This window comes from Rattus norvegicus, chromosome 7, assembly GCF_021556685.1.
Source record: "Rattus norvegicus strain SHRSP/BbbUtx chromosome 7, alternate assembly SHRSP_T2T, whole genome shotgun sequence".
Taxonomy (NCBI): domain Eukaryota; kingdom Metazoa; phylum Chordata; class Mammalia; order Rodentia; family Muridae; genus Rattus; species Rattus norvegicus.
In genome coordinates, this window is record NC_141540.1 from 65,782,257 (window position 1) to 65,926,435 (window position 144,179).

Consider the following 144,179-nt stretch of genomic DNA (forward strand, 5'->3'; position numbering starts at 1 on the left):
TCATCCTAGTGCGACGCCCTGGCACTCGGCAACTCTGCTTCTCTGCCCTGTTCCGGTCCATTTACCTGTTAACCTCTGTGTCCCTGCATCTCATGTCTTCTCTGTCTCTGTCTCTCTCTTCTCCCCACTCCACTTTGGAAGTTTGGCCCTCCATTTCCAGATCCTTACTATAGCACATTAAGGATAAGATCTATCACTTTCTACCTCATTCTTTACTGATGGAGTACCTCACTTAACCAGAACCCTTTGATGTTTTGTTTGTGTAGGAGAGCTTGACCAGGGATCTCCTGGGACCTGCTTGTCTCCACTCCCCATCCCCAATATTGAGGTTACGGACATGCTCTGCCATGACTGGATTTTCTTTTTTTTCATGGCATGCTGGGACTCAAACTCTTATCCTTAATGTGTGCACAGCAAATGTTCTTGCCCAATGAGCCTTATTTCTTCTTATTCATCCCCGGGGGATAGTGGTGCCCACAGTCAAGGTGGCTCGCCCCACATTGATGACCTAATCTACAGAATCCCTCTTAGGACCTGTGGTTCTAACACCTGTCAAATGGACAGTTTTAACCACCATGGCTTCAAGCTTTTGAAGATGGAGGCTTAATGTTCTAGGGACTTAAGGCAGAGGCAAAAAAAAACAAAACAAAACAAAACAAAAAACCCCAAAAAACAAACAAACAAACAAAACGCTCTATCTTAGAGTCCTGACACTCACTGACTGGAGTGACAACCCCTAGCATTGGATGTTGGGGTCCTTGGCAAATTAACCCTTAGCATCTCTCTTGATTTCTGACAAACCCTTGGTCATGCCGTAATGTCTTCCCAGCCTCTCAGCTTCAGTACCTCAGCTCTCAACCATCTCTGTGCTCCACACACTGACCGTCCAAACTCCTAGCTTCTTGCAGATTCTATCCCAATCATTCTCTAAAGCCCTTGAGCCAACTCTTAGCATTAAGGCCCAGAACTGTGGGTGGCAGCCCCTTTCAGGGCTCTTCGGTTTAGCAATTCTGACATTTGGGCATTAAAGACCTCAGCTCCTGGGACTCTGGAGCTCAGAAACAGTTTCCTCACTGCTGCTTCTGTGGCCCAAGGGTTTGGGTTCTGTTCTTTGTGCAAGATCAGCCAGCTCTATCAATAATAAAGACCCCAAGCAGGAAAATGACATTTGGAAGGAAGCTTTATTGTAACCTAATGTTGGAACATGGGAGAGAGTGTCTTGGAGAAATGACATGTGTATATAGCTAGAAAAGGTCTGGAAGCACTTGTGTTCAGATTGCCATTTCGCCAACAGTCCTGTCTGTCCGTGATTTCTGATCCTACCAATCGCAGGCTCTTAGATAAGCCATTGGGCAGGTGTTTACCTCCCTTCCCTAAGTGAGAAACTGTGGGGTCATCCAGAGTTCACCGAGGTTTGTTTTACCTGGGGCGGAGTCTTCCAAAGCAGATGAAAGGTGCCTACAGCAGTTGGGCCTAAAATAAGACCTTCTAAAGCAGGAGTGGCAGCTTCTGCAGCAGCTGTGGCTGTGGTGGGCCTCAGAGCAGGAATGGTGCTTCCTCAGATCAATCAGGGAGTGTTCAAATAAGGGAGTGAAGGAAGGAGATAGCTCCAGGCTCAAGGCGGCCAGGCCTGAGGGAAGGGTCTGTCAGCTGTCATTCAAGGTCCAAACAGCTGTTTCCTGCAGCTTAGCTCATTTATAATAACATCAAAAGGTACTTAGGGCTAAGACAAGATGTAGGACCAACATTATCAACACTACTCACTTGTACTTCACCTGCAGCCAAAGACTCTTAGGGACAGCTTGGTTCCCCTGGTTTGTTTGGTTGGTTAGTTGACTTTTTGTTTGTTTGTCTGTCTATCTGTCTATCTGTCTATCTGTCTGTCTATCTATCTATCTATCTATCTATCTATCTATCTATCTATCTATCTATCTATGGTAACCAATCTGGTCTCTGATAACTGTTATAGTTTGGGTCTGGAGTTCTCCAAATGTCGTGCATTAAATGACCGGTCTAGGCCTATGGCACCATCAGGATCTAGTAGAGCCTTTCAACTGTGAGGTCTCCTGCATGCAGCCTAGGATTGTGCTTTCTTCTCTTTATGCTTCTGTGTGACTCTGAGATAGCCAAGCATCCCACAGCATGTGCTTTTACCAAGATCGCAGGTCCAAAGCAACAGGGTTAACTAACACTGACTGAAACCCGTGGGGGAAAAACCGAGTCAAAGTAAAAATTTCTTTCCTTGATTTGTCTTGCTCAGGTATTTTGTCATGGCAAATAGAAATCTGGCATCCACACTAATGTCCCCAATAGGCCAGCATACTCCCTCCTTAGAATAACACACTTGTTCCTACTGTCTGGAATGTTCTCCCTCCCATGAATACATGCCTCCCTCACTCTTTCACAGTCTTAGCCCTTTTCTCAAATGTCTTCTTTTCTAAAATACTTCTTGTGGCAGTTTGAGTAAGAGTGGCCCCCATCGACTCATACATTCAAATGCTTAATCATTAGGGAGTGGCACTACTTGGTAGGGATTAGGAGGTGTGGGGTTGGCTTACAGTCTCAGAGGTTTAGTTCACTGGCGTCATGGTGGGAAGCATGGCAACATTCAGGGAGACATGGTGCTGGAGAAGGAGCTGAGAGTTCTACACCTTGATAGATAGGTTTGGTCCCATAGGCTCGTGTGTTTGAATGCTTGGCCATAGGAAGTGTCACTGTTAGGAGGTGTGGCCTTATTGGAGGAAGTGTGGCCTTGTTAGAGGAAGTGTGTCACTGTGGGGCTGGAGACGTTGAGGTCTTAAATGCTCAAGGTATGGCGAGTATGAAGCACACAGTCTCCTCCTGGCTGTCTTCAGATCAAGGTGCAGAACTCTTTGCTGCTCCAGCACCATGTCCTCCTGTGCACTGCTATGCCTCCCACCACGGTGATATAGACTAAGCCTCTGAAATTGGAAGCTAGGCACAAATTAACTGTCTTCCTTTTTAAGAGTTGCTGTGGTCATGGTGCCCTGCTCCCCACCATGATTGCAATGGATCAAACTGCTCAACCTGTACTCCAGCCCCAATGAAATGTTTTATTTTTCTAAGAGTTGCCATGGTCATAGTATCTCTTCCCAGTAATAGAACATGACTAAGCCACTTTTTCTCATCAGCAATGTGGAAGTGTAAGTTGAATCAACCCTTTCCTTGCTTCTTGGTCATGATGTTTGTGCAGGAATAGGAACTCTAGGACAATCTCAGTGGACACAAAGATCAGCATCTGATTCCATTCTCCCTCAGCCTACCCTGGAGTGTAGTGGGGGAAGTGTAGCTTGTCCAATCTGAGGCACCTACGGGAATCCTGCTGAAACTTTCTACCAGCCAGCCACGGTGGGTGACATGCAAACAGCATCTTGAAATGACCAGTGTGGGGCTCTGGGGACTCAAACATTTGTTCATGTGTTGGATGTGTTGGAGCTCATTCTGAGCAACGTCCTAAGGAAAATTTTGGCTCACCCTCAAGATGACCTACCTGGTAGCTACCTTTGAGGCAGTCTGGGCTGGCCCTTCTCTATAAAAACACCGATGTTGCTGCTATTAGAGAAATCTGTCCGTTCTAGCCACAAAGCTACCTTCTATGATCTAAAAGTGATAGTAACACAGTGGGCTCCCACTTGGTTTAAAAAATGTATTTGGCTGTCATCAAGACCATGAAGAAAGTGTCTCTAGGGAAGGCAGAGATGTGGTGGCTATGCTATTGTTCAAGGTGGACCCCAAAAGTCAGGATAGGTTTGCTGAGACTCATTTCTACTCAAAGCTTGGTTTTTATGGGAAGTTGTGATAGGAAGCAGGGCTGGCTGTTACCCTTCCTCTTTTCTTGAAAAGCATTGTCAGAGCGTTGTGTGCTCTAGATTGGAAACCCTTTCTATAATTTCTTTATGTTTAAAGATGGTGGTCTTGACCCTCCATTGAGGCTGACATCACTTAGGTCGTTCCCTTCTTTGCCTTGGCTGCCGAGAATCTCAGACCCAAAGCCGAAACCAAATCTCACCTCGTCATGGCAACATTTAGATTTGGCTCATTTCAAACCTCCATCTTTCCCCCCCTTTACGGATTTCTATTTTGATTTGGCCGCTTCCTTCTACACAGGGTGTCTCCAGTTGTAGACCACCCAGACTCTTTTCAGAGTAATCATAAATAGAATATCTTTAGCTTATAACTCGTAGCTTCCTCTGACTGGGGCGTTTCAGCTTAGCTTCATTGACAAAAATCAACCCTAAGGGCCTGCAAGATGACTCAGCTGGTAGGGGTGCTTGTGGTCAAGCCTGAGGACCTGAGTTCAGTCAATTGGAGGTGGAAGGAGGAGTCACATCTACAGGTCTCTCTCTCTCTCTCTCTCTCTCTCTCTCTCTCTCTCTCTCTCTCTCTCACACACACACACACACACACACACACACCTTGGCACCTGTGCTTGTATGTGCACACAAGAGAGAGGGGCATGGCTTAAAACTGACTCCTAAAATGAGCATTTAAGAAATTTTAAAGAGCGTTTTAAACTGGGAAGAGGAAGAGCACACTGAACGTTCTAGAAGTAATATATTTACTCTACACTAAAGTGGAGCTTTATAGAAGGGCTACCTTCCGTGGGACCCAAACACTTGAAGTTTGGTCAGACTTGGTTTAATGCACAGCCGCCCTTCGGCTGGAAATAATCTCCCTTCTACTGGAATCCCGGAGGCTTCATTTCTACCCTAGCCAGAGGTGTCAGGGCTTTTTACCCCTCCTCCTACTGGGAAAACTTGCCCTTCACTAGACTGGATGGTCTCTGAGGGCAGGCAAGAACTCATGTTTCTAAGCATTTAAGAAACCCTCTGGGGGCTGGGGATTTAGCTCAGTGGTAGAGCGCTTACCTAGGAAGCGCAAGGCCCTGGGTTCGGTCCCCAGCTCCGAAAAAAAGAACCAAAAAAATAAAAAATAAAAGAAACCCTCCGACTCTCTGTTGCCTTTTATATCGGAAACAGGCGGTTCGAATATTCACTAAATGAGAAACCACCCGCTCCTTCCCTAACTAAATACGGGCTGTTCCTTGGGAAGCTCCCTGGCGTGTGGTACTCACTCTTCAGATCTGCTGCACAGGTTTGTCCCTATCTGGAGTGTGGAGGGCTGGATACTTGCCCAGAAAGGATACCAAGATCTAAGAAGCCAGTGACATTCCTCAGGGGACTTTGTTCTTGGCTGTGATAGTTGTAAACCCAGTTCTTTCCGTTCCTCTCCAAGATTATCTTGGTCGTTCATTTCCCAACCTAAATTATCACAATTATTTGTGTCAGATGATGTGAATGAGCAAAGTCTTGAATTTGGAGAAGCAGTCCTGGAAGACTGGATTTAAACTACCAATTTGTTTGACTGTCGTGTGTGATTTCAAACGAACATTTATGGAAAAGGGGGAACTCTTCTAGAAAAAGTTATCAACAGACTTCTACTCTGAAATTAAAAAAACAAAAACAAAAAAACCCCAGTAGCTGAATTCGTGCTGCTAGAGAGAGGAGGGGGGCAACGTGGGGGGTGGGGTAGGGACAGGGGAGCTGGGGAGGCGAAGGGGAGGACGGAGTGGGGAGAAGGAGGGGGAGAAGAGAGAGGAGAGAGAAGAAAAGAGAGAGAAGGAGGGGGCGGATTAAGATGGGGGTCCATGAATCTAACCCTAACTATACATTTACACAATATTGTTTATGAGTAGGTGCAATGCATTAGTACTCCTCGGATGAGCTGTCTGGTTTTGTGCTTAAAATAGCTTCTGTGTTCCTCCCTTCCCTCCTGACGAGTCCGCCCTCTGCCTGCTTAGGTCCCGCACCAGGTGAAGACTCTAGCAGCGCCACACAAGCGTGCTGGAGCCAGCAGGCAGCGGGACACCTTAGGCCCAGTGGCCCGCCCGACTCTTGGTGCCCCCGACCAATTTACAGCCCTGGGGTCCCCGCGCTGTTCTGTCTGGGGCATGAACGCTGCACGCTAGAGAAAGTCGCGTTTCCACTCTGGAGGTGCACAAAGAGGCGTGGGATGCAAGAGCTAAGACGGATGCGGGGAAGATGTGTAGGCCGAGGGGGGGGCCGGGTCAATGAGGAGGGTGCGGGTGGGGCGAAGGTGAGGAAGGGGGGGTTGGGGGGCGGGGGGGGCAGGGGCGTTGGGAGGGGTGGACCCGGGCTAGGATGCGGGGTGACTGCTCCCAGAAGGTGCTGGGGAGGGGGGCAGGGGTTCAGGCCACCTCCTCACAAGCTCTAGTCAGCCTTTCCCAGAATGCTTTTAGCTCACCCACATCTTACCCCCAGGAACCAGGTAGATTTTAGGGGGAAAATCAGAGATGCTACAAGCATTTAAAATTATGACTGTAAAACAACACTTTGAAGAGGAAGGAGGGATCCGTCATTAATGGGGAAGCAAACAAAACAAAACAAAAACCTCTCTACCCAATCACAAGGAATCTAACTTGCTAGGAGTCTGACAGTTTATTGGTGGTCCCCGGGTGTCCTCAGATTAGCCTCACAACTCTTTGCCTAAAAATAAAAGCTGCCATATCGGGAGGAGGTAAATGGTGTTAGGAAATTCATACTAAGGAATCGCACATTTGATTCGTGTAATAGGCAAACCATAGAGATGACAGGTTATGTGAATATGGACAAATTGTTACATAAAATATTTTGATACCGGTCGTTTTATTAGCCCTTTGTGGCTGTTGCAGTTTCCTGGGACCGAAGTATTAAACAATACTCAGTGGGGATAAAAAAGCCTGAATGGTGTAAAGTAATTGTCTGTCATATAACCACAATTTTATAAGAATTATTAACATGGTTATTCCTTTGGGATATTTACACAGAAATGGTTTTTTTTTTATTTCTGACACAATTTTTCTCACACAGAAAAATATGCTAACATAAAGTCAATTTGAATGACACCCAAGTCTGAAAATTGATCCTACTGGTGTTTAAATATATTTTAGATTATTCTATTCCAAGATCTTTAGGGAATTTCTGATGCATGTGTGCCCTGGCTTATTAAGAATAATTGCTTTTTCTTTTTAAAGTTAAGGGATAGATATATTATCATTAATCAGAATCCTTTTAAAAATATATTTCATGCTGGAGAGATGGCTGAGCAGTAAAGAACACTTAATGATCCTTTGGGAGACCTGACTTGGGTTCCCAGCTCGCAGGTCAGCAGTTCACAACTGTTTGCCAGTATCTCAGGGTCTAGAAGACCTGGCGCCCTCTTCTGGTCTCTCTGTGCACCTGCACACACCTGGTACATAACAGATTAAGGTCCACTCACCTGCATATAGAATAAAACAACACAGTAACATTTTAACAGATATTTCACCGAGAGAGGGGGGGGTGAGCTAAAATCTTATTAAAATTTTATTTTGTAAAATAAAATGAATACTTCACAGTTACTTAATTGCATATAAATATACCTTCTAATTTTAGTAGTCATGAGCGTATCAACTCAAGTTGATATTTTGCTGAGAAAAGGAAACACGGCAACTCCTGAACCCTTTGTATTTTAAGTCAAGTTTTAGTGACAAAACCATTTCAAGTTCTTAAAATATGCTTCTTTTATTTTATGTGTGTGGGTGTTTTGCTTGCAGGGATGTCTGTGCACAAAGAGCGTGCCTTTTGCCAGGGGAAGCCAGAAAGATCCCCTAGAACTGGAGTTGCAGACTGCTCTGAGCTGCCATAAAGGTACTGGGAATTGAACTTGGGTTCTGTCACGAGAGTTTCCAGCGATTTCAAATGCTTGAGCGATCTCTCCAACCCAGACAAAGCAAAAAATACCGATGAGGACCCTGAAAGTGAGGAGTGATTTATCACCATAGAAATCCACAGAAGGTCAGATTTTACGTTCCCATTCTGTATCCTGATCTTCTCTGAGTAGCCTGAGCCTTACCCCTTGGGTTTAATTGAACTTGGAGAGCATGGATGGAGGATGGTAAAAAGAAAGGAATGACTTAAAAGAGTGTCAACTTATGAAGAATAACCTAAGGTTACCAGTCATCCATGTATATAGGTCTTTACCAGAAATACTAAAATCACAATAGCAAAACTTGTTCAAATCCCCTGAAGCACAGAAGAAGCAATCCCACCCACACCCCAGTGTTCTCTTTCTGGACACCAATTTAGCTAAAAATGTATCTCCTAGTAAGAAGCAAGATTCAGAAGGATCCCCAGAGCCGCACTACTTCTTGGGAGCACTGCTTCCTGTGCAGTATACACAGCATGGCTTCAGAGTTCAACTCAGCTCCAGCAAAGCAGACCAGGAGGCTGTAATGCTTCTCTGAGGGAAACATGGTGAGCCAGACTGTTAAAACCTAGCAGTCAGAGTCCTAAAAGAGTTAAGTTTATTACCCCAGAGAGGACGCTGGATAGGAATGGTCCCAGGGAGTTATTTAAATTATTCTTAGAGCACTGGGGTCAAGACATGTCAAAAGATTTAGTGTAAAGAAATGAAATTTTAATTGACAATGAGAGAAATGCAGGTGGCAGACTTACCCCAGTCCCTGGTATTTTGCCTTATGCGCTAGGATATTCTGAACTAATTGGCAGTGGAGGCTGGATGTAGGGTCCTTCTGCCTGCCTGCTGTGTAGCTCTACATGGAAAGAAAAAGAAGTTAAATATAGCCCATTAGGATTACTTTCTGTTCTTTCATTGGAAAAGTATTTCTATAATTTTTGTATGACTAGTCTGCCATATACGAACATAGATTGATTAGGTATAAGTCCCTGAATTTCATGACCATAATTTCTACTTCATAAGCTGTCTTGATTATAAAAATATTACAATGAAAGTAAAGTCATACTTTTGAGAAAGAATTTTCTTTCATTGTGTGTGCGTTGGTTGGGGGTGGGGGGTGGGGAGAGGGTTTCGCGCAGCGCACAAGGCGCACGCAGCGCAAGTGCCCCGTGGAGGTCAGAGGTGTCAGACTCTCTTGCAGCAGTTGTGAGTTGCAGGGTGTGGGCTCTGGCCGTCTGCAAAAGCATATGCGCTCTTAACCACTGAGCCAACCTTCCACTGCTAACATCGCATTTTTAAATAGATAACGGTTTCTAAAAGAAGCTTTCTGCACATTTATATAATGGGTAATGGCTTTCTAGATTGCTTATTGCTGAGTTTGATAACTTATTTCAATGTGACTAAAAGGTCAAGATCCTGTACTTTGTGTGTGTGTGTGTGTGTGTGTGTGTGTGTGTGTGTGTGTGTGTCCCATTCACATGAATATGCTGGAGTTTGTGTATGGGGGAGCTGCTGGATGTCTTTTCTATGGTTCTGCCTTAAAAACAGTGAACTTCCAGAAATCAGTTTTCACCAATACTGAGGCTCTAGAAATGCATACTCATGCCTGGATTTTTATGTGAGTTAGTGTGGGGGATTTGAACTCAGATCCTCGAGCTTACACAGCAAGCAGCCTTACCCACTGAGCCACTTCCTAAATCCCCACACTTGCCTTTTCTATGTATGCTTTTATATTTGCTTTTGAGAAGTTGAGTGGATACAGTCTGGGGGAACTGCCTTGGCTTAGTATACTTAAGATGTTGGTTGGATGTTAGACATGAACAGCAGGCTCCCTACTGAATGTCCACAGGGACACAACTTAGACTCAGTGAATCACGAGGATCCACAAATCATAGTTCTAAAAGTTACGTAAATCAAGACACATTCTCCCAAAGCATGAGAGTTCTTAGACAGAGAGGTGAGTGTATTTTCGTTGTTCGATACCAGTTGGAGCAATGGTGTTTGAGTGTTTGGACCACCACGGGATGGTGCTGGCTGATGACTGCCAGTCATTCTAATCCCCTAGAGTTCAGAGCTCAGGTGGTGTCCTGGGCTGTCTTGTGAGCTTTTCTGACCCACGTTTATGAACTCAACGGGGCAAACAAAATATCGGACATCTTAAAGATGTCAGAGTTTCAACTTCAGGGTAACTTTGAAATTCATCAGCCATCTCCTTTGACAGCGATGGCTGTGCTGATGACCGTCATGCCCGGAGATCAGATACTAATCATGTCCCTGGAAGACATTGCAAAAGAATATGGCCAGCCTTCTGAAACCAGGTGCCATATTCTGGAAGCAGGCAGGGAGCCTCAGAAAGGTTGTATCTACACAACCCCATTGTCAGTCTCCCTGGACTCCAGGGTCTGAGTTAGGCTGCTCATGTGAAAGGAAGAAGAAATACGAATGGCCATAAAAGTCACAGCGTGGCCCGTAGAAGAGCAGGAGGCCGGCTTCACCATCCTGGTGAGTGACGTGGTTATCACACAAGCATATCTAGAGGTGAGTGTGGCCATCAAAACCTGGGCTTGTAATCTGAGGCAGGACTTTGAGCATAGTCCTGATGATAGGCAGAGGGTTCCTCCTCTTCTCCCACCTTCCCTCTGAAAAGCTCACGTCCCTAACCATTCCTAGTCTTTGGCTTTCTTCCCTCTGCTGCAGGGGCACACAATGGCTTTCATCTTTGCTTTCCCTCCTGTCAGCAGACGTTTCTATTTCCTCACTCCCCTTTTCCATAGTGCTCTATCTGGAGCCATGCGTGACAGGAAGCCTGAGGTAAGAAGCAGAACGGACATCTGAGGAGCAGAGAGGAGGCAAACCTGAATGGAAGGAAAGAGATGCTCAAAGCAGATGAGCCTCACAGGGTTTCTGGGGAAAGGTGTAATACATAGTGTGGGGCAGACAACAAAGGACCATCCTGTCAACGGCCTCCATGCTGTTTGGTTAAATGCAAGAGTTTGAGGCGCGTGTGCACATCACAAATTCAATCTTCCCCAAATTTCCAAGATGAGCCCAGCTTCTGCCACATCAACCCCACACGTCGATTTCTGCGCTTTTCTGCTTTAGAATATTCTGTTCCCCCTCAAAGGAGGGTTGCTTAATTGTCTCTCATTTTCAATCTATATTAAGATTTGTTGTTTGATTCATTTTATCCCAACTATCTTCACCTTCCCATATATAATATATATATATAAATTTTTATTTACTTATTTTTTTTACAACACTGTGCATATTTTTAATTCCCTCTTGCATGTCGCTATGGAAGCAAGCACAGTTTCTCTCTCTCTCTCTCTCTCTCTCTCTCTCTCTCTCTCTCTCTCTCTCTCTCTCTCCCTCTCTCCTCGTAAATCTCCGCTTCCTCTGCACTCCTACAGAGGAGAACCATGAATGCTTCCCCTTGTAGTTCTGAACTCTCTCTCAGGCATGAGCCCTGTACATTATCACAACCCTGAACTCCTTGCAAATTACTTCCCTCCTTTTGACTGAAAGATAAATGAAAAGAGCCTTAGAAAACCGAGGCCGGCTTTTCCAGGGGGTGGCATGGACATTTCATACAATAAAACTTGAAGGCAGGAGAGGTCGTGCCACCCTGGCCACTGCTGCCTACACAAACCAGTCACCATTTTTATCAAGCTTTTCCATAACTGTGGCTTACTTGGGGGCACATTCTTGCCCTTTTGGAGGTGAAGGGAAGGATCAAGTTAAAAACCATAAAAAATCCTGAAGTTTCAGTTTTCATTCTTAGGATTATTGGAGTTTGAAATAATGAGTTCCAAAATTAAGGGTGCAAATGCTTCGAAACCAAAACCTTACTAAAATATGGGAAAAGAGAAGGGGCTTCATCTCCTGTTTCAGGAACTGGCTCTCTGGTGTTGCCTCTCCCTCTCTCTCTCTCTCTCTCTCTCTCTCTCTCTCTCTCTCTCTACCTCCCCTCCCCCTCCCTTGGAAGTTTATCATTTTACATTCCTGCATATCTAGGAAAAACAAAGCCACTCATCTGAGGGTAAGAGCATAAGATAGGAAATGGGGGATGGCAGAATGGTTTCAAGAAGTAGCCATGAGTTCAAAGTGTGATCAGATCTTTTATAAAACTTGCGCTCTCTCTCTCTCTCTCTCTCTCTCTCTCTCTCTCTCTCTCTCTCTCTCATATATTTTTCTACAAATATATTTTTCTACAAATATATTTTTCTACAAATTACATATATATATATATATATATATATATATATATATTTCTTTTTAGAACTCCATGGAAAGCTTTTCTAGGAGAGGGATTATATAGAAAAAATATTTAGGAGGAAAAAAAAACCCTGACCAGACAAATGAACAAAGCTCTAGCTTTAGGAATTGCCTCACTGGGGGTGGGGGATCTAAGATACAGAAACATGCTGAAAAAAACATAACTGGTACCTTTTAGTTCTTAGTTTATCGATTCCACCTAAAAGCACATCGATTTGAAAGGAAGCCTACCTTTTCCCTTGATTAACCCCACCTTCATTCAGAATGCAGTGAGTCCTGCCCTAGAATGAGACCTTTTAGTTTTCAAAAAAAAAAAGTTTTTTTTTTTGCTTCATCTGGGAGACTTATCAGCTAATCAAAGAAGCATAACAAGATGTGGACCAGACGCAAGGAATTGAGGTCACTTAGCATGTCCTTTCCGTGTGCATCTTTGTTTACCACATGACGTCCTGCAAATCCCTGAGAAGTGAGTCACTGTAGGCAAATGCCGTTAAGATGCTGAGTGGTCCCAGTACCAGGAGGAGAGCATGTGTCTGGAGAGGTGAGAGGCGGTTTGGGGAGGTCTTAGCAGGACTCTGCATCCTCATCTGTTTCATCTGGGGGAAATGAGCATCTTTCCTTACTGATGAAAATCAACTCCACTTAGAAATCAAGACAACCATTTGCCAGCCAAACAACGCAGGCACCTTGAGATATTTAAGGAAACAAACTCCCAGTCAACATGGTGATCTTAACAGTCTCCTCCAATACTCTTAGAACTGTGTCAGATTCTGTCCGTCACTAGAGATAAAAAATGAAACCCAAGTCTCCGTCCAGCAGCTTCGCTTGTTTGTAACCTGTATGGACACAAACACTGAGCACACGTACAGACGTCTGACTTCCAAGTTCTAAGAGTAGGTGCCTCTGAATCACTAGGAGAAATGTTACAGGCAGGCCTGCCTTAATAGACATGAAATAATCTTTGTACAGTTCAAGGGTCTGTGGTCCACTTGTATAAAAACAATAAATACTGAAGCCTCCTTGAATCACTATCGAATTGTTTTAAAGGTTCTGTGTGTTCTCGTTGGGGATTTAACAGGATGGGTAATCAGCTTAACTGGAGACCATGGAAGTCACAGTATAGTGAAGATGGAGGGCTGGGGAGTGTTTGGACACTCACTCCTGGTACAGGCAGCAGTGGGATGATGTATTGCATGGCCTATCCTAAAGCACTGTTCACCGCCAGTACCTACAAGCCTCAAGACTTCAGCCATATCACAGTCAGTTTGGCGTTTGTCTTCCTTCTTTGTTCACGCTCCTGTACCGTATCTGCAGTGTTTACAGTACCGCAATGCTGCCTGGGTAGGGATGTCACGCTCGTGTGCTCATAAGCGAAGGCAGTATTTTTCAAGCCGTGAAGTTGTCACCTTGGTTCAGACTAGGTTTGTAGGCTGAGTCGTAGGACCCTTCTTCCAGGTGACTCACTGCCAGGCACACTGCTGACAGGATGTGTAATTTTTCCTATTTTTTTTTAAAATCTTATGTCTATGGGTGTTTGACCTGCATGTACATCTGCGTGCCATGTGTGCGCAGAAAGGCAGTAGGATTCCCTGTGGCTGAAGTCGCTACCTTGTGTGTGTTAGGAACTGAACCCAGGTCCTCTGGAAGTGCAGCCAGTGCTCTTAACCAGAGTCATCCCTCCAGCCTTGTGTATATATTTTAACAATGGAGTTCAAATACAGTTCACAAGACACCTACGACTTGAGCTCCGGGAGCAGATGTGCCTTCTTACTATATAATTTATGTTGCATCTTCAATATTAACCTCCCCCCAGGCCTTAGCTATTTCCGAGAAGCAAGTTTGAGAATGCTGAGGTCTCATTCCTTGCTATTTATATTTTAAACCATATACCCATCCTCTCCTCCTTTTTGCAGATGCCTGACAGGGTGAGTTACTACAATAAGAAAGAATTCAAAGTGCCATAGGTATGCGGTGGTCTAGCATCTTAACCACTGTAGTATAAATGGCCAGCATCTATAGAAACCTCCCCATGTCTCCTAACAGAAACCACATGAGATTAGTAGTAGCATTTTTAAGGCATAGCATAGCACCTCCCTGTCATCTTCTTCACTACTCTGTCCCATAGCAGCTGTACCCATTTCACAGCAGGGCATGACAAGGTTTGGGGTGCTAACGTTCTAAGGTTACTTACTGTGGACATCTATACTACAGACCTTGTATGACTATGCTTATTCCACTAGTATATCCTTTTCCGTTTTGGCACCGCCCCCACCCCACCCCATCTCCTCCTCTGTTCTTGTCGGTGTTAGGAGATTCTGTGAACTCCACTTCAACTCTTCTTTACCCTAGACTTTGTTCTGGAAGGTTCATTTTGGACCTGGAGTTCTGAATGGACAGAGAAAGGGAAACATGGATGATGTCATGCCTTGAAATCGTTGACTTTCACAAGTGTGTTTGTCAAAAGGAGGCAACTCCTATGCTTCCGTGTTGGGCTGTCTCCTTAGCCCCAACTCTGAACTTGTCTAGCTGATTTCTTGTCTACAGCTTGATGATTCTCTACATCACGTGTGAGACCCGTAGCACATCAGAAGCAATGGGGCAGGAGCTGTGACTGTGGAACACACCGTAGGCACACTTTTTGCACCATTATGTCCAGCAGGATCTCTGGAGAGGAGCTCTTAGGGTCACGCTTGACTTTGTGAGCCACCACTATGCTTGAAAGGAAACTGAGTAAGGTAGGGAAGATGGCGGTAGTAACTGTGAAAGGCATCTAAGGGCTGTGCTCTTCTTAGGTCAACTTACTCTGCCTCAGAGGTAGTTAGGAAGTGGTTCACCTGACTGGATAAGACAAAATTCTATATACTAGGTTCTGAGGAAGCCAAACTATTGGCTACATTTGAAATTTTAGGAGAACTGAACGTAAATGGCATTTGATGCAACTGAAGAAGGGGTTTGAAGGTGAGCTTGATGAACAGGAAACTCACGGTACAGAAGAGTAACATGCATCTGCAATGAATGGGGAGGCGAGGACATCTTCATTCCAATCAGGTATGAGTATTTATAATTTTAAAAAGAGAGGGGGAAAACTCTGTAACTCCCTGAACCTATACCCCATGCTCTGAAAAATAATATCCAATGGGGGGCAGGTGGGGGAGGGCTTTATGGGGGAGGTGACCAAAATAGGGAGGTAATAAGAGGAACGAACTAGATGTGACACCAAGATTCTTTCTCTTGATCAGACAAGATAAAGGGAGGAGCTCGGACACCGGGGACTGAGCCACCTGGAAATGAACTGAAACCATGAAGAAGAATCAGGAAGCTGGCAGAAGCGGATGGGGGTGGGGGTGGGGGTGGGGCTAACAGGCGGGGAGGGGGGGTGGGGATGTGGGGGGTAGAGGGTGAGGGAGTGGGGCTAGGAAATGCTCCACACAACAAAGCCACACCTGGAGGCTCAGCAGCTAAAATTCTCAGAAAAGGAAAGATATCAAAGGAAGCCAGAAGACTCTATGTGAGGCAGAGTACCCTGTGAGGCTAGGGTCTGGGCATCTCCAGAAGGGAAGCTCAGCTGAAAGATCTTGGTATAAACTGGAAAGGCTTCCCAGCCTTAAACTGAAGGAGAACCTGTAGTGTGTGTGTGTGTGTGTGTGTGTGTGTGTGTGTGTGTGTGTGTGTGTGTGTGCGCGCGCGCGCGCGCGCGCGCGCACGCGTAGAGGGGGCGCATAGGGAGAGGGAGTGTTACATGGTACTTTCCATCCCTTATTGAGAAACTGCCCTGTTGGCCCTTAATCATATATAACTTAGGCTTCCAAGTTCTCCAGACACAAAATTCATACATGTTGAAAAATTTACAAAATAACCCCGAATACAACCTCTAACCTAACATTTGAGTCTTCTCCACCCGAATGCTTTTTCTAAATGAACAGTGTGTTTGGGCAGTTGGGCACCACACCACATACATGCACTTTGTTCCATATATAGCACACATGTTTCCTATGTGTCAACAGTACGTAGATCACGGCCCTCTCACATCTAAGTTCATGGAGGTCCGCTTCATCCTATCAAGGACGGCATAGGACTTCAAAGTGCCCCACTATTGTGATATATTTAGCCACGTCCTTGACCCCATCTGTCTTCCACAGACGCCCTTCCTCTTGTTCATTCATTCACCAAATTTTAAACACCACTCCCAGCATACCAAACACGCAGTCGGCCTGAAGATTCAGAATTGACACTGTCTATGCTCCGGCCCTACCAGCGAGTGGACATGCTTAAGATACGGCTGTCTGAACATGGTTCTGAAATAGCCAATCACAGTCTTCTTAAATCCTGATGACTCTGCAGTAGGGAGTAAGTTGTAGGATAGGAGTAAATAAATAAACAAGCAGCCTGCAACAGCAGACCAACACTGCTCCAGGAGCATAAACAAAGAGCCACAGGAGTCCAGAGGGGCAGGATGGTTCCCAGCAGGGCTTTCCTGCCTGGGTCCAGGCACCAGATCAATCTTCCCACAGCAAGCCTTTGATCAGGCTTCTGATCTGCTCAAAAACCTCCTGTGACCCTCGGTGGCCTGGCCTCTTCCCCCATCTGTTGCAGAAATTACTTCAGTGACATCACTGTCTCACTAGAATGGGGGCCATTGTGACATAGTCCCAAAGTGCCCTGGGGTTGTTATTACAAGTCCGGGGTGTAAGTTCTGTCACTGTCACTGTTTAGCTCGATTGATAACAGCCAGTCTACCAACTTCTGAGATTTACAGTCCTCACCTGCTGGCTGTCGATACTGTTCATCTCATAAACTTGGTATAAGGATTAAATGAGATGTTATGGGTAACAAGGTTTTAAGTGTGAAGTGTTTTGCGAATACCAAATATATTCATAGATATGTATACATATAAGCATATAACATACATTCACAACCTACTTGATCACAAATTTATAAATATGGTTATATGCTCATAAGTAGTGTTTACACACACATATGCATACACACAAATGGAGACTATTATATCTCTTTTAGATTCTAAAAAGTTGGTAGGTATTTGAGAAGAAAATATTTGAGAAGAAAAGCAGGGGCAGGGGGATGGGACTGGGAGCTTTCTAGTCTGACAGAATGGCATGAGAATGAGATAAAAGGTTTTTAAGCTTACAGTGTGTTCGTAAGACTGCAGATCATCCTATATGCCTACTAAGTGGGGAAGATGGTGACCACACAGAAAAGTCCGGTGGTCCAACACTGAGTCCTTTCCCAGGAGCTGGCCAAGGAGTCCCAGAGCTAGGAGTGTAGAGGAATGTAGAGATCAGAGACAGTTCCTCAGCCTTCTCAGAGACAAGCTGACTGACAGGAGGCTGGCGGGGAGGGAAGGTTGCTGAGGAATTGTGACTACACTGGGCATTAGGAAGTTGGCTGCTTTGCTGAGACTTTGGACCCAGGTCTTGGAAGCACAGTTAGTGAGATCATTCGTACTCTCAGAAGGACAAAAGTGAGGATTTTCATTTGATGTTATCATGGGGTTGGGCAGATAAGCCCACTGAGGAAGAAAGGAGACAGAGCTGGGGAAAGTTTATCCATCCATCTGCTCTGTGGACACAGAGGAAGAGAACAGAGTAGCCCCAGTTCCGAGAGTTGAACTAGCTGAGGAAGCAGCAGCTGGGGCAGGGAATAGCCCCCCAATTCCTCATGGGGCCCTAAGCTAAATTACTCTCTAGAGACAAAAAGTGCACCCAGAAAAAAAAATTCATAGTGAAAACTAGACTTGGGAGAGACGCTTCCAAGAACAAACAGGTTTCAAGATCCCGAGTATTAGAAACAATGGGTTCGCTGATTATAATTTACTCTCAGCTGCCCTACAGTTCATAAAAGGGTCCCTTCAAAGGCTTTGGCTTCGAGACTTTATTAGCCATGTTTCAGCGACTGTACGTCCTTAAAAGGAATCCAGATGCATTTCTGTACAAATAATCTTCCATTCAGACATTTTACCAGTCCAAGCCCACTTTGATTTCTAATATGTTTGAATAAATAAGACTATGCTGTGGAGCTAATCTGTTTCCCAAGGATTTAGGAGAATGCTGGAGACTGACTGTAAAGTAGGGGCCTTTAGAAAACCCCAGTGTTTTGCAGCCAGATGTCTCTCAGAGCCTTTGACCAAGGAAAGCCTCCATTTGTGCTCCTCTCCAAAGGAAACAGAATCTCTCCCCACTGTCAAAACTAATCGAAGTTTCTGTATTTTATGTGGGTTTCCTCCATTCTGTCTTAGAATATACCAGTACCTACACTGAGAACAACTGCGACCAAATAGAGTTCCTCTTAAAGCTGTTTTTGCAGGGATGAGAACGTGTAATGGAAATCAGTTCTCTTAACGAGACGCTGACCAGCACGGAGAAAACAAAACAAAATGAAAAACCAAAAGAAAAAAAGAATGGTGCAGAACCCCCCAGTTTCAATGAGTACAATGTTTTTTTAGGCCTTTCAAATACTTTTCCTGGGTGTCTGCATGTTGGTAATATTTTAAAGGGCTTTGATTGTGTGTCATGACTTTTCAGAATTAAAATTATATTATCAAGCCATTTTGAAACTTTGCTCCGATATGTACTTACTGTCATAAAATCATAGTTCAGGCTCCGAATTCATTATGTAGTCACGAGGGATTGCTGGGATTGGACTCCCAGCAAACGTGTCTGATGGGAGTCGGAAAGGCCAACACGTGGTGCGGAATCCCTTAGCATATGTAATGGAGTGTCAAGAAATTGACAGACTTCTTGACCAGTTCATTTTCTAGCAACTGAGACTAATATCCAGTGTCTTTTTTTTTTTTTTTTTTTTTTTTTTTTTTAAGAAAAATGGAAACAGTTTCCTTTTTGGTTTAGCTGAGCCTGCTGAGAATAAAAAATGTCGGAATGAATGTGTGGCCCGTCCGAGGCACAGAACCGCTCTATCTTTATTCCATATGTTCTGAAGTGAAGCCTGATGGGGTTTCAGATCGTGGCTGAGATAGCAGAGGATGGGGCAACCCTCCCGAGCGGAAAACGCTGAGCTTCGAAATCCAAATCTCAGATTCAGGTCAAGTTCGCCCAGAGGTTTGCTGAGGCTGGTGGACCTCTGGGTGAACTTGCCTGGAGTCCTGCACTAGATAAGGGCAGATTTCAAATGAACTCAACATGAGTTATGGTTTCAGGTGCCGATCACGTGGTACGGTTCCTGCTGTGTTTCTGTTTAAGTTGAGGGTGAAGATCCACATGAGGTAAAAACGTGTCTCTTCCCAACTTTTCGTGAGTCACTCACAAACAAAACACATTAACCCCTGGCAGCTGGAGCTGGCGAAGTTCTTAGAAGAAGCAGGCTCAGCCACGGTGAGCCTCACTTCCACTTCCGGGATCTGGAAACAGGGTGGAGGCAAGTGCGATCTGAGTATGTTTTATGTGGGTGTGTGCTTACTTCAGACCATCCCTAAGTAGGAATTCGTGCTGACGGCTTTAAATAAAAACTAAGCGCTGGGCAAGATAGGCTTCATAACCTCACGACTGTATACTTTTTCTGGAGAGAGTAATGCAGAGGGGCAAGGTTCTGGGGTCCAAATTGGAAGGTCTGACAAAGCCCTACACAAGTGACATGAACACAGTAACTGAGAAAGATCTGCTTGTCCCCAGGTCTTCCAGCAGCTGTGTTGTCTCTGTTGACTCTTCAGAGACGACTCGATGACCATACTATGCTGAACTTGGGAGTTTTCTTCCCTCTTTTTCCTTCTCTCCCTTCCTCTTTCCCATTCTCCTTCCTTTCTTATAAATCATGCTAACATTTGTTGACCTTGGGGGCTTCCTTCCCCACTCCAATATAATTGATCACTATGATACCCCACTGTAGCCTCCAGGAAACCAACATGGAGCAGTGGTTCTCAGCCTTCCTAACTCGGTGACCCTTTAACACAGTTCCTCATGTGGCGAGGATCCCCCAACCATAAAATGATTTTCAGTGCTACTTCATAACTATAATTTTGCTACCATTAGGAATCATAATGTAGACATCTGATGTGCAGGAGGTCTAATATGTGATCCCTGTGAAGGGATTTTTCAACCCCCGCACCCCCCCAAAGGGGTCACGACCCACAGGTTGAGAACCTCTGATTTATCAGTCTGAGCAGTTTCCATATACTTATTTTCAGGTAAGCACTTTAGATTCCTTCCTGAGGTGGTGAGAAGACTCCTAAGATTGTCTGCTGTGTGCTTTAAACCTACCTCTCCATATGTGAGACACGGATGAGGAGCTTTAGATGTTCAGTGGTTCTCCTGAAGACACGGATAAGCCCACAGGCACTGCCTGAGTCTCTGAGGGGCACTGTGAATTTTGCTTCAAGTGCCAGCTTCCTACCTCGGCAGTAATAGTAATCATTTTATCTAGCCGGATCTTAGAGGGCGCTTTTCAGGATTTCAGTGTCTTCCTCGAGGAAGGTTTAAATTCAAGCCTGTGTCTACTGTCCTCGGGGAGTAGTATGGACTTGCTGGAAGGAAGCTGGGGCCAGGGTTGGACAGTAGTCAGCTGGTCATTACGTCCTGAGTCTCACACAGAATGATGGTCATCCTGGAAACCCGACTGGATCATTTCAAACCTTCAACATTTAGTCACACAGGCAGTTAAAAGATACTTTGAGGAAGACACTGAAATCCTGAAAAGTGCCTTCTAAGATCCGGCTAGATAAAATGATTAATATTATTGCTGAAATAGGAAGCTGGCACTTGAAGCAAAATTCAGGAGACAGCAGTACCACAAAGCCACAATGTTCTTTTTTTTTTTTCTTATTTGTTTGTTTTTGAGTGCTGAAGATCAAATGAAAGTCCTGGCCATGTTAGGCAAACATTCAAGCATGTGGAATTACGCCCTAGCCTTCAAAACAGCATTTTTAATAACAATATTATGATTATGTGTGGCAGTCTGGATTTTTAATGATTTTCCAAAACAATTAGGAGTTACATTCTTTTTTTTTTTTTAATGTATTAAAGGATTTATTTTGTGTGAATGGGTGAATGGGAGTTACATTTTTTTTTTAATTTATTAAAGGATTTATTTTGTATGAATGAGTGAATGGGAGTTACTTTTTTTTTAAATTTATTAAAGGATTTATTTTGTGCGAATGGGTGGGTGTTTTGCCTGCATGTCTATTTGTGTGCTGGGCTTGTACAGTGCCCATGGAGTCCAGAAGAGGCCATCTGACCCCCTGGATCTGATTACAGAAGGTCGTTGGCCACCATGTGGGTGCCAGGAACCAAACCTGGGTCCTGGGAAGCACAGCAGGTGTGGCCGAGCCATCCCTCCAGCACTGGGGAAGACCTGCATTCTGAACGACACGGCTTTGGAAATATACTCACCTGGAATTTCTTGTGCTATTCTTTTGCAAAGGACAAACTAAATATTTTGCTTTCTAAGCTTTCTGTCATTTTGGCCGGCATGCTTTCTGTTCATTGTGTCTGTGTCTGCTGTGAGTTTTATAACTAGCGTTACCATGGCTGTGTCCCTTTTGGAGAAAAAAAAAAAGAGCATAGAGTGGGGAGAGAAGAGAAGCACCAGCGGAAAGGTTTCTGTGGCTTGCTTGCCTGATTTCTTTACTGCTCTTCTAGAATGTCTACATCCACAACTAAAATTAACAGGAGGTTGCAGCTAAAGACAGCAGAATAGTGCACGACGTGGTTTAACCCAGACGGTCACACATCTTCAAAGTGAGAAAATACACGGAGGAGGGAAACTCACGTTCTTTATTTCCCGAACTTCATCACCTGCTCTTGTTTGGTGTTCTCGAGTGCATCCTGGTCAATGGCAGTTCTGGGTTGATGAGCCTCTGAACTTACAAAGCTCCTGGTTTATTTAATCTCTGCTTTTCCGTTTTCACATAAACCAAAACAACCTTGGCACTTCTCTTTAGGATGGAGTCAAGCCATGAACTGTCCAGAAATGACTAATGTCCTCTGCCTTTGACATGGGGCGCTGTTCCCTGGGGGTTGGGGGGTGTTCAGTGGATTGCCCATACTGACCAGCTTTACAAAGGCACCGCTGGCTTGGCTTCAGATGCACTGGCCCCTTGAATAACAGCAAGTGGACCAGCCAGTGGTTACTAGGGTACCACGATGTACTCGCTGGCTTCTCTAGGATGGCTCTGAGATTCCCAGTAAGAACATTACATCGTTATGGTTTATTATTTTTCTTGGGAAAGAAGTAATCTAAATTGAAAATTAATTCATTGATGCATCAAATCTTGGCTCAAGCTATCTCTACTCAATTCATGGGAACCCTGAAGCAAATCCTTTTTTTTTTCCTTGAACAGTAGAAAAAGAGAACACAGATATTTGTGCTTATGTGTGTGTCCACCTGTGTGTGCATGTGTGTGGAAGGCAGAGGCTGAAGCCAGGCATCTTCTCTGGTCACTCCTCACCTTAGGCAGGTCTCTCACTTGAGTCTGATTCAGAATCAGGGGTGTCTTTTGCTGGCCTTTCCAGCCTGGTGTCTGTGTCTCATTTTTCTACTCTGTGTCTGTGTGTCCTGAGAAGCCGTATGCTCACTGGTCTAAAAAAGCAGGGAAGCCCCTGTTGGCCGGTGGAGGTGGGGAAAAGAGCAGCGAGAATGGGAGAGCTGTGGATAGAAAACAACAGGCCTCAGCTTCTTTCCCACTGGCTTACCCAAACCTATACAGCTTGAAACTCTCCTTACATCAGCTAAGGACCGTCACAGAGAGAGAGGGGTTTTTCTCTGTACTGATGGTTACAACTACCTTGGAGGATCTCGCTGCCTATGCATTTGTTTTTATGAAGTGTTTTTGTTTGTTTTGTTTTTGTTTTTGAACCTGTTTGCAAGTCTGATAGCGTTACTTCTCTCTCATGAGCTGTTCAGTCATTGGCCTTCATGCAAAGAATACAATCTAAGCAGGGATTGCCCAGTGTTGAGTGACAGCGGCTGCTGGCGAATCCCATCTGTTCTAGCTGCAAAAGCCCTACCCATTCAGTGATAGGGAAGGGAGGGTGTAGAATTCTCTGAGCAGTCATGCGCACCACTGCTCTTGCGCCGCTATGGCTTCGATTGTGATACTATACTTTCCGCTCCCATTCTCCTGAGCTTATTTTTTTTTCACTCAACAAATTCCCACAGCTCTTCACATTCACATCAAACAGGATTCCCTTTAATCTCATCTTCCCAGCCTCTCCCAGGCGCTCCTGTTCTGGAGCTGTCTGCACCTCTCACCATAGCTTAGCAGTTATTTTGAGTGTCTCTCTGTCCTGGAGGCAAGTATCACTGTGGCTTCATCTTCCAATTCCTGATACTTTAGAACAGCTCCTGGCACACAGTAAGTGCTTAACCGAAAGTTCTCAAATAATTAGTAAAACAAGAATTAGACCTTAGATGTAATGGAGAGTGACCTTCCCAGCCCACCCCCAGGAAAACGCCAGAGACAGAAGGCAAGACAATTCTGCAAAAATTCCCTGGTTACAATCTTTCTAAGTTTCTTCCCCCCAGTTTGTTTCTGCTCTTGCCAGAAGGGCATACTTAGTGTCTTTCATCCTCCATCTCGCTGAAATGTTCATAAAGCTTTTTTGGCTTTTTGGTTTAGCTTGGTTTGGTTTGATGTGTAAAGAAGGTCCCGGTGGCTGGCTGCAGTAGATGGACTTCAATGAAACCCCAAAGTCGTTCTGAAGAAGTCCTGCAGTAATCTAAAGATGGGAACCCTCACAGACCCAGCCAATCATCAAAAACTCAAGAAGGACAAAACCTATCGGTGCCTTTTGACCACAGAATGAAACGGTAAACCCACAGTGGCTGAGTGTCAGAGTGATGGTTTCTTCTGGCTTCTCTGTAGCTTGCACATCCATCTCAAGTTAATTCCAAAGGAGAAGGCAGATCTTGTCTGCAACTGAACATAACCCCTCTGGCCTTGATGTCTGGTGGTTCTGGAGCCCATCCCTGGGAAGCAGGCTAGATGAGAAGCAGAGTTACCTCTGGCTTCCACAAGTTGTAATGGCCTTCCAGATTGCCTCTGTGGTCAATGACTGTCCGGAGCTGGCCAGCCTCCAGCAAGCTTGTTTAGGCTACTTGACGAGTTGACATAAGCAATGACTCTTCCCAGTGCTGCCGGTGTCTGAACATTAACAAGCAGCAAGTGTCCGATGAAACTATTAAAGAGAACAGGCATTTTCTTCTTTGTTTTGGAAAGGAGCCCTCTAAACAAATCCATGGTCTAGAAGCCCTGGGAGCAAGGACTGGGGTGGTAGCAAAGGACAGAAGGAGGTGGGCTGAGGCATGGAAGAGATCTCCACACAGGGTCAGCGTAACTAGAAAAGAGTTGGGGGGTTCCCAGATCATCGCCCTTAAGGAAAGAAACTGCGAAGTGTGTGGTGAGATGAACTTTCGCACCATGTCAGCAATAGTGTACACTGATGGGCTGGAGAGATGGCTCAGTGGTTAAGAACACTGACTGCTCTTCAAGAGGTCCCGAGTTCAATGCCCAGCAGCCACACGGTGGCTCACAACCATCTGTAATGGAATCTGATGCCCTCTTCTGGTGTGTCTGAAGAGAGCTACAGTGCACTCACATACATAAAATAAATAAATCTATAAAAAAAAAATACTATACACTGAAATTCCAAGTGACTCAAGGGCAAAGGATACCCTTACTTTTGCTAACAGCAAAATAAACAACTTTATTTAGGAGCAAGAGTTTATTTAGGAGGTGGTGTCTTGTGATTTTGAGATAGATCCCTGGGATGGTATTTAGAAGAGGGTTCTCGGAACTGGAAGGGTTCCAGGTGTAGCACTCCACCGGTAACGGTCTCATTTGAAGAGTGCAGAGGGGGAGAAGGATATTACATGGGAGGCTGTACCTGCCCCCAAGAGGGAGCACTCTAAGCAGAAATGAAGAGGAGTGATTCATGTGTGAAAGAGAAGCATTCTCCCTTGTGCTTTTCCGCTTGCTCTTTGACAACCGATAACTTGGAATCCTAAACTGAGAGTCTGGGGGTGGTGGGGGTGGAAGTAAAGGCTTTATGTTCTGAGATCAGTCTCTTCAACATATTATTGGGGTAGAATTAGAAGATGAGGGCCCCAATAATATTTTTCATCATACAGAACAAAACACTTAATTGTTTTCCTTCTAGAAAGCTACCGAAATTAACTAGAAGAGTTGAGCTTCTCAGCATCTATGATTTTCTAAAGAATCACTGGTGGGACTGATCTACCAACTTCTGAGTTTGCAGGGCAATGCATTTTTAATCATTAATATGCGGTTTTTACAGAAAGCAAGAGATTCTTCAAGGTTCCATTGAATATGCTTATCTCCAGCCATTTAGAAAGCTTGGCCCGCCATCTGTTTGATTTATTCAGAGGTTGACCTGGAAGCACAGAATTTTAACTATGGTTTATTCCAGATTCCATGGAAATATTTTTAAAACAGGAGTGAGACACACACAAAACCATAACGTGATGTTCAGGTTGAAGGGGAAGAGATGTAAGACCTCTCTATTCTATCAACCCCCCTCCCCAACCCCCACCATCACTCAAGAAAAATCTAAGGAACGGATTGCAGAAAGCTCAATTAAATAGCAAGTCTACTGAAATTCCTGGTCAGAATTTCAAAACGAGAGAGAGAGAGAGAGAGAGAGAGAGAGAGAGAGAGAGAGAGAGAACATACATATTGATGTCAGTAATTACAACCAGGAATGACAATCCTGTTGGAAACATGGAGAGAAGAGAGTTGGTGTCTATTTTCCAGATCTTAACATGGAGGTGAACAAGTGTCAGTCATTTGTCTATATGTCTCCTGCACTCCTATCTTAGAAGCCAGTGGTCTAAACTACTAATCTAATTACCTAATGCCCATTTGGGAGCTAACTGCCTTCTACGTGAGTTACATGTGTGCCGCTCTACTGAGTGAAAAATAATAACGCCCAGCCCTTTGGATCCAGGGTCCTGGGCCATCTGAAAGTTGCTTCCTGTAACCAAGAGATTTTGCAAGACTTTGCCAACTATATTAAAGTTCTTGAGATGAGGCAAGGGTGGGGGCATTAGCCTGGATTATCCCAATGATTATCTTTAAATACACTGTCAAGAATTCACAAAAGACGGCTAGAGACAGAAGGAACAGCAAGCAAACCAGATGCGACAGTGTAGCCTCTGAAGAGCGAAGAAAGTATTATGAACCGGGACAAGCAAGCAGGGTTGCAAAACTCAGCAGGGCAAAGATACTGGCTTTGTTCCAGTGGGTAAAAGCCCCTGCTGGCCCCGGGGTACCAAATGAGACCATTGTGGACTCTCTGTTGTTTTCAAACAACCACGTTTGTTATAGCAAACATATAAAGCTAACACAATCATCTTTCCTTTAAATGGCTTGGCAAATTACTCATAAAATTGACAGTTTTTCTCATAAATATGTCTAGTACATATAGGAATTCTGGGTTTCCTAAGACTTTTGGGAATGTAGCAAATTAAGACATTCTTTTTAAACTAGTCATATCCTTTAGAAGGATATGTTTTGGCTTACTAATTTTTTTTGGCTCCACTAATTGTTGGCTTACAACTATACCATATGAAATAAACATTAAATAGAGTATCTATTTCAAATTAGTACATTTTTCAATTTAATCACTTGACTTTTAAATTTTTTATTACTTGGTGTTTAATTTTTTTCCTGTTTCCATTCACTGTTCACTCTAATAAAAACAGTTCTGCTTTGTTTTATTCTAAATGAGTTTGTTTCACCCTCTGAGAAATTTCATGAAGTAATGGTGTGTGTCCATAGACATTAAAAATGTTTGTTCTGTAGGTGGTTTTGAGTTTCTCTGGGACAATAGCATCCTTCTCATCTGGAAATGGCATATGACCATCAGCAGGTAATGAGGTGACTGGAGAAAACCATGGGAAGATGAGTCCAACGACATTCATTACCAAGCTGCTTCAAGGTGGGGACCTTCTCCCACCCCACTGGCATTTGGCTTTGACACTTTAGAGGAATGCTTCTCTTTCTTATGACACCACTGCCTGCTCCCAAGACAAGAGCAGAAGCAGGAAGTGTTAGACATGAAAGGACAGCTCCTACCCACCTGATAATATTAGGGAGAAAGGACCAGAGCATCCAAGTGTCAGCTCATTGGGTCACTCTCATTCAAACCACCACACGTGGGTACCATTGTTGTAGGTGAAGAGATGTAATTCTACACTGTCCTGTTAGAATTGGGTCACTGGATAAATCAGGACTCTTTGGAGAAGGCCAGCATTTACGCAGTGCTCTTTCTTGTAAATAAAGGGATCACTTTGATTGGCTAATACTCATACTATCTACAAAATATTCTAAATTTCAATTCCTTCCCTGATGAAAATTCTTTTCAGGATAAAGGTGGTTAATGTGACAGATCTAGGGTAATCAAAACAACCCTCTACAACCTAATGCTTCCTTTAAATGTCACCCCTTGTGATTCTGAAGTCTCTAACTGTACATCCCCCCCCCCAAATCCTCAAATATTGAACAATGATCTCCAACACAGAATTGTTCAGAGGTGGGGCCTTCAGAAGGTAGTTAGATCATGGGGCTTTTACTCCATGAATGTGTTCATTCATTTGTGGGGTTGTAACTTAGTGGGCTCCTGAGAGACTGTAGAACACTCAGGAACTGGAGCCTAATTGGAGAAAGTGGGGTTGGGTCTTGGGAAAGTTGTCTACTTTTTATCGCACCTGGCCCTTTCTTTTGCTCTTCCCCGACCTTCCCCACATCAATAAAATGAGTAGCTTCACTGTTCAGCCTCACCACGGACTTGAAAACAAGGGAGCCAAACAGCCACAGACTGAAAATTTAGAAATTCATCCAAAAACATACCTTTCCTTCTGTAAATTGCTTTGCCTAGGTATTTGCCATAACAATGGAAGGATAAGAGAACCCTAAAATAAGACATAGAGGTAACATAAGTCATCCACCTATAACATAATACCTAACTGTTAGGAGAGGCACAACCAAGGGAAAACAACATAATAAAAATCACATGTGCCTCCACATGTAAATACACGGACAGCGAGATACTGAAGACATAACAAAGTGATTATATGCCCGCACTTATTCATAATGAGTAAGTGGGGTTCAAGAGGCCGCGAGTCATTCCATACAAGATGTTTGGTGAAATGAAACAGGAGAGCAGGCATGGGTACAAGAACCAAGGGAAGCACTCTCTGGCTAAGCAGCAACATGCTGGACGGCTTTGTGTCCGAGAGTTAGAAGAAGGAAGTCTTCTGATTTCAGTATGGAAAAATGTCCATGAAAAAAATAAATTCCAAGTCTGGAAATACTCTTGCAAGTGAGCTAGTCCGCGTTTATAACCGTAATGTCAAAATAATTCTCAGTGTTATGACGTGGATTAGGAAGGCAACGAGATATCAAAGAAGAGTTCTATCTTTTGAGACCCGCAAGTCTTAGATCTCTCTGAGGATGCTTTTCTGTGACATCTATGGTTGCAGACAAATAGCTTTTACAGTCCGGTCAATTCAAGACTGAGTGGAGCATGGTAACTGCATCCCTTTCCAAAATGCAAATGAACCTTCCTGAGAAGGACCTTAACAAAGACAAGTGCATCTGTCTTTTGCTTTGTGGTGTATTGTTACTCTGAAATGTCAGCATATTTTAAGAGTGTTTTAAACACTTTGTGTCTCTATGCGAAGTAGCATTTAAGGTTAGGCTCAAATAACGGCAGACAAATTCTCCTTTATGTGACTGTTTGCAGGGCTCTTTAATGAGTGAAACTTTGGCCTCCTTTTGGGGTTTATTTACTCTGTCTTGTAGGGCATTTAGCAATCCTGCTCTGTGAAAGGCTAAGGAGTATGGCCTGCGATTGTGGCAGCTAGTAGTGTCTCTAAGCATTTCTGAAAAGGCCTCTAGGGGGCGGTACCACCACTATTGAGAACCAACAAGATGGATGCTTTTCCAGAGTTCATAGGCTGTTCTCTACCAGCCTCTCTGTTTCTTGGTTGCTTAGAAACTGACCCACTGATTCCTATCTGCCCAAGACCCACATGTGAGATTACTGGCCCTCTTGAGTGGGAAGTGGAGGCCCTGGCACCAAGTTGGAAAAGAAGATCTCTCTCTTCAGGAGAGCTGAAGAACTAAGCTAGGGAATGGGCTGACTTCAGAGCAGAGCCAAAGGAGGTGTCCCTGTACTATAGCAGGAACAACAAGTGTGGGACAAGTAGAGAGAGAAGGAGCCGATTTCAGGACTCTAAAAGTAAGCTGTGGTCTCAGGTCTCTGATGCGCCTTATAGCGAGTAATACTCCAGAGTCACTCAGAAAGATAAAAGTCTACTGTTGGATGCTTGTGTGGGAAGCTGGTGTGTTGAGTTCAAAGGAGAGAGAACCCATGGTTGTTTGAGTAATTCTTGGGTTTAATCTGGAAAAGTAGGATCTGATGGAGCGGAATGTTGAAGAACCGGGTAAAACAGAAGAAATGGAACCCAGCTGGGTGGGTGGGAAGGGTGGGGGGAGGAGGTAGAAGCCATCATTTATCAGGAACAAAGTCGAGTATGGTGATATATTCAAGCTTATAATGTACGGTGAAGTATTTGAATTCTTATTAGTTTTCACTCTCTAAGTATATCACGAGAACTAAGGCTTAATTCTTAGTGTCTCAAACAGAGGGGAAGCAGATCAAAATTTCCAGGTTTTTTATTTTCAGTAAGTAAAATGTCGGGGAATGGTCTAAAGTATTCCAGATGAAACATGACTTGAAGCGGGAGGGCAGGAAGGAGGGAGAGGGGTGCGCTGTTTCTCACCTTGACTTTACATCTGTTATTACTTTCTTATTTCCCTGAAATACCAGACGTGTCTCCACAAAAACAATCCCCTCTTCATGCACACTGCTCCCGAAGTCTCCCCTCCAAGAACACAAAGGAAACAGAAACATACGTGTAAGATTCCTTTGTTTCTAAACCTATCACAAGGATTGGTTTTATCTGAGCAAGAGTTATCCCAAACTTCAAATATCGTCTTGTTTCTCAACAAAGTAACCGTATCACCGTTTAAAGAAAGGGGTGTGATGTCAGGGTGTTTCACTATAAACAACAACAACAACAATCTCATTTTACGTTAAGGAAACCTTAAACTTCTCAAGCAGCACAACAGTGCACTGAGGACTCAGGGTGAACATGATTCTCAGGGAGGATCCAGTAGGGACCCCATTTATAAAACCTAGCAGGCATCATTATTCCAACCAGTGTGTGTGTGTGTGTGTGTGTGTGTGTGTGTGTGTGTGTGTGTGTGTGTGTGTGTGAATGCAAAGAAAGAAACAGAATTGCTTTTAAATAAAAAGCAAAAAAAAAAAATTACATTATCTGGGAGCTGGGAAGCCATGCTTGCTGGAAAAACATTCTGTAATCAATTGGTTGGTTTGCTCGTGCTTTCAGACTTAGAGAAGGTACACTTAGACTCCGGAGGTGTGAACCAGCCAAAGGTGAGGTTTCCACAGTGATGCTTCCTGATGACCAGACACGGTTGTAGACAAAGACCTATGATGCTGTGACCCACGTACAATAGCGACTAAAGGTCTGTTTCGCCTGGATGATAACTGGCAAAACATTGTTTTTACACCATATGGACCCGCTCTGTTTCCCGAGTCCTTCCACACAAGCTAAAAGCTAGGTTAACCCACAAGAACAAGAAAGCCTTCCACACTTAATAAAAACCATGACTGGAAAGATGGTTTAAGAAAAAAAAAATGACCCTAAGCAGGTTGGATAAATTAAAGCTATCCTTGCTATTTTGGAAGTGGACTGTGTTTTTCTTTCCCTTCACTACAATACAGTAAGCACACCGGGTGCTGATCTAAGCACCATGCCTCAGGCCAGGGAGAAGTCATTTATCACCCTAGGCCCTAGACCTCACTGCCTGCCTCCCCATAGATCCAATAAATCACAACTGTGTAAGTGGACGAGCCTTTCCGAGTGTGCTGGTACATGCTGCTGTTGCTTTCTTTACCAGGGCAGAGATTCCTCAAAGTGAGTTTACGTTGGACTGGTACAGAAATGAGTTTCTGTGTTTCTGGCAAAATGGCCTGCCAATTTATAAAGCGCTTCCCAGGCTACCCAGAGAGTTGTTACAATCATTACCCTCATCTAATAGACCAGGAGAGAAGTCACGGAGATCAGATGATTGGCCTTTAAACCCACAGGAAACTTGAATGCAGTGTTCATTCGGGGATTCTAGGCCCTGACGTGTACTCACGGTGGTGTCCAGCCAGATCCTTGCAAACAAGTTGCTAGAGCTGTTATTTCTCAACCTGTGGGTCTCGATCCTTTTGAAGGCTGCATACTAGATATCCTGCATATCATATATTTAGATTATGACTCGTAAAAATAGCAAGGTTTGAAGTGGCAACAAAAATTATTTTATGGTTGGGGATCAGCACTACATGAGGAACTGAATTAAAGGGTCGCAGTGTTGGGAAGTTGAGAGCTGCTGTGCTAGACAGACCTTCAGTTGCATTTGAGAGTCGCAGAAAGAGGGACGGCATATTTAAATGTGTTTTATAGGAAGGAACCCAGTCTATGGAAATTTAAATGTTTTAAATTACATGTAACAGCTTTACATGAATCACTATTATTTAAAAAGATTGATATGAACTTCTTTGCCATCATTGTCTGGGGCTTACAGCTTTTTACATCTATAGCTATATATTTAATGTAATTAAATGTGTTGAACAGAGTCAAGCTATAGTTTTTATTCTGATCTTGCTTATATTCAGGAAGGAAAGCTATTTATAATCATTTAGCTATCGTGTTTTGTTTGTAAATGGTGGTTATTTTGTCAGTTAAGTCAATCTGAAGCAGTGATTCTCAACCTTCCTAACACAGCGACCCTTTAGCACAGCTCTTCATGTTGTGCTGACCCCAACCATAAAATTATTTTTGTTGCTACCTCATAACTGTCATTTTGATACTGCCGTGAAACAGAATGCAAATATCTGATGTGAAGGCTATCTGACATGTGACCCCTGTGGTAAGGTCACTGGACCCCAGAGGGCAAAACCAAAATACCAAAGAAAAGCCTAGCTTTGTCTAAATTCTATCTCAAACATTATTAATATTGCTCATTTACTTGTGTAGGGACAATCTTAGGAAAATATTTCAGTTATACATAAAAGCATAAAAATAGTAATACCACTCACTCACCCTGACCTTACCACTAAGTTTACAAAGTTATCTCACAAACAGAGCTGAAAGGCACTACATAATCTCTCCAATATGTCTCTTTTTGTCTGCTAGATTGTTCTTAGTCTGTGTGAGTTGTTACGCATTTTGTTTGCCCTGGAGTTTTCAATTTCCTATGACTGTTAATTTTTTTTTTCAGTAGTATTACATACAGTTCTTACTCACTTTCGCCACTGTGGATAATCCCATGAAATGTCTATTAGGTCATTTCCCATCTTCTACACAGTTAAACACTGCTGTTCTGGATTAGCATTGTACATGTCTCTTGTGCATATGTGCTGGGGCTTCTTCGCAGCCAACACCAGAGGTGAAAATGCCGGGTCCATCACCCAGAAGTGGAAATTCAGGGCCCGTCACCCGGAAGTGGAGATGCAGTGTCCGTCACCCGGAAGTGGAAATGCAGGGTCTGTCACCCGGAAGCGGAAATGCAGGGGCTTTCAACCAAGATGTGTCCATAACTAGACATTCCTACTGATGCTTATTGTCGGACTTTGAAAAAAATGTTTCCAGAATGACCAGCATGCCCTTGCATCTCTCTGTGGTTTAAATGCATTTTTCTAATTACCAGTACAATTAAACTCCCGTTCATAAAGCTTTTCACCACACCTTATCTGCTGTGAACAATCTGTTTATAGTCTGTGCCCGTCTTCCTGTTTCCTTGAAATTGTTCTTATTGATTTGGTAATTTCTCCATTGTATGTGCTGTGAACAGCATTTGCTAACCCGAATTGCTTTACCCATGCAAGTTTGAATTGTTAGTATAGATCCCATTTATTTTAGTTTACTTCTAAAATAGTCTTCCTAACTCGGGACACATGGATATTGTCGTAAAGGTCTCTCATACTAGGTTCTTTAGTTCGCCTTGTTTCCTGTGAACATACAGTATGAGGCAGGGATTTCCTGACTTTCATCTGGAAGTCAGGGGGCCTGGTACTTCCCGCCATGTTACCTATCTCTGACCATCAGCCCTGCTTCTGCGCATGCCCAGTTTCCACATGCACTTCAGGACGCCTGATTTGGACTCCAGTTTATCCATCCTTTGCTAACAGCTTTGACACTTCTTACTGATTAGAGGTTTCTTATTCTACAAAGTTACTCAGAATCTCTTATGGCTCTTTGTTCTTCTTGGTAAAATTAAAGTCTACATCATTTAATTTCACAGAATCTTCTAGTAACTGATAACATTAATAGTTGCATTGAATTCATAGATATATATTATATCCATAACTTATATACTAAGATTTTAAAGTCTCAGCATTTAACACAATCATCTATGTATACATACATATACACATACACATACAAATGCACATACATGCATACATATATGTAATTGCCATTAGAAAACCACTTCCTTGGGAATCAGAACTCTGCCTGTTCCGTTCACTTCTACAAGCCAGTATCCACAAAAGTGCGTAGGGCAGAGTAGGCACTACAAATGAGAACGCAGATGTGGGTTTGCTTCCTTGTAAACTTCTTCTCTTATAACTGAAGTTTGAAATAGCTTTGAGAGCATTACAGAGAAGCTAAATATTTTTCCTTGTAGATTTATGAAAGATAAAAACATAGCTCTCAAAATGTTTCCTGTAGCATGCTCTATAAGAAGACTTTTATAGCACACATTTCCTACAGCGCTACACAGACACTGACTGGGAGGGTACTGTGGAAGGGAGCATTTGGAAAATGGCTTCCTGTCATGTTCGCCTCCCAGTCACTGTGTGCATTAAAAGTCATGCTGAGGAAACTAGTTTAACTTTTTCTAAAAGTTATGTGACTCCTACACTTTGGAAAAAAAAAGCAACCCCCTTTTTCCCTACCAAATTCTGTTATTAAAAAAATGTTTTTGCATTGTATCTAGGAAAGGGTGGTATTGGAGAATATTTAAAAATATGAAATTATTTAAGTCTCTTCTCTTAAATACTTGAGTATCGGTTGGGGTTCAGGCTGTAAGCTGTGGGGAAACATTCATTCATGGGACTGACACACCTATGGGGGAGTCCACAGTTCCTTCTTTCTGCTATTAGTAAATAAAGGAGACAGAATCAGTTGGCTTGAGCATTTGGATTTCCACTAATTAATACAAAGGCATTTGAGACAGAGGAGTCTGTAAATGTTGATTTCCTCTTTTCCTCTGGAAATGACAGACCTGTACAACCTGTCTTCTGTCTGCAAACCTGTGATCAGACGGAGCTAACATGGCAACCAACGTTCCTCTCAGCCCATGCCTTATTCTACCTGTCCATTCTGGTAGACCCTCACCAGCTTCTGCACTAACGATCAGTAGCTCATCTCCGATATCTGCTGATGTGGCAGGATAGCCTTCTCCAAGCGAGAAACCTTGTGAAATGAGGAAATCTTTACACAGCTCCAACAACAATGAGAGATTGTAGGGTATATGGAATTTTTTTACTTTCTTTTTTGCAACAGCTCATCTGATACCTTTTTATACAGTAGTCATAGTAACACAACCTCCACCCCCTTTCCTCAAAGACTAGCATCACCTTGGTGACTGTGTTTGATGCAATTTTTGTGAAGATATGAGTTGGGCATGTTTAGCCTTTAGCCTTGAGGTATGTAATTAAATTATCAACATAGTGTGATATGGGTTAGATACATGTGCTGTATGTTGCTATCTATTCCACCTATCAGGAGTCCCTCTAGGAGGACAATTTGCATCTTTCAGGAATATGTTAATCAGGGTTTTAGTAGCAAAAGAATGGTATTGTGTATCCCATTTAATAGTGATGGGTGGTTGTAGGCATGGCTATACTCAGGGTAATGACACATCAGATGTCAGTGTAGGTGCAGGTGATATAAGTATGGATACAGGCACCCATCACCAAGACACAGATGCAAACTACGAATAAAGCTTTCCATGGTAGTGTTACAGTTCTGTAACAAGAACAAATGACTGCTTCCAGTGCTGTTCACTTTGCCAAAAAGATACTTTTGCCATTACATCTATGAAGTCACATTGTGGACACAGACTCCTCTCATGTGCTCACACTTGAGCTATGAACTTAGTGGTCATACAATAACTGGATTAAAAATGTCTTCAGATCTGTGTTCTCCTGGCTCCCTACCCTGGGGTGTCCATTCCACAGGCCACTAGCGTGTACACCCAAACATCGAGCAGAGATGTCCACTATGCGCTGGACTATGACATCCACTCAGAGAGGGAGTCCTGACCACTGTGGCAAAGAGGGTATCCCCTTCAGCAATTCATTACCTAATGCCCATCTGTGTTTTATCTCCTCATATCTGCCATTCCTGACTTATCCTTTCCTTCTTTACCCTCCTCCCCTCCACCTATCATTCCTTCCCTCTTCGCTAGCCCTCTCTCCAGCTGCCTCTAAAGGACAACTTAGTGTACTTGGTATAATCGATTTCCATGCCTAGGATAGTTGGTATAGAATAAGGGTCAAAACATATTTAAAGATAAGAGGCAAGAAGGAAAGAAGCAAAGAAGGACGGAGGGAGAGGAGTGCGAGGAGAAGGGGAGAGAGACTAAAAATTGATATATCTATCACACTGGCTGGTTTTGTGTCAACTTGACACATGCTAAAGTCATCTGAGAGGAAGAAGCCTCATCTGAGGAAATGCCCCCATGAGATCCAGCGTAGGGCATTTTCTCAGTTAGTGGTCAATAGGGAGGGCCCAGCCCATTGTGGGTGGTGCCATCTCTGGACAGTGATCCTGGGTTCTATAAGAAAGCAAGCTGAGCAAGCCAGGGGAAACAAGCCAGAAAGCAGCATCCCTCCATGGCCTCTGCATCAGCTCCTGCCTCCAGGTTCTAGCCCTGCTCTGCTTAAGATCCATTCTGGCTTCCTTTGATGATGGACAAAGATGTGGAAGTGTAAGCTGAATAAACCCTTTCCCCCATGGTATTTCATCACAGCAGTAGTAACCTTAACCAAGACATTTGTTTTCCACAGATAGAAAGAAATCACATTTTCCCCCCAAAGTCCACTGTGGTAAGAAAGACTGCAAATATGACTACTCGGTCACATGTGTGGGGTGGGACTTACACCTCTAGTTAAATTTCACTTCTGTATTGGGTTCTTATCCTGAGGCCAGGCTTTGGTTAGTGGTTCCATTTTCACTCCCAGGGTTATCATATGTGAGAGGGAAGGCAGCTTGTTTGTCAGCTCTCCACTCTGGCATCTGACGAAGCCTCCTTGCTGCCTAATCCATGGCTATTACTCCATGCGGGTTCCTTAAGATGTGCCTATTTTAGCTGATCCCTGTTAACATCAAAGTCTAGGGTGAAACATAAGCTGGGAAACCCTGCTTTCTTTGCTTCTTCAAGATACACAGACTGTATTGCTACATCCAAGTAAAGACGATAAATCAGCGGCTCTCACCATTCCTATGCTTCAACCCTCCAACAGCTCCTCATGTGGTGCTGACCCCCAACCATAAAATTATTCCATTGCTACCTCATAACTGTAACCTTGGGACTGTTATGAATCACAATGTAAAAATCAGATATTCAGGATATCTTCTGATAGGTGTCCCCTGTGAAAGGGTTTTTTGACCCCCCCCCAAAGGAGTATCGACCCACATGTTGATAACCACTGAGATAAACAGTGGAAGGTAGGACTTCGGCGAACAGTCAGGTGGAAACAGAGGACAAAGCACGTGGTTACAGCTCTAGAGCTGGACAAGCGGCAAAATAACCAAGGGGCAACTGGAAACCTATGGCAGGGTTTGTAAGGAGATGGCCAAGGTCTTAAACATGTCAGACTGAGAAAATGGAAGGCCAAAGAGGGATTTAAAAAGAGAGATTGACGGGGTTGGGGATTTAGCTCAGCGATAGAGCGCTTGCCTAGGAAGCGCAAGGTCCTGGGTTCGGTCCCCAGCTCCGAAAAAAAGAACCAAAAAAAAAAAAAAAAAAGAGAGAGACAGAGAGGTTGACACTTGCAACATACAAAACAACATGACATGAGTGTGTGTGTGCACATTTGTGTGTGTATGAGCGACTGTGTGTATGAGAGAGAAAGTGTGTGTGTGAGAGAGTGTATGTGTGTATGTGAGTGACTGTGTGACTGCATGTGTGAGTGTGAGTTCATGTGCTCTGAGAGAGAAAGTGTGAGTATGTGAGAAAAAGAGACAGTGTGTGTGAGTGTGTGGGAGTGTATAAGAGAGTGCATGCGTGTGAGAAAGAAATTGTGTGTGTGTGTGTGTGTATGAGAAAGAGAAAGTGTGTGTGACTGTGTGAATGAGTGACTATGTGTGTATGACTGTGTTTGTGACTGTGAGTGCATGTGTCTATGAGAAAAAGAGTGTGTGTGAGAGAATGTGTATGTGTGAGTGTGTGTGTATGTGTGTGTGTGTATGTGAGTGTATGTCTGTGCACATGTGTGTGCACATGTGCATGTGTGTGAATGTGGGCATGTATGCCTTCACATGTTTATTGAAAAGTTTCTACACAGGAGCCTAATAGCAAATGAGGTCCAGTGTGACCTTGCCACTTTCCCTTGTGAGATCACTCAGGGCAAGGTTGGTCACTGGCTGTTTCCTCTGCCCCTGACTGAACTGACACACTTCGAAACTATTTAACATTTCCTCCTTTGCTCTGCTGTTGCTTCTATGTCAGTGACCTGTCCTTGGGGTCAGTTTCTCACTTGCTTGCTGCCCTCCCCACCCTCCCCACAGGGTTTCCTAGGGCATTACACAGAGCAGCTGCTTGGAGCATACACAGGCCAGTTTACATTAGGCTGTTTTTTCTTGAGAAAGTCATAGTTTAAACAAATGGTTGTGTCTATTTTAATCATTTTTGCCCTCTTTTGAAGTGATTTTTTTCAAACATAAGGGTTTTTTTTTTTTTTTTTAGAATGGAGTTTTGCGTTATAAATTCGTCTGCTCTACCACATCCCTTTTAAACACAGCTGTTACTACAATGTAAACAAAGTTTTTAAAATGTAGATAAACAGTCACTAGAGGAAGAGCTTCAAGTGTTTTTAACACATGGTCAGTTTTTGCTTACTTGAGCACTGTGGTTTGAAAGTTGAATTCAAAATACACGTTTGCCTTCACAGACGTCAGTCTATTCAGTACAGCTGTTCCAAACGCCCCTCCGAGAGAAGCATTTCAGTCAGCACAATTTTGACAATATCCCAGTTTTGAAGTCATGTTAGTAGTAAACCTAAGAAAAATGTGGAAGTTCTACGATGGTGCATCGGGAATATTCCTCTCAGGCATAAATGTTGAATGGAAAAATTATCTAGTGGACTGAAGCTAAATTACAAAAGAGTTTTTCACGGTCAACCCAAGACAGAGTTGGCGTTTTGAAAGCAGCTGCTGTTTTAGTCCTGGGAAGAGACAATACAAATATTAATTCATTAGCGGGAGGATTGTATGCTCTAGGGACTTCCTTCTAAGCCTAGACCTTAAAACTTTTAAATTTGATGTTATTTTGGTTAGAGAGATTTTGACTGATCAAGTGTGTTGCATTTTAATAAAATTTAAACAAAACAATCTAAATATAGCAAACACATTATCTCCCCCCCAACCTTGTGTGCGTTCGTGCAGACCTGTACTGGTGTATGTGTGAGACATGCATATGTATACATACATGTGTGAGCAGAGGATAACCTCTGCACTGTCCTTAGGAGCCAGACACCTTGTTTTTTGAAACAGAGTCTCTCACTAGGGCCGAGGGCTCACCTATTTAGCTAGCCAGAAGCTCCTGTCTGCCTCTGCCTCGCCGCATAGACATTACAACTGTGCCCCTGGGTCTGGCTTCTCATGTGGGTGCTGAGGATTGAACTCAGGTCCTTGGGCTCATATGGTGAACATTTCATCAGGGGAGCCATCTCCCCAATCCCAACAATCTCAAGCTTACTGATGTTGGCTGCAAAGCATAGGTCTCCCGGGTACAAAAGAAATGTAGCATTTGGAACCAGGGAAGTAATAAAACTAGAGAATTTCAATACTTTTGGAAGATAGTATATTTGAAATCAATTCTTGCATGAAATATATGAAAACTCTATTACAATATTCTGGTATTATTAGTCATCTTGAAAATTAGTACTTAAAACACTACTTCAATTTGCTGTTTGTCTGTTATAATGTGATTCTCATTACTCAAGTGATAATTGTTTGACCACATCATTTTCAAAGACTATTTGGCAAATGCATTTCTAGGCCATGCTGCATAAAATAAAACCAAAAATAAAATAAAATTCAACCTGAAATGCAGTTTATCTAGAAATAACATTCATTTAAATGTCCAAGAATAACATACAAAATTTCTACCCATGTTGTTCCCAAACCACCACGTCTGAGTTATGGATCTTGCAGAGGAAACCAGGTTACGAAACTTAATTACTCTATGTTTGGTTTGGAAAAATAGTTAACTGATTATTTTGCTATATCACACACAACCCAACATGACCTCATTTTCAATAAAAACATATGATTTGATCCAAAGCCTTCCGTCGTACTCCATAATTAGACACCTTATCTATCAGGCTGCAAGGAAACCATGGTAAAGACAGAAACAAGAATTTTCATGTGTTAAGTTATACACCAGAGGGAGTCCCACGAATATAATACAAACACACTGATATTGCCAAAGAAAAGTCAATTAAATATTATATGCACTCTAAGAATCACAGAGCTCAAAACATGCGTAATCCAGGCCAAATACCAGTGAGCACAGTTGCACGAACATTAGACTGCGTGTTAGGTATCATCCCCAAGAATATTAAAGACTTTCCCAGATGGATTTGAGAACCAATGTTACTTAACCAATAGTTTTAAATCAAGGAACAAGGCTTGTACAACAAAAGCAGCGTGTCAACGTGAGAATTCACTTAGGTCTAGACTTTCCATTCGGGTACAGAATTTAGTGTTACAATACATAGCCACAGACCAAACCTCAACATCCCCCCTAAAACTTACCTTTAACGTTTTTATCACTGATAAACATTAATCTTGATTCAAGCTAAACCAAGCAGGTTCCCTTCAAAGAAAAAAGAATCTCGATGTCTTCTAGACTCACCTCCTGTGTTTATATCAGTGACTGTCACATCATCTGCCGCCCTGAGTCACATAAGGGAATGAAGATGACTGGTTTCTGTTTCTGCCAACATTCCCCATTCGTATTTCTTTTTTATTCAGTTTTTACACTGTTCCAACTGGCCTGAGACAAGAGTGACTCCAGGCCTTGGGGGGCTGTGGTCCCCAAAGAGGTCTCCATAATGCTTGGAGCTCTCAGATCAAGGGGTGCTGTTACTGTCCCCATGGACGCTCCAATTGATTATTTGTATTTAAAGAAAAAACAAACACTGCAAAGTGGTATTTTCCCTATTACGTCGTCAGTCCATCAATCTAGCTAGTATGAACTGTATCACCACATACTATCTTATAAGCGCAACACAAAGGGATCCTCCCAGGTCACTACTTTCTGGCTAAGGGGAAAGAATCTTAAAAAAAAAATAATTAATACTATGTGTTAAATTGCTAATGAGAATGTAGACTCTCCTGATAGCTACTAACTTTCAGAGGTGAACTTTCTCGATGTCCTACTGAAAGGCACTGTCCTAAAGTTAGATATTTGAAAAGTTTGGAGATCACAAGAGAAGAGCTGTATGAAGATATAATTCCTTGTCATCTTAGCATAACCTCTGCTACCCTTCCTAACAGATGCTGCTTCCTGTTTTTATAAAAAGAGCCAGGAGTCTTCAAGGAAGAAGTCTCTGTGGCAAATGCAATCTGCTAGTCTTTGCTGCGTCATAGCGCCTACATTCCTGACCAGCTTTCTCTTCTAGTTTCTGCCCAAATGCTCCATGGCCTTTTACCTCAAGTCAACAGCCTACTCATCCATTTTGCTTGACAACAAGAGAAATTCAGTGGCGACTGAGAAGCTCCAGAGATACACATTCTCAGATGCAAACCAAGAAGGGAAAGAAAATTCAAAGCTCACTTCTGGTGCTGAGGGATAATTGTTTGTGCCTCATGAATCGTAATCATTTGGCCAAAGTGATGGAACTTTAGTGGTCAGAAGCTCAAGCTCTGGGGGGGTTCACACCGTTCCCTCACGACTGATTCCGTTCTGTGACCTCAGGCAGGTGTATGGGTCTTCTTAAATCCTTTTCTTAAAGGTTGACACAGCAAAAACATCTGCTTATAGTGCTGATATCCATGTAAATTACTTAGTTCCAGACACTGGGGCCTGCAAAGCCCCCTACCGTCTTTTCCAGAGAGGGGCACTGTTGAACCAAGGCTGTGTCAGATAGAACACAGGCAGCATGGTGTAGTCTACCACGCAGATGTGGGGCTCAGGTTTGAGTCTACCACGCAGATGCAGGGCTCAGGCTGCCCTTTGCATGGGGCTACCCCATCTGATGAGACTCCAGCTTTCATACTTTTGAGTGAGGTAAGAAAACCCTAACCTTGGATGGATCCTAAGTGGTACCCATCTGTCAATACAGCATCCTCACTTGCTTCTTCACACCCTGTCACTGTGTTTTGCTCAAGGCTGTGTGGGAAAAGGGCAGGGACGGAGGCAGTTTCGGGGAGGGCGTGAAGGTATCTGGACAATTTACATGGCTGTAGCTTGCCTTTTCTTTCATCGATCTTCTCCCAGATAAGGTGCTGACTAACACTGCATTAAATATTAGTCAGACATCTGGGGATGTCTTGGGTCAGATGTTCTGGCTAAATGAGATTTTCACTCTGTGTTGTTCATCCATTTCCAATTAAACACTTTGGTCTTTCACACACACACACACACACACACACACACACACACACACACACACACACACACCAGAATGAAACCTGACTGTACATGTGTTCACCGCTTACAATTTTTGAGTAGTTTCACAAATCTTGCTTTTCAATGAACAGTGAGGCTTACAAGTAACTTGGACTTAGGCTCACCTTGTAGCCTAGAATGAATAATTCTGACGTGGAAAGAAGGCTGGGGATGCTGTGCAATGTTAGAAGTGGCACTGAGTATTAAGACACACAAACCTGCCATTCCAGATGCCCTGCATTTCAAAAGAAGATAGGGTCTAAATTGGTAAGGGAAAATAGATGTGCTGACAGTTTGGTCAGAAGTTGAGGGAGAACAGTTATCATATTCTATCTGCTCTCCTTTAAGTAGGGCAGAAGAAACAAAAGCAGGAAGTACACACACGTGGTGATTTCTCTGTGGGGTAGGCATTGGCCGTGTATAATTTGCTCCCTCCTTGGTACCAGAGCTTTGGCTGTTCCATCCTCTCTAAGGTCCACTATTTTAAGGTCTCCACCTTTATAAGCAGGTGTGAGACCTAGGGTTTATCTCCAGTACTCCAAAACAAGGAAGGAAATAAGGGAGAAAGGAAAGGAGGGGGTTGGAGGAGGGAGGGTATCTTGAGTCTCAGTGGAAGGCGGGAGAATCCCAGGATTTCGGTGTTTTAGACTCTTGAGAGCTCCACATAGCTGCAGGGTAGCTTCCTGGGTTACCCAAGTTCTCTTGAGACTTTTATTCCCATCTTGGAAAACCCTCAACTACTTATCTCTCTCTCTCTCTCTCTCTCTCTCTCTCTCTCTCTCTCTCTCTCTCTCTCTGTGTGTGTGTTTGTGTGTGTGTGTGTGTGTGTCTGTGTCTGTGTTATGTGTATGTATGAACGTGTGAGCGTGTGTGTCTGTGTGTGTGTCTGTGTGTGTGTTTGTGTGTGTGTGTGTGTGTCTGTGTCTGTGTTATGTGTATGTATGAACGTGTGAGCGTGTGTGTCTGTGTGTGTGTCTGTGTGTGTGTTTGTGTGGGTGTGTTTGTGTGTGTGTCTGTGTTATGTGTATGTATGAACGTGTGAGCGTGTGTGTCTGTGTGTGTGTCTGTGTGTGTGTTTGTGTGGGTGTGTTTGTGTGTGTGTCTGTGTCTGTGTATGTATGAATGTGTGAGCGTGTGTGTGTGTGTCTGTGTCTGTGTGTCTGTGTGTACGTGTGTGTTTGTGTATGTGTCTGTGTGTGTGTGTCTGTGTGTATGTGTGTGTTTGTGTGTGTCTGTGTCTGTGTATGTATGAACGTGTGAGCGTGTGTGTGTGTGTGTCTGTGTGTCTGTGTGTGTGTGGCTGTGTGTGTGTCTGTGTGTGTATGAACATGTGAGCATGCGTGTGTGTGTATGTGTGTGCTTGTGTGTGTGTGTCTGTGTATGTATAAACATGTGAGCGTGTGTGTGTGTGTGTGAGTATGTGTCTGTGTCTGTGTATGTCTGTGTGAGTGTGTCTGTATGTGTGATCTTGTGAGTGTGTGTGTGTGTGTGTGTGTGTGTGTCCACACGTGTGCGCTTATAACCTAAATAACTAGGCTTGGATGCCAGGTGGCTGGATTTTACATTGTTAGTTGATTGCGGGTTTCTTTCGCTCAGCTGTGGAAGCATCAACAAATGAAGAAACAAGGGGAACGGAACAAATCTCCTCAGAAGCAGAGAGAGACGGAGCCCTCATCTATGTAGGGACTTGACCCCAGGTACACAGGACAAGTGAACAGCAGGACAGAATGTATGGTGAACGAGATACAACAGGAGCTGGCAGTGCTCACATCCCAGAAACTCTACCCTCTGCCTCCCCAGCCTTTGTACTCACATGGGGAAATTAGCATAAAGCCTTCTGGAAAGGGAGCCAAGTAAAGGACTTTGAGAAACAGATGCCAGCCTGGGGCCAGGCTTGTCAGGAAGCTGGCTTTTTGGCACTCAACACTGTTCCTACCAGTCGTGGGTTGGCGTGCTGTGGGCACCTGCCATTTGTGTTCTCCTAGTTCCTCCTATGGTAGGGCACCTGCATTTCCATCTAGGAAATCAACCATCAGAGACGACTACAGCATTGGCAGGACCCATATTTGATTTGATCTGGATAAAAGGAAAAGCCCAGAGATACAGTTTAGTGCTAGAGTGCTTCTCTGGAGTGCTTGTGGCCCTAAGATTCAGGAGCAGGAATGAGACCCAAAGAAAGATTCTCTTCTTTTGGGATGTGATTGTGACTGTCAAGTGTAGTGATTCATTGAAGAGAAGAACCTGGTCTATCTCATCCTGACCGTAGCGACTTGATGATGACCCAAGAACACCTATCCCCTAAACATCTGCTGCTACCCTGGGTCCTGTCCTCTAACCCCGAGGCAGTAGATTTCTCTTCATTATGAGATCAACCCTAAGCCCTCTAATAATTCGTTGACTGATTGAATTGACCTACCTCAGTTTCCATAGCCTGCAACAGAAAAACTTGAGGAAGTCATTGCTGGACAAAAGGAAGAGTGAGTCAAAGCCCCTGAGAGTTAGACCTCGGATGCAGAAGGGTTGCTTAATAGCTACCACTGTTTACTTCACCCATCGATGAATGATGGAGTTAAATGATTACTAGGTCTTTATGTTTTATGACATTCTAGGATTTTATGGGAAAACAACTGTCTCTTAGTTACATTTATCTTACAATAAAATTTACTGAGTACCTGTTATGCCTCTTACTGGGGAAACAAGTGAACCTGGGGGTTCAGCTGTTACAATCTGGTTTGGGAAATGAATTATGACTAAGTAAATCCAGGTCTTGAGTATAATCCGAGCTACTCTGGAGGCTTTAAGATCGCAAGTTCGAGGTTAGCCTGGGATACAGGATGAGTTCAGGGCCAACCTGCATACTGTAAATTATTGTCAAAATTAAATGTTAAGGAAGAAAACAAGAAGAGAAGAGAAGGAAAAGCCCAGAGATATAGTTTAGTGCTAGAGGGCTTCTTTGTCATGCTTGGGACCCTAAGATTCAGTCTGTTGCATGGCAGTCACATAAGCAAATGGCATAGTAGTTACAGACTGTGTGGTGAAGGGCTTTGCAAACATGAAACCAGTTCATAAGAGAGTCAGTCTGCCCCTGGAGGTAATGCATGTGTGCCTGCTGTGTCACATGTGTGTCAGTAGATGGCAAAGAGGAGAGAGGCTCAGTGTTCTGACCTAAGAACATCTGAATGATTAGGAGCCTTCTACCCCCTGAAAAAAACAAGCCTGAGACAACCACCAGTCTGGCACCAGGGTCCAGGGCAGGGAGCTCACCTGAGATCCCCACCAGTTCAGTGCCACACAGGCCTGGAGGCACAGACAATGCCTAAGATGACCCCCTACCCAGAGCATAGCACTCCTGAGACTGCTCCTGGGATGACCCCACTCAGAGACCCCAGGTGCCACTAAGAGAGGCAGCAAGTGGTAGAGAAATGGAAGAGGAAGAGATACAGAAGGATGTAGGCACAATGAAAAGAGACCGGACCGGAGACTTGAGGGTAGCAAGGAACAACCTGATGTGAGTGGCCGGCAATGCCACTGGGATCCACGTCTGGGTTTGTGGCCCTGCAGCAGCAGCAGGGGTCTGTTACTACCAAAGACCAGGCTTGTGTCCCTGGCCTGGGCTGCTACCCAGGGACATGTTTTGGGAGCTATGCAGAACTGGTCTTACACCTCGCCTGGGCATTATGGGAGAGTTGGCCCTGGAAGCATGAGAGCAGGAACGGTGACCTCATCCCTAGCCATCTGAGTACTTCCCAGAGGGAGCCTCACACAGTGCAGGAGTCTTGAGTGAGCCGACTGAGGGTCCGAGAATGGGAGAATCCAAGGGCTGCCCCTGCCCCTCGTCTCCTGTGCAGTAGCACAGATGATAGGATGCCCTCTTCCTCTCTGGCATCTATGGCAGGTGGGGAGAGCTGGTCCCGGGGTCATGAGAGTGGGAGAGCTGGCTGTGTCCCTCAAATGCAGCTAATACTTGGGAGAGCAGACCCTGCCCCTCACTTGAGCAGCAGGATAAAGCCAGCCCTGGTTGTGGGAGTTACTGATGAGCTGCCCTGAGTGTGGGAGAGCCAGTGAGCTGACCAACTTAGACACCTCTCAGGTGGAGTAGATCCATGGCTTTGAGTTGGCCCAACTCAACATCTACCCCATCTACGAACTGCTGGAGTACATAAAATGGCCAGTTCTACAGATCCAAAACTATAGGATCTCCACGACACAGGGCAACGACAGGATATCCAAGAGTCCCAGTGAGGTTCCAGTGTTGATAGAGTAGCAGAAGCCAGAGGCTTTGTACCAGACCCAGGAATCACTGCAGTGAACATTTGCATGCAAAGATGTGTGGACAAAAGGGTGTACTGTAGGACACACTGTGACACACTACATCTTCCACAATATTTTTTTCTCAGTTGAGAGGTTGTAAGGGTGGAGGGAGGTTAGGAGCGGAGGGAGAGACAAGGGGGATTGTGGTGCATGATGTGAAATTCACAAAGAGCCAATAAAAAATTGAAAACAAAAAAGGACAATCAGTGGGTGAGACCAGGTTAGACACTATTACCAGGGAAGACTGTTTAGAAAAGAAATTAGAACAGGAAGCCAGGGGGGTAAGAATGGCTCAGTCATGAAAGATGGGGAAAGGATGTTTTATGCAGAGAGAATAATAAATGTCAAGGTCTGGGGTTAAGAAAGAGTCTTGGTACTTAGACTATGGTGAGGAACCGGGAGAACGGCAGGGAAGTTGCTGCAGGGAGCAGGGAAGTTGCTGCAGGGTGACGGAAAGATCAACACCAGGCTAGACTCGGGGAGCCTAAGAAAACTTGTAAAGTTTGTGCTTTTTTTTTTCGAGATTTTATTTTATTTTAAATTCTGTATGTATGTCTGCACATGAAAAAATGTACACTGGAATGCAGGCATCTATGAAGACAGGAGTCACTGGATACTCTGAAGTTGTAGAGCTGGGTTCTAGAAACCAAATTGTTAATCCTGAGACCCCCCCCCCCCCAGAGAAAAACCAATTCCACCATTTTGGGTTAAATTTCAAGCAAGATTTATTAAATACTAAATGCTGGCCAAAAGATGGACTTGGGTCAGGACCACTTTCTGAAATTTCCCAGATGAGTGGCCCAAGGCACGTCTTCGGGGAGGAGTGGAGGGAGGTTGTTATAAAGACAAACCTATGGGCCACCGTACCTTCCCATGAGGCGTTGTTTTCCAAGAACTACAACTCCCAACATTCCAGGAAGTTACCCAGTCTTTGAGCAGGTGGGGCTTACAGGTTAATTTGGGGAATATTTACACAAACCTCTGCAAGAACAGTCTGTGCTCTGTTGAGCGATCTCTACTGCCCCCAAGCTTTATTTTAAAAGACCCAGGTTATAAGAGAATCTTTGAGGAGCTCTGTGGGGTCCATCATGGATGAGGTGCAAGAGTCCTTGGAATTTAGAGCAGGAACCTAGGGAGGTGGGGCTTGAGACTAGACAGAAAAGGTGCCAGTGAGGGCAGAGAGAAAAAGGTAGGTTTGCTGTCACTCTGGGACAAGCAGCAGAGGACTCCGTGGTATGAGTTTCAGGGAAAAGAGACAAACCTAAGATTACCCTGGAATATTTGGTCTGAGCAGGTGAAGCCTGTACCTGTTATACAAACAGAAGGATCAGGGAGCAAAGGGTACAATGTACACGGTGGAGGGACAAGGAGAGAGGAGGGACAAAGAGAGGCCCATCTTAGCCATAATAGAAGTTAAATATCCTTATTAGACACACAAAAGCATTGAAAATATAACCCAAGATGTTGCATATTAATATCTTGAACTCAGCCAGGCATGGTGGTGTGTGTTTTTAATCCTAGCTCTCAGGAGGCAGAGGCAGGCAGATCTCTCTAAGTTTAAGACCAGCCTGGTGGTCTGTAGAGTAAGTTCCAGTACAACCAGGGAGGGCTACATAGGGAAACACAGTCTCGAACAATAATAATGATTAATAACAACAACAACAACAACAAAATAAATATCTAGAACTCAGGGAAGAGATCAAGGCTATAAATAAAGATTTGAGAATCTTAAACATCTGATACTATTCAATGCCACGTGACTCTGTGCATCTCTTTAAGGGAGGAATTTAAATAGAGTAATGTTCCCAATTAGAGGGAGACCAAGTGACAATTAAAGCTCCAACTATGGGCACTGAGAAGTGAGGTGACAAAAGGGGAGAGGAAAGAAGAGGAAGAGCGAGGGGAGGGGGGAGTGAGGAGAGGGACGTGGGGGAGGGGGAGTAGGGGAGAAGGAGAGGCCAAGCTCAGAGTGTAGTAGGCTGGATGCCTACAGTGGAGGGTGACCCCTGAGGGAAGGAGTGGCTAAGTACACTACTATTCAGGGTTCCCGAGAGCCAGAGACTCACACAAACCCCTGGTGACCCTGAACAGAGCTGTATTAGTGATGGAGACGAGAGCCAGAATGGCAGTCCCAGGGGAGAAAGCGAGGATGAGGCGAGGGCTGACTAGCAGGAGGAGAGATGATTGTGGATTGTCAGAGCGTGCTGTTAACAGAGCCAGCTGGGGATGCTTCAGTAGGGAAAAGGCACCAGTGATTCACAGAAGTTAAAACTGCTGGCAAAGTGCTGTCCCCAAGGAACTGGGAGGAGGCGGTGTGTGAACACAGAGGGAGAGGCTCCTCGCCCCCCAGGAAAGCATAGAGAGAGTTCTTTTTACAAAAGAAGGGCGTGTGCAAGGAGCAGCGGATGGGGCAGTGGTCACGTGGGCTGGGACACCAAGGAGCTGGATGAATGCTCAAAGCTGGGTGCCAGAAACCACATGGGAAACTGGCAGCAACAAGAGAAGAAAATCACAACCTAAAGAGCGAGAAAGCAAGTTACCGAAGGGATGAGTTTGAAACAGGCAGCAAAACGCACCTTTGGAATCCGAGGATCCTGATGGGTTGTGTGGGTGGGATAGATAGGTGAAGAGAGATAAAACTGAGTTGTAAACTCACTAAGATAGGCCCTCGATTCTTTCTTCTACTCCTCTTCTTCCTCCCCTCCCCTTTCTCTCCTTTCTTTGTTTTAACGAGGAGACACATAAGAGGAGTTGTGAGAGTTCAGAATAATGCTCAACGGAATCCAAGCAGAGTAAAAAGGAAACGTGCAGACCGGCGGGGTCACAAATAAGCACAGGTTGACCGGATAAGGGAGTAAACTGTAGTAGAAAATTGTGGCAAGGGGTGGAGGGTTGGGTAGGGCGCCACGAGTCAGCAGCAAGGGTAGGAGGTCAGATTGAGGAGATGGGTTTTAGGAAATCAAGATTTCAGAGGCCATTGAATTAGCTGATTGGGGTTGGGGGAGATGGATTTCAGAACACAAGTAATAAGAAAAGTAAGGCCGACAGAGACAAACAGGTAGATCAACCCATTTGTTTTTGGGTTTTTTGTTTGTTTGTTTGTTTGTTTTTTTGTTTTTTTGTTTTTGTTTTTTTAAGTCACTCATTTGTCTATGCCTGAATTTAAGTCTCCCCGCCGCAACCCCAAAACCTGAGGGGGTTATTTCTTATCAAACCTGGCCTGAGGATATCCTGATAAACAGGCTAAGCCTGCTCAGTTTGCAATGCATTTTGCTACAAATTATAGAAGCCTAGCCAACTGTGGCAGCCTAGACAGATGATTGTTCTTGTGTAAGAAGGAAGCCATTTTAAAACAGGGTCTGTGATTCTTCTGCCTTTGCCTCTTGGCCATGTGGAGGCTGCAATGTCTTCCCACCAAACTTCCGGGTGAGTTCTTCGCTGAGACCTGCTTTAAGTTCTGGGGAAAGGAGAGAGAAGAGATCCAAACTAGGCAGTCGCTGGAGTCTTTGATATCTGGGAGCTCCTGGCCCGTTGCTCCTGGTTAGACTATAATCCCTTTCCGTGTAACTATTAAAGAGTTAAGTGATCGTCCAACTCAGTGTCCTGAAGAGATTTGTATGTGAATATACAAGCTGGACCATTCAGAAACCTGGAATTTATCTTTGGGCAAAGAACTGGCTCTGCCCTTACTATTGAGGTTTCAGACACGAATGTAGAACTACGATCGAGAAATATGGGTTTCACCTACAAGGATTTTCCGGCCATTTCTGAAACCTCACAACCTCCTCCTCCCACCCATAAATCTTGAAGCATATCCAGTTTCTTATTGGAAGCAGGCTTTCCAGGGGTTGCCACCTCTAGTGAGTGACTTAAGGTCTAAGTGCTCTGAGCATCTGTGGAATCTAAAACGGATGAATGGGCTAAGGAAGGGAGAGTAATTAAAACGCTATAGATGGAAGGGTGGCCACCCGACTTCAGAGGAGTCACCTAGCTATTTTGAATTCCTCTAATCTTGGTTATCTAAATAAAAATCATAGCTAGATATATTGTCTTGGTTCCAGGCTGTTTGATCTTTGACATTTATTGGTCTTGAGGTACTCGCTTTTATTAAATTATCTAAAAGTATTTTATCGTATTCCTTGGTTCCCCGCTGTAGTATGTCTTTGTGGCGATCAATTATGTACAATTATTGTTGCTGAATTTAACAGCTTAACCAGGTAACCTGCCTTCGGTGGGAAAGATGTCACACGGGTACCTACGGACCCTTAGTTAGCAGTAGCTTCATGTGACAATCTGTGCCGTAAGAACATTTTCAAATCCACAAATAATCTTCAGTGCAGGGCCCATGAGAAGGATTCTTTAGAAGATGTTCTTCATATCGCCTGTTCTTTATTTAATTCACCTGTTATTTGCTGCGGCTGCCCCTTCTCCGTTCTCCAACTCCTCTTCCTCCTCCTCTTCCTTTTAAAATGGGGTTTCACCGTGTAACCAGGCTGGCCTTAAAGACACAGAGATCTACCCGCCCCTGCCTGCCTCTGCCTAACTGCTACAATCATGAGGTACACACCAGCATACTTGGGAATATTTCTTGTCTTTAAAAACTTAACTATGTCCTCGCTGTAGATTCTAGGAAACAAACAAACAGATGTATCCACAAATAATGGATAAGCGAAATATGCGTTTATTCTTGGCCTTAACATTCCCTACTGACAACTCATTCTTTTCTTGATTTGACATGAAGAAGGGAAGTTCCTCTGATTCACAGTGCCCTTGACATGGTTACACTTCCTTCCAAGCACCATAGACCATAATAAATAAATAGTAATAATAAAAACCTATGAGGTTGTAGAATTGTAAGTACCTAATGTTAATCCTTAGGCATTTGTTTGCATTTGTTGGGGGTGTGGAGTGCAGAGATCACACTTTGCATGTGGAGGTCAGATGTCAGCTTGTGGAGTCAGCTCTCTCCCGCTCCCATGTGGGTCCTGGGGTTCAAAGTCAGGTCACTAGGATTGGCAGCAAGAGCCTTTACCTCCAGAGCCTTCTCACTGGCCCTGTGCTCAGAGCTTCTCCTTTTTCTTTCTATTCCAGACATGAACGACAACATCTACTTCACTCACCATCATTTAACAGTAAAACAAGAAACTTGTAAGAGTTTCTAATGGAAGGGCAGGATTTATAAGCTACCACTAATACGGAAATTCTCTATGAGAATATGAAAAAATGTGTGTTTATATTCATTGGTGTGTATACTCAGCCTTCTGATATCAGAATGAGTTTGAATCTTCTTCATCTAAAGTTGAGATGGACGACGGTTTGATGTGACTGGAGACGTAACAAGGCCACCTCTCTCACGGCGCCAACACCTGCCTGCATTTGTGTATCAGGACTCAGTGACTCAGGATATTGTTGAGAGAATTGAAGTCCCAGGTACAGCAAGGTTACAGGGGTCAGTTCAAAAGCTAGGAAAGTAGACATTAATACGATCTGCATGAAATGTACTGGACATCGATTCCAGTACACAAACAATACCACACAAGACAAATTCTTCCTTTATTATTTCTGTTGTTATGGGTTAGAGAAAGTTATGGGGAGGGAAGGAAGAAGAGAGAGGGAGAAGGAGAGAAACAGGGAGAGGGAGAGAGGGAGAGAGAGAGAGAGAGAGAGAGAGAGAGAGAGAGAGGGAGACAGAGAGGTGTTATGAATCTGGTATTCTGTGAAGACCCAAGTTCAACTCACTTATTTTTTTGCGACAGTGTCTCCCCCTGAACCTGACATTCATTGATTCAGCCAGGGTGGATTGCCAATGAGTTTCAGGGATCTGTCTGTCTCCAGACACCTCTCTAGTCTCTCTCTACATTTAAAAAAATCCTTTCCCAAGGATTCAGGAAGGGAGAGAAAAGATTAGAACCTATAGAATCTAAAGAAATATTGGAATATGAAGAAATCTTTAAGCAATCTAAAACAAAAAAATATCTCCTATTGTTTGACAGAATTTTAACGGTTTCTACACTCCGTAGATCAGCAGCAGAACCAACCTTTACAGCACTGATTGCTTCGTACAGGACACAGGTGTCTTTAAGCAAGTCTTTAGATGACTGGAAGCAGTTACTGTCCTAGAAGACTGACAAGTCCAGCTTTGTTGACGAACCACTGGGGCTACTACCAGGCATTTAGCGCCCACCTCTGAGTCATGGTGACGTGGGCTCGGGTGTTTGGAAACCACTTCCTACCCTCAACTGCCCGCTAAGCCCAAGTCACTGACTTCTGACTGGACTTTCCATACGGTTACCTCACAGGTACCTAAAACATTAAGCTCTTACTTTCATCCCTAACAGACTCCTCCTTCTGTGTTTCCTCTCTCAGGGGACAGAACACTGTCATGCCAGATAACCAAGACTGGAGAAGTAACTCTTGGTCTCCATTAACCCTTTATGCAACCAATATACCTTCGCCCTAGGGGATATCCCCTGAAGAAGTATATTCCAGGCTCTGGGACCAAGTGGCACAGTCCCCTAGGGACCGTGTGTTTTAGTCAGGGGAGGCAATAAATGCAATGAGCATGAAAAAGTGGCAGGACGGGAAGAGAAACCAACGTGGGGATGATGGGGAGTGTGGATGTCGAAAATATTTAAGCTGGTGGCCAAGAAACTTCAAGAAAGGGTTTTAATAGAATGAAGCAAATGTGTACTTTGCAGGAGTCATGTGGCAGAATGAGGAAGAGGACACGGTAGAGGCCTTGAGTGTGTTTGAGGCATAGTCAAGGGAGGATATGGCTGAAGCTGAGAGCGGAAAGAAAAGCCAGAGAAGAGCTGGGGGATAGATCATGCAAGGCTTTATAGGCTAACCCAAGAACACTTGCACTGTGGGGTAGGGATACAGCTCGGTGGTAAAGCATTTGGAAGGCATGTGTGAGGTGTGAGGTGTGAGGTGTGAGTTCCAGCACTGTAAACAGGTAAAAAACAAAACAAAACAAAACCTATAACTATGGCTCTATTTCAAGTGAGGCAGGATGCCATCATTGGGATCCAGGAGAGGAGTAGACTGTAATGTGGTATACGTTCTAAACAGTCATTCTATGATAATTATTCATGGCATGTTGGATTTGAAGCGATACATCGACCTGTTGTGTGAGCCGAGTTAACAGGAGGACGGACTGGAAGAGGAAAGAACACGAAAGCAAGTAAGCATTTATTAAAATAACTGCTAAAGTGGGAGTGGTGGTATTTTGAAACCATTATAACTAGCAAACAAAGTAACCTGGGTTATTAATGGATGCTAAAGCCACTGGGTAAAAGATGGTTGACTCTACGGAATTTGGAAGATGCCAAAATAACATGGAACAGGTTTCTTTGTAAAGAGAGAAAACCTTGCCTCCACCCTCCCTGGAGAGCTCTGGTTGGTTGGTTCAGCGTAGTGATGAGTCAGCATCTCTAATGTTTGGGTAGCTTGACATCCTCTGTCATACTGTGATGCAATGTGAAGTGTGCAGCCTCCCTATGAAGGCACCCACAAACCCCCCCCCACAAATACGGAATATTCTAGATCGAAAATCAAACAATACTTTAAAAAACAAGATATAAGAAAGCAAAACAACGTGGTAACCTAATGGCGGTGTGTTTGGTTAGGTTCTGGGTCTGAAGAATTCAGAAGATTCAGGCTGCAGAAGATATTTCCCGTGGCAGTACACTTTCAGCGCTTGCCTGCTCTTGAGAAGTTCCAGGTAAGAGTGTTGGGGTCCCTGTGTCGATCTGGCTGCTGTGCAGAGAACAGGCTGCAGGATGAGGGAGATTAGTTAGGAGGCCATCCTGTGGATTCTGGAGAGACTCGGATCAGGTGGCAGTGTAGAAGGCAGGAAGTGTGCCAGTTCTGTGGTAGTTTTACAGTCAGAGCCAAGGGCGTGTGCTAATAAACTGACTGTGAAGTGGGTACTTAAGAGAAGAACCAGGAACAAGATAAAAATTTCAGATGTAAGTGCCCCAGAAGTGGAATCACCACTAACAAAAGTAGAGAAACCTGCACACCTAAGAGACTCCATTGACGGTCTGGCATTCAGATTGGAGTGTGAGGGCTTTGCCAACATTCCTAGACATCCAAATGAATATGCTGCTTGAGTGACTGCATGGTGGAGTTTTAGAGTTCAAAAGTCTGGACTGGACATTAACTTGGCATGCTATCAAGTGCATGAAGAGAGAAGAAGAGAACCAAGGGTTAGGTCCTTGGGGATATAGGCTGGTCTGGCTACATCAAGATGTTGATTATTCAGACCTTAATGGAGTCCAGAAGTAATCACCAGCCTGACAAACTTGATCCCCATGCCTACTGATGTTGCTTTTTGCCTGGTCTCCCATTTCCTCTTTGCATGACGATGCCATGATCTTACACATGCTGTATGTTCTCTCTCACATGTAGAGCCTGGCTTCTAATTGAGAAACAAACTAGTTGGGAATAAGTGTGGGTCAAGGTCAAAAGGCTAGGAGAGCTTGCCGATGGGGTAAAGAGAAGTCTGGGAGGAGAGTAAGAGAACACATAAGACATGAAGACTGGAAGGGACAGACAGGCTGAGAGGGTGTGGCAGGTACAGGCAAGGAGCCAGGTTGTACAGGAGAGAATCAGGTGAGAACCAACCCAAACTGAGAGCACATGAAATTGCCACAAGGAAACAGAGAGATCTGTAAGTTAATTCAAAACGGACTACTTTATTAAAGCGGAAAAAGTCAGCAAAACAAAAGCAATGACCGGGTCTCTTAGGTCGACACAGAGGGCATTTAAAAACCTAGTTTTTGGCTTCTTATTCTGTCTTAGCCTGCGGTCCTCTCCTACTAATCACTTACCCTGAGCTTCATTTATGCTGAACTTGCCAAGTCCCCTGCTGACTGGGTCAGTAGGGCACAGGTACATATCCCATAGAGGATCGATTTCAGCAAAGCAAGTCTTTAACCTAGAAAATAACAACGACAACAACAACAACAAAAGCCAAAGGAGTTACTGGAATCTACTAGTCTACTGAGGCCAAAGAGGGGGGGTTTAAGATAAGGAGGTCTTTAATAAAGGTTTTGAAGCCTAGAGCAGTTTACTTATAATTCTGCAGAAGATTAGGAAGAGATGACCTCAGAAAAAGTTCATTCAAAGCCCTGACTCCATTTCCTGTGCATCCTCTCATCATGCTGGCAGTCAGAACAGATGGGTGCCTTTACTGCTAAGATGTAAAAGCTGCATTTAGGTGGCCCCTCCCAGAAGAGGCCATGAGTCAGGTGATGATGCATTCACCGCTCATAGGAAACATGCAGCATTGAAAACTTAACACACACACACACCCCAAACCCACAAAAACTATCCACAGCTTACTGTCACAGGAGATGTGACTCACGTCTCCGTAGGGGTACACATATCTTATTATAGTGGCAGGAGAAAACGTGTCTCCATCAGATGTCTCTCCCCCAGTACCATCTGCACAGAGCAGTTCTTTGGTGAAAATCCTTTGAAACTTACAAAGTAATTTCTGTCTTTGTGGTTGGGCCATCTTGCTATGGTTTGTTCTCACCACAATGACTCTTAATTTGAGGAACAAAATGATGGCAATAAATCCTTTAACTATATTCAGCTGAATTCAGAGTCAAGTTGGGGATGAATGGAAAGAGAAGGCCTTTGGCTGACCTAGCCTCTGAACCTCCCAGAAACTGCTCCCACACTCTAGGGATGCCCCAGAGAAAGGATCCCAACCTGGCATCTTTGTTCCAAGTGGATGCTTTTTTCCTGTAAATGAACTTTTTTTCCCTCTTGACTGTAGATAAGGGGGTTAGAAATAAGGGAAGGAGGGGGAAAGGAAGAGAGGATCGCAAAATATTTAATACTGATTTGAATCTACAGCAAAGAAATTTGAAATAAATTCACCCACAAAGTTGAAAAGCATAGTTGTTGACTCCTGCTTTAGATGAGTGGTGGTGGGCAGCCCTGGTGAGCTCATTTACATATTCACTAAATTATTTGGTGACAATAATTAGAGAGGGAAATGGAGATATAATTCAGATGAAGGAGAGAGGTAGACAAAATAACAGCAAGGATATCTGGAAAGGTCATAAGGAATGACCAGTGAGTTCAACAGTGAATACAATACATTTGCTATCTGTCTAAACATTTCTGTAATATATATGTCTATATACAAATTTAACACACACACACACACACCACACACACACACACACACACACACACACACACATATTCTTTTTTTCATCTGGGTTACTAATGCTCTGAGAGAGCCAAAGACCACCTAGCAAAACCACCCACATTAGGCATGAGAAGGCCTCTTTTGAGTTAGTAGTCAGGATTATCTGAGACACTCCCTAAATTCTATAGGTTATTGTTATTTTCCTTGGATGCCCTCCAGATGTGAGTGGTAAATATCTCCTCTTGGTGTCTTGCTGTGGAGGCCCCTGAACTGGAACTGATTCAAATGCCCCTTCCTAAGGCCTAGCCCTCATGGTACCAGAAGGCACCATGCAAGCTTTCAAAGGAGGGAAAGAACCAGCAATTCTATCCAACTACAGTGCCTATGGATCACAGTAGTGAACCACATGGCCCAATAACCCTAGGGGTGCAGTAGTAGAATCCATACTTTGGAGGTGACCAACAGCTCTCTAGTTGGACCTTAAGACTCCCTCAGCAAGAGGGACTCATGCCTGATGCTGGAGCACTGGCCAGTTGCCCAGGTCTAGTGAAGTCCTGGATCTTGGAGGAGAAACTACAACCACCACTTTACCAAACTAGATTAATCTCTAACACTCAAATTCATCCTTATACCCACAGAAAAGGGCAGTCCTTATCCCCCATCAACAAAGCTTCTCTTTGCAACAGATAGAGATTATTACAGAATGAACACAACCAATCAAAGCGCAGGGTTGTGGAACTCTGTCACAATGGATATATATATATATATATATATATATATATATATATATATATATATATATATATATATGCAAAAGCAAACAAACAAAAACCAAAGCAAAAACCTCCTACACCTAATTAAGGCTCAGGGACCATTGCAGAAAAGGGGACAGAAAGATTGTAAGAGCCAGAGGTTCAGGGAGTTTGTTATGAGATCATATCCTCTCATAAAGTCAGAAACTACACATATAAATTCCCACCAACATGACTGCCTAAATATGAGGCGAATAAAGACAACAGATGTTAAGTGGTGATGGGGAATGGGACACAGGGCCTCAAGCCTCAAGAACTCCAGGTACATAAAAAATGCTGACAGTAGGAGGAATAGTCTTCTCCAGGGAAGAGCACACCAACTGATATCCAATAGCTAATGATCAGCCCTGAAAACATACATACGAGTAGCATTATACAGACTGAGCAGGTCATATTTAGAAGTATAGAGCCATAGTATATAGATTTATGAATGCATACATATATATCATGATATTAACATACACATACATACACACATATACACACATATTTATACACACACATATATACATATACATATATAAAACACACATACATATATATAACACACATATATATACACACATACACATACATATACACACACATATATAAACACACACAAACATACACATACTATACACACACATATATAAAACGCACACACGTATATATATGCACACGCACATATACATATATACACACATACACACCACACACATATATACAAACACAAACACACATATATATACACATACATATATATAAAACACACATATATATATACACACACATATAATAACACATACATATATACACATACATATACATACACACATACATCCCACATATCTGGACACACACACACACATAATTGATAGGGGAGGACTTTTTGTTTTCTGTAACTTTTTCACCCTTTCGATTGCTCTTCCTATCTCGTGACATGCTGAGAATAACAAATTGGAAATATGGAGTGAACTGGGTTCTGCTGTGGGGTTTTATTTGTCCATTTAATTATGGGATGTCTTTGTTTTGAGACAGGGCATCACTCTGTAACCCAGGCTGGAACTCATTATGAGCCTAGGCTGGCCTCACAACTCCCATTTGATCTTTCTGCCTCAGCCTCCTGGGTGTTAGGATGACAGTGTGAACCATGATACCTAGCAAACCAGAGTTCTCCAGCTGGTGGTGATCTCTAGGCTTCTTGGTATATGGCTGTGATGGTTTACACATGCTTGGCCTAGGGAGTGGCGCTGTTAGAAGGTGTGGCCCTGTTGGAGTAGGTGCAACCTCATTGAGGTGCAACCCTCAATGTCACTGTGGGTGTGGGCTTTAGGACCCTCCTCTTAGCTGCCCAGAAGTCAGTATTCTGCTAGCAGCCTTAGATGAAGATGTAGAACTCTCAGCTCCTCCTGAACCACGCCTGCCTGGATGCTGCCATGTTCCCACCTTAATGATAATGGACTGAACCTCTGAACCAGTAAACCAGCCCCAGTTAAGTGTTGTCCTTTATAAGAGTTGCCTTGGTCATGATGTCTGTTCACAGTAGTAAAACCCTAACTAAGACAATGACCAATAAAACTTAATTGAAATAAAAATTTTGAGATTCCAACAAATCAGTGGATACAGACAGTAACTTAAAGGCACTTTAGGACAGTCCATTGGCAAAGGGTACTGAGATAGGAGCATTCCCATAGGCGGAGCTCACACACTGAAAGCTTTGAGATCCTGACCAGCTACAGCCTTCGTCTGCTGCTTATGTATCTTTTCTACAATAAAGACTTGGATAGACCAATCTCTGAGGCTTCTACTAAGGAACATAGTCCTTTCTTAAGTGGGCCTCCCCAGTCTCCCCTGCACATAATCTCCAAACCTTTCCAATCTCTTGACTACCAGTCCATTAGTGGTCTTTATGTCCTCTCAGAAGGTCTTTATTAGGACATTACAGATCCACACGACGGTGTAAATTATCTAGATAATGTATTAGTCAGGTTCCATTGGTCTTAAAAGACAGAAACAACTCAAACTAATCCGAGCCACAAAGCTAATTTCTTGGGCTCTGTAACTAGAAAGTCCTGAGATTAATTTGCCTTCACATGGAGATGACTGGGGCCCTCCTACAGTGTTTTCAGCTCTCTTCAGTGGTGCATGCCTCCCATGCTTTAGTCCCTCGGCTCTCACGGAGGAATCATATTCCTTGTAGAGAGTGTATATGTTTTGCCCAACAAACATAGACACTCTTTCTTGAAAGAAGAGTCATATCTTGTAAGATAAGTGACAGGAAAAGTGAGGTTCTATCTTCTTCCATAAGAAGGGTCTTTTCAAATTACACAAACTATAACTTTTCCATAGCTACTACTATTAGAGGAAGACCGTGATTCAAAATTAAACAGTCTTGTCAATTACTTTATAGAGATGCCGGTAGTCATAAAATGTCAATCGATGTCCTTCATGGTAAACACGGAAGCCTGTTCATTATGAAGCACTTCTGAGATGGGCATTGACAGTTCTGGTTAACACTTCTGAAAGTTACTACAGTACTTTCCACTTGATCAAGCTTTCCCCTTGTGACTCAGAGCTTGTCAAAGCTAATGACCCTAACGACTCCATGGTTCCTAAGCAGAAGCTGTCCAGCTGTGACTCCATCAGAATCACCTGGAAGGATGATTAAACACCAGCGGGGGAGCAGCATCTCACCCCAAGCCCAAGAGGGCTTCTGATGCAGAAATGGCTGGAGCTTGACCATGCTACCAGATGCTAAGCTCACTGCCCTGGAGCATGCTGAGACTTCTTACAGTCATCTCATTACAATCACTGCACAAGGGGAATCGTCTAAATACAAAACATTTTATTCACTGTTGCAAAAAGAAAATTACTCGTGCCATTTATTCTAAACAAAGGAAAATCGAAAGTTTTGTTCTAGCACTGGAATTTTGGCAGAACCTTTCAAATTGAACCTATCAAAACATATACCTTCAAATCCTTGAGTATGGATGTATTCGCATGCATGTGCATATGTATGTGCAAGAGAGAGAGAGAGAGAGAGAGAGAGAGAGAGAACCTAAGATAATAGTCCTTAAGCACAGTCCCCCCACACTTTTATTTGATACAAAGTCTCTCAGTGACCTAGAACTCTCTGATTAAAGCAAGTCCCAGAGCTAGAGTCACTCCCAGGGCTAGAATCATAAGTGTGTACCCCCAAATGTTAGTGTAGATGGACTCTAATCTTGCTGTTGATACATGTATATTTTGAGTTCAAATTTCAACTTTCTATACGCTGTGTGATTTTAAAAAAAACCCAGGTGTGGTGGATAGTAAATTCAGGTTCTCTGGTGGTTCTTTACGCCATGTTTGCTCGCCCAGCATTATGTTTGATAGGCTTGATTCTGGATGTTTACCACTTTATCTTCAATGGCTGGGCCCAGTGCAACTTTGATAGCTGCTTCTCCTCCATCCCACCCAGTACTTACAATTTCACTTATATTCCAACAACTGTAGGTTTTGTTGTTGTTGTTTAGGTGTTTTTGTTGTTGTTGTTATTGTTATTGTTTTGGTTTGGTTACTATTTTCAAAGACCAGTGTAGCTGTATTTCTCTAAGTATTAATGTTTATATAGTTTAGGGGTATTCTTGAATTTGCAGTTGAATCCCTGCCTTCTGGGGACTCCCCAGGGGCCCTGTAGTGCTGGTTCCATCAATTCTGTGTGTCTCTGACTGAGTTTACTAGCATCAACTTCTGGTGACTCGCTATCTAGTATGTACTATGCAATTTAAAGTTTTTAAAAATCATCTTACCATGCTGTCTAGGCCAGTCTTAAAGTGAGAATTCCTCTGACTCTACCTCCCAAGTGCTGGAATTACATATTTGTACCACCATCCCAGGCAAACTATGCATTTTTTTTTTTTTGGAGCTGAGAACCAAACCCAGGGCCTCACGCTTGCTAGGCAAGAGCTCTACCACTGAGCTAAATCCCCAACCCCCAAACTATGCATTTTTAGAAGTTGGTTTTCATAGTGAGACCAGGACCTACCTTTTCAAATACTTCATTGACTAACCTGGTTTAATGTTCCTTTTTTTCTTTTTTCTTTGGTTAAAATCGCAGTGATATGCTGGAGCGTAGCTCATTGGTGTGGACCATGAGTACAATGTGACCCAGATACTGGGTTTAATCCACAGGACTGCAAAGACAACTATCAAAGAATGGCGTTTAGCTATTTCTTTCACTAAGGCGATGAGGCACCTGAGAGGTATACCTTAGGGAGGAAGGCTTTAGTTTACTCCTGGTTCAGAGGTTACAGTTCATGATGGCAGGGATGCCTGGTGGCTGGGGCAGCTCCACACATAGCAAGCGACAGAACATGAGTTGGGAGATCCTCCCATCCTGGGGATCAAGAAGCAAAGAGCGTGGACAAGAATCAGAAATGATGTTACCTACAAGGTGTCGACAGCTCACTTCAGCTTAGACCATAGCTCGAAGACCCCTTAACTCCCCACCAGGTGAGTACCTCGTATTTAGACACATGAGCTCATGGGAGACATTTTACATCCAATCCACATCTCTGCATATTTCAGGAGAAAAGATCAGTAGTAGGTCGCTATCAAAACCGTGGCTAGCCACGTCCAGAATGCTTGCTTGTTTTCTACTCACAAGGAGCAGGCCAAAGCCTTTAATCAGTTCTTTGAGTGACTGTGCCCCCACTTAAACCTAACCAGGGTGGGGCTTTGAGCATCTAAGGAGTGGGGGTTCCAAAAAGGCGGAGGGGACTGAAGTACATCCGGTCTTGTGATCACATGAATATTCAGGTCAGTGCTCTCCACTCGGTTTGAAGTTGAGTCACTTCAGGAAATCCAAAGGGGTCTCATTACACATGGTGAGTGTGCTTCCTGCCGGAGGGACCTGCTTGGCATCTTCTGGTCGTGTGTGAATCACCACTCTGTCTGGCTGCTATACAAGTACATATTGTTTTATTGAACAAGAGGGTAGAAAGTCACATAAAACATCGCATACTACAAATGGCCAGGGAATAATTTGACTTGCCTTGGTGCAACTTAATTTACACATCGGTCTCCTAGAAAAAAAAAAAAAGGAAAACATCTGTTCCATAAATACAGCTTAGTCTGGGCACATGAGCCATGAATGGCTTTGATTATTATTTGTTTTAGTTGAATTCCCCTTGCTTTATTTTTTGAATTGTAATATTTTAAAAATAGAATAAAGCACTTTCAGGCAATAAGAAAAAAGGAGAAACAGTATAAAAATAGGGGAAAAAGAGCTTTATTAGGGAAAAATCTATGAAAGAAAGAACACAGAACCAAGATTTGCCTCCAATTTTGAAAAACATATTTATTCCCAACCTTACTAAATATATTTGTTTCTCCATCACGGGGTAGTTTTTCCTTTCAAGCATCTGATTTGTAGCCATATTTAAGTCTTGACATACTGTCTCAAGAAAGAAAAGAGAATGAATTTGTTTTCCAAGCTTAGATCACACCCAAGGGGATATTATTTAAACAGACAGGGGGTTTTACACGAGCATCAGAAGCAGAGGAGAAGCTTCGAGCATTTTTATCAGAGGAGGAGAAGCTAGAATGGTTTCTAGATGTTCCAAGAGCAACACGCGTTTGTCTTAAAATGTCAGGCTGAGTGATGTTGATGGTCTTTCTGAGGGAGACCTGGGTTGTCTGAGAACGTCGCAAGCATGATGCCTCCGGATAGCCATGTCTGAAGACCTTACAGAGTCCCAATCTGTTCCGATGCAGAATCAGAACTAAATGAGAAGAACAGGTGGCCCCTAAAATGTGCTCTGGGTTGCCTCTTGTCTCCCTGTTCCTGGAAAACCTCTAGAAAACCTCTTCACAGAGCCAGCTTCCACTGCAAGGTTGAGTTGTAGGCACAGGTTTTAGCTTTTTCTACACCTCATATGCATTAAGCGTTGTTTTCAGCACAGTGGCGCACTGTTTATGTATGTCAATATTGCAACCACTGGCCCCTTTTAGAAGGTAGTGACGGGCTGCTGAGGCTGAGCTGTGGTCAGTTTAGTGCTGTTTTCTAACAGACCCTTAGACCATTGACAACGCTGCTGCTGCTGCTGCTTCTTCTTCTTCTTCTTCTTCTTCTTCTTCTTCTTCTTCTTCTTCTTCTTCTTCTTCTTCTTCTTCTTCTTCTTCTTCTTCTTCTTCTTCTCCTCCTCTCTTCCTCCCCCTCCTCCTCCTCTCTTCCTCCTCCTCCTCCTCTCTTCCTCCTCCTCCTCCTCCTCTCTTCCTCCTCCTCCTCCTCCTCCTCCTCCTCCTCCTCCTTCTTCCTAAGCTGTGCAGAAGAGCACTGCACTCATTAGTTAAGTACTGATCCTTAAACTCAGGATTGTAGGGTACCACATCCTGCTCTCTCCCTCTCCCACAATGCCTCTTAGTGAGAGGTTGAAAATGTCCCCCTAAGAGGGTGAAAACTTCCTTTGCTTCCAAACTGTGTTCCTTTTGTCTGTGCCTCAGGTTTTACCTGGAAGCCCTGACCTGGAACTCTCACAAGGCAAGGGGCCCCAAGATGTCTGCATGCCTGAATACAGAAAGAAAAACAGGTCACCATCTTGAATTGTTACCCCATCCCACAGGTGTTTTCTTGGGCTTGAATTTTTCAGTTTGTGATCTAGGTGCGATGACCTGAACTCATGGTAAATATATTTGGGGCTTTGGGAGTTTGGAATTTTAGTTAGGCTTAATCTTGTTACTGCACTTGCATTAGAATGGCTGTCATAAAAAGGACAAAATATAACAGATACCGTGAGGGAGTAGAAAAAGGTAAGGGGTGTACACTGTTGGTGGGGATGAAAACAGTTTAGTCTGTTACATAATCACAGCACTCGGGAAGCAGAGGCAGGTGGACCTCTTGAGTATACAGAGGCAGCCTGGTCTACAGAGCAAGTTCCAGGACAGCCAGAGCTACACAGAGAAACCCTGTCTTGAGAGAGGGAGGGGGAAGGGAAGGGGGAAGGGTAGGGGAAGGGAGAGAGAAAAGAATGTGGACCTTCCTTTAAAAAACCAAGGATAGAATAGAATTACCATGTACGCCGGTGTTCCCACTATTGGGTACATGTCCAAAGAAAATGAAATTAGTGCATATAAAGAGACATCTGCATTCCTGCATTCACTAAAGCATTATTCATAATAAGTGAGAATTATGGAAATACCCTATGAGTCCACCAATAGAGGGATGGATAGAGGAACTCTTTATGTACGCACAAAGGAACATTGTTCAGCTCCAAAAAGAAAAGGAAATCCTGTCATGTGTGAGGACGGGGTGAACGGAGAAAACATTATGCGGTCTGAAGCGAGCCAGGCATAGGAAGGCAAGGAGCATACCATCTACCTTACGTGGGGACTGGAGAGATGACTCAGTGGTTAAGAACACTGGCTCTTCCTCAAGAAGAGCTGAGTTCAATTCCCAGCATCCCCATGGCAGCATACAACTGTCTGAAGCTCCAGTTTCCAGAGGATCCAACACTTGTACAGACACACATGTAGGCAAAACACCAATGCATATAAAATAAAAATAAATAAATTAGTTTTTAAAAATCCATTTCATAGACTCAGAAATCAGAATGGAGCTTGTCAGGGTCTCAAGTGGATTAGGGGAAAGGCCAGTCAAAGGATGTAAGATCTTTGACAGAGATCTGATAGATACCATAGTGACTGTTTTCAGAAACAATATTGTATAATTGAGAACTGCTTTAAAAAAAGATTTGGACTATTCTCATCATAAAAATAAAGTATGTGAGGTAATATATATGACAATTTGCTCCATTTAGCACACTACAATGTTACATTCAACATATCAGGTTGTGTACCATAATGATTTTGTAATGAATAACGTTGTCAAATATATAATAAAGAAAGATGCGCTTTTTTTAAAAAAATATTTTTTGTTATGAGTATGGATGTTTGGCCTGCACATAGGTCTGTGTACCACATGTGTGTCTGGTACCTGCAGAAGCCAGAAGAGGGTATCGATACCCTGAGACTGGAGTTATAGACCATGGTGAGATGCACGGTGGGTGCTGGAATCAAACTCAGGTCTTCTGGAAGAGTAGCCACTGTTCTTAACTGAGCCAAAGGCCCCAGGAAAGATTCTTATAGCATGTGGACTTGAACTGGAGGCCAGAGATTCTGCATCTTGTCTCGTATTACTTAACCAGCCTGACAGGGAACTTTTAGGTTTCCCTCCTCCCTCCTGTATCTCTGATATGTGAATAGGTCCTCTCTCTCTTATACCTGGACCATCACAGTTTTCTCATATCTGGTACCCACCACCACTAACCTCACCCTCTCCTGTCTATTGTCTGCATTAAAGATACAGTTATGCACGGTCCTTCATCAAAACCCTTCAGTGAGCCCCCACTGCCTGGAGGGCACAGTCTGAACTTTAAGACAATAATTTGTGGCCCTTCTGGTTGACTTTGGAATATAAGTCAGGGGCTGATATTCCCAGTCATCTTCCAGATTTCTTTCCTCTTTCCATTCTACACCAACGTCACCATGAAGTTTTAAGTGGACATAATGGTAGCCATCTCAGAGTCTTTTAAAAGTCCCCAACAGTACAGCCATCCATGTGTCTAGCTCTAGTCAATGAACACTAAACAGAAGGGTCTTACAGAAGCTTCAGCCACTCCCCTACATGACAGCTAGCTCATTCCTTTGTTTCTTTCTTGCCCATGCTCAGGCATGAATGTGGCAAGGGAATGTAAGCTGCCATGTTGGACGAGGAGGAGATCTTGGATGAGAGCCATGGTGTGGTGAGAGAAGAATGATTCTGAGAGCTTGGAGCTTCATGTCCCCAACCTGCCACAAGAACCAAGATCATGTGCATCTGTGACAAAAAATCTTCATAAAGACATGACTGTGACTCTCCTTCCTGCTCTGGGCTACACACATGTGGAGCTGTGGATTATGTGTTGGCTGGATAATAGGATTTCATGAGTCTGTATTTATCTCCTGTTGTCCTGTTGTTGCTTTGATTTTCAGGTGGACTCTGTTTGTTCAAAGCCTTCTTGGCATCGCCCACCTTAAGATTATTCAGAGGTAGGCACGGACCTCCATTTTACCATTATTCCGTGTGCTGCCTCTGCCCAGCCATGCATTCATCACAACAACTATTGCTAGATAGTTCAGAATATTTAAGCCTAAATATCTTACAAACTCTTGTTTCCAGCCAACCTCTTCACCCATTGACTGCCCATGATTTCTTTATCATTTTTTAAAATGTTGTAGATAATAAACTCCAACAGATCACCACTAGGTTTGTTTTGTCTTTGTGTTTCCAGTGCCTGGAACAAAATTGGCCCTTCGGAGTAGCTGCTATGCGAATGAATGAAAATTAGAGTCACTGGGTTCTCATTTTCTCTTCTTTAACACATCAGTAATAATGATCTCTACCCTATATATGTTCTTAAAAATCATGTGAAAAGAGAAATCCAAGTAACGTGTGCTTCTTGAACTTCAATTTTCTTGCCAATTATCTTATGCAAGTATAACATCTACAAAATTCAAGAATAACTGGTCTACTTTGTAGCTACAGAAAACAGAAAGTGAAGAATAATTAGAAAAAAAGGCATGCTTCTGATTTTAGGCATGTAGACTCTAACAATACACCAGAGGCTTCTTAGGCCAATTTAGTTTCGAGTGGTAGATAGTTTCATATATTTGTCTTGTCTCCAGGTAACCTCTTCACTCACTGACTGGGTCAACTCCATATAAGTGAGTTGTGCTTGAGGTAAAAATACAAACAGTGAATATCAAGACAAACGTCTTTGTTAAAACCATCTGTAGGGCCCTAGAACATAGGGCATGTTCCCTTCTCTAAGGACAACGAGAGAGGCTCTAAGTTGGGTCTTGGTAGAGCAATGTGGTCTCAGGACATCTGGGAAAAATAGACTCCATAGAAGAAAGACATGCTCAGAGAATCTCTTCAGACCCTTCCCTTTGAGGATTCTCTTGGGATTCTGTTTCCTTCTTCGAACCATTCTAAGCCCAGTGCCACCATGAAGTCATTTGCAGAGCCATGTATACTTCAGCGCTGCTGGGCTCCTCCATTTTGCTACTGTCTTAAGACTTCCCAGCCCCAGGGTCTCATGTCCTGGAATCTACAAGGTATCTTTTATAGCCATCGATTTGTTTCTGCCTCAACCATGAGACCCAGTGTTGGTTTTTTCTATATTTTTCAGCCCGAGAGTGGTAGTGATGAGGGGTGTGTGCTGGGGGATAGGTTGAATGTTACCTCTTAGATTATGAATTGGTGACATCAGCTTTTAAAGCCAAAAGTATCTGTAAGATCTCCTTTTAAATCTATAGCAGCTTTAACTACCTCAACTCTTCCATTTAAACTGACTTGGGGGGGGGAAATGTTGGGTTCAAAGCAAAGTCTGGGCTCTTCTGCTCTGCATATTTGCAAATGTACAAAGCTGGGTCTGTTATGTCCTGTCTGAAAGGCTATCTATTTGTACAGCTTTATGTATCTCTTCACAGGACACCCATGAAGTCACAGCTCATATTTCTGCTTTAAATATTCGATCTTTCGGCTTTAAACACCAATAAGGGTTATTTGTCAAAAATGGATCTTAAACTTCGCCCCACAGTTCTGCAGCAGATCTTTAAAGTAATGCTCTAGGGGTGGGGAGGAAAGGGTGGGGGAGACGGGAAAAGTCGGCCATTCGGCAAGCATTTATTGAGTGCCAAGTATGTGCAGAGCATATGGTATCTAGTAATAGGTGCTGTAAGGGGGATAAAATAGAAATGGAATCCGTGTTCTTGCTCTCAAGATGAAGGAGAAGAGAAACATATACACTGTCGGCTCAGGGCTGCATCCAGCATTTCAACCTTGTTTTCCAAAGGTGTTTGTGTGAAAATCAGGAACAAACAACAGGGCCATATAAGAACATTTTAGCAGGAGTGTGTTTGTGTGCATGTGTATGTGTGTATGTATGTGTGCACACATGTGCATGAGTGTGTGTGCACATGTGTACATGAGTGTGTGTGTGCACGTCTACATATGAAAGTGTGTATATGTGTGTCCGTGTATATGTGTTCATGGGTGTATATCTCTATGTGTGTGCTTTTGTATATGTGTGTACAAGAATAAGCATGTGCATGTATACAGTATGTGCATGTGTATGCTCATGCATGTACATATGTGTGTGTGCACTCATTCATGTGCATTTGCTGTGGGGAACAAACAAAGCAGGGCATTTGTGATTATAGAAATAATACTGATGATGTAAAAAGGAGTTATATGGGGTCCTTGGTGTGTTTTCTTTCATCCTCTAACCCAAGGCATCTATGTCATGTTCTGAGGTTCCCAGCAGCAGCCCCTGTGTCTCTCTTTGCCACACCAGGGACATTACCATTCTGACTCTCAGATTCAGATTCTTGGCTTTGCCAAATTTACATTTCCTTTGGTCTTGGGTGAGGACAAACTTACCTCACTGTTGATGTTTACCATAGACCACTTTGTTTCTAAACTACATGGTGATAAGACACTTGGAAGATACATGTCTGCCACATGTGGGTCCTAGAGGACTGCTGCAGAGACCTGTTTGTCTTACACAGATGTGGCCATCCTGAACTGGCTCACAAGAGCCCCCCCCCACCCTGACTCATGCTGGGGTTGCAGAACAGCACTGGAGTTCTCCTCAAGTTCCATGGAGTCATGCTTATAGCAGTGACCTCACAGAGGCCATACCTTGAATCCCATTTCCAATATCCACGAGCTGATTGACAAAACTTCATATGAACAATCGATCCCCATATTCATCATATGCTATTCAAAAGTTCTCTCACAACACTATTGTGATAGCTACTGAAGTAATACACAGAAATCAATGGACACAATGCTCGATGCCCAGACGACAGCATTTAATAAAACTTTTAACTTAGGCGAGCTGAGGCAACAGCAGGGTTGGTAAGGTCCTTGCTGCACAAGCATGAAGACACATATCTGATCACCAGAACCCACAGGAAGAGTCAGTGATGGGCAAACGACTTGATTGATAAATCGTTGGCTACCCACAAGGACTGGAGTTTTGATCCCCAGGATTCATATCAAAGTCAGGCAGATGTGTAGGGAGGTAGGGTCTCTGGAGTAAGTAGAGTAGCCAGGATTGGTGATCTCAGGGTTCATTGAGAGACCCTGCTTCAACAAAGTAAAGGGAAAGCTATTGAGGAAGATATCCAGTGTTAACTTGAGGCCTTCACACATACACATACACACACACTCACACACAGATACACACACACACATACACTCACTCACACACAGAAACACAGAGACACAGATACACCCATTCACTCACACAAACACAGATACACACACACACAAATACAGACATATGTAAACACACACACACTCACACTCAGAAATACAGACACAACAGATACACCCACTCACTCATGCATACAAACAGATATACCCACAGTCACACAAAAACAAACATATACACACTCACACAGAAACAATGACATGCCCACTCACTCACTCTGATACACACAGACTCACACAAATACATACACACACAGATCACAGATAGACCTTTTCACTGATACAAACAGATACACACACACAAACACAAACACATACACACTCACACAGAAACACAAAGATACCCACTCACACAAACACAGATACACACTCACACAAACACAGATACACAGACACAGACACATACTCACACAAACACAGATACACACTGACAAACACAGACACACACTGACAAACACAGACACACAGACAGACACACACAAACAGATACACACTGACAAACACAGACACACACTGACAAACACAGATACACACTGACAAATACAGACACACAGACACAGACACACACAAACAGATACACACTGACAAATACAGACACACAGACACACACACTATTCTTAAAAGCCAAATACTATGGTATGCACTGGGGAGGCTCAAGGCTCAGCAAAGACCCTGTCTTAGAAACATAGACTGAAGCGTGATGGAAGAAGGCACCAGATGTTGATTGACCTCTGACCTCTACAGGGGCCCACACATATACAGCAAATTTAAATAATGCATTGATAGAGTTTTTATTAATATGCATTCATTGTGTGCACATATCCTTTGGGTTGGTCTACAGAGTATCTGATTAAGAGGAAAACAGAATTTAAGCCTTTTTAAAATCCCTGACTGTATAGTCAAGTGCTGTCAAGGACCTTCCCTTCTCCCTCCTCCTCCCTCCTCCCTCTTTCTTCTCCCCACAAACATTTCTCATATATCTTTGAGGGACTGGTATTGCATTAGATTCTAGCAGAACGGTGGGGAGGCAGACAATTGTGTCCTCTCACAGCCTCTGGTCCAGGGAGAAAGGAGATGTGACACGATTACTCCAGGTGTCGACCCAGAGCTGAGTTCTGGGGCCTGCAGAAGGGTTCATAGAACCCAAGGTCTCTACAAGTTCAGGCACATAGCATGTTATGAATTTACAGTTGGGAGCCCAGTTATTTGGTTGGTGTTTTCATTATATTGTCCCTAAAAACAGGTCTGTGATTTTTCCAGTGAGGCACCAAATCAAATCCATAAATTTCCAAGCCTATGTTTTAAGTGACAAAGTGACTCTTCGTTTATAGATTCGAATGTAACAATAGGGCTTTTCCCCACCATACTCTTTCCTTTAGCCAAGAGTTTTAGAGTTCCTCTGGATAACTCAGAAGAATGGAGAATTTATACTGACGGATCGATAAATCACGTGCGAGAAACCCAAGAAGCAAGGCGAATTAGTCTCGTGTCTATTTCTTTATACATATTAGGAAATTAAGTCTCAGAGAGGTTAAAACCTCGTCCAAATTCACACCCGTGGCTCTTAGATCAAGCCAAGGATACCGTTGTCTCTGAACGGTATCCTAATTTGGAGTTGAGTGCCCTGACCATTTATTGAAAAACAAAGGCCTTTTTTTGTACCTCCCTGGCCCGTGTGGATTTATATAGCCACTGCTAGTGAAAACAAGATTTACGTTCCCAACCATCCATCTTTTCTTCATTGCCCAGCTCAGCGCACCTCCAGCTCGCAAGCGATACTGTTCTTTCTCTCATTCTCAGAAAAAGGCAGTACTCCTTAGACCAGTGATCTACTTCAAATCCCCCGTTCGTGTTTTTTCCTCATCCTGACGATTAGCTGTGAGGGTCACTGGGGCTGTTTCATATTGCCGTGAGTAACACTGGCCAGGGTTCCTCAGACTTCACAATCACAGCTCCAGATCATGAGTTTAAAATGATGGTCAGGATCTTTTAAGGCCCCCCCGCCAGCTCACGGTTCCTGCTAGTTTTCAGTGTCCTCTCCCTACACAGTGAACTGAAGTTCCCAGCTCTGTGTCAAGCACGGAGGAGAATCTGGCCCAGCATCCCACTGTTCGTGTGGTGTTTACAGAATGCACTTTGCTCTGGACCATCTCTGGGCTCCGTGTATGCAGTGATCCTGTTTCAGTCTCTTCCTTCCTTCTTCTGTCTTCAAACGTAACAGTTTTTATTCTTCAGATGTTTTTGATACTCTGTTAGATCCCAAAGCTAGTACCTGTGCCTTCTTTTTAATCTCCCCTGTTGTCCTATAAGCCAATGTTAATACCCTCAAAAAACTCTCCCTCAAAACCCTGATGTGTGGGTATTAACACAATTCCCTCAATTCCCCCTCCCCCTAAGATTTGTATATCTAAGTTTCCAACACAGAATAAAATAATGCTTACCTGACAGGGATTGGTGTGAATTTTAAGTGAGTTAATCAGGAACTCCCTAGGAGAGGGTAAGTAATTAACACACATTCTTTAGGAACATTACTCAACTACCTTACACTTCTCGAAATTGAAGTTCACGTGGCTTTACAACCAGAGCAATCACAATTGCTGCTCTCTACCGCTAGGCTCCACCACCTCCATTTTCTATTCTCAGTCAAATGCCCCACCCTCTCAAATGTCAGTCCTCACTTGTGGTTCAAGAATACCCTCTGAGGGGAGGGGGAGAAAGAGAATACCCTCTGAATGTGGGACATCACATGGACCCCAATCCGCAGTGCAGAGCTGCGTGCTTAAGACAGAGCTCGTCTGCAGGTAACTTCAAATATGTGAGATACGATATTCTTGTGTCGGTTGCCTCAACAATTGGCGATAACCTGTGCCAACAATTTCCTGTTGTCTACTTGCACTTGGAGGACTTGGGGGAAACCCTGCCGATGGTCCTACCTGTGGGGAAGATTCTTTATACCCTGAAGATACAAACTGAACTCAGTGAAGGGAAGTAGTACATGGAGTGACCTCTGCAGGAAACAAGACCAAACTTCCAGGAGCCCTCACCAAGGCGTATCCCTTCATATGGGCCCATTTCTATGGCAGTAAGTTCTGACAGCAAATGGGAAAGAGGGGGTTATCAGGGACTCTCCTCGGAGGCTTGGTGTCTAGGTGCTTAGCTATGGGCCTTTCAGACAGACCCTGCCCAGCAAGGACTGAAATTCCAGCCTGGAGATCTCCTTTCTTTATTCTTTTTGGCACCCTGAGAGCAGGTGTTCGGTCTGAACAATCCTTGTGCAGTTTAAATACAACAGTCATCTTCTTGCTTTGGAAAATGCTAGGCATACATTGGAGGCAGACGTTTCTTTGCGTTGACTTGGATGGGGAGGTAGGTTGGAAAGAGATAAATGTTCACACCAGTTTTTTGTTTTGTTTTGTTTTTTTTGTTTTTTGTTTTGTTTTTTTGTTTTTTTTTTTTTTTTTTTTTTTGGTTAGAAATAATACAGATGAGCCCTATCCAGTGAGCCAGAGACCAGAAAGAACAAGCCCAGGCCACCTCCCTGAGCAAGAGGGAAACCCTTGACACACTGCTCCTGGGCACCCTGACAGCCTGAGGACTGAAGTCACATGCTTCTCGTCTGAGTCTAAACCTCACTGAACCACTCTGAAGATTCTAGAAGCACTATTGGCAGCTTGCAATACTGTTAGTTGGTGTCACATATATATTACGAGCATACATGCCTACTGGTTCTGTTTCTCTGGAGACCACGGTTCCTCCCCAAACCCCATCTTCCCAGATATCAGCCAAGGCTCAACCTTGCAAGTTGATTTTGCATGAATAGCAGCAACCATGAGAGAAGTCTCCCTCTGCCCCACCAGTTGACTGTTTCCTGCACATTACTGACTTTCACTCTAGTAGAAGTCACGTGGTCATTAAACCAGGGAGCAGTCGAGCCCACCAACAATCATGATGTTGAAGAAAAGGCACAGGAAGAGAACTTGTGTTGGGGTTGAGGCAGCAGGCACAGACCCCAGACTACTGGCTTTCCTGAAGTAACGGGACATTCACTGAAGACTCAGGAGTGTCATGGTTGATGAGGAGACTGGAGAAGCCTAGAAACTCTTGCCATTCCTCACAGGAAGATGTAGGGTTGATTTCCTGTATTCCTAGAGTTGGGCTGGTACCTGTTTACTGTCGCTAACAGACTACAGCCAGTGTGGCACTGTGGGCATCTAGAAAGAAGCTCTAAGAAGCATGACACTTCTGCTTTTCTCCTCTTAGGACCCTTGAATAGCTATATGATGATGACCGAGGGCCCTGCTAAAAAAACCTAGAGAAGGGCTGGGGGAGCCCTGCCAGCCACAGTAGTGCAGGCTGTCCCAGCTGTGGTGACAGACTGCTAAGTAAAGCCACTGTGACTTAGCTAGACGTCATCTCTGGGTAAAGACAGGGTCATGGGAGCGTTGCCCTGCAGGACCCCACCCAGATAAAGGAACTGTGACCAAATAAAACACCAAGGTGGCTTGAAGCCAGTAATTGTGGACATCCGACTTCACAACAGTAGATAACCATTACAGTCTGGGACGGTGGGCGCACAATGGCTTCCTTGTAATGACGGAGCCCGGAGAGAGAAGCAGGAGTGAGACATCTGAGCAGAGGCAACAGGGCTGCTCCGATCTTTTCCTGCCAGTTTTCCACTGTTTTGCAACGCTGACATGTGTCACTTCACAGCGAAAACAATCTGTACCCTTCCGGGTTAGGCGCTGCCCCAGAATCTCTTCCAGACCTCAAACCGAGGTCTGTGAGCAGGGGAGAGCCCAGACACAGTGAGTCATGTTTATCTTCCGAGTGCTGAAGGCCTCGTGCAGACTTAGATCACCGCTGACTTGTTTCTTCACCGGGAGCCAAAACCCGGCACATAACCTCATCTCCAGCGAAGTTCTCGGCATGGCCCTGAGTGTCTATGTGCCGGGGCCAGGTGTGCCTGGGAGGAACCCGGAAATGTAATAATTACCCCACAGCCAGTCTGGCTGACTTTCTGGACAGCACCGTTGAGCTCCTTAATTAGAGCAGTTAAATCTAGACATGCATATTCAAGCCCTGAATACTTAATTTATAGCATAAGGAGAGAGAATCCACCCAGCCATCCACTTGACAACACGGGTGGAACACTTAGCCTGTCACAGATACATTGGAAGCCAGACTTCCTGCACCCTAAGATTGCTTTTACTGTGTCCCCCGGGAGACAGGGATAAAAGGAACTCTGGTCAAGGTAACAAATGAGTGACTAGTGTAACAGAGACGAAGAAGGTGTGATAAGAGGTGAGCAGAGGGAGACACCATGGCTGCCCAAAGGAAATAGAACCTGAAAAGATATCTTAAAAGTGTAATCTCTCACCCTCCAACTCCAATTTTAAAAGCCGCACACAGTTATTAGCTACATGACCTTGTGCAAATCATAAATTTTCTACATCTTAGTTTGCTTATCTTCGAAAGGGAATGGGTTGGGCTAAATGATCTCGAAGGTCCTTTCTGCTCTAAATGCCTGGAATCCACATGAGTTTCCATGAGAAGACCCAGCAAAAGTGTGTGAGCTTCTATCCTTCATACAACCAGATCTAAACAAGATAGTGTTTCCCATGGCTTAAACCCCTTTGGTGGCTGCATTTCAAAGAAAGGCCGGACCCCTCCTGACGATGTGTGTGTGCTGCCTGTGTTCTCAGCCCCCCTGGCCCCCTCTTCTTCTCTTCCAGCCTTCACTCATTCACTCAGCCGCTTCTCGCCCTTCTCTGAGTATAGCGATTGTGATTTTCAAGGTAGCTGTGTTCCCATCCCCGTTCCTGTTCCCTTGCCCACCACTTCCTCCGAGCCAGGCAGCCTGGCAGTTGAAAACAGTGCCACCCAGGAATCTTGGCAGGTCTACAGCTGCCTGGAGATCAGGGAAGGAGATTCTAGTCTCCTACATTGCTCCACACTGACTTTCAGGTTCTCCTCTTGACTTGTCCCCACACTTCCACCCCTGGTTTTCAGAGACCAAGTGCCTTACGACTGCTGAGAATTGGGGGGGAGGGGGGACAGTGCACCTTGACTACAGTAGTCAGTGTGCAAAGTTCTTAGTGGTGCCAGCCAAGCCTTCCACCTTCTATCATGCAAATACATATTCATTCAATCCTCTCCCTTCCCCTTCCCTACCTGTCCCTCCCTTCCTCTCTCCTCCCCTCCTCTCCTTTCTTCTCTCTTCCCCTCTATCCTCTCCTATCTTCTCTTCCCTCTCCCTTCTTCCCCCTCCCCTTCCTCCCCTCCCTCCTCTCCCCTCCCCTCCCTCCTCTCCCCTCCCCTCCCTCCTCTTCTTTCTTCTTTCCTCTCCCTTCCCTTCTCTCCCCTTCCCCCTCCCCTCCCTCCTCTCCCCTCCCCTCCCTCCTCTTCCTTCTTCTTTCCTCTCCCTTCCCTTCTCTCCCCTTCCTCCTCCCCTCCCTTCTCTCTTCTCCTCTCTTCTCCCACCCCCTTGGCCCTCTCTCCCCATTTCCCTTCCCTACTTCCCTCCTCTCCCCTCCTGGCCACTTACCTCCTCTCCTCTCCTCTTCCTTCTCTCCTTTTTCTCCCTACCCCTTCTTTCCATCCATCCTCTCTGTCCTTATCACTACATTGTTAACTCCTTTTGTTCTCACTTGTAAAGGGTTTGTGCAGAGGCCCAGATTAAAAAGTGACTTATTTCTCACTGTTTAGATGCAATGAACCTGGCTTAATCTTCAGGCGTTCCCTCCTTGTTTAGGTCTTAAATTAAGAAATGGATTCAGTGCCTGTATTGGGCCTGAGGAGTCCCTCCAGAAGTTTCTATTAAAGCATTCCATTGGTTTCCTCCTCGACATTTGCTGTGATGTTCAGCTCTGTCCTTCCTTAGCAGCTCAGTGGCTTTAAATAAATGTCTCTATTACCTTGTACAGGTCTGCTGCTGGCACTACCATGCACACACAGGGGAGGCAGGGACTGTGCCTGTACTCCCCCATCAAACAAGGCTAAGTGCCTAGCACAGGACTTCATTTTGGACAAATGCTTGAGAATTCCTTCTAATAAATATAGGCATGAGAACCAAATCCTAATCTCCATTAACTAAGAAATGCTGAGGGAAAACAGGCTGAAAAGAAAAGAGATGAAGTTCAGCAAATCAGAGGAGGGCATGGACCTGGGGGCTGCACACAGACAGACCTGGGGACAGCATCCTCCCTGTACAATCTCCAGATCTACTGTCCAGGGCTATACAACCTTCCAGATGACTTCCAGAACAGAAGGGAACAGAGGTAATGACTGCTCACCCACTGGTGAGACTGCTGCTTGAGTACAGTGAGTTCACACAGGTAGAGCTATGAGAACAGCTTCTAGCACTCTCTGTTGATAATGGTAAGACTCAATGCAAATCTTCTAGCCAATCTCGGAATTGGCGGAAAGCTTATAAAGCAATCTGAAATCTCACTCATTCTCTTCTCTTGTGGCTATCAGACCTGTGTACAAGATTTCAGTGCCCTGGGCAGCAGCTCCCTTTTGTTTCCTGGGTGTTTTGTTTGTCTGCCTGCTTGCTTGTTTATCCACTGCGGTAGCAAACTTCACATGGGAACTCAGGTGCTATTTTGTTGCTATAAAAGCCTAGGGTCCTCAGGAGGTGTTGGATCACAGAGATCCACTCTCTTCCTGGGATCAGTGTCATCAAAAGGGCCTGCGTGGCATCTGCTAACCTCTCTACTATGACATAGTTTAAAGATCCTTACCAAACTCTAATCTCTCCCTCTCCTTCTCTCCCTCTCTCTCTCTTTCTCTCTCTTATTCTCTCTCTCTCTGTCTCTCTCAATCTCTCTCATTCTATCTCTCTGTTTATCTCTGCTTCCTCTTCTCTCAATTCTCATTCTCTGTTTCTCTGTGTCTCTCTATCTCTTTCTCTCTCAATCTCTCTTATTCTCATCTCTCATTTTCTCTCTCTGTGTCGCTCACTCTTTGTCTCTCATTCTCTCTCATTCTTTCTCAACCTCTCGCCTCTTGCCTCTCTGTCTCTCTGTCTCTCTCTGTCTCTGTCTCTCTCTCTGTCTCTGTCTCTCTCTGTCTCTCTCTGTCTGTGTCTATCTCTCTGTCTCTGTCTCTCTCTGTCTCTGTCTCTCTCTGTCCCTGTCTCTCTCTGTCCCTGTCTCTCTCTCTCTCTCCCCCTCTGTGTGTGTGTGTGTGTGTGTGTGTGTGTGTGTGTGTGTGTGTGTATTCCTCCTTTACCCAGCAAGAGCTCTATTCCTCCCCTGAATACATGGGAAGCACAAAATGCACTCTTGGTGGGTTATTTTTAAAGAAGAGGTCAGGAGGTCAGGGGCTGGACATGGATCTGAAGGAGTTAGGGAGTAGTGTGCATGAAAATGATCAAAGTATATCATGGGTGTCTATGAAATTCTAGAAGAATTAGCAAAAATATATTAAAAAGAGCTCTATCACTAAGCTATATTCCTACTACAAACACCAAATCTTCTCATGGCTTTTTCTGGTACTGCCAAGCCCCCAGAATTTGAGGACTAACCTGGTTTTCATAACTCAGGCTAAGCTGGGGTGTGTGTGTTGGGGGTGTCACATGGGCCAAGGTATGGATGTGGAGGTCAGAGGGCAACTTAAGGAGTCCATTCTTTCCTTGCACAATATGGGTCCCAGGGATTGAACACAGATTATCAGGCTTGGTGGCAAGCGCCTTGACCCAGTGAGCCGACCCATCAGCCTCCAGTTCGCTTCAGGAGCCAGCCTTTCCTTTTTCTTTGGCGGCAACTCATGGTGGCCTCCCACTCCCCACATGACAAAAAGGTTTCCTCTGAGTCTTGTTATCTCTACCTGTCTTAGACCACCACTGGCAACTTCACCAGGGCAGGAAATACCGATTATCTCTCCGAAGCTTATCACAAAAGCGGCAAACAGCAAATGCTTGCCAAAGAATTAAATGGGCACATAAATCAATTAGCTATTGCCATACACGTGAATTCTTTTCTGTGACTCATCATGAACAGTTCCAAATCCTCCGGCTCCAGCTAAACAACTGTCCTAAATCTCCTGCATCCTGGAGCTATGTTTCACTGAGGGCCTCCTTGCTCTCCTGTGACTGATCCCTTCTCTCCTGCGTTGTCTGTTCCTTCCCTTCTTGGCCCCCTTTTCTCTTTCCATCTAAAGCATAGACACACAGACATGCAGACACACTCACACATACCCACCTGTACACACACTTGCACATGTATACCTGTACACATCCGCACAGACATGTGCACACACACACACACACACACACACACACACACACAGCAGAGAGAGAGAAAGAGAGAGAGAGAGAGAGAGAGAGAGAGAGAGAGAGAGAGAGAGAGAGATTTAAACTTAACTTCCTGAAGTTCTGGCTGTGGACTGCCTTGGGATTCTGATTAAGGTTGTTTTTGTTGCCACATAAGACGTGTTGGCCGAGTTGTGATGAAATTCAACAATGTGGTGTGAACAGAAAAAATTCCGAAGTCAGGGATAAGCAGTGTCCTGGCAAAGCCAGAGGCCACTGCCCAGCTGACAGTTTGCTGAAAGTGGCAGACGTTTCTTAAAATGGGCCTTGGAAGAGGCGATGGGTGTCCCAGAGTAAACGTCAGCCTGCTTGCTGCTAGATGGGGGCGCGGGGGGTGGATAGCTCCTCGTTTTCCCAGCCATGGTGCATTTCCTCTGCCGTGATAAGTGACCTTTTTTTATTTCCTTGCAAACTAGATTATAACTCCTCTAAAATGAAACACCTCACTCCTAATACTTTCATGGAACTGGGTAGACAGCTGTTGCATTTGCCTGCCCAAGCTCCATTGCTCCTTATTCTGATAACGGTCCGCCAGGGTCATGTTGGAGGACAGCTCACTCTATGCTGGCCTCTAAGGCAGTGTCAGGACTCAAGCTATGTCACCCCAGAAAGAATCACACAATCAAAAGAGTGACAATAAAATGAAAATCATAGCGTGCTTTGATTCCCACCTCGGTGACCAGCAGAATGTCCATGCTGACCCTATAGCTGCTCTCACTCCTGTACTGAGACTGGGTATTTATGTGATCTTTTCTACTATGGGAGTTAATCCTTGGTTTTTCTTTCTTTTTCCTCTTTCCTTCTAAAGTCTCCCAATATAGGTTTCTTTTGTCTTTATCAAATGCCTAGCAGACCCAGTGGAGGAAGAGATGGACCTGAGGTGTCACAGATGAAATTCTGTGACCTTGTTTAGTCATCCTTTGCTCTATTTGGGGATCTATGATGCTGCTCCAAAGCACATGAGCTATAAGGCATGATGCCAGCCTGGCATTATTGGGAAGTGGCAGAACCTTGAAGCCAGCGGTTCTTAACGTATGGATCTCAACCATCAGAAGACACACATTTCCCATGGCCTTAGGAGTTAAGATACTGTTCAGTAGCAAAATTATAGTTATGAAGTAGCAATAAAAATAATTTTATAGTTGGGGGTCACCACAGCATGAGGAACTGTATTAAAGGATTGCAGCATTAGGAAGGTTGAGAACCGCTGCTTCAAGTGGTTATAGATGAAGCCTATGTACATTAGTAAAAAAGCATAGCTATCTTTAATGATTTGCTTAACAAATTATAAACTTTCAAAATGCTTAAGCTCTTAAATTAATCTCTGACGAGTTTACCATGTAATTTGCCTTTAATATATTTTTATTAATTCTTTCGGAATTCCATGTGTGCAAACAATATATTTTGATCATGTAGACCCTCCCATGCTTGCCCCTAATTATTCCCAGATTCCTGTCACCTCTCAAATTCTTATCCTTTTTTTACTGAGTAATTTTTTTCATACAACCCATTTTGGTCATGTTTCCTCCTTTCCCAGCTCCTCCACACCTCCCTCCTCACCCAATGTTACCACCTCCCTCTCTCAAACTGAAACAAAAACAAGACACACACACACACACACACACCCCAAAAATGGAAATCAAAAGAAATGAGCAGAATATACCCAAGAAGACAAAAAAAATGCAAACTGAGATGAAAAGTCTACCAAAACATCACTGATGTCCTCTTGTATTGGACAACTACTGCTGGCCTTCCCTGGAATATGGTTAATATCCAGTGGGAGTCCACTGGAGAAAACCCATGTTCCCTTGGCCAGGAGTCATCAATTGCGCACAGCGTCTTGATGAGGGGTGAGAGCCTGTGTCTGCCCCTATTCTCAGTACTGGGACAGCTTCTGGCTTGAACCTGTGCAGGTCTTACATGCTGCCACAGTCTCTGTGAGTATGTCCCTGCATCCAACCTCCTGCCTGCTTCTTTGGAGTCCTCCATCCCGTCTGGTTCTTACCATCTTCCCACTTCTCTTCTGCATAGTTTCCTGGGTCTTCAGGGGAGGGATTTGAAGACATCCCTTTTAGGACCGAGTGCTCTCCTCACATTGTCAAGTTGTGGGTCCCTGTGGGTCTCTGTGGGTCTTTGTGGGTCTCTGTTAGTTCCCATCCACTGCAAGAACACACTTCACTGGTGAGAGCTGAGAGGAGCTGTGTGTCCTATGAGAGTGGCAGGGAGCCATTAGGAGCCATCTAATGGCCCTTTAGCAGATCAATAGTTGTAGTTTTTCCTGGGCCCATGACCTTTCTACTCTTAGACTCTTGACTACATTCATTGTTGGGCTGGCACCTGTGGTGTCTTAGAATTTAGTAGAAGAGCTGTGCAGGACCCTCTGGCTTTTGGTCTCCACTAAGGAGTTGGCGTTTTCCTAGTAGCTTTGCCTTTACAGGTTATTTGTTCTTTTCCCTTGCAGCTTCTACCATCCTTTGTTTGTTCTGTAAAGTTCGTGGTTGTTATTATTATTTGTTGTGGTGAATTCCTTATCTGGTCCTGTATATCTGGTGTTCTGTATGCTCTTGTACCTTGACTGACACTTTCTTTAGATTGGAGAAATTTTCTCCTATGATTTTTGTTAAAAATATTTTCTGTGCCTTTGATCTGGATTTCTTCTCCTGTCTCTCTCCCTATTGTTTATAGATTTGTCTTTTCATGGTGTCCCCAATTGTCTGAATGTTTTGCACCTGGATTTATTTTTAAAAATTTAAACATTTTCTTTAACTGTGGTATCCATTTCTTCTACTTTGTCTTTAGTAACTGAAATTTCTCTGTCCCATGTACTGTGCTCTGTTAGAGAGGCTTACCTCTGAGGTTTTTATCTGACAGCCTTAATTCTTCATTGCCAGTTCTTGTGTGCTCACCTGCATGCATACTTATATGTGTCTGTGTGTGATCTTCTATTTCTTGCTTAAATTCTACCTTCGTATTCTGAATTGTTTTCACTATTTCATTCAACTGTTTGTGTTTTCATGAATTTCGTTAATAGATTTATTCATGTCCTCTCTGAGGTGATTTATTATATGCATAAATTCCATTTCAAAGTCCTCATTTTTTGTTTTTCAACTAAATTGCGTTTCTCAGGGCCTGCTGCAACGGAGCTATGGCTCTTGAAGAAGGCATATCGATATGACTGCTCATGTCTGTGTTTTTGCACTGAGATCGAGGCATCCGGAGTTAGGAAGCTTGAGGTGTTTTTTGGTCTCATCTCTGATAAGTGAGTATTCTGGTTTTGTTAAGTTGCCTTTGCTCTCTCTGGATCCAAGGCAAGTGTGGTGGCTGCAGGTTCTTGACTAAAGAGTACTTCTGCGGGTCAGTGGGTGACAGGAAGAAATGAAGATGGGTGAAGAGGACAGGCTGTGTGTGTGTGTGTGTGTGTGTGTGTGTGTGTGTGTGTGTGTGTGTGTGTGTAGGGGGACAACGGACAGGAAGGAACTAAGGGACCAGGTTCTGTACCAAGAAGTAGATTTCCCAGGGAATAGAGGTGAGTGAGGCAAGAGGAAGGCCTACCTCAAGCAGGCTACTGGAGGACTGACAGTAAGTCAGGAGAGATCATAACAAAGGACAGGAAGGCTAGTGAAAACCGCCTTTTCTGAGTCCCAAGCCCAACGTGGCCTTTGAGAGTCCCTAGTAGATAGTGTTTCTGTAGATCAGTGGCTGACACACAGGGTAGAGATGGGCTAGAAGGGAAGGCTCTGATGGTTGGGCAGGGAAGAGCTAAGTTGTGTCATATATATATATATATATATATATATACACATATATATATACATATATATGTAGTATGTATGTATGTATGTATAACTGATAGATGGAGTGTCAGCCACAGAAGCCTGGAGCATGGTGGACATACTAAGGGACACCCTTAAAGAAAACTGACTTTGTCTTCCAGCAGCTATCAAGTGTCACTAGCTCTCTGGCTAGAAGTGGGGGCTCATGAAATCCACTCTTCTCTGTATTAGACTATTGACTGATTGCTAGAATGTTGTCTCCACAAAGGCAGCCATTTTTCTTCCTATTCACTGGTATATCTTTATAACTACTAGCATATACTATCTATAACTGGTTCACTAGTGTATTATAACTACTTCCTACATACAGTAATAATAACTATTCCCACTAATGAGTGAATAAGCCAATGTTACAAAAGACGTGATTTCTTAGTGGACATAGTAGTTATTTATCCCCCACATTTACTGACTATCTAGACAATATAATCTTTATTGGAAAATACCCCCAAAAAAGTTTTCTATAATTTATGCTTTTAAAAATACTTTCTCTTACTCTTGGTTGAAAAAACTGTGTTGCATACTAATTCTAGATAAAGCAGTGTTTGCTTTCCTAATAAAATCCTCACAGCAGCATATTTGTAAAAATAATAATCAGAGGGGAAAAGGCCATCATTTGAGAATGGGTGAGGGGAAGGCATGAGAGGAGTGGTGGGGAAAGGGGAGGGGCAAAGTGGTGTAATTATGTTTTAATTAAAATAAACATGAAAGTTTATGGGAAAAAGCAAAGCTTTTGGAAAACTGCAGATCGCACACAGAGCACTTGCCAATGGTGTGTAAAACCCTGGGTTTGATCCCCAGAGTGGGGCGAGGGAGGACTTTTCAGTCCATATACCACACCCCTGCCATTTAAATCTGCAGGATCTTTGTATAGGGCAGGCAACATATGTTCCCCAGTTATCATTTGACTTGCTCTGGCTAATGCAATGCAAGAAGATGCTTGCTTGTGCCTTTGTCTTTAAAGTGTCCCTTTGGACAAGTCCTAGTCAACCATTCACTCCTGAATGAGATGGATGAAGCCAACTTGAACATATCCATTGAGTAAGATGAAATCTCACTCCCTGTGTTCAGATCCTCCCTGGAGGTGAAGAGAGGGGGGAAGAGATTCAGAGATTCAGAGATTCACACACACACACACACACACACACACACACACACAGAGAGAGAGAGAGAGACAGAGACAGAGACAAGAGAGACAGAGACACAGAGAGAGACAAAGAGGAAGACAGAGAAACAGACAGTGAGAGAGAGAGAGAGAGAGAGAGAGAGAGAGAGAGAGAGAGCTCGACTACTTGCATCCACAAGACACCAAGAGTCAATGCCATTTGATACCTAGAATTAGAATACTTAAAAAGTTGGCTAATAGCATTTCAAATAAAGTGCATAACAGTGTTTGGCCTTCTAGCTGGAACTGAAAATAGAAACTTCTATCTTTCATTAAGCCAGACTTGGAGGATATTTTGTGGTCCTTAATTTTTTTCCCTTGAAGGAAAGTACTCTAAAAACCCCAAAGTGAGCCTTATTTCCTAAAGGAAATATAACTTAAAATGCTGTTCTTATGAAGACATGGCCGTGCCCTGAAAAAGCACGCGAGAGGAAGTGAGTCCTGTCTGAGCCGCACTACCTCCACCCTTGGGTGAGCCACCGCAGTCTGGTACCAGGTTTTTCCAGTAGTAGCCTGAGGAGGAAGGGCAGTGTTAGTTATGTTCTGATCTAGCGTTAGATTTTCCATTCTTCTTTAGGACCGGAATAGAAATACGGTAGAAGTGTCCTATTGACGAATGGAAATAAGAACTTAAAAAGAGATTTTTTAACACACTCCTTGCAAATAAATAGAATAGTATTTAAATCAATGGGAAGGAAAAAAAAGTATAAGCCCCAGACCAAACCTAGTCAGAATAATAAACTTTTGTAGGCCAAGGAGCTCATTCCGCAGAACAGCGTATGGACACTTTGCTTTGATTAGTAATAATAATAGTAACAATCATCATCATCATCATCATCACCGCCACCACCACCTCCACCACCACCACCACCACCACTCCCCACCACCACCACTCCCCACCACCACCACCACCACCATCACCACCACCACCACCACCACCACCACCACCACCATCACCACCACAATCACTTAAGTGCCGAAAGAGCACCATGTTTGGTTATCCGAATAAACCCTATGAAATCCTGGGTGAGCAGAAACCCTGTTGAGAGTTGACTCTGTCTAATGTGATTGCTCAAGCGCTGCCTGGCCTTCAGCTTGCTCTCAACAGGCGGCGTTAGCCTTGTCCACTGGTCTGAGAGCTGCTTCTGTAAGAGTGATGAACCAGCAGTGCCAAGCTTTGCTCTCTGGTTATGTCCAACAGTCTGTGGGCAGGAGCGGAGCCAGCAGAATGATTGCCCTCTTCAAGGCAAACTCCCAGGGAGGGGAATTCCTTTTGAGTTCTTTTTTTTTTTTTAATTTCTTTTTATTTTTTTATTTTTTTAACTCCTCTTTAAGAAAGATGATCTGTCTCAGTCCTGTGTCTGGTGTTTTCCTGGTCGAGCTCCACAGTCGGCTGCTGCAGCCTGCAATCTACTACAGCAATCTCCTTTGTTCAGCCCAGGAGCCCTGTCATCTCTCAAGGCAGGGAGAATCACCAATGGCGTCTCACTTCAACAAATTAGCCACAGTGTTTACACTGCAGGTCCCGGGGCTGGGCTCGCTTGTATTTCAAGAAATTCCCAGGATTCTAATGTTTTTCCAACTGGGAGGGTTTTGATGCTATGCATTTTATTTCTCTGGCTTAGCATACATGATTCCTTGTGATCTTGATGAATGCTTTAAGCCAGTCACAGAAACACACACACACACACAGACAGACACACACACCATACACACACATACACCACACACACACACATATACCACACACATACACCACACCACACACACACAGACACACACACACACACTCACACACATACACCATATACACACACACCACACCGCACACACACACCACACCGCACACATACACCATACCACACACACACACACACACACATACACCATACCACACACACACACACATACACCATACCACACACACACACACACCACACACATACACCACACACATATACCACACCACACACACACAGAGACACACACACACACAGAGACACACACACACACATACACCATATACACACACACCACACACACACACCACACAATACACCACACCACACACACACACAGAGACACACACACACACATACACCATACCACACACACACACACACACACACACACACACACACACACACACCACATAGACATAAAAAGACAGAGGGGGGGGCACAGTACAGGAAAGAATGTTTCTAAAAGTTAGGAACCCATGAGACTGAGTCCTAATTCTGCATCACTTCCATTTTAAAGTTTACAGCAAAGGTCAGGTTGGATATCCCAACATTTCTCCCAGATTTAACATTCTCTACCTTTGGACTTCTAACTGGTAGCCAAACAGAAGTGAACTTTCATAAGTCGAGGAGTCGAGTTGCCCCAAGCAGAAGGGGAGACTGAGATTCCTCAAGGATCTACCAACCCCCTGCCTCATATTCCACATAAGAGAGTGGAGGATACATCCACAAAGGGTGCCACTATTAGGTTTTATTAGTTGGTAGCAGTCTTCTCATAGAGCCCTACATAGCTTGTAGTCTTAGTGTTTAGAGAGCTCCTATTTTAGGGTTGAGGGCAAGGGAATAAGTCAAACAAACAAACAAGTCATAGTTAGGAGTAAATACCACCCCAAAGTTCCTTTTTAGGCCACCAGTCAATGTATAGGAGGAGCAAGCAGATTAATTTTCAAAAAGCTGATCTGCTCAGTGTCTAATTACACCTGTCACTTTCATTGACCCAACTCCAGACCTGATGTGGTCTCTCTCTCTCCCTCTCTCTCTGAAGTCACACGGTCGTGTTTTCAGATCAATTTCAAGCTGATCTGTGTATTTTCTGTGTGACATGTCTTTTTCACATGACAGTTCAAAATTACGCAGAGAAGCACTCAAAGCTCTCTGTGCCACAGCCCTGCAGACCAGAGACCACACAGGCCCTTTCTCTTCTCCCTGGGGTCTTCTGTGGAATTCTCAACCTTCTCTTAAGGCCACACTCTGGTCTTTCCTCCTCCAGGAAGACTTTCTCAATCCCTTTCCGATCAGACCTAATCCTGCCATGCCTTCCACTCCCCGAGGGCTTTGTACCTTTATTATTTTAGCACTTACTTACCAGGGTCTGTCTTATATTAAAGTTATTTCGTGCACATGTCTCTCCTGTGCCATTCTGAGCTTCCGGCGGGTAGAAACATGGTTTATTTTCCTTTCTGCCGTGTGCAGCATCCAGCAAGATGCTTTGCACAGAGTGGGAACTTAAAAGTGTCCTGTGACTTGTGGGGGCACAGAACACATAAGACAGGACCTCATTTGTTCCTCTGCTTTCCCATATTAGCAAGAGTAGATTTCCCGCCCCCCCCCCAATGGAGTAAAACACTTGACATTGTTGGATTCCTTATAAATGCATTAAGCAAGGCAAAAATAGTAAGGAAGAAACCAATTAGCCCTGTCATTTCTTCAATACACTGTTAAAATATGTTCAGGCCATTTCGTCAATGTCAAGATTGAAATTTGCCAGAGTATTCATCTGAAAGTAAATGCTTCTTTCATACATCCAATGAATTCATTCATAACAAGTCTGTGCATGCTTTAATTTGAAAGGAATGCATATTTTTAATGAAACACTCAGAGTATTTAGTTAATCATTTACAAAAAGCCATAAAAGACATGAGAAGCCATCTTTTCACGTATGTGATTGCTTCCTAGTGTAATAAACTCTTCTAACATTAAGACAGAGCTATTATAATTCCTGTTACAATATTTTGTATTTGTCCATTTTACCATCCCCAGTCTTCTCTGCCTCTCCTCTGTGTGTGTGTGTGTGTCTGTCTGTCTGTCTGTCTGTCTGTTTGTCTGTGTCTATCTCTTGTTTGATCAGTGAAACCTAATTAAAGACTACTCAAATGATTTTGGTCTGGCTTTCTCTGCTTCTGCTTCCCCTACACTTGATACAATGCCATCTCTCACATGTACTTCCTTTTAAAAGATTTGTTTGTGTGTATGTGTGTGTGTGTGTGTGTGTGTGTGTGTGTGTGTGTGCGTGTGTATGTGCTCACACACCTGAGTATGTTGTATACCACATGTGTGCAGATTCCCCTGTAGGCCAGATGATGGTATTGAATCTCTTGGAACTAGAATTATAGATGATTTTGAACAGTCAGGCATGGTGACTAGGAACTGAACCTAGGTTCCCTACAAGAGCAGTGAGTGTTCTTGAACACTGAGCCATCTCTCCTACACCCATGTACATTTTAAAAAAATATTTATTTATTTTCTATATGTGAGTACACTTGCTGTCTTCAGACACACCAGAAGAAGGCATTGGATCCCATTAAAGATGGTTTTGAGCCATCATGTGGTTGCTGGGAATTGAACTCAGGACCTCTGGAAAAGCAGTCAGTGCTCTTAACCACTGAGCCATCTCTCCAATCCCCCCTCATAGATTTGTAGAAAACTGTGGTATCTTCCCTTTTTTGGGTTCTTTTAATTCCGTTGTTTGTTTATTCTGAGTTTTGCGAATTTCTCTAAAATCTGACTTCCTTTAGATAAACTACATTCTCTGAGGTAGAGTAAGCAAGGAAATATTCTCACTTTTATGACAATTGTGCTCTTTCTTTCTCCTGGGCTATTATAAAATAGTACTTGTCAACATGACTCAAAGCTCCATCTGCTTACAGAACAACTCCAGTGGAGAAGAAAACGTAGAATGCATACTACAAATCTCTGACCAAAGCCACTCATTCAGCAAAGCATTGTTGGCAATTTATCAAGTATTGGAAAGCAGATGATGGTCTAAAAAGGCTAATACTTTGGGGAGAAAGATCATCAATCCTGTAATAAAACCAGAGTTTCTAATACTAATAGTTTAATAGTAATAATACTAGAGTTTCCCCAGAGGAAGCAAAAACAAAAGTTAAAATAATCTGTGCAATGTGGGCAAGGACTGGTGCACAGTGTTATGGGAGATTAATAATATAAGGAAGAATGAAGTGGAGATTTCTGGTCTCCTTTTCAGTTTGTGTCACGTGATATTTGTGGAAGCTGCTTTATGAGAGGATGTTTTGCCAGGGCACACATTTGAGAGGATGCATAATATTTGGAAAGAGTGTCAACAGACAGTTCAGGACACTGTTCACTCCCCTTGCCATGCTTTGCTGGTCCTTGCTGATCTTCACTTGTTGCAACTTTGTAGAAAGAAAAGTGTCAAAGACCTCCTCTTGGCATTCTGGCTGCTTCTGGTCACTTTCATAGACTTGTGTGGATTCAGAGGAGCCTCGAGGTTTCTTCTGGATCTAGCCAGTGCTACTGATTTGTTTTTGGTGTTTGCTGCTTGGACTGAACTGTTGCTACTGATTCATGGTTGATATTTTGGACTGTTTAAATTTGAATCTCCTTGTAATAGTTAAAACAAATTACTTAACTCATATGTACTTAATCCAATTGTAGGTCTCAGTCAGTTAATATCTCCCATTACATTTTGAAAATCATTAGGAGTTGCACTTGGTCCCTACAGATCTGTACCTTTTATGGTTGAATTTTTGTTGATTGATTTTATAACCCAAACAACTAAGGGAATCTCCTCTCTGTATTTTTTTTCTGGAGCAATTTGTAACTCTCAACAAGGCAGAATTCTTTGTGTTACCTTAAACATATTATCTTAAATGTCTTTGTCAGAGTCAACCAACAAAATGTCATCCATATAATAATAAATGACAGATTGAGGAAATTGATTATGGGTTATTTCTAATGATTGTTGCACAAAACATTAACATAAAGTAGATTATTTAACATTCCCTGTGGAAGTACCTTCCAATGGTATCTCTTTAATAGAACACTGTTATTCAGAGTAGGTACTGAGAAAGTAATCCTTTCCCTATCTTGCTCATGGGAGGGCATGGTGAAAAAAAAGCAATCTTTCAAGTCAATTCTGACTATAGGCCATGATCTCAGTAACAAAGACCAAGCTTCCAAAGAAGTAAAGGAAGTCTAGGCTGTAAAGGGCCCATTGGTTGAATAATTCTATTAACTGCTCTTAAGTACATTACCATTCTCCACTTATCTGATTTCTTTTTACAACAAACACAGGGGAAGTCCATGGCTGGTAGACTCTTCTATATGTTGAGCCTCCAGCTGCTCTGATACCAGTTGTTCATAAGCCTGCGATTTTTCTTCTGTTGTGACCACTGCTCTTTCCATACAGGTCTGTTTAATAACCATTTTAGAGGCAAAGCTGTTGGTATGTCGGCAGAGGAGTGAGATCTTCACTGGGGGAGGATCAAACAGTAGACTTAAGACTTGCATTCCCATGGCTGTGATGGGGTTACCTGCCAAAAAAGAACCTTTTTACTGAGGGTTCTTTTCCAATAGAGAGATAGGACAATTGACAGAGAGAGCTCGGTGCAAAAATCAAGGAAACTAGAGATGTCTATGAGAGGGGCAGGAAGAAAAGGACGTGTCCTTTTGGGCAGGGTAGGGCAGCATGTGGACCATTCTTGAGACTTTCCCTTCCCAACCTGATACCACAGTCCTTTTTACTTTAACCATACTACCAACCATGTGTGACCTAACAAATCATAGGTCACCCTTTTCCCTCTTTATCTGACATTAATTGTGTGAAAACTCCCTTTAGAGGTAGATCTTTATCACATCCTTTTTTTTTTATAACAGACAGGGGGTAAGCAAAGACGGCATTATCAAAGCGCTTTGATGCCTGTATCTGGTAAGTTCGAATCACCACATTACTTAGCACAATAAAACAACAAAAGCACCAGGCAGGACTCTGTTGTACAGAAGCATCCCTGTGACCTTCAGTGAAGAAAAGAAAGCCACAGTGAAGTGTCACACAGAGTGGGCTTTTACCATACCAGCCAATTGCTGTGCTCAGCTTCCAGCAACCAGCCAGGGCAGCTGTAGGACATTTTTGCCATCAGGAGTTTCCGTTGAAATGTCACTTGAAAGCTGCCATGCCTGTTGACTTAGGGCAAGCTACTTTCTGCCTCGATTTCTCATCTGTAAGTGCAGATAACAGCAGCACCCGTTTCACAAGATGACTGTGAACATTCGGTGGGCTAACACTTGTGAAGAGATTAGAACAGCGTGTGGCTCCTGGCAGACTGTGTACAGTATACATGAAATGCATACGGCAGCATGTACCTTAGCTGAAGTACAACAGTCACATCGGAAGACTGTCTGACATGGATCGAGAGGCGGGGCTGGGGACTCTTCTATTATTTCCCACCAGCTGAGGGTCCCTTCCCACCTCTTCCCTTCTCTTGTTTGTTTTGTTCAGCTGGGAAGACCACCAAGCAGGAGCTCTTCTCTATTGCACAGTGAGTGCTTGATAAATATTTATACTAGAAATAATAATGATGTATATGGAAAAGAATCACTCCATCATCTAGGGTTGGAGCCACTGCCAAGGAGCAGATGACTTCAAGCCACTGGGCTGTGCTCCACGGTAGATTAGGAGAGGAAGCGAAAAACTCAACTTGTTTGGGGATTTATGATGAGAAATAGTTCAAGAAACCAAAGTCCCTTGGATGCAACCCAGCTTGGTAATCCCACTTGGATACATATTTGGAGGTTTTATCATAAATACAAAAGGAAAAAAATCCTCACATAGCCTGAGAGACTCAAAGTGTATGTGTGTGTGGAATGCAATTCTTCCCCACCTCCTACCCCATGGGGACGGTGAGCAGACTGTAAGGAGAGAAGCTCTCATCGTGGGACATGTCCCCAACCGCACACATCCATATGCATTTTCTGCACCTGTGCAGGCTCTAAATATGGATCAGTGACAGGCACAGTCTCCACTGTCACCTAGCGGCTGACCTTTCTTTATGCCAGTCCCTACATCCAGTTTGACTACACCCAGTTTTCTGACTCCATCACTTTTTATTATACTCCCTACACCCTACCCCCGATTCTGCTGGAGCCTTGCACAGCATCTTTATTCTAGGTCTCTGATGCTATGGTATTGATGAGAGACCAAAAGCAGCATGGGGAGAAAAGGGTTTTCTTCCTCTCAGTCCTTCTGCATCACAGATTATCATCATAAGAACTCAAGGAAGACATTTGGAGACAGAAACTGAAGCAGAGACCATGAAGGAACACTGCTCACTAGCTTGCTACCCTTGCCTCTTCAGGCATCCAGGACCACCTTTCCAGGGGAGGTATTTGTCCCCAGTGATCTGGGCCCTCCTCCATCCATCATTAATCAAGAAATACTCCACAGACTCCCTATGGGCAAATCTTATGAAGGCATTGTCTCAGTCAAGAGACTTCATCCTCCAAATGACTCTATGTGTGTCAAGTTGATATAGAACCAACTGACACAACGTGCACACTGGTTATCCTCATAACTTCATTTTCCCTGATCATCTTTGCAGCCGCTGGCCCTGCTCGTGAGTTTTCATCCCAGCAACATATGCTCGACCTCTGCCATTTAGTTGCCTATTCTAATATGGCTTCCTCTCTTTTATTTACATTAATTATATGTGTATGTGTATGTGTGTGTGTGTGTGTGTGTGTGTATGTGTATGTGTATGTGTGTGTATGTGTATGTGTATATGTGTGTGTGTGTACGTGTGTGGGGGGGTTAGTAGACAACTTGTCAGAGTTGGCTCTCTCTCACCACCTCATATGTCCCAGGAATTAAACTGAGCCATCTTCGCAGACCCCTTCCTTTTGTTTAAACAGACTAATTGAAAATAAACAAATTCTTTCAAAATTAGCTAGGCTTTCATCTAAAAACTTAATAGCAATTCAATGTCTCAATATTGCCAGATTCTTTGACACACAGATATGGCCATTTGTCCAGGGGGACACGCAGTGAGATGTATAGAGAACTTCTTGCATGTGTCCATGAAAGGGAGGAGACATGCCAACATTCTTTATTTCCTCCCTCCTAGACAGAACGGCTAGCATGCTCCAAACACGTGAGGCCATGGGATGGTATTCACATGCTGAGATGGTGGCCTCAACAAATTTAGAAGCTTCATCGGTAGAATCTCTGGACTTTACAAAATGAAATGGAATCACCATCAGTACCCTGGACTGCCTATGGGCTTGTTGTAAGTGAGAGATAACTAGTATTTTCTCTTGTCTAAGCCACTACTTTTGTTGATGGTTTCCCTAACGTATATAACCAAATTTAATCCTAAGATAAAATTTAATCATGATTTGTATTAAGTAACCTAGTTGTGTAGTAACACCCACTCTATTATATATATTGTACATATTTTACTTATTGAAAGGATTTGTTTATTAGTCAATTAGTCACTCTTTTTAAGCATAAACTTCAGATCCATGGTAAAATGAAGCAGATGTACCTACATCCCACTTAGCCCCCTTCCACGCACACAAATCCAACCTCTCCCATCAAAGACTCCCTCTGTGTTTGCTGAACTTGAGAAGCAACACTGACGCGTGACTACCACACCGGGGCTATGGTTTTCATTATGGCTTACACACTTGTGCAATGACATGTATCTACCCTCGGAGTGTCACATAGAACAACCGACTGTCCTAAAAATCCCTGTGCCACTCGAAGTTATCTCTCTTTCTCTTTCTCCGAGCTTTTGGCAACCATGGTCTTTCTAAATGTCCATAGTCTTACCTTTTCCTTAATGCTCACATCCTTGGGACTACTATGAACTTTCATGTAGATGTAACTTATTTGGGAAAATATCAACAGGCATGGCTGTTGATGGTCAAAGCACATTCAGGTTTGTAAGAAATCGTCCCAGAGGCCTCCCCCTGCACAGCAGTACCTCACTGCCTCCTCATGAAGAATTAACAAGATTATTTACAGCTCCACAGTCTTGCCAGCATTTGGAACTGTTGGAGTTTTAGATGTAGGCCAGTCTAATGGATATGGAATCTCACTGTTGTTTAAATGTACAGTTCCATAGGGATGAACGAGGTCAAACACCTTCTCATAATCTTTTAAAGTATGATCCCCTCTGCCATGGCGTGAAAGCTAACACTGTCCTCACTTCTACGAGAGAGTTGTGGCACAAGAAACATGGCTTTGTCTGCAGTCCTAAAAGGAAGGATACTGAATCACAGTTAGGCTTCTGAGCCATGACTCTAACAGTAGCTCCATGGCTGAATTTTAGGGCTTGCTCAGTCTATTTCATGGGAGCCAAGATATATTTTGTTTTAACACTTCGAGGAGTGGTTATGTCTGGCCTTGTCTGGGTGACAATGAAGAAAGATGACATTTGGTATATTAATATTTGGTATGAAGCAGCAGTCCCTTACTGGGTGGCTTGGCTGTCTGAAGTGCGATGTGCTGGTCAAGGCCTGTCTTGCTTAATTTATCAGGAAAAAAATCCTTTACAGACAAAACAATTAAACAACAACCCACAAACCCCAAACTGATGACACAGATCCTGCAGGTCCTTCACACACAGAGCCCCACTACATGTGCTCAGAAGACTCTTAGAGAGTACTGACTGCACTCTTAGGAAAGGCTTGTCCACACTTCAGGCATGAGTGGTAAATCTTTGTCCTACAGACAAGCTGAATCGGGAGGTCTTTGTCAGTACTGAATTTGACTCTGTGCTCTAAGTCCAGCATGTTCTGACTAGTTACTAAAAACTCAGTAAATGTAAAAAAAGGAAAAAAAAAAAAAAGCAAGAGTTTTCACATGAACAAAGTCACATACCACAATACCTGGATCCTATAAAATGAAACAAAATGCTTCCAAAGGGAAACTGTGATAGGAACTCTTATTTGTCTGTTGTTTGTTTGAAACTTCATTTGTGTGTGTTGCATATGTGCAGGTGTGAGGGTGAGTGCGTATGTGTGTTTGTATTAGTGCAGATGTGTAGGTGAACGCATATGTGCGTTTGTGCATGTAGAAGTCAGGTGTCAATCTTGGGGGATCATTTCCTCAGCAGATGTGCACTTTGTTTCTTGAGGCAGATCTGAGGCTGTGATGCCAGCCTGACTGTTCAACAAGGTGTTCTCCACCTTCCCAGCACTGAAGTTATAGCCAGAGATGCCACATTTAGCCTTTCATGTCGGTGCTGGGTATTGAACTCGGATCCTCCTGCTTACACGGAAAGTTTTTTATAAACTGAGCTGTAAGTCTCACCTCTAGACAGAAACTTTAAAAAATAATTTAAAAATATTGTAATGGGTATATTTTCATAAACCCTTCCCCTACAAACAGCATAGGCTTTTGCCAAGACTACTGGTTTCTATCCACAGCCCGATGGTAAGAGCTTATTGTGAAGTCACCACTTACATCACAGAACACAGAAAAATCTAACTGGTACTCAACTAGACACTTTACCCCTACTCATAAGCATCCGCAGTGCTGGGAGGTATTCTGTATGTTACCAGCGAAGAAAGGTAATCATTGATATCACACCCAGCCACAGACCCTGAGACTGACAACAGTGACTGTTGAAGAAATGTTATGGTGGTTATCAACCGTGTTTTAAAACTGGATTTAAGACCCACTCCTTGAGATAGAATTCATATTAGATGTTGCTAAAGTAGCCAAGAACTTGAGACTAGACACGTCATTGTCTCTAGGGGGAAACCTACAACTAGTATTCCTCTGAAAGAACATGTTGATAAGATGACCCATGGCTATACTCCTAGACCTCTGTGTTACTCAACCTTGTTAAGCTTTCTCTTGCAGTGGATGGTAATTGACCCAGAAATCTACAATAACACAGTACGCAGAAAGTGAGAGGATCTGGAGCACTCCGCCCTAAATGGGATTCTCTATGAAACCCTTCCTTCCCCTCATGGCTCAGGGAGCTATGCCAAAGAGGAGGTGGAATGATTGTAAGACCTGGAGGAGGAGGATGACTTCAAGGGAAGAGCATCTTCCAGGCAACAGGATTGATATATGTAAACTCACTGACACTGTGGCAGAATACACAGGACCTGCGTGGGATCAAACCAAAGCCTCGGCACTGAGAAGTGGAGGAGACACAGAGTCCCATCCCCATCACAAAGCTACTTGTACTTGATGACTGCTGGAAAAGAGAAGATCAGTTTCTCCTGGGGAGTGTCACTGGGAATTTCAACCACACTCCAGACAGGCCCCACACCCAGAACTAATTGGCCAACACAGAACAGACTCGATGTTTGAAAAGGTGAGGGAAGGGGAAAGGAAAGAAGCATTAAAATATGGACAAATCCTCCTGTTCACTCTCATGTTGAGTTTTAACCTCCATGATGGCTTTCTCCTACAGACCTGATGAGAGTCCTCATGGCCTTGGCCTCTGCCAATATTAGCCAACAAATTTCTGGTTTTCTGTTTTGTCCACGGGTGCTACTGGTCTGTATCTGTGGCTATCAGTGATTCAGGTTAACAGAACTCACAGGCCAAGCACTTTTTCAAGGTCCTGTGTTCACTAAAGCACTTCATGACATTGTCACAAGTTAAATTAATATTAGAAGACATTGGGGTGCATTGGAATACCTGTGTTAAACTGGCTTAACTTCACAAGAAAACAGGAGACACAAGGCTCCATGACCGCAACTCACAGTCAGTAATACCAATACAAGCACAAGGCTTTTCTGTCTGCCCATCTGGTCAACCCTATTGTATTGTACCTTGCCCTTCAGCTTTGACATCTCATGGTCACTATTAACTCTCGTAATTCTAAGCATCACATTCACCTACAATTGTGTCAAGTCAGGAAGAAATATAGTAGTAGAAGTTTGAGGAGGAAAAAAAAATCTCTCGCCCTGAATCTGTCTTTTTTTTTTTTTTTTTAATCCCAAAAGAGAAAGTATGTCTTAGAATCCCCAAGTGAGAGATGCGCAGAACTGTGTCACGTAGCCAATGCCAGGGGCAAGATAAGATGACACCAAATTTGGAAGTTTACGTTTTTCCACCCCCATGGGAAGCAGCTACACTAGGGAAGAAAGGCTTGGAGAACGAAGCTGCATGAACGTCGATGTCCGCTGTTACCAACAGTTCAGAAACACTTCTGGGTACCAGAGGAAAACTCTGTCCCAAAGAAAATTCTATCTATCTATCTATCTATCTATCTATCTATCTATCTATCTATCTATCTATCTATCTACCTATCTATGATAATTTATATAAATTATAAATATAAATAGTGTTCTTTGGGGACGTGGGACCATCACACTACCAAGTAATTCAGTTTTGACTCCATTGAAGTCCTACAGTTTAAAAAAAAAAAAGAAAAAGAAAGAAAGGAAAAGAAAAGAAAAGGAAAAGCTCCCAACTCCTGACCTGATTGGTTCTCTGCTCTCCATACTGCAGGAATTCCTAACATTACTAAAGAGCTGAAAGAGGAGCTCGCTGTACCATGAAGCTGGTTTTGCTATTCTTCTTGCTGTCTGTCTCCCATGGTTCAGTTTCTTAATTCCTCTGGTCCCAGATGGGACTCCCTCAATAAAACTTAGCTCTCCTTGATTCCCTGGGGCCCAAATGTTTTTCACCGAACCATTAGAGTTGAATATTTTCACAAATTTTCCCATGGAAAGATGGAGGGTGAGAACCCACCCAGCCCATAAAATCTGCTGTCCCCTCCGCCAGGGTGTTCAATCATCATGCCAGCTCAAAAGACTGCAGTGCAAAAGCACATTTTATTTTTCTGCTGGAAATGTAAGGAGTGGGGGGGGGTGTTTTGTTTTGTTTCAAACAACTGGTCCTTCCACACTGGATTCGGTGCAGCTCAAGAGTCGACACTAATTAAGAGGAGCTTGCCTTACTTTGTGGAAACTCTCCAATTCTTTATATTTGGTTGAACAATGTGTGGGTTGGGAATTTTTAATTCTTTTCAAGCTAGAAGTGCAAATATTCTCAACTCTCACAAAATGATCTTCTCTTAATAAAAGCAGAGAGATCATTCCACAAAGCACGATCCTTAGTCTGGGTTCAAGTTGAAGAACTGAAAATATTTGCGTTATCTTGGTTTTCAATAGGAGTTGCCCGGCAGGATCAGATCTCTGTTTGTACGGCCTAATACCACGCTTCGTGTTTAGGCAGAATCAGATACTCCAAAGAAAAGGAAAACACGGAGGGCAAGTCCAGCCTGCTGCACCTGGCCATTGTGTAATCGCCCACACCCGGAGTGAGGTGGGAATTCCTCTTGGCCCCTCCCTCCACATGTGATCAATTTACATCCTGGAACTTGAGACTCTATTTCCTGTGTCTTTTTTGTTCTAGTTCACATAAATTTACATGCCAGTCACGCTCATAAATGTCTAATCCATCTGCAGATCCAAGTCCAGTCTGCCTCAACAGCCCCCTGTGGTCACAAATGCTCCAAGCTGTCAGTTGGTTCAAAAGATGCTGGCTGGTACGCCTCCCCCAGCTCTCCTCCTGCCCCCCCCCTCCAATCCTTTATTTACATTTCTTTTCCTTCAGCTGCAATAAATGTGCTCGGTTCTTATTTTGGATCAGCCGAAAGATAGGTGAGTTTCCATCCTACCCCGAAAGTTCCCTCTGACTCTGGTTTAATGGGTTGAGAGCAGCATTCGCTGAGCAATGTCCTGATTGGATGTAAACAACTGGAACTAAGGAGGCACCAGTGTGCTGTGGCGAACAGAGCCCTTACCTAAGACTGCTTCAGCCGCTCTTCTCGAAACCACTCTTCTTGCAATAGCTCCCTCAAGAAAGGGTTCCATCGTTAGCTATGGGGCCTACACACCTCATCCAATGAGCTTCCAAACTCCAAGCCAAAAGACCCAGAGATCAACAACAAATAGAAAATTTGGGGGCTAACTTGCTTGACTCTGTGCTTCCCAATATTGATCACCTTCAGAGCTCAGTATCCCGAGATACCTAGTAACTTCTTGTGGAACCTGTCTTTGCGAACTATTGCTTGGATTATTTATGCAATCCAGAGTCTTTTCTGTAAGCAGTGGAATCATTAGCCACCGCCCTGGACTCTTGCAGTACTTCTGTATAAGGGCAAATAGTCAGTACCCAACAGAGAAAAAGAACCAGGATGCACAGACTCAAGTCCATGGTTCTAGACTAGAACAAATGAGGTAACCACTCTGCATTTAAATTCCTTATATCACAGAACAAAAACGAATTTATTACTATTCATCAAAGCTCCTAACAGGGCTGAGTAAAGAAAGACAGCAAAAGACGTAAGGGTAAAGCATTAGACAAATTTTAAACTATAGAAATATTCTATACTTTGTATATATCATAGTATATATGTGCAGTGTATAAACTATTCCTTTATGTGTTCTATATGCTTAGGAAATGCTGCCTGGAATCCCATTATGACATATCTACAACTGCCTGCTTTGCCTTGGGATCAGATTACTACACGAACAATCTGACCTCACATTTCAATGCTTTATGTGGTTCATTTCTCTCAAGTACATCCTCCACCCCAGATGTCGCTCTTTAGATAATCCTCCCTGGTGATTTCCATCTAAATAGAAACTCAGGGATCCTGGGTCATCTCATATTTTGAGTCTACTGTGTTGTGGCTTCCAGTCATCTTAGGGCTGTAAGGACAGTAGAAACCAGAGGAAAGAAGAATTCATGGATGACCCCACAAAATTATTTAATGTTACAAGTGTGTATTTCCCATATCTTTGTTTGAACAGCTATGGAACCAACCCCCTCCTCAATGCAAGAGGCCTCAGGAAAGTAGTATTTCTGAGTCCCAGGAGGAAATAAAAGACCCACATAAACACACAGTGTTGTCTGAAAGACAAGACAAAATTCCCAAATAGTCTCTAAACCCCTCCACACCTAACAGTTGAGACATGGCCCCCAGGAGATGCTAATGCCCACAATTAGTGTGACTGTGTTTTCTTCTCTGACGGTGACCCTTGTTCGCTCACATTTAGGACAACGATCCTCTAAGTCACTGTGAACAATTTTAGAAAAAAACCTGAGGAAATACTCTCATGGAAATGCAATCTGATGAGAGCGAACCCACACAAAGATGTCTGAACATCCACCATAGACGCTGCCAACTCTTCGAAACCAACTGCAGCTGTGCACAGGGAACATAAATCTATGGGCAGTGGGGGAAGCAGAATGGGTGGGTTGAGCTGGAAATCTAAATTAATTGGAGCCAGGAGGAGATCGTCTGAGAAGGAAAATCTTTATACAGCATTTTTCAACAGACTATAATTTTCCTAATTACAAAAATCACAAACCAGAGTGAAGGCGGAAAAACACAAAACAAAATTAAAATCACTCCTAATCCCAGCTCCCATCCGCACGCATCCCACAAACTTCCTAGCTGTTCAGATGAGCCCTATCAATTGTTCTTATAGATGATCTCAAACAACTTTCCTTAGTATGCGTCCCCCAACCACCCTGCTAAATATCACACTCGGCGGGTGTGGTGGCTTGTTTTATAAGACTCATGATAGAATCTAGCTATTTTGCAATATTAATATGAATGGCTATATTGTTGATGATGGTTGGGTCTGACTTCTCGCTTTTCACTCTTATCCAAAACAAAACAAAACAAAAAAAGGGTTGAACACCTATCTCTCTGTGCCTGATCTGATCATTTATACTCCAAGAGGTTTGTGATAATGGTGACTAACACTCAACTTTGTGATCTGTCTACTTTGAGGTAAGTTTCTCACTTGCTATGTCTAATTTGGTCTCCTGGTAATAGGGCATTCGAGTTCTAGGCAGGGAGACAGTGTCTGAAAAAATTAAGAACTTTGCCCATTTTGAAGCAGCTAGTTAGTGGGAGGGGTAGGATTTGAACCTAGACCAACAGACTTCAGCATCTGAGATCCCCCATTTCCTATCCTGCCCCGGGAGAGCGCTTAAATTCTCACTAGTAGATTAACCTCCAGGGTGAGTTGACAGAGTAATGGCTATGGCTCGAGAAGCGGATGGACGATCAAGAGCAAAGGCTTACATGATGGTCTAGAGAGGAGAAGGTAAAGTTTTATGGGAGACAATAACTTCTGCCAAGTTGATGTAAAAAAACAAAACAAAACAAAACAAAGCAAAATGCCAGTTAACATGTCCAGAGAGGCAAAGTCATTTTAAAGGACAATCTCCAAGCCAACCAGACTGTTTAAAAATTCCTTAAAGGGACCTGGAGGGTGCATGTCCCGTTGCACAAAGAGGAGTGAGATGTCAAAAGAGCAGTCGATAGAGAAGTGCTTTGTATCCATCTTTGATTTAAGAAAGTGGCCTTTGGCTGTGGAATGAGATCAGGTCCAAGTCTCCAAGGCCTTTCAGGAGACTTCTGTCATAATTTCCCCCCAAAATGACAGCTGCTCTGTGGGAATGCACTTCCCTCACAGCAGCAGTGGAATCTGAAGGGAAGCTGAAGGCAGGGCCTTGGAGGCTCTCAGTCTCCAGGCATAGCCACGTGTCAAAAGGCCTTCCACGCCCCAGATGGAGAGGAATGACGGATGGCAAGAGGCAAAGAAGTCAACAAGAGCCATGTTTAGGACAGAGTGAGAAATAGGAATTATGAGTTTGTGGTCGGTGCCCAGACTACCGGGTTCAAGTACAGGCCTCACTGCTCACTATCCTCATGACTGCGGCAAACTTTTGTCCTCTCTGTTTCACAGTTTTCTTCATGTAAAATGGGATGATACAGATCCTATAGATCGCTGTAAAGGGTCAATGAGAAAAGTAAGTCATGTGTGTGGGCTACCATTCCTGTAATGGAAGGCCCATTTTCCCAGCTCTTGACCACCATAGACCATCACAGAGATGAATGATTTAAACACGAGTCCTGGTCCTGCTTCCCCCTTGTTCCTGAGTAACAAACACACATTTACTGAAAATCCTGAACATGCTAGACAGCTTATATTCTAATGCAGTAGATCTCAGCCCATGGGCCACGACCCCCTTGGGGGTCACATATCAGATTCCCTGCATATCAGATGTTTACATTGCAATTCATAATGGTAGCAAAATGACCGTTATGGAGTAGCAACAAAATAATCCTACGGTTCAGGGTCACCACAGCATGAAGAACTGTCACAGTTTTAAGTGCTGAGAACCACTGCAAATGCTTCTATTTCCCTTTGGAATGTTCCAGAAACCAGCTGTCCTCTCCTGCATGCACAGAGAACTCTTGGACTGGCATGCCGCTTGGGCAATCACTATGTGTGCACGGATGTAGGAAGACCTCGGTGTCTTAGTTAGGGTTTGATTGCTGTGAACAGACACCATGATCAATGCAAGTTTTATAAAGGACAACATTTAATTGGGGCTGGCTTACAGGGCAGAGGTTCAGTCCATTATCATCAAGGCGGGAGCACGGCAGCATCCAGGCAGGCATGGTGCAGGAGGAGCTGAGAGTTCTACATCTTCGTCTGAGGAAAGCCAGGAACAAACTCAGCATCCTCAGGCAGCTAGGAGGAGGGTCTCCACACCCACCCCCACAGTGACACACACGCTTCCTCCAACAAGGCCACACCTTCTAGTGGTGCCACTCCCTGGGCCAAGCATATGCAAACCATCACACTCGGTTCTGCCTTTGCTCCTCTCCTATTCCCCGCATGGTAACAGAAACTGTAGCAGTACCGGGACCTTAGCCATTGTGGTTAGAGGACGTGAATGGACTACGGACTTGGTGTTGCCTCCAAGTTCTGAAAGCATCTCCCAGTCTCCTACAGAAAAGACAAGATGGCCCCCACCTGCCACCTCAAATATCTCTAGCTGGAACTTGTTCTTTTAGACATTCGTATTTCAAATACGCACTAAAAGTTGTTGGTTAACTTGGGGTTGATTAATCACTAATCTTACACTTAATAATTGTAAGGTACGATGTGGCCATATTGAGAATCAAGTGGCAGAGGAAGGATAGTCTGGGGACTAACTCCCATGGGTGACACTGTTTCTATGGGAACCTGCACTCCGAATGCCAGAGTACTCATCCACACCCTGACTTTGGGAATACAACCCTTTTGTAGGTTGAAGGCTGACTAACAATATCACATATGTCAATGAAATTTTTATTGATGTATTTAGAACGCATTCTTTGGATTTTGCCTTAAGAGGTTGAAGCGATTCTAGTCTCTTGCATAAGAATTATCTCCCTCATGTCGGAGACATAACTGAAGGAGAACTTGGGTTTTCTGGACGACCAGTAGAACCCAGCTGTTTTTTTTTTTTTTTTTTTTTTTTTTCCTGTGTATGGGACCAATCACTTAAAGACAATAGACAAAGTCACTCATGTTATTGGCAGGTTTGCCCGGTTGATTTCCTAAAGCTCAGTCGTTTCAGCTTACACAGGCAGATGCGTGTGCTCTGTGTGAGAACCTTTGAGAAATCTTTTTGTCGTCATTTCGAAAGTGTGTGCCACATGGGGCAGTAACAAGAACCTGTCCAGAACCTTCTTTACTATCCCGACGACACTAACGAGTTCCATGCTGGTGAGGAGATACAGCATGTAAATGCTTTCCAATTATTCCTCCTCCTTGAGCAGCTTTTAAAGAATACATACTATTTTTTCCTTTATTACTGCATGCTGGGTCTCTGGTACAGTTTTTAAGAGAATGAGAGTTGAGAAGAATACATTTATGGTGGATCCTTTGTCTGAAATTTAAACCCAAGCAGAAAAGCTGCATCCTGTGAGTGGAAGGGTGTGTGGCTGGCCAGGAGATTGGATTTTGGCTTCAACGCCTGAGTTCAGTGGCTTTGAGGAAGTTACTCACAGGGGAGCCCCATTCTCTTCATCTGAACAAACGATTTGGCATCAGTGCCTGTGAGTTCCTCTCCAGCCCTCTGTTTTGTTTTTGTGGTTGGAAATAATGCATGGATTTGGGGGATGCAATCTCCCCAAACTGCAGGCTCTTCACTTAGCACTTCAGGGGAAGCAGAGAGCCCGTATTACTTTTGCTTTCAGTTCCTGTCAATGTGAACTGTGTTTAAACAGAGTCAGTTAGGCCTCTGCGAAAGTTCAGCTTACTTTCCCTTTCCTTCTCCTTGCTTTTCCCTCTCCCCATTCTCTCCCTCCTTCCCTCCCTTCCTCTCGTCCTTCCTTCTAAGTCTTAGAAAGACAGACAGACAGACAGACAGACAGACAGACAGACAGACAGACGGATGGAAAGGAAAGGAAAGGAGGCAGACACACCAGCTCTGGCTTGCGAATGCAGAGTGCGTCAGGATCTAAGGGAAAGCCCTGAAGTGAAGAATGTCTAGCCTCCAGGAGTTTAATGAAGTGAACCAAGACACCACTTATGGCGCCAGTCAACTGTTCCTTGCTCCAGATCATCCAGCTGCAAGGTCTTTGCTGGCTTCCAGCTTTCAGGGGCCAAATTCCAGGAGGTGGAGCACCAGCTCAGGAGATCTAGAGGTTCCTGAAGAAATGCACAAACGGGAGGCACCCTTGGTCTTCTGTAGTGGAAGAATTGCCCTTGCCCTCTTGAGTACTTTTTCTCTGAATTTTGAGTCTATTTATAGATCATTTTTAGACATTTATTTTCTCACGGTAATGCTTCTTCATTTGTAAATCTCATGATCAGAAAGGGTGGGGTGAGGTGGGATGGGAAGTCTCCCATATAGGCTGGGAGGGCAGGGTGGCTGAGAGGAAACAGGAAACGGGCAGAGAGAAGAGCCGCTGGTGGGAAGAGGAAAGGCAAACAAAATGGACCAAATGAAAGAAGCCAATGAACAAGACAGGAGCCACGTGACTAAAAACCAAACATAAGAATTGAATATAGCCAAGAGATCTCTGTTCCAGGGGATGTCAATCCAAGCAGAAAAAGATACAACAAATACCTCAACAGCCTCAACAGTTACAACCAGGACCGATCGCGATGAAGATGTACAAACAGCTGCCGACGCGGTCCAGGAGGTAAGAAGGTGATGCTCAAATTGGATACTTTTATACCATTTCCTCCTGAATAGAAATCTAAAACTAAGTTGCATTGCAATACGGTGTTCTGTTTTGTTTTGTTTTGCCCAAATGAAACCCAAGGGCTCATCCTGCTCTACCCCACCCTCCACCCCCACACAGAAAGCCCCCTCCCTAGTCCAGCATCAGCCTGCGTGTGTCTGGTAGGTCTCATTCCACCTCAAGTTTTATGGCCACACTCCTTGCCCTGTTTCCCAAGCCGGATGTGGAGCGCCACCTAGAGTTTGACCGTCACATTCTCACATATACCACAAGGATGTTTTAAATTCCAGGTTATTCGCCAGGTTTTGAAGATTGAATTTAAAAAACGTGAGGATCTCTCTCTCTCTCTCTCTCTCTCTCTCTCTCTCTCTCTCTCTCTCTCTCTCTCTCTCTCTCTCTCTCTCTTCCTGTACAAATTTTAAATATATATCAAATATATATTCAGTTTAATAATATATTCTCTCTATATATTCAGTTTAAAAACAAGGGTAAGAAAATGAATGAATAGAACAAAACAGCTGTTAAACATGCAACTAAGGCAGGAGCTGTCACTCCCTGGTGTTGGCAACAGACTGAATTAAAAAGCGAGTTTCTAGGAAAGTCCAATTTTCTCTAGGCCGGTTCCAAGATTTGTTTTGCAAAGCTGCCAGGGAGTATTCTAGACAATGAATTGAAAGTAACAAGTTTCATAGTGACATCTGAAATGTTTTGTTTGCTTGCTTTTAAATTTGAAGCCAGGATTTCGAGAAGAGATCTTGTCCTTATTAATAACTCTGACAAATTTCTGAGTGGTCTAAATTACGGGGATATTTCTACCATTAAGATGGACTCATCGGTTGTGATTTATGGAGTGGGTCAACATTACAGCTACGAAGGAAAGGGGCGGGGTCCAGATCTGTCTGTTGCTTTTACATCACCATAACAAAGGAAGTTCACCCCTGGTACCACATACCAATAAGCTTGACAAAAAAAAAAAAAAAAAAAAAAAAAAGAATCTAGACACAATTGCATTTCATGGACATAAAAATAATGACAAGACTTATTTTCCTCCTTTGCACAAGCCTTGACCTGAAGCGAAAAGCAGAAACATTTAGGTAAGGAAAACCATACCCATCCTTAGTAACTTTGTGCATCAGAACCACTACTGGGTGGTCCGTTGTCTTCTATCCAAGACATAGAATCAAAACATTAGAGCAGGAAAGCAGAAGTTATTAGAATACATTTGGGAAAGATGGAGGAGAACCCTTTGACTTCAACCTTGTCTATTCCTGTAGCCATGTCACTTTCCATAATATCTAGCCCAGAGTGAGTAGTTAGGAAAGACTTATTGAATGTCAAATGAGGGTTTACTAGAAATACTCATAAGCGTAGGGGGAAAAGTCAGTTGTTATACCTATCGCCCTCATCTGCGAGACATTTAGAAGATAGTTTCTTGTTATGTGTTCTGTCTTCCCAGAAGCCTTCCCTGGCAGTTACTACTTCACCAAGATTTTGGTGTTCCTACATCTTTCTCAGTGTCCTATGTACACCGGATCCCTTCCTGTGTCTACAAATGTTTCCCCATGCTCTTCAACATGCATGGCCTCGCCATTTGCTATTTCTGTCTTCATGGCACCACCAGCCCTACACATCTCCAGTTTTGACCATTACTGTTTATACTTCCCTCCCCTTCAGACATTTGTTGGGCTTTCTGTTTGTTTTGTTTCTGTTTTTGTTTTGAGCTCTCCCCTCCAGATCTATGGAAGACTCCCATTATCCAAGAACTATTATTTCGTTAAAAATTTTTTCATACTATGTATTTTAATCATGTTTTTCCCCTCATCCTACCCACCCCATGTTCTTTCTCAAAAAAAGAAGGGAAGAAGGAGGAAGTAATAGATACAGAGACAGAGATGATGATAGGCAACAGATACATAAAGACATGATAGGCAGATAAATGATAGATAGATAGAGATAGATAGATGATGGATGATAGATGATAGATAGATGTATAATAGATAGATAAATAGATGACAGATGATAGATAGATTTAACTGTGCAGATATACCTTATATATAGATAGTCTTCAAAAACATCAGAAGTCTACAAAATCTGACATCTAATCATTTTGTTATTAAAATTTTTGACCAGAGACATGTCTGCTCCACACAGTACCCACTTCATGGCTCAGAAAAGATATTAAACATCTTTACCTCCAGGTGAGGTTGCTAATTATGACAAAGTATCCATGGGGCAGAAATTGCCTATTTCATCTACAGACAAAATACCATCCAAAAGAACAAATGGATATGAGATAGTCAACTGCTAGTCTCTGCCAAGACATGGTAAGCTAGTCCTTCTTATTCCTACTTCCTTCCTGGGACTGCCAGATGGCTCTAGGCTAAAAGTCTGAAGGTAGTTGGGTAGTCAGCTGTCTCTACAATTGTTAAGTTTTAGAAGCTATGTTTGGTATTTCCTATATATGCAGGTAATATTTAATTGGTTCTCAGATTTCTGACAGGGTTGAAGACTAGTTATGAGTAAAAACATGGTTTTCAGATAGTATTACAAGTTAAAATCAAAACATAATTCAGGTATAAAATTATAAAATCAAGTTAGGAATGATAGTAGAGTACTTTATCTAACTGACAAATATGATAGACTAGATGTTAATTGTATATCATACTCTATGGTTTACATAATTGTTGTGGCTATACTCAATTTATGTCTGAAAGAAGAGGGTTTTTTTTTGTTGTTGTTGACAGAAAAGGTAAGGTGTTGGAGATTGGTTCAAATGTTTTGATTCAAACAGGAATCTGCCTATCCAAACACTAAAGATCCTTGTCCCCAACTGGCTTTTGATGGATCAATAAAGATGCCAGCGGCCAATGGCTGGGCAAAGGGAAATGAGGCAGGATCCTAAAGTTGCACGAGCTAGGACATGGGGTGGGGGACAAAGGAGAATGGAGGATTGCCAAGATGTAGTAGGAAACTGAAGAGGAGAGCTACAGTAGAGAGAGCCAATGAGCCATGTGAAAATTCTGGTTAGTGGTTACTTCCTCAATTAGGCCTGGGATAGCAGGAGAAAGTTTAAGAGGTAGTCAAGGCATTTTTAGAATAAACTAATATGTATGTGTCTTTTATTCACAGATTCAAAGATAGCTCTTAGGCGGGTTCATGAGGGTGATCTGCCAGGAGCCAAAGTAGTATAGGACAAACTAAACTACTAAACAGATAGAAGATAGATAGATGGATGGATGGATGGATGGATGGATGGATGGATGGATGGATGGATAGATAGATAGATAGATAGATAGATAGATAGATAGATAGACAGAATGACAGACAGACAGATGGATGGATAGATAGATAGATGGACAGACAGAATGACAGACAGACAGATGGATGGGTAATAAATCTATTTTGAGTTCACTGTGCTTTTCTCCCGTGCTTCACTCTGTCTTTCCTCTTCCCTCTCTCTCTCCTCATCCCTCACTGCAAGCTGACATACTCTCTTTGGTCTAAGCCACATTAATGGACCACAGCTACATAGGACCTTCCCATCATTCTATGTAGATCTGTAACCCTTCCAAGGTAAGGTTCATGTCATACAATTCATTTATAACAAATGAATATTTGGCTGGAACAGAATTAAATTGGGTCCATAACCTGAAAAACCTTGAATGTCAGGTACAAAGATTTCTTTTAGCCTCAAAACAGAAATAAGATGTCAAAAAGAAAAGCTAGTTCTTCCAGAAGCTTCCTCTTTTCCACAGATGCTTCTGGAACCATAGCCAAGTGATTATCACTCAGTAATTATAAAGGAAAAAAAATGGAGAAGAAAATTTCTCCCGTGGTCCACATCCCATAGAGCTTTCTGAACAGTTGTGTGTGTCCATGAGAGGTGGGGGAGGGATGTGCCCTTCATTACCCTCCACACCCCACCCCCACATACACATCAAGTCTCTGAGGATCTAGGCACATTCTCTCCCACGGAGGGCAGACAAGTCAGCCCAGATAGAAGCACCTATCCCTCAGACAGGCAGCAGCTTTTGGGATAGCTCTCCTTCCAATTGTTCCCACATGAAGACCAAGCTGCACATCTGCTACATATCTGTGTTGGGAGAGCGGGGACTAGGTCCTGCTCTTGTATGCTTTCGTTGGTGGTTCAGTCTCTGAGAGTCCCACGGGTCCAGGTTATTTGACTCCGTTGGTCTTCCTGTGGAGTTCCTCTCCCCTTCAGGGCCACAATCCTTCTCCCAACTCTCCCATAAGAGTTCCTAAACTCTTCCCACTGTTTGGCTGTGGAGGTCTGCATCCATCTGAGTCAGATTCTAGGTGGAGCCTCTCAGAGGGTAGCCATGCTAGACTCCATGCAAACTTAACAGTGGATCATTAATAGTGTCAGGGATTGGTACATACCCATGGGATGGGTCTCAAGTTGGGTCGGTTATGGCTTGGCCATTCCCTCATTCTCTGCTCCATCCCCAGTTCCTGCATTTCTTGTAGACTGGATGAATTTTAAGTAGAAGGTTTTATGGGTGGGTTGGTGTCCCTATTACTCTACTGGGGTTCCTGCCTGGCTACAGGAAGGAGGTGGCCTTTTTAGGTTCCATATCCCCAGTGCAGCAAGTCATAGCTAAGGTCAGATTCTTGGGCAGAAGGCAGACACCTTTAATCCCTATGCTTGGGAGGCAGAGCCAAACAGATCTCTGACTGTGAGGCCAGCCTGGTCTACAGAGTGAGTTCCAGGACAGCCAGGGCTGCAAAACTAAAGAGAAAAGAAAGAAGAGAGAGAAGGCCAAAAGGAAAAAGAAAAGAGAAAACAAAAAACAGAATTAAGCATTTTGTACAATTGTTCAATGAGCTCTTCTCAAAAAGCTGCGATTTTAAAGTGTAAAATTTAAAACACCAATGGTAAATGTGTTTAGTGAAAGCCCATGTGGAACTAAATGATGTAACTTTGGCAGTAGAGGGTGGTAATGGGGGGCGGATGGGGAGGGGAAGCCCATGTAGAAGGGGAGGGGTAGGAGTTAGGGGGATGTTGGCCCGGAAACCAGGAAAGGGAATAACAACTGAAATGTAAATAAGAAATACTCAAGTTAATAAAGATAAAAAAAAAAAAAGAATGTGCTTAGCAGTTATGTGATGTTTGTAGTCTGACATTTGGGCCGAAAGGTCAATGTTTTGCCTTCCCTCTGAAAGCTGGGGTTTCTTTGGCTGGGCTAGCTCATTGGGTATGTTGGAAGCCATCAGTCTTCATTAGTCATAGGTCTGCAGTTAGAAGTTCGCCCATTTGCTATAATCAGTTATGTTAAAAATCAATAACCCTGGCACATGTGTGGTCATGCATGGACAGTGCACAGGACAGTGAGGAAATCCAAGCTGCCGAACTCACACCTTTCCCAGTTGTGCCTGGACAAGAGGATACTCTGCCCTCTTGCTTCTACACTAAAATAATGTGTATTTGCAGCACTGTGCTGATAGGATTTGGCATTTGGGTACATTTTGTTGATGATGTAGGTATTTACAAATGTTCCCAGGTAGAGTTGTATGTTGTTCCTGAGTGCAAGGACATGGTGTTCCTTATGGAGGAAATGCATGTCTTACCTCAGCCTCCTTTAGGCCTACTGTTAGCCATGAATTTAACAGTCTTGAACCAATCTCACGTGTTAAATAAGGCTGCTCTAGTAACTTAAGTGCCTTAGCTAAGGTTTCCACTGCTGTGAAGAGACACCATGACCACAGCAACTCCTATAAAGGACAACATCTCACTGGGGCTGGCTTACAGTTCATAGGTTTAGCCCATTATCCTCATGGTAGGAAGCATGGCACCATGCGGGCAGACATGGTACCAGAGACATAACTGAGCATTCCATATCTGGGTCTGCTGGCAATATGAAGAGAGCCATGAGCCCCTAGACCTGATCTGAGCTTCTGCCTCAAAACTCACCCCTTCCAGCAAGACCATGCCTCCTAATAGTACCACTCCCTATGGGTCTGTGGGGGCCATTTTCATTCAGGCCACCACAGTAAGCTTCTTTACACATGCCTAAAGCCAGCCTTTGTTCTATTGGTGAGGGGAAAATATGATCAAATACTCCAGGGACAACTGGAGCCTCTCGACAAGTGGCTCTCAACATTTCTAATGCTCTGGCTCTTTGACACAGTTCCTCATGTTGTGGTGACCTCCAACCATAAGATTACCTTCACTGCTACTTCATAACTGTCGTTTTGCTACTGTTGTGAATCATAATGCAAATATCTGATATGCAGGATATCTGATATGCCCCGTCGAAGAGGTGACCGCAGGTTCTAGAAGCAACACTTGACAAAAATTACTGACTCGTTTGCATGTGCATTCAAAAGCTCTATCATTCTTGATTCCAATGACCACAACCAAACATCACATAACCATAGGTCACATGGGGCACGAGACAGAATCGGATCCTTGACTGTTATGTCGGACTCAATAGAACTGACCCTCCAAGCATCCACCCACTGTGAGGCAGATCTCAGGACTCTTTGTACCTCCCTAAGGCATCATTTCAAGACTACAAGAAGAATTAGGTGATATGCATAATGCACAGAACCCAGTACAGTGTTTAGGATATAGGAAGCCTGTATGGCTTTCTTATCACTGTGACCAAACATCTGACAGAAAGCAGCTTAAGGAAGGAGAGGGTGTTTGGCCTCATGCATTGAAGACACAGCCATTATTAGAGGGTAGGAGCACCTCTTCCCTGGCAGCAGGAACGTGAGGCTGCTCGTTAACATCTCTGTTGAGCAAGAGAGCAGAAAGAGAGCAGATGCCTGATGCCTGGCTATGCTGCCTTCCTCTTCCTGTCTCCATTCACTCTAGGATCCTAGGCCATGGGATGATGTTGCCCACACCTGGGGCAAGTTGTTCCCTTCATTTAAACCTTTCCAGAAAAGTCTTCTCTGGCATGTCCACAGATGTGTTTTGCTAGATCATTTTATATATATATATATATATATATATATATATATATATATATATATATATATGATCTCACTGACTGTCATTCTTTCTTTTTCAAATGGGTATCATCTCTAGTCCCCTAAAGGCTTATGACTCATAAGGATGAAGACAACTTATGGTGGGCGGGACTTTGCATTTGGCAATGGGACGCTGAAAGTCTTATTTATGTAGAAACGTATGTCATTTCTACAGGCAAGGCAGGAAGCAATTTTCTGTCAAAAATGTAGCTCTCTACTGCAACACCAGTTATTATCGCAATGGCTGCACACATTCAGCTCAATTGGATGAAACAACACAACTTTCTTGTCCACAGGACTCCCAAACAGACTTCTAGAGATTGACCAACCCATCCTTGAGTTCCAACGAAAACACCATGTCCCACTTCATCCAGAGTTCCCAGTGAAGACAGGGAGGGGGATGATACTTTGCAGTGAGATTACTGACCTCTGTGTATACTCCTCAAATGGGTAACAGTAGTATTGGCCTCCATGCAGTGCCCTCTGGCATGGAGTGACAACCAACAAGGTCATCCCAAACCCACTGCTAGGTAGAGACATGAATTCGGATTCTGATGAGGAAGAAGGGGTATCATTTTTTTCCACTGAGAAAATTAGTCTCTGTTAGCTTGCTTTTTCTTTATTTTATATATTCATATACTTATTTTTCTTTATTTATTATTCTAAAAGGACCAGATGACTACCCCGGCCTCGGTTTTTATTTTCTAACTGCCTCTGGCCTCACCTTACTTTTGTAATGGGGAGTTGCCAGGGAATGTAGGGAATCTTGCTCCACAAAAAGTCTCCATTTGTTTCTTTAAAAAACAAATAAACAACAACAAAAACTATTTCCTTCTTCCTTGGCTGAAACGAATGAAGTCCCATGAGTTATCAAAATGGGGAAGAGATCAGGTAAGCCCCAAATAGAGAGAGAAATGACACACAGTCCCTGAGTCTCTCCAGACTGAAACCTGCTGAAGATAGTAATTATAAAGGATGCTTTCCAAAGCACATCTGGAAATTAAATAACAATGGTGAGGGTTCCAATCAGCTGGCATTTCCCAGGTAATCCCTTAAGACAATTAATAAAATGCTACCCACAGAGGCAGAGAGAAATTCCGTCTCTTCTGTGCTTATGCCAGGCTCTTAAATAGCATATCAAAATTCATCTCAATAGTTTGGCTTGTGTTCCGGGCTCTCCCCGTGGGGCTCCACAAAGAGCACTGGAATCTGCCTATTTTGCAACTGTCTCCCTTGGTTTCCTTTTGTCTGCACTGAATGGATGTGCGGCTGTTTCAAAATGGTCTATGTGACATTACACCATTCTGACAGCGTCAGTCAGTCTAAGCCCTAAGGAAGAAGGTCATTTGCTGTGGGAGGTGAGGATGTGGGAAGCATATTTTTTTTCTTGAGGAATACCCTGATGAGAGGACACTTGCCAAAGAGCCAAGGTCAAAATTAAGTCTGGATCTGGCTCTCCCCTGACAAAAGGGAGGCATATGTGTGTGTGTGTGTGTGTGTGTGTGTGTGTGTATATATATATATATATATATATATATATATATATATATATATATATATATATATCTTTTTTTTTTTTGGTCAGGAAGATGGTTGTTAGTGTAAAGAAAAAGGAAGTGACTTCAACCTTCTCCTTATCTGTGAAAGCAACCGTTCCTCCCTACACTTTCGTATAGCTAGTCTGTCAAGAACCATGGAGTGGGGCCAAAAGGAGGCCAGAATAGAAAAAAGACCAAGTCTAGACTTCACAGCCTCCTCCTTCCCTCCCTCCCTTCCTCCTCTCTTGCTGTACTTTCTCTTCCCTCTGTTCCTCCATGTCTGTGCTAACCTCTTGTAAATCAAACGCTCTGCACACTGAAATGCTTTGATCACCTTGGCCTGTAACATAGACATTTTTCTCTGTAAACTCCCATTCAGTACCTAACCCCATCACCTCACACTACCACTGTGTTCTGGAGAAAGGGTCACAGTCAAGGTAACTAGGTTTAAATAAAGTCATCAGGGAGGCCTGTGATCAAACATGACTGGAACCCCTACTACAAGGGAAAACTGTGTGGTGGCAGACACATAGTAGGGCTCTGAACAGCAAGTGAACAAGAGCCAGGCATCAACAAGTCGAGAAGATAGTTCTCAAGCGGAACTTTGTTTCCCCACAAATCACAGCAGAAGCCAACCCTGCAGACGCTGATTGCCAGCTTCCAGGACTCTAAATAGTGCCTCTCCGTGTGGAGGCCATTGCTCAGCAGTACCCTGTCATGGCAGCCCCGAAGGCATAGAGCTCTGAGCCAAGCATTTGTATGTGTGTTCCAACATGAGGGAGCGTTGGAATCCTTGGTTTACTTCATTATCATGTCCTTAATTTAAAGCCATATAGGCAGGCCTGGTGGTATAATCCAGCTCCTCGGTTGACAGAAAGTTCACAAGTTCAAAGCCATTATGTGCCACCTGATAAGACTCTCTCAAAAGCTGAAAGTGACATAGAACTGAGGATGTGGCTCAGTGGTAGCTTGCCTAGCTTGGGTGAGGCCTTAGTTTCAATTCCCGGTTTCACAAAAAAAAAAAAAAAATTAAGCCATCTATTTTTTTTATTTTGCATGTATATTTGTATGTTTGTAGAAAAGTACACATGTGTGTAGGTGTATATGCCTGTGTGTGTGTGTGTGTGTGTGTGTGTGTGTGTGTGTGTGTGTGTGTAGATGCCAGAGGACCCTTCACTGAGACAGGGTCTCTTGTTGGCCTGCATCACCAATTAGACTAGACTGGCTGGCCATCAAGCCCAGAGATCCTCCTGTCTCTGTGTCCTCAGCAATGGAATTGAATGTGTGTCACTGCCCCTGAGAGCTCCTAAATTCACCATTTGACTAGAACATCTGGATTGCTAAGTTACTACCTTTGTTCTCTATTTAACTCTCCTTGCTTGTCCCTTATTCTATTCTAGCAATGTGGATCTGCTCAGGTCTCAGAGAGAAGCCTGTCTTTCACCTTAGGACTCTGCACATGTGGTCCCCTCGTCCTTGCAGAGCCCTCACGTAGTCCAACATCTGGCTAACTGCCACTTACATGCAGTGTAGTCACACAGACAGGTTGAGCTGCCTTGTTTGTGGGATGCCATTCTAGAAGTCTGCAAAATCAAGTGACAAGCCTGTCCCCTAGTGACTCCCAGGACCACATGTTCTCATAGATAGATAGATAGATAGATAGATAGATAGATAGATAGATAGATAGATAGATAGATGATAGATAGATGAGAGAGATGTAGAGATAGAACTCAAGATAGAGACAGAAATAGAGACCAAGAAGCACACTCTGTGGTAATAACTTCCTCCTTTGGTCACCTAACCCACCAGACTAACTCGCTGCTCCATGTTCAATTTCAGAGTTATGGCTCAGTGAGTATTATGAAATTCAATTTCACACAGGATAACACCCATTAAAACCTCTTGTGTTGGTAGCCAATGGTGTAACTCAATTGTAGAATGCTCACCTAGAATGTAAAAGGCCTGAATTTCATGCCCAGCACCAAAACAGACCTTAGTTTGAGAGAAGTGCTCTTTACTAATCATTTTGAAATAACTACAATAGAAAACACCATATTCTAAATGGTCCTCATCCTCAGAACTTAGAAATCACCGTTGCTGTAGTCCAGCAGACCAAGGGCAAAGTCCAACATGCAGAATCGTTACATTGGCCATTCCAGACTCTAAGTGGCTTTCCCCTGGAGTGCAAGTTTGCACCTCGAGCACTCTACAATCCCTATTGCCTGCATTCACTCCTTCTCATTAGCATTGGATTCTTTAAAAATACTTCCCCCGAAATTCCTCATCAAATATACTTTCTTGATAGTGCATTTCCCAAACTAGTTAACGTAATTCTCAGCAAAAGTTTAATTGATTGTCTTTTTGGAGAAAACATGTCCAAAGGCTGTGAGAGGGATTTGGAGTGGGTGGATGTTAAGCAATGTTTTTCCCTGTCAGAGGAAAACATTCAAAGCCAGCTGTGGTGTTTCTTTATCTTGTTTTGTAGAAGGTGCAGGAGGTTGTAAGCAATGGATAATTCCTACATTCACTTTCCCTTCGCTGGACCCTGTCGGGGGGACAAGTAACACACAATAGTCAAATCCAGATGACAGTAGAAGTCAATGTGGACAGGGTTATATCATCCTCAGAACTTCAGTCCTTAGGTAGCACTGTGTTTTATCACTGAGAGTGAGGAAGAGAGTCACGACTTGCTTTGTGTGTGACCAGCTCTCACGGTGTCTTCACAGCTGCCCTTAAGTTCTCTGGAATCATTTTGCCTCAGCCTCTTGGGTGCTGGGGATTATAGGTATCTATCTATTACCTATCATCCATCCATCTATCTATCTATCTATCTATCTATCTATCTATCTATCTATCTATCTATCTATCTATCTATCTATCTATCTATCTATCTATCAGAACATGTGGTGTTGGGAGCCACCAGGGGAAAGGCTTGTCACTTGGTTTTGCAGACTTCTAGAATGGCATCCCACAAACAAGGGTTCATTTTTGAATCCTCTTTGTCTCTTTCTACAGCTTCAGGGAAGAGGAAAACTACTTTCACTTCAGAACATGGCCGTGAAGTTCTGTGTCTCCATAGGCAGTAGATACAAGCGTTAGTGGATTGATTTGTGAGGTAGTTAAACAAAAACTATATTACTGAAAAACTGAGAAGACCTTGTCCGTCCAGGGGAAGAGAGGATCTGTCTGCCTGTGGCTGCCCATGCTTGAGTCCCCAGCCCCGCCTCACCGCTTCCCTGTAGACCCTCCGAGCCCCTGACAAGCCCAGGCTCCTGTGGCAAATGCAGCTTCTTTGCTGACACCCATTGCCACCCTGTTTCTGAGGCGCACAGGCCCGTGTCCGTAGTTACCCTTTCTCTCCTCCCCACTTTGCCAAAGTTTTAGCCACATATGCCAATTGCACTGCACTTCCATGACTTCAGACCTTAAACATTTGAACCCACAGTGGAGAATTCTTTTGCGCACTTTCTGAAGAACTCAGTTTATAGTCTCCTCCCTTCCCCCAGCAGCCCCGCTCACTGGGGCAACGATTTCCTCAAAGAATTCCAACAAATTAGTTAAGCGCTGCTCCCCGTCCAGAAATGACGTCAGCTGTCTTTAATCAAGCTTGCTTTTCCAACTGTTCCCTATTTGATATTACCTCCAAGCAGTGAGGATGTTTCCCTCAACTAACACTGCACAGCTTCTCCTCCCCTGGAGACCCACAGCCATCTACGGATGCCACTTTAGGGGTGAGATGCATCTGACAAGGGGGCTCCATTCCAACTTCTTATTACAGGAAGAGACCTTTTCCATTAAACACAGAGGTAAACGCTTGACATCAGAATCTTGAAGGAAGTCCTCTGAGTGTTTCCCTCCCAGAATCTGTTAGTCTTACCTTTACATATTTGAGCATCTCAATTATGTGATCCCCGTACCATGAAGCCCCTACACCATTTGTAACTGGTATTTACTTTGTGGTAGCAGTGCCAAGTCTTGGCATAGGAAGTCAGGAGGTTACGTTATACAGATGCGCAATTAGATAGCTGTGAGGCATTTGCCTGAAGCCTTTGGTGGTTTAATGCTTTCCATTAGACTCCTACGTAGAGATGTGTATTCTTACAGATACGTATATGTTAGAATACATGTGTACCTCTACAACACCCCATGTGTGGTCATGATATCCATCGCACAAACTTCTTCATTTTTCCAAACCCTGGGATACAATTTCAAACCACATATAAACGGATTTTATATTGCACATATGTGCCACACTGGGCCCTACCGTACAGATGGTATCATTATTTCCACACAGACTGATTCACAGTCTAAACCTAGGAAAGGATCTCCAGGAAAAAAATGTTTCAGGACCAGTTTTCCAAAAGAAAACTCTTCAAGGGAGTGTCCAGAATGACTCTGGTACTTTGCGGGGGACGGAGAGGGCGAAGTGGGAGGGAGGGGGCAGGCAGTGCAGAAGGCCCCCAAACCAGAACCAAAACCAAACAAAAGGAGCAGCATTAAAAAGTTCTGTGATGATGGGGATGCTATAAACTTTTTACTATGACTTGTTTGGAAAGAGCTTGCTTAACAAATGTGGCCATCTTCTATCGGAATGCAAAGCAGTAAAACGTTTTATGGTATACCATCAATATACCATAAATACTATACCACGATGCGGACGGAATGGTTATGTTCAACCAAATCTTGGAAAAGAACAGCTTGTGTTTGCTCTTCGAGGAAAGCCAGCCCTTGAGGAAAGCCGGCCCTTGAAAAGAGACAGGAAAGGGGGTTGGGGGAGGAAGAGGGAGAGAGGGAGGAAAAGAAACTTCTATAGAGTCTTGGGAATGGGAAACTGGAAATTACATCAACTGAAGAATGGGGACAAAAGAGAAGCAAGCGCTTGTCCTAGAGAAGAGGATGCCAGGGAGGGAAGAAATGAGGGCTGTTTTCACATAACGGCAATTACGCAGGAGAGTGGTTGATTGTACAGTTACGATGTGAAGCAGAGAACAGAAGTGGAGCCAATGGAGTAAACATTGGAGGGGAGGAGCAGACTTGTCTCAATAAAGACCATTCTGCATGATGGCTTCCCCACAAAGGAATGGTCTGTGCTTGAAATGACTGAGGGCCCTGAATCTGAAGATCAGTCAGAGGCTCACCCAACCTCCGATAAGAGTGTTCTGCAGAGCTGCTGTGTAGCTCTGAAGTGGCCCCCAAAAGCTCACGGGTAGTTGCAGATGTGGTTTTCAGGGTACAACTATTGGGAGGTGTTCAAATTTTTAAAAAGGTATTCAGTCTGATAAAAAAAAAATACCTTTAGATAATTGGAGGTTTATGCCTAAAGGGAGTTTTGGAACCCCAATTCTGTTCTTCCCCTGAACTTTTTATCTGCCCTCCCTACATGATCATGGTTCTTACCAAAGGACCAAACCACAGGACCCAGGGATCATGGATGTGATCTGCAGAGTTATATACCAAAATAAACCCTTCTCAGAGTGATTATCTTAGATGTTTGTTATAGTGACAGGAAGCTGACTAACATGGGCAGAGGATGAGGATTACCTCAAACAGACCCCAAAAGAGCTGACCTGCGTGATTCTGACTGTTTGGGTGTCCACGAGCCTACGACTTGCTTAAAACTCCAAACCAGCAACTGCGGACATGCTCTACAAAACCAACTGCACCTTGACTAAGATTTCTATTTAAAAAGTAATATGTGCTAAAATTTACCTCAGTATTTAATGTTCCCTGTGAAGAAAGGGGCTTCCCTTTTTTTTTTTTTTGATTTTTTTTTTCGGAGCTGGGGACCAAACCCAGGGCCTTGCGCTTCCTAGGCAAGCGCTCTACCACTGAGCTAAATCCCCAACCCCAAGGGGCTTCCCTTTTTAAAGCAGGACGCTCAAGAGTAAAGGCTTTCTTAGATTTAGAGCACAAAGGGTTATTTGGGGTGGCATTGTTTTTATTTTGAGGGTATTGTTTGTATTTGGGGGGGTATTGTTTTTATCTTGGGAGGGCATTATTATCCTGTTAAATATGTTGAAGTTTGGAGCCACGTATCCTTCATGTCTGCAGGTGAATCGTCTCCTTATTCTTTGACCATCCCCCTTCATCTATTTTGGCCCTGTCTTCCCAGGATCTGTTCTCCACTCGCTTAGTGCATTTTCCTTGTGAGGTTAAAACAAAGGAAGTTTTGCTCTGCTCTTCGCTAGTCAAGGAGGCAAATGGGCTTTCGGAAGCAATCAGAATAAAGAAATCAAAGAATCACTGGGGTGGGCTCGTTATCCCATTCCTGGCTTATCATTAACCACCAACTCCCCCACCCCCCAGTTGCCAAAGAGCAAACTCCCTACTCCATCTTTAAACTGACTCGTTTTTGGTAACAGATTTACTTCATGACACCAGAGGATCCAAGACAGAAGAGGGCCGCATAAGTCACGATGAGCCTCATCCTTATTAGGTACGTATCTTGTTCCTCAGAGGTCTTCAGGGCCACCAGTATGCCACACCCTGACCAGCTTTGCTGAAGAGACCTGGCCTCCACACTGAGTAGGGAGTGCCCACTAAAGCAGAGGTAAATTCCATCCCAGGCAGCAGTCACCCCTTCCTGAGTAGCAGCACCTCTCAAAGGCTCTGGCCCTGCCGATGCTACATTTCACAGACTAGACGGGAGTCTTCCTATGTTGATATGTTCAAGCATTCTCCTTGCCTTCCCTTTGAGGCTCCCTTCTGGGATGCTACATTTTTCCCTTGTGTGTAGAATTCCTAGTTTAACTCTATCAAAATCCATTTCAGGGGTTGGGGGAGACGTTCTGTGAAGAAGGGGTGCCTCGCAAGGCTGAAAGGCAGCTGTCATTTTAAGTTTTCTATTAGATACAAATGGGTCACAGTCACTTCTCAGCCCTTTGGCTAAGATCAAGTGTAGAAATGGGTCATGAGGCAAAATGTTAAGTGTGAGCAGTACATGACTCTCCCTTCTAGAAAAGGTAAACTAACACCTTGGCTATGCGGAGGCTTGAGGGGGTACCATGGTCAAAGCGATCTCTCACCATCCCCAAGAACATCAGGATAACCAGGCTCTGTTCTTTATAGTATCATTCACTGTGTTTAATATCTAGTATACTGCACTGTGAACCAACGATGAGGTAGCATTGTATTGCTTTATCCCAAAGGATTAAAAAATGAAGGCTGGAGACATTCAACAAGACCTGCCTCAGTTCAGGCTAATTCTGAGTCATTGGAGTCCATGTTCTTCTGAATTCCAGAGTCTGTTCCCTGAGCCAGCATTTCCTACCTCACCCAGGCGTTTCTCCAGAGTGAGCATGAGAGAGACATTTTCATTTGCAGTGCATCCTTCTCGAGACAAATTCGGTGTTTTCTGGTGGTGATTGGGGGCAAACTCCCAAGCATTTGAAGTTCTCTCCATTACGAGAGGGCTCTGGGAGATGCCACTGGGGTCTGTACACTGGGTGTTTCATCTCTACTGCTCTCTGAGCCTGGTTTCTCTGAGGAGTCTGGGATGGAGGCGGAGAGGGGAGAGGGTGAGGGACAGAATGTGGTCAAGCACACATTTCTCTCTGAAAGGCCAACTGTCTACCGAGTCTTCATGGTAACTCGAGTAGGTGTGTTACTTAATACGCCAGGAGAAAATGCCCACCCTGAGAGTCTGAAATTGTGGCTTTAATAGGCCTCCCGCCGCTGCTCGGCTGCCTTCCAAAGGCTCTCTGGATTGCTTCCTTGGCTAGCAGGCCCTTCCGTCAGGGACTCTGGGATACGGTGAATATTGATCTGTGGCAAGGGTGACAGGTGACTGCTCTACAATTGTGTAATATTAAAAGAATATGAAGTGATGTTAAAGTATTCCTTGCAAAGGATGGGGAGAGACTAGGGAAAGAAAAGAGCAGCATTTGGTCTTGCACCGGAATGAGTCTGTGCCTCTCGGGGAAGGTGTTCTGACTCTCACCCAACTTTCCACACTCAGAAACCTAAGTCTTCCATAGACCCACTCTGGGAAGATTTTGGCACGTGGACCCACTGGCCAGCCATGCACAGGCTCAGCCTATGCAAGGTCTTGCAGAACTGGGACCCCCTCACCCAACTCAGGATGAGGTAACTCAGGAGGAGACAGTTGCCCTACCTGTCACATAGGCCTCCCCCGCTAAGAACAGCCAGGGTCTACCATGGTGCTCAAAGATGTGGCAGGAAAAGAGGCAATAGACCTTTTGACTTCTGACCTGAGACTCGATAAACATCGGAAGACTTCTACAACTCCATAAATGAACTTGTTACTCTTGTAAAGCAAGGGACCTAGAAACTTCTTTAGCCTATCAGAAGTACATTCTCCATGAAGTCTAAGAGTAGGATTGGTCTGTTGACCATGTTCCTCTCCTCCTGAAAACCGTAACAGGACACTAGGGCAGAGAAGCAGGAGCTATTGACTGTTCTGCCATGATGGTTAGATTTCCATTTATTGATGGTGCTTCTACATGTGAATCTATCTTGGAAATGGCTGTGCTTTGGGCTTGAGTGCTCTTGTGTTCTCACCACCTTGACCTATCTAGGAAGAGAGTATGACTATTTCTGAGACCAAGAATACCATGTATAGACTTCTTTTCTGAAAAACTTTCTTGGAGAATGGGACCAGATTCAATGGCCAGTCTAGATTAGCACTCTATCCTCCTGTGTTTAGAGATGTTTCCAAGTAGGATTCCTGCTGGAAACCACAATGTCAACCAACACAGAGACTAAAGAGGGTGCATGCTCATGGCTTTATGTGTCTTTAAAGAGCTGGGGTCCAAGCAGGTGATTCGGGCATCCCAATAATACACGCACCCATTGGAGAGTCTCCATCTGGAAGTCATAATGCAAGGAGCCTGGGAGAAAGGGTGATTGGCAGTAGTGCGAGTTGTAGGGTAGTAGGGTGCAGATACTCAGGGAAAGCAGCCTCAGAGACAGCATCCAGTGCTCCACACTAATGCCTGCAGGGTCCAGGTGAGACAGTCAACTACAGGACCCACTAGAGTCTCATGTCACTATCAAATGTCCTTTTTCTCCTAGAGTAGCTTTTGGTCTCCTGTTTGCAAGGCAACCAAAGTATTGACTTAAATGATGAAAATGATGCAGAATACGTACAAGTTAAAAGTTCCAACTTTTTAAATTTAAAAATGTGTGTGTGTGTGTGTGTGTGTGTGTGTGTGTGTGTGTGTGTGTGTATCATTCTCTGCCTTATTCCCTTGAGCCAAGGTCTCCCATTAGAGCTAGAAGGCAGCCAGCAAGCCCCATTGATGCTACTGTCTCCAACAGCCTGCTCAATCAGAACTAGGTTACACCATAGGCTGGCCTTCATTTCACATGGGCACTGGGGATTTGAACTCAGGTCCTCATGCTTGCATAGCAGGTCTTCTCATCTCCCGAGCTATCTCCTCTGCTCTTTATGTCCTAAAATTACAGAAAGTCATCTTACAGTATAAAACTAAGAGTTCAGGCTCTGAAAGGGTGCATGATGGGCATAGGTATGCACACATCATCATGGGCCATGTGGTAATAATCTAATCAACAACAGACCACATATTTGATGGTATTTACCTATTGTTGCATGTGAGAGTAAAAGAATCCATATGCTGAAGAAACAGGAGGGACTGACTGTGGGGAAGAAAGAAAACCAGTAGAAGGGAGAGAGGGAGGGAGGGAGGGAGGAGGAGAGAGAGAGAGAGAATATGAAGCAGGGAATGATGGGGTGGTGGGAGCAAGGGATGATGGGGTGGTGGGAGTAAGGGGTAATGGGGCAGTGGGAGCAGAGGATGATGGGGTGGTGGGATGGCTGTGACAGACAAGTGGTTAGGAGAGGGATGAATGAGAACCAAGTTTCATGACACATCAGTAGGAAATGTCATAATAAAACCCGTTCTCTGATATGCTAATGTAAAGACTGATTTTAAAAAGATACTCCACTCCCCCTCAAAAAAGTTTGAAATTGTTTGCCACTGCGAGCTATCCCACTACATTCCCTGAAGGACGCAAGTCATCTGTTTGTCCAGCATACTGGACATACTATGAACGCCACCCATATTGTGATCCTTGAGTAGTCCCCTTGGTTTTCAATATAACCATTGTTATATCAAAGTGCTTCTGTAGCCAAACAGAAGCTATAAAGTGCTTCCTTTACACGAGCAGACTGAGGTCTGTCATAGGTGCTCATTGACAGGAAAGAATACATCAGCTGTAGGGCTAGGTACAACCTAGATTGTCAAACATTCACCAGGAGTCTTGACAAGTACAGCCTGTGGATCTGCAACCTGCTTGTGTAAAATTTACTTTCGCACATTCTGTAGCCCTGTAATGTAGCCCAGTGGCTAGTCCAGAGAGAATTCTCAAAAAGAATTGTTTAAATCAATGTTGGCATGGGATCGTGGGGGAGGCTTTACAGCGCTGGATAGACCTCTTCATCTGGCGGTGTAATTGGTTCTGCAGTCAGAGGACCTGGGTTCTTGACTTCCAAAGCTGTGTAGGGAAATATATTATTTGCATTCTGGTTGTTTCAGTTCAATAAAATGAAGATAATACTATTCCTGACCTCAGGCAGGTGTTTCTGAAGCAGCTAAGTTCATATCTATCCTTTTTAATCTATCTACCTATCATCTATCTATCTTCTACTATCTTATGCTTGTTCTCTCTCTCTCCCTCTCTCTCTCTGTATGTATGTATATGTGTGTGTATATATGTGTGTATGTGTGTATATGTGTGTGTATGTGTGTATGTGAGTATATGTGTGAATGTGTGTGTATGCAAAGTATATAGGATATGACTTATAACAAATACTCAATAATTGTTGACAATGGTTAATTTTTAGAGCCAGGTAGAAGGGATAAATGGGAGTAAAAGAAAAAAACAAACAGTAGTCTTTCAGTTCAATGGTGAGAGAATAAAAAGATCAAGGATGAATCTGTATTTGGGGGCCAAGTTAGAGGATGTAATGGAGAAGATGTATTAAGTTCAGTTCTCAGAGCCAGGAGGGAGGAGTGGTCAACTCAGCTGCTGCATTAAAAAGCCCTCAGTTGCTGGGCCCATTGTGGAGGCTGCTCTCACTGCTTCTCTCACTCAAACAGCCAGCTTCCTGCACAGGCTAATCTCACACAATCACTTTGCTGATTCTACTCTAAGACCTGGAAAGTCAGGGCTGAATGTGCCTAGTACCTCAGAATGATAACCTCACCCACAGGCAATACCAAGGCCCGAGAGTTGAGTTTGCAGACACACACATAGGAAACAGCATTGTGTTCTGGAGGCATCTGGCCCCATTGCAATAGTTCCTCATTTCTTGAAGGTCTAGGAGTCTATGGTATGCTCAGGGTGATCCATTCTGCTTCCTGCATGTAAGGGGCTGCAGACTTCCGTCCGTTGGGACAGCCATACCAATGTGTCACTGGGTGACGGATGGTTTCCTGTTGGTCTGCTCAAGAGCACCAAGTTAAGCTTTCACTTCAGCTCCACAGACTGTTGAGGCAACAGATGGCCTCTCTAAAGTTCGGCTGGATTGCAGCGGGAGGCTTGGAGGCCGGCATCCATTTGTTGGTTGTTAAAATAGGCTAAGCAAATAAAGAGCCTTTCCTAAAAATGCAGGCAGCAAGCTACAAGGATGGATTGGCAGGAAGGAGGGAAAGGTTTGTGGAGAAGTTTCCCTGACTTTACAGGATTCAGTAAAATTATGCTACAGGGCAGGTAAAGGGAGCCAGAGTTGTTTCGAAGCCATCTCTATAATGCTTGCACACTGCATACCTTTCACGACACAAAAATGTCATCTTAATGAACCAAACACAACTGAAAGACAACAGAGCAGAGGCCTTCTCAAGAGTCAATGGTATACTTAACAATTGCTTAGAATCAAACCTTAGATCGTGTATATTTTAATGAGCACTCTGAGGGTTGTGGCAGAATGTAAATACCATCTATAGGACTCAAACATCCTCCATAAGAAGAAGTATCTGTTCATATAAAATTATAACATTTGATGGGGTGGGATGGCTCAGTTAAGTGCCTGCTAGAGACACATAAGGGCTTGAGTTCTGATCCCAGCACCCAAGTGGAAAAGGTAGGTTCGGCAATGTACCCATAGCCCAGTGTTGGCAACACAGAGAAAGACAGACTCCTGAAGCTCACTACTTTAGTAGCCAGCCAGTCTACTAAATCAAGGATAGCCAGGTTCAGTGAGAGATTCTGTCTCAAAAAGTAATGTGGAGAACCAATGAGAAAGACAGCCAAAACCCACCTATGGAGACACATGTGTGTGGACACATATGCACATATACATACATCCCACCCATACACAACACACACACACATACACACACTACCCATATAACACACACACAACCCATACACAACACACACACACTACCCATACACCACACACACACACACACACACACTACCCATACACCACATACGCACACACACACACAATCCATACACCACATACACACACACACTACCCATATACCACATACGCACACACACATACACAACATACACATAGACACCACCCACACATCACACACACACATCACCCATACACACAACACACACACATATCACCCATACACACCACACACCACCCATACACAACACACACACACCACCCATACATAACACACACACACATACAACACATACCCCACCCATATACAACACACACACATATACAACATGCACACCCCACCCATATACAACACACACATACATACCACCCATACACACCACACACACATACACATATACCCATACACAACTCTCACACACACACACACATACTACCCATACACAACACACACCCCGCCCATACATAACACATACACACCACCCATACACACCACACACACATACACACACACTCATACACAACACATATACTCTGCCCATACATAACACACACACATACACAACACACACACCCCTCCCATACACAACACACACACACACACTACCCATACACCACACACATACACACACACACACTACCCATATACCACATATGCACACACCCATACACAACACATATACTCCGCCCATACATAACACACACATACACAACACACACACCCCTCCCATATACAACACACACACATACCACCCATACACACCATACACACACACATACCACCCATATACAACACACACACACAATTAAATATACCCATGGACTCTCAGCAGTATACTATCTAAAAACAGCCATTACTCAGAGCCACAAACCTCACAGGAAAAGTGGCTCTGCTTGAAGCCTGCTAGTTATACGGCATGCTAGAAACCTTGGCATCATCTTAACCCTGAAACTGAGGGGCTTACTGGATTGTAATGTTGCAGGATAGCCCTAGCAAAATGCATCTATGAGGGGCTGGACAGGTGGTGCAGTCAGTAATGTGCTTTCCATACTGCCATGGGAACCTAAATCGAGGGTCTCAGCTTTCAAGCAAAAGCCAGGGAAGATGGTGTCAAGCCAAGGTGTCAAAGGTTGGACATGTCTGAAGGAACTTGGTCTCAGAACACAGTACCACCAAAGTCAAGATTCTGTGGGAAAGATGCAAGCATCTTCAGATTCTATCTAGAATGAGGTGGGTGCCCTAGCATCCTAGCGACATACATGTAAAACTTCACGATGCCATAGACTATGACATGATTCCCATCCAAAAGTGTGGAGCAGTGGTTCTCAGCCTGTGGGGTCAAATCGCCCTTCTACATGCGTTGCCTAAGACCATGGGAAAACACAGAGATTTATATTACAGTTCAAATAGCAACAAAAATAAATGTATGGCTGGAGGGGGATCTGTATTAAAGGACTGGAGCATGGGAAGGCTGAAGACCACTGTGGCAGAGATCGGAACTGTGGGAAAACTCCAACCGAACAGAAATTGAGTTTTACAAGATGAAAGCGAGACCCTTCCATTTCAATTTGTCACACTCGTTTACTTGGACTCTGGAAGGGCACGTTTGCTCTAATTAGGGAAATTCTTTAACAGACAAATCACTTTGGGCTTACTGGGTCACAGTCAATGGAAAGAGATTCTGGTTAGGAGAGAAAAGAATGTAAGGAAAAGAAGGCCCAGTGATAGGTCCAAAGTGGGACCCAGCGCAAGGGGAGACTCCAAGGCCTGACACCATTACTGAGACTATGGAGTGCTCACAAAAAGGGACCCACCATGACTGCCCTCCAAAAGACCCAACACACAGCTGAAAGAGTCAGATGTAGATATTTACACCCAACCAATGGACAGAAGCTGCTGACCCTTGTGAATTAGAGAAAAGTTGGAGGAAGCTGAGGAGGAGGGCAACCCTTTAGGAGGACCAGCAGTTTCAATTAACCTGGACCCCTGAGATCTCTCAGACACTGGATCACCAACCAGGCAGCGCACACCAGCTGAGATGAGGCCCCCACACATATAGAGCAGAGGACTACCGGGTCTGAGTTCAGTCAGAGAAGATGCACCCAACCCTCGAGAGACTGGAGGCCCCAGGGAGTTCGGAGGTGGGGTGGGGACATCCTTGTGGAGACTTGGGGTGGGGGTTGGGAGAAAGGATAGGATGTGGAACAGTTGGGGTGGACCTGGAGGGGATAAAATCTGGAGTGTAAAAATAAATAAATAAATAAAGTAAAAAAAAAAAAAAAAACTTTGTTCTGAAGAAATTTTTCAACAGGACCTAGAGAAAAGAGGAGGCCTGACACTATTACTGACGCTGTGGTGTGCTCACAGACCTAGCATGCCTGCTCTCAGAGAGGCCTAACAAGCAGCTGAAGGAATTGGACACGGATACTTACACCCAACCAGTGGACAGAAGCTGGGGACCCCTGTAGTTAAATTAGGGAAAAGCTGGAGGAGGGCAGGCCCCATGGAAAGACCAGCAGTCTCAACTAACCTGGACCCCTGAGATCTCACAGACCAGCCACAGCCACCAACCAGGCAGCGCACACCAGCTGATACAATCCCCTTCCCACCCAAACACACACAAGTACAGCAGAGGACTGCCTGGTCTGGCCTCAGTGAGAGAAGACTTGCCTAATCCTCATGAGGCCCCAGGGAGTGGGGAGGCCTAGTGAGAGAGGGTTGGGGTGGGGACATCCTCTTGGAGACAGGGGTGGAGGGGAGTGGGGTGAGGAACAGTCAGGCAGACTGGGAGGGGGATAACGACTGGACTGTAAAAAAAAATAGATTAAAGATCATTTTTTTAAAAAAATGAAAAAAAGAAAAAGGAGAAGAGGCAAGGAAGCCCCAGAAATCTAAGGAGCTGGAAGGGCCCATTGTAGCCCCCTGAGAGCTGTCTCCAGAGCTCCGGGAGCCCTTATGATTTTCCAAAAGACATTTTCTGTCCCTGTTCCTTAGATGCCATTACTGCTTTAAAGATTCACTGTTATTTCTTCTTTCTTTCTTTTCCTATGTGTACCTATGTATGGTGTGTGAGTGCGTGTGTGCATATGTGGACATACATGTGAGGGTATGTGTGCATGTGTGCTAGCTGGCATGAACATGTATGTGGGGATGTGATGACATCAGGAGCCATGCTTGACTGTGTCTCCTCCTTACTCAACAGGACAATGTCTCTCAGGCAGACTCATGGCCAGCCTCATAGGTCAGCTTGCTCTGAGAATCCTGGCCCCACTTTACCCAGCCTCCATTCAGCACTTAGATGGGTTCTGGGAATCCAATTCATCTTCATGCTTGCTAGGTGGGTGCTTACCCACTAAGTATCTATCTCCCCAACCCGTGATACTCTTTCTTCTACAGTGCTCTATCCCCTATTAATCATATCTACTGTTTCCATCTCGGACACTCTAGCTTTTAGTTCTCATATCTAATCACGTGTTCATTCTTATCCATCCCGCCTCTCTGTACCTCAGCTTTCAGTATTACTGTGGCGGTCACTTGACAGCTAGCTCCATGTGACCCGTCTTAACGTCGTGTTCGTTCTGGGCAGACTTCAGTGGATTGGTTATTTTCCTCATAATGAGTCATATTTTTCTGCTTCTTAGAATGCTTGGCACTTTTTATTAGAAGCCAGACATTGTGAATTTTACCTTGTCGGGTCCTGGATATATTTTTTTTATACCCCCAAATGATCTTGAGCTTTGTTCTTTGATGCAGTTAAGTTCCTTGAAACCTTTTAAAATGTGTTAGCTCGAGCCACAGCAGCATTTGGTCTTGGTTATTTATTCCTTAATTCTGAGGCAAGATGATGCTTCTCAATGCCCTGTAGAAGAGGAGGTTTTTTTCTCCCCTAGGCTGGCTGTTGGGAACAGACACTAAACCTTGCCCCTACCCCTTCTGAATGCCCAGTTACATTCTTTAATGCTTTCTCTAGCCCTGGACAGTTCTGTACACTTATGCACTGGTCGTCTCTCATCTGAGACCTCAGGAGGAGCCCTTTGTGACCTCAGAACCATCTCTCCAGAGCACTCTGTCCTGGAGACTAGTTGCCTTGACAATAATAATCCATGCAATCCATGTGGATTCTGTCCTGTGGGCCACAAATGGAAATCAGTTTAAAATCAAACGTACAGGAGTAGAGAAATGGCCCACCAGTAAAGAGTACTAGCTAACCTCCCAGAGGATTTGGGTTCAGCTCCCAGCACCCACACAGAGCCTCACAACCACCTATAATTCCCGTTCCTGGACAGCCAATGCCCATGAAGACTCACCAACATGAGCTCCTAAACTAGACCGGAACAAAGGTGATACCAACAGTTACACTAACAAGGAAGTGAGAAATCTCATGGAGCCCAACCCTAGACAGAGAACTATAGGCAGTTAGCAACAGCTGAGAGCAGGAGAAAAGCCTTTACCCCAAGGAAGTGCTCCCCACCAATAACAAGTGGCCAGTTTTGAAATTATGTACACACAAGTAAGAGTACATGCACTGAGCAGGTTGTTTTTACATTTGTAAGAAATCACACACACACACACACACACACACACACACACACACACACACACACACCACAAACGAGCTTTAGAGGTGGACATAGAGCAAGTAGTCATGAGAGTCTGTGTGACATGTCCATTCACATCACCCTTATTTAGTGGTATTTCAGGACTTTGCAGTTTGAAGGAATGGGAGAGAAGAGGTGCTGTGGTCTCAAGGCTCCATGGGGGCTTCAAAGGCACTTGCTTAAAAATGGTGACTTGAGTCTTTAGGGAAACAGCATTTCAGGAGAAATTTTTGAATTTTTTTTCTGACCCCCTTTCCCTGTGTTTTTCCTAACACCTGCGAGATTTTTTTCAGCTCACTGGAGCACCCCAAACAAATATCACAACGCATATCTTTAGTTTGGTTCAGCAAATCTTTTCTGAATGAATCACAAAAAAAAAAAGGAAACAAACAAACCAACAAACAAAAGATGCGTAAGTCCATAAGAGTTTTTTGAAATGTATAAAGTTATATGTTTTATGGCACTTATTTCTAAGACAAAACAAAACAAAACAAAACAAAAACCTCAGTGGATCATCTTCTGTGTGCCTTCAACTACAAGCTCGGTTGAAAAGTGAAGCAATTATCTGGATAATTCAGTCCAAAAAAAAAAAGAAGTATTAAAGGAAACAGGGCCCTTTTTTTCCTGTCCCAAATTCACTGAAGCCATCCAATAACATGACCCACTGTAGTGGAATTTGGCATTAAAAAGGCTTGTCTTGGCTCCCATCCAGTGGAGCTAAGTTACTGGATTCTTTGAAGGACATTGTGCAAACACGGTCTCCCATGTAACTTGGTTCTAAGGCCTGGGTTGCAAGAAAGAACGTTGCTGTTACCAAGCAACAAGGGAGTGTTACTTCATTGGATCAAACTATCCTGAAAGCCTCTATCCTCCTACTTCCTGGTCCTGGGTTAGACCATGGCAATGTGTGCTAGTACTTCTGTGTGGAGCCTAACTGGGTAAACGGTGGCAATCATTTGCCAATCGATCAATTCGATCGATCGATTCTTCGCCCCCTAGCACTGTCTTCTCTAGTTAACCCTCGAGATCTTTGCGATCGCTTGACTGGTGGTGGAAATGACATCGCTCACCGATGCCTCAGCATCTTCCACGAGCCCTGCTTGATCTGTGAATGCATGTTTATGTCTCACAGAGAGCAACCATGTTGGGGAAAATGGCAGCAGTGCCTTCTGTTAGCTTGTCCAATGCTTCCAGCGCGTTGCAAAGCGTGGCTAAGCAGGGGCTTCTGAAAATATGACCTGGAACTAAAGCCTCCTGCTCTTGGGAGCTCAGATACTTGCGGGTGTGTCTGGGGAACACTGTTTTTGTTCACTATTTATCAATGGGGAGAGGTTTCTCTGGGGAAAGGCAAGTCCTTTGTCTCCTAAAAGTAAAGTCTTTAAAAAAAAAAAAAAAAAAGAGGCTGACCTAGCGAGGGAAATCTGGTCCAGCGTTTCCTATATGTGAGTTCCATGTGTGAACGAGCTTTCATTTAAAGGTCTGAGTTCAAGAAGTGGGTTGTAGTTCTAGAAATACAAGGTACATTTTCCTACAACAATATGATTTTCATATACAACAATATGATATCACCTCGCATCTAACAGGTTGCTTTTATTGATAAAGCCGACTTGAAGCATCTGTTGTTAAAATTGTGATAGATAAATCGGTTGTGTTTGTTTGCTTGTTTGTTTGTTTTGGTGTGGTGCTAAGAATTAAACCTAGCACATTAGCAAGCCAGGCAAGTCCCCTACCACTGAGCCGCACTTCCAAATTCCCTGAAAAAATCTTTCAGTATCATCTGCCTCAAGGCGACTGACAACACAGTCCTCTTGGAATGGGCAAATTTGTTTTCTGTGTGGACATACAGACTTTACCTGAGCCTAGGGACCTCTGAGATATGAGAAAATGCAGACTCAGTTTGCTAATGAACAAGAATTGTGGGGAGCATTTCTCGAATTCTAGGGGACAGCAGAGAAAACAGCTAAAAAATGAAATTTCTGTGTCTACCTTAGGTTTGCCCTACCAACGCTCTTGCTTTCCTTTGCTCTCTCCTGCCCGCCCCCCTCCATCCCTTCCTCCCGGCTCTTCCTCTCCATTTCTCCTCAGTATTTCCTGGAGAACTGGTCAGGTCCTCCTTTCTCTTCCATTGTTCACATCACTCCCCCTAACTCTGTTCACAGTCGTCCGAGGAAACACATTTTCTCTTACATTCCCCCACCATGTAGTTAAGAAAGCATCATGGAGCCGGGCTGAGCTGAGCTATTGTCCTGGAAAGAGATCTCATTACAATTATATGAAAGGTTTTTTTTTTTAACGACTGTAAAACAGGAGGCATATTTATGCTCTCCTAAAGATGAATAGACTTATTTATAGGTAGGCAGACATTCCATATGATAAGCTAAAATTAATCACGCTGCTGAAGAGGTTAGAGTCCAAATTAAATATAGAAGGGGCAGCCTGGCTTCTTCCTCTGGTGTATTTTAATGAAGAGTACAGAGGCTGGGGAAATATTTATATTCTTTCATTCATATTTTCAGGATTGCCTCATGTCTCAGTCTACACACAAACACCCCACACACACACACCCACACACACACCCACACACACCCCACACACACCCCCACACATACACAATCTCTCACTTAAGGGAAGGAACTTCAAAGTCAATGTGGATATTCTCAATTCATTGTATCTTGAAGAGGAGGAGGAGGTGGAGGGAAGGAAGAAAGGGAGAGAGAGGGAGAGAGAGGGAGAAAGAGAGAGAGAGAGAGAGAGAGAGAGAGAGAGAGAGAGAGAGAGAATATATTAGTGGGACCAGTCTTTTAAAAAACAGCAGCTTCCTTAGAACCAGTGTGACTTCCACGGGTGAGACACATGGGGCCACCTACCAGTACTTTGTGTAGCAGATGATGTCTTGGGGGAGTGAATGAGAGACCTGGACCAGTACTTAGAGTGTGCCTAGGGGACTGTCACAGGCTCCCCAATGAATACAATAGATAAGGGTTCTTTCCCAAGCTGTCTAACTACCTGTGGTTGACAAGAACTCCTGTTGAGTATTTGGGGTAACTTAGTTAAAGGTGGACATCCAGAAACTGGTGGTGAGGGAAGAATCTTTAAGCCAAATAACTTTCTATCTTCTTCTGGTGAAGTTCCAGGATAAAGACAAACTGTCTTCCTACGTGGCAGGACTAGAGAACTCAGCTGAACTGCAGAATCGAGGGTCAGGAAGAGACCCCTAACTGCTCTGGTCTCGAGTCATTCTTAAATGATATCTCTTCCATTCTGGCCCCACATCCAGATTCTCTCTGCAGAGCCACAAAACTGGATCATGGCACCCCAAGTGAGAAAATAACATTTCCAGACAGTGGGAGATAAGCAGAGGAACATCCCAGGCATGGGGTGTGCACGTTGATATCACTGAGTTATGAACTATTTCCTTTTAATCCAGTTTCAAAAGATGACTTCCTCCATATGTGATTAATTCCGCATATAACTACAAGGAACTGCATATTTTAGAACCAGAGTGTCATCAGTACGAATGTTTAAACAATCTCTGTGGTCTCTTTCCCACAAACTGATTTAACATGTATATAAAAAGGCTTTTGGAATGAGCACTTTACATTTGCTTCTCAAACTTCAGCGTCTGTTTTCAGTAAATATTGAAGATGAAACTCCCCTCATTCATGCCTGGAGCGCTGGCCAATTGCAACTGAGGAATGCACATTCAGGACCTCTCATGAATGTGGTTCTCTTCTTGTGAACCTCGCCGTTCTTTCTCCAACCAAATTAACAAGACCACAGCAAGACCAAAGGCTTCATGGTCAAGAGGCTGATCTAGTCATGGGTTCTCCTAACAAATGTGAGAATAGTGCTGGAGTAGCCTGGAGTTCAAATCCTCCCCCCCCCCCCAGCATTTACATCTGTGACCATGAGCCCCAACCTGCAGTGGCCCCAGTTCACATTTTACTGCTCTGGTGTACTGTGAGCAGAATCTCTTTTCAGTTTAAGGTGTCGCAGATTGAGCTGAGACATATAAAGATTGCCTACTATCACATCCAACTGAGGTCTCTACCCTTTGACTTGCTTTACGTGGGGGGAAGGGAGTGGTTTCGTTTGGTTTGGGGTCTGGCTTTTTGTTTTGGTTGTTTTGGTTAGTTGGTTTCTGGTTTTTGAGACAGGGTTTTTCTGTGTAACCTTGGCTGTCCTGAAACTCACTCTGTAGACCAGGCTCGCCGAGATCCGCCTGATTCTGTCTCCCAAGTGCTGGGATTAAAGGTGTGCACTGCCCACCACCACCCTTACACCTTGTTTTTTTCTGGCTTTCACCTTGCTTTTCTTGGGTGCAGCAGCAATTCGTGCTGAAGTTCTAATCCCAGCATCTCTTTTCAAGTGGCAAAACCATCAGAAACCGATCACGGATCACAGATTTAACATAGTGAGCTAACAAAGCCAGACCTCTGCAGAATAGAAAATAGCAACTTTCCCAGCCCGCAAGTCATCTGCTGCCCTTCTTGGATCAACTCAAGGGATAAATATCCCATTCTCCAGGGGGGACAAGTAAAGGCATTAAAGCACAGACGGTGGGAAAGAGGGGCTCCTCTCCCTGATAAGATGGAGTCAGAGAACTAAAGACCCCTGAAAAAGGGAGCAGAGGAGGCAGAGGTAGAGGCTGTAGGCAGAATTGGTTTACAGGGGCAGAGGCAAAATGGAGGCTTCTGTTGGAATTTCAAGACAGGCACAGCAGAGCACTGAGGCTAGTTATGGTTTTTTGTTTTGTTTTGTTTTTCCTGAGGAGGAAGGCTAGTATGAGATGCCACAGGGACTATGTTCAGACAGCGGGCCCTGCCCAGAAGAGATAAATTGTTGATGTGCCTAGCAACATCTGAAAGGTCCCCCCAACCTCAAATGGTGCCATCAATATTCAGGACATAACTATGGGCTTCCCAGTGGGACACCGGTGTACCCAGAGATGACGGAAGAGCACAGCCCCCTCCCCAGTTGTCTGTTTTCATTACAATTAAACATTCTACATTCTGGGAAAGGGGGGGTCTGCAAGCAGGAGGTAAATATTTTTACCATCTTTGAAAAAGGATGAAGGCCGAGAGTCACAAAATTACATTGATTTAAAGAAGGAGGGAAATTGATATGTTTTGCTCACTTCAGTTTGTAGGCTGAAATTTATTCCACATATGTCTTTATAAATATTTAAGTATATAAAACCAAATGTTTAATATAAGATCCACATTGTAAATATTCCTTTGAGAGTATTTTTCTGCATGGACTGGAATGGCTGAACTTCTTAAAATATAAGTCCATGGGGTGGAGGGGACGCCGCCTGCATTTTTGGTAACCCTCCCTGGAATACCCACAGGCTCTCTCCACTGCTGTAGGGAGCTTTAATGTACATTTAAAATTCTAAAATTCTGAATTTTTTTTCCTGGTCTCCAACATTTTCCTTGTCCATTTTGCATGCAAAAATACCCAGGAATCCCTGCATGGTAGGTTCTGTGGGATGAGAAGTTTCCACTGCTTTAGTTAACTGATTTCGAAGTTGAACTTTTCTTTTTCTTTCTCATGAGAGTAAATGGCTCTTTAAACACCCATTCCTCTTTGTAATAGTATCTTATTGGAGCAAGTTAGCAGGCTACAATGTTCTCCTCTGTCTTATTAGGATCACAGCCACCTTCTGGGCTGTTGGCAGGGTGAAGAGGTGTCTTCTGGATCACCTGATGGATGGCTGTTGCTTGGCCCAGGGTATGACTCCACCATACTGATTAGACTATAGTGACTGTTTCTACTTTGAATTCATGGTTACCTTGCGTGGGGTGGGGGTGGGGCGGTTGTTTTTCATAGATGAGTACACTCAAATCTTCTGACCTCCGCACATGCCACGACGTTTATTCCTCTTCACATATGAATGAATGAATGAATCAATCAATCAATAATGTAATAGGATAAAAAGGACTAGAGAAGCCACAGTCTTCTCTGATCTTCAAAGTGAATGGTAACAGCTTCCGTGAAGGTGGCTTGGCTCACAGGAGACCCTCAGAGCTCCCTGCCCACATGAATGTGGTCTCGGATCCCCCCTCCCCACTTTGCCAGTGAAACTTTATCTATTACTATATATCGCCTGTCTAAGTAAGATTTTTAGCAATCGACCTTTATAGCTAATAGAAACAGAAGCAAAATGGTGACCCAGTGCACCCTCTTATTTCAGAGTTGATGAAAGTTAGCCTTAGGCATCTAGATCGACCAAGTCAGTGGCAGAGCCCAGACGAGGCTGCGCTCCTGTCCCCTCTAGCTAAAAGAGGCTGCTAAAATCGCAGAAGTTGCAGGGCCAAGATTTACACCTTGCACCTCAGATGTACAAAACAGTAGCTTATTTATCTTATAAAACTGATGTAATCTTGCTCCAAAGCCCTCATTTCAACAGATGGCAGAAATAGCTAAAACTCAGGCAGTAACCATCCCTTCACAGTCTCTTCTGGATGAAAACAGGATGGGGGGCTACTCGACTAGATTCAACTGCGCAACTCCCTAGCAAAGAGGATCCTGCCGCCTCAGCACTGCACCCCGGCCCAGCCCTTCCTCCTCCCCAGATGCTCTCTGGGTTATTGAGAAGGTCTTGAGTCCTTGTGGGCAGCAGGAGGGGTTAAGTGTCTGCAGCTGGGGTAATTTGCGGTCTGTTCTCTCAGCATGGGTAATCTGTGGTGATAGCTCCCAGGGAGCTGAGCCATCTCTCCTGTGAAAATTCTACCCCTGTTGCCAGTGCTGTGGGAAAGCCACCATCGGAAGAGAAGCAACGGCAGTTTAGGGAGGTCGCCTGGATCAGGGGCCTCAGCAGCTCAGAATTAACCAGAATTGTGGCCATGATGCTCTTAAATTTTTTCTTGGGGTACAAAAATTAAAAGCAGACACATAATTACTTTGAAAAGTAAGTCTTCTTGTTAAAGGCAGAGGAGTAAAAACACTGATGCCGTCATCCCCCGCCCCCTCCGCCCCCGGAACAAAATAGATGGGAACCAAAACAATAATAAAAAAATAAAGCAAGCTAGCAAACAAAAACCTAACAACGCAAAGAGTCCTCTCAGCTTCGTGAAGAAATCACTCTAATCCCAAACCACGAACTACGAAAACTACCTGCCAAATATTACAGCCTGGATGGAGATGAGAGGTGCCCTGGATGCTGACCCACAGGATCTAGAAAGCTCTCAAATTAAGTGAGGCAGCTTAAAATGTGAACCCAATCGACCTTTGATTAGAGAGGGGAACTTGAAGGAGCTTGAGGACTGTACTTAGAGACACCACGATTTGAATGCTATGGGTCTTTTCTTTCTCCTTGCTACTTTTCTGTGTCTTCAAGTGTGTGTGTGTGTGTCTGTGTGTGTGTGTGTGTGTGTGTGTGTGTGTACCTTTTTGCCAAAATGGTATCTACTCCTATCATAAATAAGAAGCAAACCGAACAAACAAAGTAGCTAGCATGGCTAATACGTTAAGAACCCTATCAAAGCTCTTCCGAGGTGGGGTGGTTTTCCTTTGGATATTTCTAGGCTGCTGAGCGTTATAAAATGGAATCTGAAAGAAGAGCTTTGTATAAGGATCCTACTCAAGCAGGAAGTAAAGGAAGGAAAGAAGCCAAGGGGAAGGGTGGGGGTGGAGGGCAGTGATGTCAGGGTGAGAGTGAAGGAGATATTAGAATCTGGGTTGTCTGAAATAGCCCAAAATCTTTCAAATTAGGGAATTCTGAGGCTTGAATGTAGTTACATTCAAGTTACAAATCCCTCCCCTCAGATTTCTGCTTTCCCGACAAAGGCCTTGCTTCCGTTCGCTCATTCGAATTACTATTTATTTGCTTATATACCTCATAAGGGTGAGGAGAAGTGATGGGATCTAGGAATGAGACAGGACTTGTGGGTAGGAAGTGACCAGGCACAGTGAATCAGCTAGCTTCAGAAAGCCAGAAGCTCCTCCCACCTCTGCCCACAGCATGCTCACCTCCTCCGACACATAGTTTCTTGCTCAGGCCTGCAAAGGGGTCTAAGTCACTTTTGCTTGTACATCCACCGATGGCTGCCTAAGCCACACATGATGCTTCTGTTAGAAGGAGGAAGATGATCCCGTTCTGCCTTTCACAGGGTCCAGGTGGGACTCTTGGTGTCTAAACTTCCTTCCAGGTTTTGATCCTTGCCAAGATATCTGGGCCAGGTTTTGCATTCTTAAAACATTTCTCCTCTTTCTAGGCTGTTCCAGCCGGAGTGCTTCTGTCACTGTAACAAACTCCCTGAGGTGATTTATTCAGAAGAAAGGTTTGTTTTAGGTAATGGTTTCAGGATTGCCTCTACAATCTGTGAAGGACAGAGCATCACCACATGGGGGCGTGCCAAACATAGACTCCCTTCATGACTTCCAACAAGCATGGCGGGGGGAGGAGGGATATGCTCACTCCATCCTCTTTTATCTTGAAAGTCTGACCATAGCATCAAAGGCTGAGAACCAAGCCTTTCACATACAGGGCCTAGAAGACCTTTCAGATCCAAATTAAGGCCAGAACTGAAATCAACCAACCAAAAACACCCTTCCTTACTGAAAACCCGGAGCTGACCAGGTGAGCCATCTAGGAATGTGTTTGCGATACCGTGACTGGGAGAAATGGGGCAACTGAGTATTGTTTAGTTTTGATTTGAGCTTTAAAAGAACTAGTTGGCAGCAACTAATCAGAATTAGTAGCAAATAGAAAACCCTGCTGGGTTGGGATGATAACAGATCCTGGAGCCAATATCACTTGGCTGATGATTCTAGAAGCCGCCCTCTGGGATGATCTCTTTGAAAGCATTGTCTGTGGATGCCTCTTTTTTTTTTTTTTTTTTTTTTTGGTTCTTTTTTTTGGAGCTGGGGACCAAACCCAGGGCCTTGTGCTTCCTAGGCAAGCGCTCGACCACTGAGCTAAATCCCCAAGCCCCCATGGATGCCTCTTGAACAAAGCGTTTCAAGCTCTATGCTCCGGCAGATCTCCGGGCATGAAGTTCGTTTATAAGTCATGGGCTATAGCCCATGGAGGTGTGGACAGTGTGACTTCTTTTCTGCCTCGTTCATGCCAGGTACACGAAGAAACAACCAGAGATCCTGTGTTCAGGACCTTAGGATGCACAGTACACTTCTAACACTACTACCGGTCTCTTCCCAGTCCCAGCATCTTCTTTGGGGAGACTTGAAATCATACCTTCTCATAGGGAGACACAACCTAAACTTGTCTGACGGACCAAACCAAGGACCCAGACAGCAGCTTTAGTCAATGAGAGACCCTAGGCCTTCAAACTAGGACTGCTGCTTTAAAGTCACGGTTTGGCCTGGTGATGGCTCCTGAGCACATCTTGAGGAAACCTTCATCAAGCTGTTGGACGGGTCATTACGGAATATGCTTAATAAATGCCTCCATGCCAAGCATTGCTGTATGTAATGTCTGAGTATGTAATTTAGAAATTGTAATTTTTTTTACTCATCTGAAAAAAATTTTTAGCCTCGTTGTATCCCACCAACCCAAAGAGTGAGTGTGTGTGTGTGTGTGTGTGTGTGTGTGTGTGTGTGCTGTTTTTGTTGTTGCTGCTGTTACAAACCATAGAATCCATGGTGAGGTTATCAAGACTTGCTAGGAACTCAGCAACGTATTGGAAGACTGAGGGAAGAGGGAGGCTGAGGCCAGGTTTTAGGAACCCAGCCCAGATCATAGGTAGAGTAGCCTGAGGATGCTGGCACCAAATACAAGCTTCATGTGGACATGTTTGCTTTGAGCTTCAAGGAAGAAGGGCTGGAAAGTTCTGCCAAAGGAAGGAGAGGCTTAAAGTGACAAGCAGAGAAAATGCACTGCAAATGTTTCCAGAATGGCAGCTTCTACTCTATGTCTGGAAGTCTATTATTCTATCCAGAAAGTCTAGACCCACAGACCTAGTCTTCAAGACAGTCATGGCCAAGGGGCTGGGATCACAGCAAGACAATGAAGTAAAGTTCTCCTTCATTATGTGTGGAGACAATGTATTTCCAAAGCTCTAAGAGATGTCTTTTAGCATGTTTTACTATAACCCCACAGCAAGTATTCCAGGGAGCTCTGCCCTGGTTCCAGGAAGTTTGATTGTGAGCTCCCGGGGAGACACAAAGTAGAGGGTAGTACGTGCTACATCTGCTCTGGGTCTAGAAGGGATGGCACTCTTCCTTTCCCAGGACCTATTCTTGCCCTGCCCTATGATTCTGCTTCATAGCATCACACAAGTTTTTTGAGGTGCCCCAGACAGGTCCTGGAGAAGAAGGGAAGGTCTTCCATGTTTCCCATTGAGGAAATCAATAAAATGGAGTTTGCTGCATCACAGGTGGGCTAGACAGCACAGGCATCAAGAGCTGGGTTGTCAAGCACGATATCTAACAGTTAGAACTACACGTTTCCAGAGGGCAGAAAGCCTTGCCTTCAATAGTCTGAGTCATCCATGCTCTGGTGGCAGATGGCTTCACATCCACACCTATACAAATGGCCCTGGTTAAACCCAGTGGGTCATCAAAGCAAAACAAGACATAAAAGTAAACAAATGTGAAAGTGTATCGGGACGTGGGATGACGGTCAGGAGTAAGGGGAAGACATGAAATGTGGCAGGAAGCCTAAGCAGGATGTAGCATATAAATGTCTGGAAATTATATCAATTTTTTTAAGGTGAAGAAGAGGTTGAGGAAGACATTTTGATGCCATCCTCTGGCCTGCACATGCACTTGAACAGATGCACACACCTCATACACACAAGAAAACAAAACGTAGCAAACTGTTACACAATTACTCCTAAAGGAACTTAGGAGTCCTGTGGTTGAGAAAAGTTGGCTTCCTACCCCACATGCATGCACTCCACCAGCCAGATGCCAGACGCCATCTGCTGGGCCCGAGTTATATCGCTCTGGAGTTAAACACCGTGGAGGCCACAGAGCCACACTCCATTAGGGAAGTGTGCCCTGCTGATGCAGATCCTAAGGCCCCAGCAAGTCTATGAACACGTCCCTAACGGTTCACAGGTCAACTTACCAAGTTAGCTACCTTATGGGAATGAGAAAGATGAAGGAATGTCTCGTGTATCTCAAAATCGCCACCATTCATTTCAAGTTCATAGCCACAAAGACACTTCTATTTTCTCAGGCGTTTCAACGTTTTGATACGGGGAGAAAATGTTGCTTCTAGAAACATAAACGAGTCTAATTCCAATTGATTTGATTTTTACACCACATTCTCGTAAAGAATGTAAACTCTCATCCGGGAATCATGCCTCAGGTTCTGTGCCAGCCTTACATCCTCCAGGTTCCAGTCTTGGTTCACCATGGGCAGGTATAGTCCTAGATTTCCCCAATGCCTGTGGTGGCAGAGAACAGATAACTGCAGTCTACACCTTTCCCAAAGAAAACATTATTAAATTATCTTGCTGAAAATCAAGTTTGTTTTTTCTATGGCCTAAATATCATATTGTTTTCCATCACGTTCAGTTTGTTGTTGTTGTTGAGGTTTTGTTTTGTTTTGTGTTGTTTTGTTTTAAACAAAAGAAGGTCTTTCCCCGTTGCCATGGTGTCAGGACCCTGGAAAAACACTCGGTAGTGACAGTCCCTAATCTCCAGGTTTGTTCCGAGTCCATGTTGGATCCATTTGTAAAGTAAGTAGCAAAACAAACAAGGCAGATACCCTCACGTGTTAGGAGATGCTTAGTTAACATGGGCACCGTTTGCAAACTGAAGTAATAAGTATGTATTATAAATGCCAAAAGACCAACATTAAGTTTTCATGACTCTTCCAGCAAGCTTTACAGCTTATGTAAGCAAAGACCACCAACCCGAAAGGGGGGTGGGGCGATGAGGCAACAGGACGAGCTGTTGATTCATGAAACAATCGGTTCACAATCTGCCGTGATCATCGCTTGCCTCTTCAGAGAGGTTGGAAAGCTTTGGAAAGGCGCATGGATATTGTCCAGTCTTCCGGCCTTTGTTGTGACCTCTGGTCAGCTTCTGTGTCCTGTCTCCAACATGGGGCCAGGCTAATGGCCAAGGCACAGATTCCAACTTGGTTTGTTTGTCTTGTTCTGTTTTGATTTTTTTCCTTGCTCATCTGTTTGTGATAATGTCTTCACTGTTTGTTTGTGATATGCTAGTCTAGTCTGGATCTCATTGTGAAGCTCAGGCTGACCTTGAACCTGTGTGACCATCCACCTGCCTCAGTCTCCTAGGCCCTAGGATTACAGGCGTGAGCCAATATGAAGCATTTGAGATTTCTAGTTCTTGGGTCAGGTTTTTTGTTTGTTTGTTTGTTTTGTTTTTTTGTTTTTTGTTTTTAGTGGGTTTTTTGTTTTTTTGTTTTTTGTTTTGTTTGTTTGTTTGTTTACCATTTGGTCTCACGTGTAGACAGGCAGTAACGGGTGGATACCCTGAAAGCCACACATCAGCTAGTACTCATAAACGTCCGAGTTTTAGCCAAAGGCACGGAGATACCCTAGCTGACTTACTTTTCCAAGCTTCGGTTTCTCACCTTAGCATCTGTACTCCCTAGGCTCCCAACCACCTCCAGACTGAGTGACCGGGTGGAAAACAGGAGGCCTAGGAACCCTTTCCTCACAGTGCTCCAGTAGCAGTACTCAGTCTTCCCTGTACATGGAATCCCATGCAGCTTCTTGAAAACTCGAGTTCCTGGGCTACAGAGGTGCCTCAGCCATTTTGCACACAACAGCGATCTTCCCAGGACTCCAGTTTGGTTCCCGGCCCACACTTCCCGCAGCTCATAACTGCCTGTAACTCGGGCACTCCCAAGAACACACATCCCGCACTCACGATTTAAAGTAAGTTGTTTTCTTTGTATGTCCTGACTCCTGGGAGGCTGGTCTTGCTGTGAACTTTTGAAAAAGGTTGTAAAGATGACGGTCGTGACTCTGGTTTACCGAGCACTCGCTCTTTGCCAAGCAGTGTTGCGCATGGCGCATGCTCACCCCCAGCAGTTCTAGAGGGCCATCTTTACTTTGCAGGGGAGGAGACCCAGGCACCGAGAGAGTTATAAAAAAAGCTAAAACAATGCAATCTCATGCTGAGAATAGCATCAACCCACAAAGAGTTCCTATTTCTGAGTGCGTGGAAACCAAACACTAGTGTCACCGATCTAAAAATGCACGGGGCCCAGTGGTGAAGACTGAGGAATAATTTTCCAAAAAATGGTGTTTGGAATGTGGTTTTGTCACCAAACACAGAAGAGATATCTCACTAGTAGGCAGAGATCTACCACTTATACTCCATCTTTGTTCTGATGAAATGCCATTCCACAGGGGAAAAGCCCATACAGAAACAGAAGGCCTTGCCAACAAGTACCAGTGTTGGAGGGCAGCATAGTGAGACTAGCCGTGAAAAGGACCCCTTCCCTTCCCTGAACAGGCACCTCACAGCTGACATGTGTCTGTTAGAGAAGCTTCCATTTCATCCCTCGTGTCACTTTCATTTCAATATGTGTGACATTTATTTAATGTGGGGAAGGGCTTCGAATGCCCCAGCTATGTTTGGAGGTCAGGACAATTTATGGAGTGGGTACTTTCCTGCCACCACGGAGTCCTGGTAATCAAACTCAGATCGTTGGGCTTAGTGATAAGTGCAATTACCAGCCAAGCTATCTCGGCAGCTCTTAGAAGCCATTTCCTAATGGGCTTTCCCAGAGAGGATAGCAGCTGTCTCTGTCTATGTCTGTTTCTGTTTCTCTCTCTCTCTCTCTCTCTCTCTCTCTCTCTCTCTCTTTCTTTCTCTCTCTCTCTCTCTCTCTCTCACACACACACACACACACACACACACACACATAACCATAACGCACCCACATGCACACATATTCACCCACAGATTCGTAAATGCTACATTTAATGATGTGGGAAAACATTCATACACATAAGAAACAGAAAAACAAAAGCAGGACTAGAGAGATGGTTCAGAGGTTAAGAGCACTCGTTGCTTTTGCAAAGGACCTGGGTTCGGTTCCCAGAACCCC

General features: G+C 43.9%; 1 protein-coding gene, 5 long non-coding RNA genes and 1 pseudogene across 10 annotated transcripts in view; 5 read left to right on the top strand and 2 right to left on the bottom strand.

The window, feature by feature from the left end:
* Nucleotides 1-6,667: 6,667 nt before the first annotated feature.
* LOC108351467 (uncharacterized) lies at nt 6,668-16,623 on the bottom strand. Its single transcript, XR_015625398.1, has 3 exons — nt 16,229-16,623; nt 8,517-8,614; nt 6,668-7,299 (listed from the first exon to the last, which is right to left on the bottom strand). It is a non-coding gene; the product is annotated as an uncharacterized LOC108351467 (long non-coding RNA).
* Nucleotides 16,624-25,229: 8,606 nt separating this feature from the next.
* LOC148004710 (uncharacterized) lies at nt 25,230-32,618 on the bottom strand. Its single transcript, XM_087559746.1, has 4 exons — nt 32,404-32,618; nt 29,806-29,907; nt 27,869-27,930; nt 25,230-25,391 (listed from the first exon to the last, which is right to left on the bottom strand). The coding sequence occupies exons 1-4, from the start codon at nt 32,451-32,453 to the stop codon at nt 25,276-25,278; spliced, it is 330 nt and encodes a 109-aa protein (XP_087415872.1). The 5' UTR covers nt 32,454-32,618; the 3' UTR covers nt 25,230-25,275.
* A 12,464-nt stretch (nt 32,619-45,082) lies between these two features.
* LOC120093989 (small nucleolar RNA SNORA17) lies at nt 45,083-45,203 on the top strand (annotated as a pseudogene).
* Nucleotides 45,204-47,205: 2,002 nt separating this feature from the next.
* Nucleotides 47,206-66,562, top strand: LOC102547506 (uncharacterized). Of its 2 annotated transcripts, none has more exons than XR_015625402.1 (7): nt 47,206-47,254; nt 51,407-51,745; nt 52,309-52,614; nt 53,427-53,498; nt 53,944-54,038; nt 63,767-63,852; nt 65,991-66,562. It is a non-coding gene; the product is annotated as an uncharacterized LOC102547506 (long non-coding RNA). The 2 variants fall into 2 exon arrangements; XR_015625401.1 differs by having other exon boundaries at nt 47,222-47,254; nt 53,319-53,498.
* A 28,614-nt stretch (nt 66,563-95,176) lies between these two features.
* On the top strand, nt 95,177-99,311 carry LOC120093615 (uncharacterized). Its single transcript, XR_015625400.1, has 4 exons — nt 95,177-95,240; nt 97,809-97,962; nt 98,106-98,300; nt 99,100-99,311. It is a non-coding gene; the product is annotated as an uncharacterized LOC120093615 (long non-coding RNA).
* A 4,409-nt stretch (nt 99,312-103,720) lies between these two features.
* LOC120093616 (uncharacterized) overlaps nt 103,721-144,179 on the top strand; it is a 51,598-nt gene continuing 11,139 nt past the window's right edge. The window contains exons 1-3 of one of the 3 annotated variants that reach the window (XR_015624723.1): nt 104,279-104,647; nt 119,589-119,662; nt 120,375-121,051. This is a non-coding gene — a long non-coding RNA (uncharacterized LOC120093616). Of the gene's footprint in view, nt 104,648-119,588; nt 119,663-120,374; nt 121,052-138,393; nt 138,759-144,179 lie in introns of those variants that run through there. The other 2 variants (XR_015624721.1, XR_015624722.1) reach the window with 2 other exon arrangements.
* Nucleotides 131,016-134,212, top strand: LOC134479698 (uncharacterized). 2 transcript variants are annotated; one of them, XR_015624720.1, is made up of 2 exons: nt 131,016-131,456; nt 133,303-134,212. It is a non-coding gene; the product is annotated as an uncharacterized LOC134479698 (long non-coding RNA). The 2 variants fall into 2 exon arrangements; XR_015624719.1 differs by having other exon boundaries at nt 131,016-131,112; nt 133,303-133,772.

Excerpts from the sequence above, each read along its gene's own strand:
- LOC148004710 (XM_087559746.1), bottom strand. The coding sequence starts at position 32,453 with ATGGGAAATGACCTAATAGACATTTCATGGGATTATCCACAGTGGCGA. Across the intron at positions 29,908-32,403 it reads GATTATCCACAGTGGCGAAA|GGGAGACTTCGGGAGCAGTG; the intron begins GTGAGTAAGAAC and ends GTGTTCTTGGAG. Across the intron at positions 27,931-29,805 it reads ATAACAGATGTAAAGTCAAG|GGTTCTCTTATCCTTCCATT; the intron begins GTGAGAAACAGC and ends GTCTTATTTTAG.